This window comes from Cuculus canorus, chromosome 1 (assembly GCF_017976375.1).
Source record: "Cuculus canorus isolate bCucCan1 chromosome 1, bCucCan1.pri, whole genome shotgun sequence".
Taxonomy (NCBI): domain Eukaryota; kingdom Metazoa; phylum Chordata; class Aves; order Cuculiformes; family Cuculidae; genus Cuculus; species Cuculus canorus.
Window position 1 is genome coordinate 98,369,411 of NC_071401.1, and position 143,451 is coordinate 98,512,861.

General features: G+C 39.1%; 5 protein-coding genes across 11 annotated transcripts; 3 read left to right on the forward strand and 2 right to left on the reverse strand.

Moving 5' to 3' along the window:
* Positions 1-3,306: 3,306 nt before the first annotated feature.
* Positions 3,307-15,913, forward strand: CCT8 (chaperonin containing TCP1 subunit 8). Of its 3 annotated transcripts, none has more exons than XM_054056020.1 (16): positions 3,307-3,464; positions 5,285-5,375; positions 5,994-6,073; positions 7,247-7,396; positions 7,662-7,842; positions 8,759-8,820; positions 9,503-9,640; positions 10,074-10,252; positions 11,239-11,305; positions 11,384-11,471; positions 11,567-11,682; positions 12,873-12,944; positions 13,165-13,329; positions 13,756-13,875; positions 14,946-15,044; positions 15,674-15,828. In XM_054056020.1, exons 1-15 carry the CDS (start codon positions 3,405-3,407, stop codon positions 15,036-15,038), a joined length of 1,662 nt encoding a protein of 553 aa, XP_053911995.1. In that variant the 5' UTR covers positions 3,307-3,404; the 3' UTR covers positions 15,039-15,044; positions 15,674-15,828. The 3 variants fall into 3 exon arrangements, with proteins under 3 accessions (XP_053911995.1, XP_053911996.1, XP_053911997.1); XM_054056021.1 differs by having other exon boundaries at positions 14,946-15,070; positions 15,674-15,823; XM_054056022.1 differs by lacking the exon at positions 14,946-15,044 and having other exon boundaries at positions 15,674-15,913.
* A 2,177-nt stretch (positions 15,914-18,090) lies between these two features.
* USP16 (ubiquitin specific peptidase 16) lies at positions 18,091-38,861 on the reverse strand. 3 transcript variants are annotated; one of them, XM_054056591.1, is made up of 18 exons: positions 38,706-38,861; positions 36,099-36,194; positions 33,582-33,760; positions 32,825-32,928; positions 30,593-30,696; positions 28,541-28,722; positions 27,554-27,646; positions 26,684-26,814; positions 26,261-26,348; positions 25,385-25,463; positions 24,414-24,505; positions 23,540-23,596; positions 22,290-22,451; positions 21,016-21,673; positions 20,230-20,324; positions 18,974-19,060; positions 18,517-18,673; positions 18,091-18,406 (listed from the first exon to the last, which is right to left on the reverse strand). In XM_054056591.1, the coding sequence occupies exons 2-18, from the start codon at positions 36,154-36,156 to the stop codon at positions 18,282-18,284; spliced, it is 2,451 nt and encodes an 816-aa protein (XP_053912566.1). In that variant the 5' UTR covers positions 36,157-36,194; positions 38,706-38,861; the 3' UTR covers positions 18,091-18,281. The 3 variants fall into 3 exon arrangements, with proteins under 3 accessions (XP_053912566.1, XP_053912567.1, XP_053912568.1); XM_054056592.1 differs by lacking the exon at positions 38,706-38,861 and adding an exon at positions 38,432-38,531; XM_054056593.1 differs by lacking the exon at positions 38,706-38,861 and adding an exon at positions 34,035-34,149 and having other exon boundaries at positions 36,099-36,115.
* Positions 38,548-42,977, forward strand: RWDD2B (RWD domain containing 2B). 3 transcript variants are annotated; one of them, XM_054056595.1, is made up of 6 exons: positions 38,572-38,650; positions 40,466-40,684; positions 40,775-40,842; positions 41,548-41,624; positions 41,709-41,913; positions 42,600-42,977. In XM_054056595.1, the coding sequence occupies exons 2-6, from the start codon at positions 40,478-40,480 to the stop codon at positions 42,835-42,837; spliced, it is 795 nt and encodes a 264-aa protein (XP_053912570.1). In that variant the 5' UTR covers positions 38,572-38,650; positions 40,466-40,477; the 3' UTR covers positions 42,838-42,977. The 3 variants fall into 3 exon arrangements, with proteins under 3 accessions (XP_053912571.1, XP_053912570.1, XP_053912569.1); XM_054056596.1 differs by having other exon boundaries at positions 38,548-38,650; positions 41,548-41,913; XM_054056594.1 differs by lacking the exon at positions 38,572-38,650 and adding an exon at positions 38,688-38,816 and having other exon boundaries at positions 41,548-41,913.
* A 2,096-nt stretch (positions 42,978-45,073) lies between these two features.
* On the forward strand, positions 45,074-79,624 carry LTN1 (listerin E3 ubiquitin protein ligase 1). The gene is made up of 30 exons (XM_054056590.1): positions 45,074-45,208; positions 47,800-48,003; positions 48,312-48,410; positions 49,410-49,640; positions 50,286-50,338; positions 50,788-50,968; positions 51,625-51,798; positions 52,699-52,889; positions 53,967-54,111; positions 54,496-55,281; positions 55,784-55,825; positions 56,834-57,026; positions 62,036-62,275; positions 63,258-63,411; positions 63,663-63,813; positions 64,548-64,749; positions 65,684-65,843; positions 66,019-66,123; positions 66,388-66,530; positions 68,362-68,497; positions 69,427-69,571; positions 70,691-70,904; positions 71,193-71,430; positions 71,975-72,049; positions 72,765-72,951; positions 73,403-73,574; positions 74,713-74,933; positions 75,420-75,614; positions 76,238-76,405; positions 77,168-79,624. Exons 1-30 carry the CDS (start codon positions 45,167-45,169, stop codon positions 77,228-77,230), a joined length of 5,310 nt encoding a protein of 1,769 aa, XP_053912565.1. The 5' UTR covers positions 45,074-45,166; the 3' UTR covers positions 77,231-79,624.
* Positions 79,625-81,168: 1,544 nt separating this feature from the next.
* On the reverse strand, positions 81,169-86,527 carry N6AMT1 (N-6 adenine-specific DNA methyltransferase 1). The gene is made up of 6 exons (XM_009567176.2): positions 86,277-86,527; positions 85,140-85,229; positions 84,398-84,488; positions 83,418-83,501; positions 82,566-82,707; positions 81,169-81,560 (listed from the first exon to the last, which is right to left on the reverse strand). The coding sequence occupies exons 1-6, from the start codon at positions 86,417-86,419 to the stop codon at positions 81,454-81,456; spliced, it is 657 nt and encodes a 218-aa protein (XP_009565471.2). The 5' UTR covers positions 86,420-86,527; the 3' UTR covers positions 81,169-81,453.
* Positions 86,528-143,451: the final 56,924 nt, after the last annotated feature.

Here is a 143,451-nt window from a genome sequence, read left to right on the forward strand (position 1 = left end):
CACCTCTCCTCTCTGCCCCAAAAATGAACATTTCTGACTAGAATGAGTTCAGCCATTGATACAATGCCCATGACTCGTGACTATGGAAAGTCTTCTGCATTGACTTAGGAGTAAGTACCTCCTCTGATCTTTGTGGGTAACAATAGATGATGGAAGCTGCTTCACAAAATAGTTTCTGGTATCATGCCTGCAGAACAGGATGGACATTTGCTTCTTGCCTAGCTGCACTGTAGTGCAGATATATTGTTAAAGGGAAAAGAGGGATAAACAGGGTTATGCCCCCTATACGAAACCCCAGCAGTTCCATTTGGAAGTGCCCACACTCCTTGGTCACAATAGTCAGGGCTGAGTAGGTTTCCTCTTCTGCTTCAAGTGATCTGCATCTAAGTACTTCTAGCAAAACTACACAGATTTTTTGAAGTTCCATCATAGGGGGCTTTATATAATTCTGCTTTCTATCACTACTCCTTTTTCTACTGCCATGATGTGTTACAGGTTAAAACTGGTTGGATTTTAAGAATTATAGGACAGTACAACCAAATCAAGTGTGTCCTCCTGAGGTTTCTTAACGATCACATATCAAGTGATTTAATAAACCTTGCAGGCAGCCTATCTGTGCTGCAGAGGCAGAGCAACTCAGTCTCTGTGGGGTGACAGGTCCAGATACTGTGTGGCCGAGACACAGCAATGTGATTTCTAAAGCCTTGAAGTTCTTTCTTGAAACATTATGTTTGATTTTGTGTGGCAGAGAAGCAAAGTTAATAATACTTCTCAAACCTAAAGCAGCTCCACACCAAAGCAGCTCCACTGTCTCTTGGCTGGACTTCAGCTACTTATAGAGGTGTCAAGGTGAGTCTCTGAAGTACTTTTCAGCATGTCCTGTAGCACGTATATTACCTGGGATTCTCCTAGATAACGAGGACTTGACTCTACTTAGTCTTCCTACAGTTAATTTCACTTCAATTTGAACAGGTTGGGTATGTACTAAGCAAAAACTTGACTGAAGTCTGCACAGTTTGATGACCAGATTTTGCCATCAGAAGCAATGAAAGCTCTTAACTGTATCTGGGACATGTATCACTAAAGGGGGGCTGCAGGAAAGCTGCGGAGGGGCTCTTTACCAGGGAGTGCAGTCATAGGATGAGGGGTAATGATTTTTAGATGAAAGAGGAGAGATTTAGATTAAATATTAGGAAGAAATGAGGGTGGTGAGGCAAGTGCACAAGCTGCCCAGAGAAATCATGAAAGCTCCTTCCCTGGAAGTGTTAAGGCTGGATTGGATGAGGCTTTGAGCAACTTGATCCAGTAGAAGGTGCCTGTGGCAGGAGGGTTTGAAATGCATGATCGGTAAGGTCCCTTCCACCCCAAATTATCCTATAATTATAAATGTACTCAGAGCAACACCTGAGAGACAGTTATGCTGAACCTGACAGTGAAAGAAAGACTCTGAAGGAGCAACATCCGCCACTGCCACAGCCCTGCACCTCATGCTACTACACTGACAATGATTCCTAGGAAAGAACAACCCCCCACTCAGTACCCCTGACAAAAAGAGGCAGTGAATTGTACATGGGAAAATGAATCAAGCAACACTACTGATACAAAAAGTAGGTACTATTATAAAAAGTAGAATATTTTGATTTAAGCTAGAGTTAAGTTCATCCAACTAACTTTATTTTTTGAAAGTTAGGCAGAATGTCCCTCTGATAGCATGTTTTTTTATAACATGTCTTCTTAAGTAGTGTTTTTCCAGATATCTTGTATTAAGTATCATCTGCACTGAAGGAGATGCGTCTTCTTCTGTAATCACCTGTTTGCAGTCTCTCCCTATCTCAAAGGCAAGGTCAGACAGAGCTGGTGTCAAAGCTCCAAATTAGTAAGAGATTTGACTGTTGTGAAGTTCATAATAACGTTAAAATTAGTCTTCGGAAAGTAACAGAATATGCATAAGATCTCTGGGAAAATTTATACATCTGCATACAAGTGGGAAATACATTCTGTCCCAGCTCGTCTCACTGCACACAATTCATGTAGATCACTCCCTCATGTTGCCCAGGCCTGATAACAGATGCTTGCTTTCTAAAACTCCAAAATTAGTTTTATAGAGTTTATTTGCCAACATTTTCAGTATCACTACCTTATCTGTTTCAGAAAACAAAACAAAACCAAAAATACGGACTGGGCTCTTTTCCTTTTAAATAAGTGACAGTGAGGTGAACCATTGACTTTGGTTGGTTTCATTTACCTAAAGCAAAATGCATGGCCACAGGTCAAGCCAGCCATCCCTCAACTTTGCTATCCCTCTAACTCCCTCAACTATCTCTCTAAATGCTACCCATTCTACCAAGCTCTCTTTCTGAAATCCAGAGACCTTGACCTGGTGGCCAGGCTGCTGGCTGGGTGGACTCCCAGGATGTAAGGAGAAGAAGATGCCAGGAGACATGCCATTGCCTCCCATCCACTCCCATCATCACCCATCACTTCCCATCGCGTTCCATTGCTTCCCATCACCTTCCATGGCTTACCATTGCCTCCCACCACTGCCCATTGCCTCCCATCCGCGCTCGTCGCCTCCCATCCACTCCCATCGCTGCCCATTGTCTTCCATTGCTTCCTGTTGCTTCCCACCGCTTCTCGTCACTGCCCATCACCTCCCATCACTGCCCATTGCCTTTCATCGCTTCCCATCACTGCCTATCAACACCCATCACTGCCCATCGCCTCCTATCTGCTGCCATTGCTTCCCATCCACTCCCATCACTTCCCATCACCTATCCACTCCCATCGCTTCCCATCACTGCCTATCAACACCAATCACTGCCCATCGCCTATCTGCTGCCATTGCTTCCCACTGTCTCCCATCGCTTCCCATTCTCTCCCAACACTTCCCATTCTCTCCCATCACTGCCCATCACCTCCCATCCACTCCCATCGCTTCCCATTCTCTCCCATCACTGCTCATCGCCTCCCACCCACTTCCATCGCTTCCCATGGTCTCCCATCACTGCCCATCGCCTCCCATCCACTCCCATCGTTTCCCATTGCTTCCCGCCGCCTCCTATCACCTCCCATCGCTGCTACTTGCCTCACATCCACTCCCACCATCGCTCAGCATCACCTCCCAACAACTCCCATCGCTTCCCTCTGTTTCCTATCGCCTCCCATCACAGCGCGTCAGCCCCACCACTGCCCATCTCGCCGCTCGTCCCCTCCCGGCTCCCGCCCATCACCTCCCCGGGCGCAACTCGTGCTGCCTGCCGGCGGCTCCCCCAAACACTTCCCCTTTCCGCGCCCCTCCCCTCCCATCGCCCCGCCCTGGGCGCAACTCGCGCTGCCTGGCGCGCGCACGGCGCCTGCGCACTCCCCTTCTTTTCCCCGTGTGTCGCGGCCGGAGCGGAGCCGCCATGGCGCTGCACGTCCCCAAGGCCCCGGGCTTCGCCCAAATGCTCAAGGAGGGAGCGAAGGTGAGGGCGGCGTGGGGCGGGCGCCGCTCCTGCGGGAGGGTTCAGGGGTGCTGTCCATGGGATCTTAGCGTAGCGGCGCGGGAAGCTTCGGGAAGGGTGGCGGGGCCGGAGGGGGGGGGGCGGGCTCGCCCTCCCGTCCGCATCTAGCTCGGAGCCCCCCGGCCGCGGGGGGATCGGCCTGAGCAGTCCCGGGGAGCTGGGGGGAAGGGGAGGGGGAGCAGGGCGGTGCTTGGCGCACGTGGCCTTCCAGAAAGCTCTGGCGGGTCCGCCCTCACTTTTTCTCTCCCCCCTCTTTCCATTCCTTCCCTCTCTCTCACTCCGTCCTCCCTTTTTTTTCCCTTTCCTCCCTTCTTTTTCCCCCTTTCCTCCCTCCCTTCTTTTTTCCCTTTTCTCTCTCCCTTCTTTTTTTGCCTTTCCTTCTTCTCTGCTTTCCTCCCTCTTTCCCTTCTTTTTCCCTCTCCTTCTTCTCTCCCTCTCTTTTTTCCCCCCTCTCCTCCTTTTCCCTTCCTTCTCTTCCTCCCCTCCTCCTTTTCCTCTGCCTCGGGGAAGTTTCCAGCCGGCTTCCTGGGCGCTCATGCTCTTTCCGAGCATGACTGGCACCTTGGCTGTGGAAACGATGCCCGGAGGGCGTTGTGTTCAGAGAGGTTTTGTAGGCGCTGGTCAGCGAAATGACACCGGGCCCTGTAGGTTTTACCTGTTCCTGCGTGTTGGGTAAATTCCTTGACTCTTTCTCTTGTGCCCGCAAGAAAAGTGCTTTTGTCAGTATTGTAAAGGAACATAATAGTTTTCTATATGTTCTTCTTATGTAAATCCATTTTTATTGTACTTACCGTTAACATAATGTGGGTTTCGGTAGTGGTCATGGATTGTGCCTGGTAAAGCAGAGGCTGTTCTTTGAAAAAGTGGACAGCGAGCAGGATTTTTGCAGAAGAAAAGTGTTATTGTGGAGAAAAATAATAAAAAACCCCCTGATTGTTGCTGTTTGATAGAAAGGAAAGTGAAGCTAACAACTCAATCCCCTCTATTTTCAGAGTCTTCTGTGGAGACAAAGAACGACATATGTCAAGGGCAGGGGAGAGCAGGGAAACAAAGTGGCTTTGATACTGGTTCTCTGATAGAGAAATTAAGGCCGTAATAGCAGGAGTGTTTTACGCTGTGTTTTACAAAACAAGAAGGCAGCTGGCATTCTGAGATTTCTGTTTTGTATTTAGAGGGTAAATATTAAAGAGTACTTTTCTCCCTTCTCACACGCTATATTTTACCCTGCTCGTTTTTGCGGCCCTTTCTGGGGATCTTGCCTTTCCTTAAGGCTTCCAAACTGAAGCCAAGCTAGTGGGCTTCTTTATTTTGTGACTCATTCTACTTCTGAGTTTTCAAACCACACATTTCAACACAGAACTGAGTTAAATTATTTTTGTGGAATAGAGTTGTGACTAAAAAAGCGTGTACAACCCCTCACCCCCCATGCTTAGAAATCCCTTGCCCTTCTCCAGTCTGATGTTGGTAATTCTACTTACCTCTGTCATGCCACTGACTTTTTTTGGAAGACTTAAGAGATACAAATTGTGTTGAAAGTTGAGTCAGTTTGAATTTTCTGTTTGGAAACTTATTGTGCCTGCCAAGCTGCCTGATTGAGGAGTAAACAGTAGTTCTTGCCTTTGGGTAAGGTTTAGCTTCTGCTTAAACTTTTAAGAGAAACAAATCTAAATTAATCAACAACTTTTACAAACTCAGTAGATTATTGCTGCTTTGAGAAATGAATAGTTCATACCTTTCTTTTTCTATCAGCCTAATTTTAAGCAGAAGATTTTTCTTTTTAGCATTATTCAGGACTAGAAGAAGCTGTCTATAGGAACATCCAGGCATGCAAAGAACTTGCTCAAACCACCCGTACAGCTTATGGACCAAATGGTAGGTAAATCCTAAAATTATTGTAGCAAATAATTTTGGAGCAAAGAAAAATAAACTTTTTTACCAAAATATGATATGTTTGAAGACCAAACCTACATTGCCAGATACACAACTGTTTGTTTCTTGAGGAAACAGATTGGACTCTCCTTAGAACTCTAAACAGTCTTTGTGGTTATACAGATCAGACTTAGTTAGCTCTTAAGTTATGCCTGATGTACCTGCTTTCACTAGGTGTTTTATACTAGTTACTGTGCCCTTTTTACTCTCTTACTGCTGTATGGAAGACTTAGCAAAATTAAGGGAAGGACAATAACTTGGTAGGTAGTCATTATGAATATATCATGTCTGATCAGATATATTGAAACAAAAGGTGTTCTCCAGTATTGGCTGATTAAAAGATGTGCTAATAGCTCTGAAGAGAGAACTGTGCTTATTTAGAAATTACTGATTTTTCTGTAAGATAACTCATTCCCAAGTGTTATTTCACAAAAATCTTTTAGATTCGTAAACTGTTAATAGGACTAACATTTTAATGTGTAAGGTAGACCTGAAAGTATCCGTGTTCCAAATGGTGTTTGCCTAATAGATGATTTAATTTATTTTTTTTTCCCCTGTTAGGAATGAACAAGATGGTTATCAATCATCTGGAGAAGCTTTTTGTTACCAATGATGCTGCTACTATCTTGAGAGAGCTGGAGGTAAGATCTCTTGCTTCAGAAAGATGTTACTTATGAAGTAGTGTTCCTGTTCATGTGCTACTGTAGTTGAAATTCATACAATACTCTGACAAGTTATTTACATGTGTTGTTTTGTTAGTTATTTACATTTTTCTCTGGCTTTGAGTAAAGTCAGTGGGCTGTGTGCAGTGAGAAATAAAGCTCTTTTATAAAGCCGCATTAAGTAGTTGCAGGAGATGATTAATAATTGCCTACTTTTTTCCCCCACAAACCAGTGTAGATTTAGAAAAAGGCAGGTCTTAGACAATATGGTGTTTGGAAAACTGAAAGAAAAGGCTGTTGTGTTAATCTCCCAGTATCAGTGTTTGCTGTGTTCTCCTGTCTGCTTAGAATATTTTAATTGGATTTAAGAAACTGAGGATGTAGCATCCTGCTCTTGTGAATACAGCAAAAGTGTGGAAAGATTGACCTGTCCTAAAGTTTTCTTTTACTATCAAGTTCATATTTGTATCACAACACAAAAAATATTTTAATGAATCTATCCTTACTAATAGAAATAGTGTAAGTATTAGGCATTTCCTTACTTAATGAATTGTGACAGTGTTTGGTATGAGCAAAATAACTGTTGAAGGTTCATTTCTGTTTTAAGAAAACAATCTGCGGATTATTACTTAATCTAATGCGTCTTGAATGTTGCTTTCTGGGATAAAATGACAGCAGCTCTAATTATATTCAAGAATACAGCATTTTTATTGCATTTCTTTGAAAGGGAAAGTAGTGTGGTCTTTGAGCAGAAAAAAACACTGTATTTAACTCTAGGCATCTATTTTGTGTGTTGCAGTTACTAATTCAGCTTGAAGATCTAGACTTCAGGCTGCTTTCCTCTTGCAGCGCTTGATTGTGCAGCCACTGCACTCTGTAAAAATAGCACAGAACCAGTGTCGAGGATGTCTAATTCACTTAGTAAGGGGAATATTAAGTTCTCTAGTTGTTTTTGTTTCCACCTATGCTTGTGCTTTTGCTTGTTAGGGAATTTAGCCAATTAAGGCAACCTCCTTTGTTTTCCTGCTTTGTTTATTCTTAGTATCTTTACATACATTCTGAATTAAAAGTGTTTGTACTGGATGCACAGAAAAACGTGGAGCTGTAGTCTAGGTAGGATGTTAGTAACTAAGATGTGTACTTCTTTTAAAGGTCCAGCATCCTGCTGCAAAAATGCTTGTGATGGCTTCCCACATGCAAGAGCAAGAAGTTGGAGATGGAACAAACTTTGTCCTTGTTTTTGCTGGAGTTCTTTTGGAGTTAGCAGAAGACCTTCTGAGGATGGGGTTATCAGTGTCAGAGGTGAGTTATATTATTACAGTTCACATAGCTAAAATTCAGGTTGCTGTTGGTTAGTGTTGTTGGGTCATAATGTTGTGAATCATCTGCTTCCTTCTAAACTTAATTTTTTAGGTATGAAGGACAGTGTATGTTTTGCTGCTTGTGATTGCTTACTTCCCGTGTAACTTTTGCATTCGTTAATGTTATATCTCCTTTTCAAGGGCCATACAAGTAGTATGAACACATAGTGAAGTGGTGTGATGTATGTTTATTGTTTGCTGCACAGGTGATTGAAGGATATGAAAAGGCTTGCAAGAAAGCCCTAGAAATTCTTCCAGACTTAGTGTGCTGTTCTGCAAAGAACCTTCGAGACACTGAAGAAGTGGCATCTTTGTTGCGCACCTCAGTAATGAGCAAACAATATGGCAATGAGCATTTTTTGGCAAAGCTTATTGCTCAGGCCTGCGGTAAGTGGACAAGAACATATCTGTGTGTGCATCTTAAAAAACCTGAGTAGGTTTGCTTGTGATGTTTCCTCTGTCTTCACCTAAGATAAAAGGTATGGTTAGTTTATCAGGTTGAGTTGGATGAAATGCTTTAGCCTCTGAAATGAACCTTCTCCCTTTTTAATGGCTATAAATCAGAGAGGGGCAGATTTAAACTAGACATGAGGAGGAATTTCTTCACAATGAGAGTGGTGAGGCACTGGCACAGGTTGCCCAAGGAAGTGGTGGACGCATCCCTGGAAGTGTTCAAGGCCAGGTTGGATGGGGCCTTGGGCAGCCTGATCTGGTGGGAGATGTCCCTGCCCATGGCCAGGGGGGTGGAATTAGATGATCTTTAAGGTCCCTTCCAGTTCAAACCATTTTATGATTCTTGTGTGGAACTCTTCATTGGCGTTGTGGCTCGGAAAAGCTCTTGTCTTTTTTTGTCATTAGGATGATGTCTTAATCTTAAGAGAACCTGTTACTAGTCTCAGCCACAGAACAAAGGAAGCAAGACTAGTTGTTTTAAATTGTTCTTTCCTCCCCTTAATTTTCTCAGAAAAAAACTTGCAAGTCTAGTTTATGTTTTCTCAAAATATTCAGGATCACACTTCACTCTTAAACGTACGTGTTTAAATGGATATTCCAAATTAATTTGATGAGCCTGAATAGATGTTGCTTTCCTATTATGGCATAGTAAAACCAAAATTTAGTTTTCTCCTGGTGCAGGTTATTAGCAGATTATAATTACCTTAAACGTAGGCAGACATCTCAGACAGCTGAATTTTAGTACTTCAGAAAAACTTCAGGATTATTTGTGGTGTCATTCTGCTTTATTCATGAAACAACAGAAATTTTTTTTTTTCTTATTATTTTTTTTCCTCCTCTTTCCAAACAGTTTCTATTCTTCCTGATTCTGGTCATTTCAACGTTGATAATATCAGAGTGTGCAAAATCGTGGTAAGTTGGAAGTGGCTAGCTTTACTGTATTATTAAGGTAGACAAATTAATGGAAGCTAATTTTTAGGTCTTTGAACTTGTGAAAAGTGCCTTTTCTGTTCTAGTCTCTGTATTGTGGCATGCCTAACAAGTTTGGGAAATCAGCCTTTACATTCTGTGGTCAGTGCTGAGTAGTAGCTTTCAGAAACAAAAAGCATTAAAATGTGAAGTTTATCCTAAATTAGATACATTAACTTAATTACACATAGGGATGTTGATTGCATCTTTGTTGTTTGAAGCAGTCACAAGAGTGGGCTAAGATGCAAGCTGGCAGAAATGCAGAGGTCTGATCTTGTGTTCCTTTTATCAGGCCTCAGTATGGTATGTAGGATTGGAACAAGTTTATATCTGCTATGATATTCCCCCTGTGTTTGTTTCCCTGCTAATAAATACATAACAAGTTGAGCACAGAAAGTGAACGTCGAGAGCCTTAACCTCGTCCACCAACTAATATTAATGTGGGAACCTGCAAGATGGTGTTTGATGTTGTTGAATCAACTTAAGTCTTATTTCTCTGTGCTGCAATGAAAACTTAAGTTACTGCGTTAAAATGAAAGTAAGGACTGCTTTTCATAAGGGGTAGCGTGGCTTTCTGACAATAAATGATCAATAATTTGCCTTCATTCCATTTCTTTCCTTTCAGGGTGCTGGTATCTCTGCTTCCTCAGTACTGCATGGGATGGTTTTTAAAAAAGAAACTGAAGGAGATGTTACTTCTGTCAAAGACGCAAAAATAGCTGTGTATTCCTGCCCTTTTGATGGTATGATAACTGAAACTAAGGTATGTAGAAGCTCAAAATGAGTTATATATCTATTTATGCTCATGTGCTTCTATTTTTAGACCTGACTATAAATATCTTGACACTTGGTGATTGAGATATTTTTGTTAATATTGAGTTCATTGGTTTAAAAAAGTTGATAGAAAACGCCTGAACCTAGTTTTGCTTGACAGGGTTTTTAGGGTTGGAGGGGTAGTGTTGGTTTTGTTGGGTTATTTGAGCCAAAATTATGTGCTGGGATGTCTGAACCTTAGGGTTGCCTAGAAATGCTAGAATTTCCATTTATTTTTTTACTTCTTTTATCCCACTGCATAGGGAGGGTGGCAGTATTATAGAATGACTTGAGGTTTATGGATAGGTTGGGAGACAACAGTTTGTCAGAAACTTCTAGGCGTGTTGTTAATGCTCAATTGATAACAGTATGTCTTTTACTAGGGCACCGTACTTATAAAGAATGCTGAAGAACTGATGAATTTCAGTAAAGGAGAAGAAAATCTAATGGATTTGCAAGTCAAAGCTATTGCTGATAGTGGGGCAAATGTAGTAGTAACTGGTGGCAAAGTGGCAGACATGGCACTTCATTATGCCAACAAGTACAATCTTATGATAGTCAGGTAAGTGCTAGAAGAGCATAAAGACATTTGATCTTCCAGGTTTATTAAATGTACTTGCCATGTTGTCTCCTGCCTGTCAAATGAATTTGGAATAAAATATTGGAGACTATTTGGTTTTCTAGTGGATTGAAACTTGAGCTGCAATTTGGTTGTTCAGTAGCTTATGTTTCTTGATAGTATTTCCCTTCTGTACGACAGCTAATTGGGGGAATACTTATGGATATGGTAGCGTTATTCTGGTTTAAGTGTCTTTATAGCACAACTGAAATCAATAATATCAAAATTTCTGGATCTAGTAAAGAGAGATGTGGCCTCAAAGGCATGTAAGACCATACCATAGCGGTTCTTCCTAGTCACAGTCCCCATGTGATGCTTTAGCAATGGTGAGATATGCTTCTGTATCACTAATGGATTCATGGATGGCAGAACTAATACTTATTAATACTTTTCTGTGATTTTTGTGGGCCTTCAATCTCCTCATGTCTAAGGAAAGCATGTTTGTATGTCCTTGAGATAACATTCTACAAAACGTAAAGTCAGATTACTAGCAGAAGCAATCGCATCGCACAAAAAAAAAGTGGTGCTTTGTTGAAAGCTATAGCTTTATTGGTGGTGTCCAAAAAGTGTGAACTCTTGGAAATGGAGCATGATACTGTAATCTCTTGCATAACAAAGAAGGATTACTGTAGAGGCTTTGTAAAGGTCAGTTCAAATCTCACATACTAGAAGATAAAGTTTTGATAGATTCCATATAATTGGACTACTTATTTGGTTTTGGATTCTTAGAAAATAGTCTTTGCATAGCGTCTCTGAAAATACATACTTATAACTCAAAAAAAAAGTGGATTTTATAACTCAATGCATTAAATTTTGATAGATGTCACTGGTTTACAAAGTGAAGCTGAGTTCAGAGAATACTTATGTGTATATGTATTAACATTTGTTCTGGAAACTGTTCATTAGAAAAGCTGTTCTTGTTGTTAAAGGTTGAACTCTAAGTGGGATCTGAGAAGACTGTGCAAAACTGTTGGTGCAACAGCGCTACCCAGACTGGTATGAACTTCTCATATGAAGAGCAGAAGGGAGAGAACCGATGAACAGGTTCACCTCAACTTTTGTTTTTCTTTCCAGACTCCCCCTACTCTAGAAGAAATGGGTCACTGCGATAGTGTATATTTATCAGAGGTTGGGGATACACAAGTTGTTGTGTTTAAGCATGGTATGTATGTTCTACAGAACTCCTAACGCTACTATCCTAGAATTGCCATGTTCTTGTGTGTTTCACATCTAACACGTGCATGTCTGTGTGAACAGAAAAGGAGGATGGTGCCATTTCTACTATACTCATTCGTGGATCCACAGACAATCTGATGGATGACATAGAGAGAGCAGTGGATGATGGTGTAAATACTTTCAAAGTACTCACAAGGGTAAGTAACCAGAACACTTAAGTTATCAAAATTGAGCTGTCCATCACTTTGAGGCAAGGCTAGTGCTTGCTTAATGTTCATTTGCTACAAAGTCTCTAGCATATATTTATGTTATCAGCTTAGGAGCTTTCTTGGGGCTGTGTTGTATTGAGGGATAGAGGGCTGCATAGAGAAGATTGCTGCTGACATACTTGTGAATACAAAGTACATAAGAAATGGTGGTCAGCATATACTGCCCTTATTTCCAGTAACCAGAAAAGTTCTTCAAGATAAATCAAGTTTACCAGTTTGTAAGGGCAGTCAGCATTTTTCTTGACTACTTCCTTAAACATTTTGTAACATTCCTTGGAAACCAGGCACAGAAGAAAAGTCGGATAGCTTTGTTTGTCACTGGGGATCAGGAGTAAATAAATGACTGATTGCAAACTATGTTGGTGACCAGACACACTTCCTTTACAGATTCAGTTCTTTTTCTGAGCAGCTTTTGTGGGCTCAAATAATAATAGTTTTTCTCTTTTTTTTTTTCTTTCCTATTAATGCAAAAGGAAATGTTTGTGTATTTAGTTGGGAGGTGGTTTGCCAAAAATGTTAAACCTCTGTTTGACAGTGTCCATAGACAGTGTGTTTATGATGGTCTCCAGGAGTTGTCCTAACTTCTGATTCATGACAGTCACCTTTCTCTGTAAAAGACTGAGCGTTCTTAAGTGGATGCTGGTTTGCCAAAGGATATAGAAAATGCTTGATTAAAAAAAAAAACCCCAAACCAAAAGTGCTCAACCCCCATGTGTTACCTGTTGACATAGTAAACTTTTATATACAGTGGATTGGTTTCCTGTATATTTCCCAGCAAGTTAATGGAAAAGATGAGAAAATCTAGGATTTTCTAGGATTCTGTTATTAGTAAGCAAAGAGTTGAAATTACTTTTTTAAAAACAAACAAACAGAAAACTCTAGACACAAAACTCACTGTGCTGTTTTCCTTTTTACAAAACAAGCTATTTTTATTCAAAGACATTTGTAATGAATGAGTAAATTCTGGTAAATTTCTCTTACCATGCATGTTTGTTCTGAAGTGAATTCTTAGCCTGTTCTATTGCTTTCGTCTTGATAAGAGTATGTAGGTTCTAAAACATAAAAATTAACATGATGCTTAAGGCCAAACTTTACTTTTTGGCTTGGTATGTTTACAGGATAAACGCCTTGTTCCTGGAGGTGGTGCAACAGAGATTGAATTAGCCAAGCAGATCACATCCTACGGAGAGGTACAGCAAATGAGCTTTCGCTTTTTTTTTTATATACACATACACACACATATATGTACTTAAATATATATGCAACATACAAAAATATATATTATTTTATAACAGAATATATACATGTATCAATATTGGCCTGTAAATCAATAAACAGTGTATGGGGAAAATACTCCTCTATCTTATGGTTTTTTTTGATATGCTGATGTAGCTTTCATCCTTGCTTTAGACTTGTCCTGGGCTTGACCAATATGCCATCAAGAAGTTTGCTGAAGCATTTGAAGCCATTCCTCGAGCTTTGGCAGAAAACTCTGGAGTAAAGGCTAATGAGGTCATCTCTAAGCTTTATGCTGTGCATCAGGAAGGGAACAAAAATGTTGGATTTGATATTGAGGTAAATATAGTTTCTTGCATTACTTGGTCCTCTGCAATACAGGGCTATATTTCAATGTAATTCTATCGGTATAAAGTATTTATAGATCACTTCATTGAAGCTCTGCGTTGCACAGTCTAGAATAATAACTTAAGAGTTGTAATACATTGAATTGTTTATTTTTTTGTCAGGCAGAAGTTTAAGTCAATGTAGGTTAGTGGCCTAATGTCGCAGGTCAAGTGAGATACTGAAGTAACGTGATGGTGAATAAGTCTTAGTAATTATTTTGTTTTCCTGCTAATGGATTAGGAATTAAGGTTTTCTGAAGAGAAGAGATGAGATCAGAAAAGTGATAATTTGTTCTAAGCCTGTTACCTTGTAAACTCAGTAACTTGCTTGGTAGAAGCCTGAGAAAGTTTTGAATTATATTTTTCCCGCATCTGACAGGCTGAAGCTGCTGTTGTGAAGGATATGTTGGAAGCTGGTGTATTAGATACGTACCTTGGAAAATCCTGGGGTATCAAGCTAGCTACAAATGCAGCAGTAACCGTCTTAAGGGTGGATCAGGTAAGCTTACAAGTAATTTTGGCTGCTGAATTAAAACCTTTAACTTTGGTCTACAGAACACTAATGGAAAATACGTGAGCCTACTGGGAATGCAAGGCATAAAAATGGTACTTGAAAACATGATTTGTTTATTTCTAAAAGCCAGGAAGCAGTTTGTACAAGAGCTCATAATTTGGAATGTGCAATGTTGCTGCTTCCGTAGGAGTGCTGTGAATGTTTCTTTTATTTATATAAGATTTCACAGTTGATACTTGTATCCAGAAAGTGAGCTTACAGAATCATAGAATGGTTTTGGCAGAGACCTTTAAAGATCATCCAGTTCCAACCCCCTGTGGTAGGCAGGGACACCTCCTACCAGACCAGGCTGCCCAAGGCCCCATCCAGCCTGGCCTTGTAACACCCCCAGGGATGGGGCAGCCACAGCTTCCCTGGGCAACCTGTGCCAGTGCCTCACTACTCTCATGGTGAAGAAATTCTTGCTAACGTCTAGTCTAAACCTTCCCCCTCTAATTAAAAACCATTCCCCCCTCATCCTGTTTCTCTATGCCCTTGTAGAACAGCCCCTCGCGAGCTTTCTTGTAGCCCCTTCAGGTACTGGAAAGCTGCTCTTTGGTCTCCCTTATCTTCTCCAGGCTGAACAACCCCAACTCTCTCAGCCTGTCCTCATAGCAGAGGTGCTCCATCCTTCTGATCTTCTTCGTAGACCTCCTCTGCACTTGTTCCAACAGTTCCATCTCTTTATGTTGGGGATTCCAGAGCTGGGCACAGTACTCTAGATGAGGTCTCACAAGAGTGGAGTAGAGGGGGGCAGAATCGCCTCCCTTGCCCTGCTGGCTGCGCTTCTTTTGGTGCAATTTAGGTTATGGTTGGCCTTCTGGGTTGAGAACACACACGGCTGGTTCGTGTCAAGCTTCTTATCAACCAGCATCACTTTTCTCATATTTTGTTTTTACACTAAAATCCACCTTATAGGAAAAAAAAGGAGATTATAATCTTAATGACAAAAGTCTTAACTTTATATATTTTGTGAAACTTTGGCAAAAATATGTTTGCGTGTAAAATTTCTGTAGATTATTATGGCAAAAACAGCAGGCGGTCCAAAGGCCCCTAAGCAACAAGGACATTGGGATAAGGATGACTGGAAAGATGAGCCTGAAAAATAGTATGCAGTAAGCTGTGTTTCTGTAGCAGAGAGGTACTTGTGTGTGAGCGCATGCATGTATATATATATTGACAAGCACATGGCAAATCGTGTCTTTCTCGAGGACACTTAACACTGCTCTCTTATGTGTGCTGATGGCTATGTTTTGTATTTGTCTTCTAAACCTAAAGTTTTATTGAAGGGATGAGAAGTGCGGTTTTTAGTTGTCACTGTAACAGGTACAGAAAATGAGCCTTTAACATGGTAGGACTAGTGGACTTTATGCTTTTAAAGTATGATGTTTAGACTCAATTAGCTCGGATAATTCAGCTTTCTGTAGTGTGCATCCTATAAACCAGTCACTTGTTAGCCTATTTAAGCACTCACTTTCTGTAGACTAACTGAAGTCTTAATTTGCATGCAGAAATGAGGTCAAAGCCCTTCTTTGTGTATCAGGGCTCAGCTTCTGCCATTTTCAAGAAAAAAAATAATGAAGTTGTGAATCTCTCAATTACATGGATAATATTCACTGGGTTAGGTTCAGAGTAGGGAAACTGCATGAATTTTAGTGAATGTTGATGGCCTTGTATGCTGTAAGTGCTGCAGTGCAAGTCTGAGTATAATCTTGTATTTTTCTCATTTCATATTTTCTTCAAGATCATTATGGCAAAACCAGCTGGTGGCCCTAAACCTCCATCAGGAAAGAAAGACTGGGATGAAGACCAAAATGATTGAACAATTTAACTATACTTCTTAAGTGACGTGACTATGTGCGTTTTTTAATATTCCAGTTGGAGGCTGTCATGTTTTGCTCTGTTGCCTTTAAGTTATGAACCTTGTCCACTGGAGTGCAGAACTTCAAACACTTCAATAAACCTGCTCACTGTTAAAATGTGAACTGTCAGTTTCTTCGGACTTAATGAACAGCCGTGCTGTACTCTGAACACGCTGGCATTTTTCTGGGGATGGCAGTATGGGGGTGGTGGGCTGACCCTGGCTGGCTGCCACATGCCCTTGGCTCACCAGGGCAGAGGTGGAAAAGGAGTAGAGAAAGCTCATGGGCTGAGATAAAGATGGGGAGATGACTTACCTGTTACTGTCTGAGGCAAAACAGAATGAATGTGTGGAAAATTTATTACCAATTATGAAGAGAATTGGAAGGTGAGAAACAAGAAAAATGAAACCACTTTCCTCGTCACCTCCCTTTCTTTCCAGGATGTGCTGTACTCCTTCAAGTCTGATTCTTTCTACCTCTTTCCTCGCATTGGAATGGGGATTCAGGTGTTGTAGTCAGTCCGTAACACTTTCCTGTGCTTCTTTTCCCATCCCATAGGGTCCAGTCCTTCACAAGCAGCTCTTTATAGGTTACACTCCACCAGGAACAACTGTTCCTGTGTGATGCTCTATGGGCTGTAATTTGTGGCAGGAAAACCTGTCCCACTCTGGGCCCCTTTCTGCAGGCCCCAGCTTCCTCCAAGGTGCACATCCACCTGTTCTGGCCTAGGGGAGGCCTCCGCAGTTGCAGGGTGGAGGTCCAGCATGGTCCTCACCATCAGCCAGCTCAGGGAGGGCTATCTGCTCCAGCGTTGTCTCTCCAGGAGCTGCAGGGGATACCTCCCTGGGGGCCTGGAGCTCCTTCTCTTACATGGGTGCTCATAGGGCTGTTTCTCACACATTTCCCCTCATTCCTGGGCAGTGTTTTTCCTTTTCTCACTCACACTTTCCTTGAGGTGTTGCTGTCTGGGCTGAGGGGCTCAGCCATGCCCTGTGGTGGGTCTGTTGGAGCCAACTCTGTCCAGCATCAGGCATGCCCAACCTCTCCTCCCAGAGGCCATGTCTTGACACCTGGGTGAGGGAAGGCTGACCATGAGTCCATTGCAAGGAGCTCATAACTTCAGGAAGGCATCGTTTATAATTGTTGCAGTTCTTTGTGCTCTTTACCCGCTGAGTGCAAAGTCAAATGAGCATTGAAATCATTTTGGTGGCAGGTCTGTGCCTACACTCAGTTTTGTTACATGCATCTATTTCCTCCTCACCTTTTAAGAGCCTCTATGCTGTCAAAACGGCAGCCTGACAGCGGTGAGCTACAACGCATTCTAATGGCCTTAAAAATAAACACGGAGTAGCAAGAGCTAGCATGATGCAGAGCCCTGGAATCTTTCAGCTAAAGCCCCGTTATTCTTCTCGGAAAGTAAACAGCTTGAAAGCAGAACAGCACTTGAAATTCAAGCCCCTTCAATAATTAATCCTTTTATTACTCTTGCCAGTGCTACTCTATTTCACAGCCAGAAGGGAGTGGAAGGCTAAATCAAGTCTGGAACTATCTTATGACTAAATAAGGCTGCTGCACAACAGCTACGCTGATGCTCGCTTTATAGTCAGTTGCTGGTGTGGCTGAAAAATAAACTCAGCAAGTTTTCAGAAGGACTGGCATACTGATGCAGTCAGCTGCAGAAGCGCTACGGCTGCCGCCTGCAAGGGTAACGAGAACATGTAAGACTTACCGAGAAACTGGGCAAGGTTGCTGTGAAAAATGCACTGAATGTAAACAGCTGCTACTCCAGCACGGAGGAGCCAAGATTTTATTTATGTGAAACCTAATGTGAAGCCAAGCCTGCAGAGAACTTGAAAGTTACAAGTCCTTATAGGACTAGTTTTCTTAGTCTTCTAATGCAGAAAGGCTAAGCTGTAGTGCTTGAAGTGAGACCTGATCCAAAATACTTGAGTAATATTCCCATGCAAACAAATTCCTAGCGTTTGCAAACCAGGGGCGTCCTATATTGGACATAAACCAAAGGTGGAAAGAGCTGATGCTGAATTTGTCTCAGCTCTAAGATGTGTAGGAAGAAACAGCTTCTTAGGTTTAGAAGCCAGCTCTAAAATACACATGGAACAGATGATTGCTGAGATAAATAACTATAGTTCAGATTTACAGCTGGTTCCTCTAAAGCAGAAGAGTTGCTGACTAAGAGCCAGAGCACTTACAGGAAACTAAAACTAGCGGTTGCTCATCTGTGCCAACACTCAAGTTACTCGACAAAAGCTCAAAGTTATAATTTTGAAAATACTTTTATTTAAAAGTAGTGAAAACATTGGAAAAAAGTATAAGTTAACCACATGTCAGTGTGCCTAAGAAGCATAAAATGTATTCCTGCAGTGGTATACAGTAGCTCTGACATGTTAACAACATGATTTGCAAGTCTCTGTCTTCTCTCAGACCCCCTGAAGATGGCTACACAACGTACAAGGTGGCTTCTCAGATGAGTTATAGCAGTCGCTCATAGAACAGGAGATAGGCTTGTGAGCTCAGCACTTTCGATGCAGGCACAGCTTGCACGTAGGTATCACTGATGTGGAACCACTGTCCTTTCACTGGTTCAGTTTCTAAAGCTGTGAAAGGAAGAATTTAGGAGTAAAAGTTATTACAAATAATTGAAGCAATCGATCCTGTTACTGTTCTGATGTAAGAAATAATTTGTAAAATATTTCTAATTATTTACCTTGAGGAAATTGTCCTCGAAGAACAAGATCAGAAAGATGGTTGTTCATACTTCTCATTTTAGCATAAGCAGTGTAGTGCCCAGACCTCATTGTTCCACTATGTTCAACAACTCCATAGAGAGAGTACAGTACTTTTGTGTCCCCTTCAGCTATGTTCTATAAAAGCAGAAGTTTAGCTACATCAGTCAGGTACTGGGTTTTAAACAAGTCTAGAATACCAACTCTTCACTTTGCTTTGATTTGTTTGCTGATGAAAGAGAAGCTGGTTGTTAACAGTTGTAGTTGCTCGCATCAATCTATCATCAGTGGAAGTACACTGACTCAAGTACAAGTTATCCTGAATACCATACAAAACAACTGACAAGTGACAAGCCACCTACACAGATTCTGCAAAGGAGCCTAATTGTGAAAGTGCATCGTAACGTGAAAGAAGAATCTGAATGATTTCCCACTTACTTTACATTTAGCTGTACAGAAAGGAGCCAAGTCTATCACTTCTGGGAACTTGATATGCCTGTTAACCTTCCGCAGATTAAATCCAGCCTTAAACAGACAAAGTAGAGGAAAACCCCATAATGTTAAAACGTAGCATATTAAAACTATGCTAACTTACTAAATATGTCTCAAAACCAGAAAATTAGTTTTACATTACACAAAATTGAGGAAAAAACAACACTGTGGTTTTTTTTCTCCACTACCCAGGGTTTCCCAGCATTACTTCTTTGCCCCCACATGCTGTGCTGCAGCACAAGTTAAAATCACTCTTCAACTTGCTGTTATGGTAACTTAATGGTAGCAAAAATGGAAAAATAATCAGCTCTAATGTACTTATGTAACTATAAGGACATCTTTTGCTTCTCAGATCCTGTAGTATACCTGAGGATCTAATCTTATACTGTCATAACTGATGTTATTTATGCTCCCGCCTTATTCAAATAATCTTCCAGTATCAAACTGGAAAAACAAAAGGAGAAAGTGACTTAAACATTACTTCATCATGTTAGTCTCTTGGAACAGGCTACACATGTCCATTTTCTCTGTTAAATTGTTTTTCATTTAAAGTCACCTCCCATATTTTTCAAGTATTTTGCCTAAAATACTGAACAGTTTTTAATTTAGAAGACTTAATACAGACTCCCCATCCCTTCCTCTTTCTTTATTGAAAGCCTAAAGCCCTAAGTGGTAATTTTTTTTTTCTACAACTTGCAAATAGGTAAGCCACTTCATTTTGGTGTCTATAAATAAGACTGAAGTTGCACTGCTTTCCATTCCTTCCTCCCCCTTCACCTCAGTAAGGCTCAATTCTCTGCCTTCCTGATCTATTTGTTTAATAAGGAATCTTATTCTATCTGTACTGAAATGTGGAAGTCCATGAATTGCTGTAACAGCAGGAAGTAATTAACGCTAAGATACTGCTTAATACAGTAACTAGTAATAGTGGGGAATAAATTGTAATAAGCTCACAAAATAGTGTTTCCAGATAACTAATGAAATATTCTTTCAGGGAAACACACCCCAACTCCTTGAAGACCACAAAAAACACTGCCACCAATGCCTTCCAACCTTGGCAAAAAACCCAGACCAAAACAGGCTCATAGGAAATGAAAATACACTATCATTAGTTTTAAGCTGAGCTAGTACTATGAGCATATCTACATATTCATCTGACACTAAATACATGCACATTTTTGCAGTATCAGCCTGCTACTTGCCTGTTGAAACCTCTTTAAGTGAAGAGTTAAAACCGGAGGAGCAAGAGAGATCAGCATCTGCTTTTTGGCATTAGTATAAACATACTTATTTTCACCTGCAGAAAAGAAAAACCACCAGTGATTAACATCTAAACAAATGTTACACAAAGGGTTTCTGTATTTTCACTCTTCAGGCTGTTACAAGTGATAACTGAACATTCCCCTTGAACATGAACTGTAAAACAGCTGCTATCTTGCAGATCCCATACCACAAAACTAACTGCTCACACCATGTCTGAGGAGTGTCATGCACAAGCAGGATGACTTCTTGCTTCTCCCCTACAACTCTCACAATCAGAAATTGCATGCAGCTTTTATTGGCCTTTTGAGCAAGCAGCAATATATTTCCTCTAACTGTTACAGCAGAATTTTTACATTAGAGGAAATAAAAGTCACCTGCTAAACAGCTATTCTCTAAATTCATCCACATAATGAATTTTGTAGATTGAAATGCCTTTTATCTCCCTGTATACCCAAAGCCACTCCTCTTTGCTCACTCTTCTTTTTCAGCCCTGCAGTATTCTTTACCCAAGCTTGTGAGCCACTATTCTGCGCAATTAAGAACTTCACTTGTATTAATCTGTGTGAAAGAGGTTCTTGCAACCTACCTATGGAACACTATTTCTACTGATCCAAGCTAAACGTATACAAATACCACTTTAGGAACATAGCCACTCCCCCCCTCCCTTACCCACCCAAATAACAGATAAGGACATATTCAAAGTTTTAAAAGATAATTTTTCATACTTTTTATGTTGTTCTTTGGTCCATAATGTCTTTGTGTACATACATCACAGAGTAGTTTATTGCTCTCAGTAAGTTTTTCATTACGGGTGAACTGATACAAACAGTGATGGATTGAACCTTCTTCTGGGTTCAGATCTTCCCTGTTTGCAAGAGTACAAAAAGCTATTTCTGGATCTTCAGTTGATACTTCACACGTCTTGAAGGGAATACTTTGAAGGTCATCTAAGGTACTCTTAACAGACTCAGCATTGGCATTCAAGCGTAGTTTTGAGAAGTCGGCAGCAAGCTCTTCCTCATCTTCATCTTTCACAGAAAGACTGTCAAGGCCATTGACAACCTTTATAGGAGAATCTAACCCTTCCACTGGGAGATCTATGACATCCTCCTTTTCCACACACTCTTGTTCTGTCTCTCCTATATTTTCATGCATGCTCTGAACTTCTATACTGTTTCCCTGTACACTTAAGTCTTTTTGACTTAAGCAGCAATCTTTGCTATCATTTGATGATTCTTCTTCTTGCTTTGTATCAGGAGTTTCAGAATTCATTTCTGCCTCTGATTCTTGGTTATACTCGAGATCTTTTTCTGACTCTTCAGTTGCACAGATATCTGTCAAGTGAAGCACTTTTCCTTGAAGTTTTTGCTGGCGGCGCTGGCTCTGCAAATTAGAGTACATAATATATAAGAACACAGAAAACAGCAATTTTAAATATTTAGCATTTTTTACCATTTCTTGATCAAAATATTTGTAGCATGCTGTAGCTGCAAAGGGTGGGAAGGGATTGGGTAGAATAATCTACAATTTACTGATCAGAGGTGATCAATTCAACCAATACTGAATTTATCCTCACTCAGATATAGTTCCCACTGCTCCCTGTCACACGGTATCATCAAAATACAAGTAGTGGTTTCTTTTATATCTTCTTGGTTGTTTCTTATGTCTGTATTCTAAAGATCTGTGAATATTCTTACAGACTGGAGAATATTCTTACAGACTGGAGAATAGCTGTCTGATGAAAATTAATGCTACTTCAGACAGGCAACAAGAATTCCACACTCCTCTGGATATTATTCCAAGCACAGCGACTTTAACAGAATATGTAACTTCTTAATAACAAAGACGTAGATAAAATTGGTCTTTTCAGTTGTGCATTTGAGTGAGGAGAAATTCTAGGTTGCCTCCTTCTCCACCTAAACCGAGGAACCAAAAAGTCTGTTTTACCAGAAGTTGTAAAGACTTCATTAGTAAAAGTGTAATACTTATCAAAACTAACCTTCGCTTGTTTTTTGGCCTGTTTCTTTGCTTTTTTCTGAAGGTGCTTACTTGTACCAGGGGGGTCATCATTTTGCTTAAGATAACAGTCATTGTTTTTATCCTCTTCAGATTCCTTCTCTTTGTTTTTTTTAACATTTCTCTCATTTGTAAATTTTACTTTCTAAAAAAGAAAAAGCCACACAACCATAAAAGTAGAGATGTCACTGTCCTGGATAACAAAATAGCATTCCAAAGAAAACTGTTAGGATGAGATGTTCTCTGAGTTTTCAGCTCAAGATACAAAATTTTAGTGACTATAACATACAACCCATTCGTGCCACTCGAATGTTTACAAAACAGATGTCTCACTCCAAAGGAAATCCATGTGAAACAATGACTTGCAGAATGAAACAGTATGAATAAGTAAGGCTATCAAAGGCCAAATTCTGAACGTGTAAAAGAACAACATCACCTTTGGCTCCAACAAAGGTAAATCTCATTAAATGCACCGAAGAGTAACATTTTATACAAACAGAGACATTTTTGGTTGAACTGCCTGCCAAAGAATTTGTTTGCTTCTGCTAAAAGGAAATGTGCTCACTGCAAAAGACGCAATCCCTTTGGCTAAGGGGGTTTCATTTCAATACTTACTCATTAGCTTGTGTGAACACTGCTACGTAACAAGTCTCAAGTATTACACATACAGATTATCAACATGAAACACAAAACAAATCAAGTACTTTGAATGTCTAAGAACTCAATCAAATAAATAAAATCTGATTAGATTAGTATTCACATACTACCCTAACAATGCTTAATTTTATTGAATAACCTGAATACTACGAGTAGTCATCTTGCGCTCAGTGCAGAAAAAAAGGATTAAAAAGGAAAAAAAAACCAAACCCAAGAGCATTCAAGCACCACTAGGCATCTACCACTGTCATGCAATTTAGCTCAGTTTTACAACACTGAAGATGAATTGGGAAACACTGTCTTTGCAACTCAGTCTTCTACAATAGCAAGCGAGCACTATAACACACTAGATTATTCCCCAGTGATTTTTCAGAAACACTTTACAAGCTGCAACTTACAGGAATGACCCTCATGAAAATCTTATCTTTTATCCTTCTAGACAATTTATACTTTTAAATTCCAAAAGACACATTTATAAAGATGCATAAATTAATTCCCTAATGATTGTATGATAGAGGTTTTCATATAAGTAAACAAAAAATCAGCCAAAATAGCAAGCATGTACAATTGTCTTACCTGATCATCTAGTAAGGGAAGCGACAAATCGAGGAAAGACTCATGGACCAAGGACACCTTTAAATGAATATTTAATAATTTAATTCTTTTGGAAGTGTCTGGCTTGCTGTCAATAGGCTTATTTTTATGTAGCCTTGTTTGCATTCAATGCATGCTTTCACTTGTGCATATAAATGTGCATACAAATGTAACACAGCTAATCTACCTTCACAAACAGCTATGCATGACCAAAATCCAGCAGATCTATTACCCCAGAAATAAGCAAAAAATACTTCTACAAATTTCAGTTTTCTAGTGGCCTAGAATGCAAGAACCCAACTTAGGGTCTTATGAGATTGATACCTACAATCTGTCATGACATTCATCCAGCCCTCCTACTAATACCACTAATAACTTCATTCTCAGGGTGCATCACCCCAATATGCCTTCTTGCTTAACTATTCTTCTGGCAATGCCACAGTCATTCCAGTGTGGGAAAGAAAAAAACCTAGTCATCTAATGAAAAACAAAAGGGCTCTTGGCAGCAGACCACTGGTAGCAAACCAATTCATCCACTTGATGATCTGCACCACTGGAAGGTGTTTACCAGGAATCTGAGAGTTAATTATTCTGGCAAATAATTGCTGTTGTTGGCCTCTTCATCTTTAAGTCTTTTGAAAGGGACTGAAAGATTAGCTTTATAACACAAAGAAAGAAAGACTCCAGCCAAACCATGCCCCTCTGAGAAGTGTGCACCTAGTCAACTCTTAGAATTGTATTAACTGAAGCAAACCTCTCCAATTTCACTTATTTCTACATACAGTTACTTTGGGGTTCTCCTGCAGATTATATGAAATTATACACTAGGCAGTACCAAAGCAGGCAGTTTACTTACGGTTCTGCATTCTTCACACATTATCGTACTGGTTAATTCTCCACCAAAGATTCGATCTACAAAACTTTGTATTCCCTTTTTCTTTTCATATTCTGAGAATTGACAAAGTATATACTAAAGTTAATGATATTACATAAAATACACTGGCAAGAAATTCAGTTATGGCATTCCAAATGAAAAAAGGGAATACAGTACAGAAGATGCATGATGGAATGTGTTGCCCTGTTCTAGTTTCCAGAGGAAGTACAGAAAGGTTCTTAAATTAAGTTTTTTCTCATGTATCAGAGGAACAGAGGTGAAAAAGCATTTGCGGAGGACAGTTTGACTAAACCCACCCTTTTCTCACTTTCTCAACTCAAAGGCGTTCCCTGTTTTCTCAGAAGTACTGCATCCCAATAAAAGTTCCTGTTTTCTCTCAGGACTTAAACAACTGTCTAAAACTAAAAAACAAGCATGAACTTTTGTCTGTATAGGTGCCCTACAAATAAAACCCATTTCCTCAAGTTTCATTTTCAGTGTAGCACAGAGTCCACATTTAAATTGCTGTTTATCTTCCAACCTAAATAATGTTGAAAAGTTTAAAAATTCTTCTGATGACTGTTTGGTATTTTTATATCACTGTTAATTAACAATGGACTATGAGGACAGAACAAATTGTTACAGTCATGAGCCAATATTTTAATTTCTTAAATAACAATTGAATCATTCAACATCACACAAACACATTTTAATGTATAATGTCTATAGAATCAACTCTCTTACACTGTTAAGGAAATGCCGCCATGCTCAGTAAGACATTTGAATAAATAGACTAACACTACTGAGCCGTATATTCTAGACACACATCTTCAAGGAAGGCATAACATTGTACGATTAAACATATTTCTTTAAGCTGATACTATTAATGTTACTTTATGCACTTCAATGAAACAGAGGATTTTAAATTATCACATCAGTAACATGTAATTTACCTTTAATTTTCTTTTTAATTTCTTCTTCATTTTGTTCATTAGAGTCAGTCAGTGCCTTCAGTATTCCAACACTGATTTGCTGAAATTTTCAAAACAAATACACACTGTACAGTTTCCTAAGACAATTTAGTTACCTAGTTCATTTTACAGAATGCTTCAGATGCAGGAAAAAAATTTCTTCTTCACCACTTTAAAGAATGAATACAAATACCACAAATGCCTGTAGAAACACAAGAGAGTTCCTGCAGATATGAAATAACCAACCGAGAAACAAGCCTGCAACCATAATGTTGCAATTAGTATTGGAGAAAAACAGTCTAAGGATAAAACACTTGCCCAAATTCAAAGCAGCAAAAAAACATGGAATTTCCTCAACTGAACTTTCAGGCATTTCAGAAGTTAGGACAAAATTACATTCTTTAGGGTACTAAAAGCCCCCTTTTTCTGTAGAAGTTTTGGACAAGTCAATCTATTTCTGAAGGACAAACAGACATATATATTAGAAGTGCTGAATTAACCAAAAAATTTTAGAGCAGGCAAAACTGAACCTTTCTACTTGATTATTTTAGAAACTTAAATAATGTGTGCAACATATGTAAGGGATACAGGCTGGAAACAAACTTCTCTTTGAATAGTTTGCTAAACGAAAATAGTAATACCCATAGATGCTCCTTCACAACCCTACTGCTTAGAGGCTGCCTGATTCTACAGTTCTTTTGCTAATCTGCTTCAAGTACATGCTATGGGCAGCACAAACCACTCTACCAGGGTTGACTCATTTCACAATGAACATTTTCTCTCCCCTCAGCAAAGGGGAAAATCTTGGTCTGGGGTATGACGAAGAAAGTTATGCACAAGTGTGAAGTTCACACTCACCTGGATTTCTTCTGCTCTCATTCCATCAAGTAAGTAACGAAGCAATTCATGACTGTCTTGCTGCTGATAACCTTTAAATCTTATTGCTCTGTTAAATGAAACAATAATTGTAAAGTAGACAAGGTAAAAAAAATTCATTCTAGACAAAAAGGACAAAGACTTGAATATGTATGTATATACAAGCAACAAGTGCCTACAGATGGTATTTTCTAAAAACATGAACCTAGCCAATCATAATACATCACTAAATCTTTCAACTTTTAATTTGTATTTTGCTCTTAATAAGTTTTGAAAAAAAGAGGATAAAGTATTACACAAATTTATATGCTGTGATGTGAGCTTAAGAAAAAAAGGGAGAAAAATGATCTTTTTAAAGAACTAATTTTTTTTCATACTAAGACATGCAATTGTATTGATACTCACTTTTTACAAACCTGAGCAAAAAGTTCCTTAGGAGTGACTACCCTTTTATTAGTCTCTTGCATTTCTGTCAGGAACTGATACATGGCTAAAGTCAAAGGACCTGGCAGATCCAGTTTTATCAGCTGAGGTTCCTGTTTTAAACAAAAGCAACAAAGTCGTTTTGCCTTAATTTGGTGGCAGATCCTTCTGAATTAAGTTTCTTCTTTATGTATATGCTTCAGTTCTTGAAAACATTATTATAAAAAGGACACAGAAAATTCCATACTGGCAATAAGCTAACTTGACTAAAACAATCAACACATGCTTCCTAATGAGATAGTACTAAACCACTAGGTTAAAAATTATTTATTATCTATTATTTCTCACTTTATTATTTATTATTTATTATTCATTATTTATTATTTCTTGCTTTGTTGCAGCTCTGGATTTCTTGCTTTTATTAGGAAAAAAATACAATTTCTTAAAATGCACAACTCTCCTTTCCCATCCAAATACCTAACTGCAACAACAGGTGCAGTATTGAAACCAGCGCTGCAGACATCCTCGTTTCCTATTTTGCATTTAAACAAGTGGCACTATAACAAAGTTACACATTTTCATCCTTTAAATAACTTAATCATAATGTAAGTACTCTTTTGATGACAACTAATACTTAAGACTATTGAATCACTGCTCTTTCAGTTTGAATGAAAGACCTCCGCTGACTTCAGAAGCAGCCTTATTGAAGTCAACAGTGAAGCTCCCACTCAGTTTACATCTTAATCTTGCTAGTATTTAGCTGAAACAGCTTAAAAATCCAGACATCAGTACTACTTGTTTGTTTAGAAGATCAGAAAGATGGAAACACTACAGGGGTCCAAGCATACATACCATGAATAACTCAGGTGACTCAATTTTAACTGTCATGCCAGGCATTTTAGCTTCTTTAAGCAGCTCCCTCAGGACTGGAGTTTGTGATAAATTCTGTAGAACATAAGAAATAAAATGATTGGTAACTGGGAAACAAGAGGACAGATTAGCAGCAATTTATTTCTCCCAGCCACAGAACAATAACTACCACCCTGAAAATTCAATCACTGTTTAACAGTTAAAGGTACATTCTATTCAGCTAACAGGACTCCCAAGTGTCCTCTATTTATATTACCGATCTTCTGACAAAAGACTCATCTTTTGACAGTCTATTTACTAGAGTGTTTCTAAAAAATCAGAATGCAGTATGCATATTTGCTCAGTTTAAAACATGTTTTAAAACAAAGAATCAGTCTATTAAGACCTGCAAGTTCAGTGGGAGCTTTGTTTGAGTAAAGCTTCAGTATCAAGAGCTTCAAAGAGTACAAGATTATAGGCAAGTTTTGAAGGAGCAAGTTTATTCTATCTGAACACTTCTCAGCTGAGCAAGACCTACAAGACAGCAAGGTAATATGCTTGTCCTGTTAATATTTACTTTTATTTGATTCCCTGTTTGTGAAAAGGCAATCTGTTTCAGTAAACATCCATTATCTTTGGCCGTTAATCTTATATTCAAAGCAGTCAACAAGCGTGATGCACCAGACTTATTTTTACTAAACTAGGATGTTGGGATTGCTTTATCTGTATCAGTGAAAGATGCTGTCCCTCAAAGACACGGTAGTTTGTTATGTCTTCCATTAGAGCGAGTCTGAACCTGCAGCTCCATTTCTTCATATTTCTCTGGTCCAAGAGACTATTTTTACAATGAAGGCATTGTTCTTGGCAGGGAAAAAAAAGTCACATTCTAATTGTATCATTGTACAATACTGGGGGGAGGTTGTTGTGGGTTAGTTCTGCCCCCGCTCTGTTTCTATTCCAAATTTCTAAAAGCAGCAATAACTACTATACCTGCATCACTGCGTTAAAGAAACATGTATTCCCCAAGTTACTAAGTCCTTTCACAGTCACTTCCAAGTTAGTACTTGAAGGAGAATTCTCTTCTTTAAGCGAGACTTCTTTCTCTTGCTCATTTTTACTGTCTTTTTCTACCTTTTTGTTTTCAAATTCTTTGTTCTCTTGTTGTTTTTCTACTGCAATAATAAAAACAAACATACTACATATTAACCCTGTAACAGGAAATAGGCTAGGAAACAGTTACTATAGGCAGCAACAATCTACAAAGTTTAAAACAAACATACAATAATTCCATAATCATAAATATAATACTACTGGTTTGTGTTCATAAACTGTCTGGGTAACAGGAGTTAAAAAACCAAAACAAATCAACAAAAAAATTCAAACAATAACAACAAAATCCAAGAAACCCCCGAAATGCCACTTCAGATCAACATACAATTCAAATATGCCACTTGGCCCACAAGCCATTAATGCCAACAATCTCTGAAACTCTGCATGTGTTGTCTGAAATTTCATTCCTGTTGAAATCGCCTGATGGGGCTTTATACACTATCAAAAAAGATGGCATCTAAGATAATATCTCTTTTGACATGGCACTGTTGTCCGAAATGAAATGCAGAAGCCTCCCATTGTCAAAGCATTCTCATGTTCATTTCACGAACCTGAAAAGATGAAACTGGAAGACTTATATTACTTATATTAATCAAGAAATTTTCCCAAAAAATTACTTTGGTATATAGTTAAAAATATCAATGACCTGTTTAATAAAACCATAAAGAATTCCAGGTAGTTTTCAGAATAACATCCACAATGGTTCTGCCAGTTTGGCAGCCTGCTATTGATAAGGTTTCTGATAATAGCACTGTAGGCCAAGATTTATTTTAAAGTAATGTCAGCTCAGATAAAGCAGCAAGGACACCAACCAATACAATCTTTATAGATGGACATGAAACAGATAGATGGGCACACAGATGGAATACTTGAAACAGACAATAACTGCATCCAGGTATTCATCCATTTTCCAGCTCAAACCCGAGAAGAAAATTCTGGCAACTGATGTGAAGTTCAAACATTAGACGTAAAGAAAGTATGTACCACGGAAAGATGGACCAAAACCACTGGAAGTTTCTGGCCCCTGTGGGAAGGCCTCAGATGCTTCCTGAATAAATACTCAGAGACAGCCACTTGCCACTGCTGGATGTTTTTGATCCGTTTCCCACGGGGGCTAGGATTTGACCCAAGTCAAGCGGTGGAGTTTTTCACAGTTGTAAGTTATAGCATTTATGTTGATATGCAAATTCTTCCAGGTTTTCCAGTGGAAACACCTTGTACAGAAACAGTTCTGCCATTGTGGAAACTGGGGCATTTTGCAGGGTTTGTTTCCTTTTAAACAACCACCTTTTGCAGATGACTGCAGGGTGAACACGCTATTAAAGAGAGTTCTGAATGTACTCATCTACCTATACTAAGCGTACAGAACCAGCAGACAAATCTTCTTCTACGAACCAGCAGACAAATCCTCTTCTACATTCCTTCCATTACAAGATGTGCTGCAACAGCTGGAGACTTAGTCATTCCAACTGACACGTTCACAAATACCTACAAAAATACTTTTTTGAAAAAAAATCAAATCAAATAATCCTTAAATAATGACAATTTTCCCTCAGAGCTCCAGACAGACTGAACAATACTAATAAATAAACAGCACTAAATACTGAAAGTCAATTCCTTATGTACAGAACAACCGTACATCACAATTTAAAAAAAAAGTCACAGTAACACTGTATTTTTTCCTTCCTCTTCCTGTACTTCTGTAAAGCTTTACATTGAGCAAAATTCTGGTCCAATTAGGCCCATGGGCTAGGATGTTACTTATGCTATCAGAATCCTGACAAAGAAAAAAGGGGAAGAATATTTTTTTTAAATTTATCACCAGATGCTTGAAAATTCAAAACTAATTCAGTGTACATTCTTGATTTACAGAACTGTCTCCTACACTTAAGAGGCTTTCTGGTTTACTGTATGTATATTTAAGTTACTTACCTGTATGTGATGAGGCAGTACAAACTTGTTTTCTAATATAATCCACAGTCTGACCCAGTCGTGTTGAAGTGGTGTATGGGACTTCATCATCGCATATGTAGCACCTGTCTCCGCCAGCCCCCCCGAAAGAAAAACAATTAATCTTTTATTTTCTCTAATGTTTAAAAATCCTTAACTATTTGCTCATTTTATGCAATTCATTTCATGAAGTTACAGAATTATGAGTTTCATTTTAAGATTTAGAAGTCTTAGAGTTCAATTGTTTTCCTGATGAAGAAAATAAAAAGGTTAAAAACTATCTTTACTAAATTATTTCAGTGACTGGAGGTTGCAATTTACAAATATAAATCAGACCTTTAGAAGATGTGCTTAGAAACCCAGTCTGCAAGAAAAATAAATGCAGGGGAAATTTTGCCAAACCCAAGAAACTAAGAAATCAGGCCCTAAAGGAAATGATTTGTGAATTTTAGCCAATCAAATACTTCATTACATTTAAATTGCTTAAGAAACAAACTGGTGTTCTCCATCAATCCCACACAATTTGATTTGCTCTTCTGTCGCTGATATAAATCAACATATTCTCTTTGTGAACAACAAAGTGTGTGGTTAGGCTATTAATCTGTTTTAAAAGGAACTATGTGAGAAGCTGGTGTGACAAAGGTGCAAGTAAGAGTAAAATTCTGCCCAAACACGTACAGCTGATGGAGAGTTGTATGTACCAATTTTGTTGTTCTGCCCAATCAATTCCTTGAAGAGGCGACAAAAGGTATTGAAGAGAATGCAAATAATTCTGCACTTTGAAACATACCAATTACAGCCCTTAGGCACAAATGCATTTAGCAGATTTCAGGATTACCCTAAGTCAGACTATTTGTTGATATTAAAAGTGGTAGAAATCTGCAGCAAAGTGCTTCCCTAAATCTCTAGCATTCTTCAAACTAGCTGCAATTTTCACTTTTATTCACATATCATGGGAAAAAACTTCGCCCAACCTTTGGATCCTGGAGTATGTATTTATCCTCTGTTTGGTTAATTATAAAAGTAGGCATTATTATTCCTGGAATAGCAAATGATGGTTACTTCATGGGCAATTTTTAACATCATAATCCTTCATCCATCAAAACTTTTTATGGGAAGCCCTGAAGGAATCAAGGGATTGGAAAGAAGCTTTTACAATGATGGCTGTATAATCAGTTGGGGACAAGTATTAAGTAGATCCAACTGGTAAGTCACACTGGCACTGAAAATACGTACAATAGCACTCGTAACCCCAGAAGAGCAGAACTTAATGAATTACTAGAATTCTCCCTTTTCTCTCCATGTTCAAAACTTTTTATTTTAACCATTTAAAGGTACTATTCAAATCCAATTTCAGCCATGGAGAGATTTATTCATTTATCCATAGCATGAGTAGTTTCTAATAAAAAAGGCTTTTGGCTTTAATTAACAAAAATAAGTTCACTAGTTCATTAGTAATATACGTTATTAATGTCGATCTGCATTTTAGAGTTAAATAAAAATATTTTTTATTGCATGTAAGTATTAAATATGATCAAGTAAAGAAATTATGTTACGTAAAATTAACATAATGACAAGTAATAAACTTAAAGAAAGCTTACAAAGCAAAACGAAAACTATGTAAGGCACAGTATTTTTGCATGGCACAGTTTGGAAAAGCAAGGTTTCCCCTTACACAGGAACATGCTATTCCTTTTAAGGATATTCCTTTCAGGAGAATTTCTTTCAAGAGAATTAAATACTCCCAGAGAGATGGTATTTGTATGGATTGATCCAGTAGCATCATGGAATTCTACTGCTGACTTCTTCATCCCATACGTGTAGTTAAGAAGCACACATTTATTGGGAAAATAAAATTTAAACAAAAGTAGCTTCTCCCAATGCTGAAAGTTAAGACTTAGAGGTACATAAGGACATAAGTTTCTACATGTCAGTACTGTGATCAAACAAAAGCAGCAAAATAGGAAATCAACAGCATTTACTAGTTGGTTTATTTCAACTTCAATTATGAAAATTTTCTAGTTATAAATTTTATAGGTGAAATTTTACAAGTAAAATTTATTCAGTAAATCGCAAGACTGCTGGGAATTGTGTGTGGAAATGCTTTACACTAGAGGTAAGTCCTAGGAATCACAAAGTAAAGAAAACACTATTATCCCCCCAGTCTCTGTTGCCCTCTAGCTATGTCTTATCAGTGTTGCCTGACAAACTCACCACACACTCCAGTTGTCCAAACTGAGAACCAAACAATGGGGATCTGATCTCGGCGTGGTAAAATGCTTTAAAGCATGCTGTTCTGGAGAATTTCTGCCACAGCCCTATAATGTTGATAACCAGAAGTGTCACAAAATCCAGTTGACTATCAATAAAACATATATAAAGTCAGAGTATAAACAAAAGATTAAAATGAAAACTGATTAGTTACATTAAAATAATTAGGAAGACCAGACGGTTCTCTATTACAAGACGCTTTCTGCGGAGAAAGAAGTAACTTACTGGGAGCAGAATAACTATAAAGTTGCTTAGGTACCAAACATCTAGTTTGCAAATTCCAGTTTGAACAGCTCGAAGAATGAAACGGGACAAACCCCAAACCTCCTCAGCATGCACAGTTTTAAGCTTAACTAATGTTAGCACAATAACTTATTGTAAATATCACAAATTAGTAGCATTAACAGAAATTTTAATTTTCTTAGCAAAATAATTCAGACTTTCTAGAAAGTAAGTCCTAAAGATGGTTTTCTAGCCTTAAGTCTGCTAAATGCCTTTGTGCCAAGCTTCTAAGTACTTCATTTGCAATTCAGAGCAGATTTTTTTTATCACATTAAAGTATATCAAATCATTTATGTAACACCACATTTAAAATACAAAAAAGAAAGAATGTAAGAGTTTAATTAGAAGCTCTCTTGTTCCTCTATATTATGAGGTACGGACACATATTAAGACAAATTAACAATAAAAGAAGAGATACCCTATGGCCACATTTTAGACATAACCATATCGAAGGGCTTTCGTCAGTCTCCTCTTCAGATTTCTCTTGTGTCTTATTGTCCACCTTGCAGTCCTGGCAAACATGCCATTCCACATTCAGCAGTGCCTTTTTCAAATGACTTTGTTCCAGTCCTTTGCGAATATGCTTGCACATAGGTTCTACAAAATAAAAAGCACAAGCAAGATGTAGCTGTTGTAACAAATGTGAAAGTCTTTGGGCTTCAAAGACACAGACAGCATTCGAGAAGCTAGGATAGCTTTTCAAGAGTCAAAGAAATACTGACAATTTAGCAGACGTATCAGAAAGCAACCCTTTGTTTCCCTCATTTCCAATCCAGGGATACTGTTGCTGCATCCTAAACTATTGCATTACTAAAAAGAAGTATCATTCAAATCTACAACTAGACAGAGGACTTGACAAAACTTTTTTTACCTACTGTGCGAGGCTGTGAGCTTCTATTATTGTGGTATTATGATTGCTACACCTCCCAGGAAGCAGCCACAGCCCACTGTACAGCTTCCCATCACCAAGGCAGCACCCAGCTGTCCTATACAAGTGGAGATTATGAAAGTTATGCTTCCAGCTGAGCTGCCCCAGTGAAATTGTACAGTAGACTATGGTAAAAAAAAAAAAGAATGTCAGAGTCATCCTACCTATACTGTTACCACTCCACACTACAATGCCACATCCTACCTAGAGAAGCACCTTCTGGTCCTGCTGTGAACTCCACCTATTTCAGCAAACTCTGCTAAGAATGGTTACATGGAGAACAGGCATAACTTGCTAAGGGCTGCTATTAGGAGTTTAATTATTTCTTTTTTGTTTCACTTATAGCATTGTTGGTTACACTGTCACTTGAGTGAAGAGAAGATGCCTGTAAATTTAAGTCATGTACACAGAAATTACTATTGACAGACAATGCATATGCAAATTGATTCAAGTTACTTTAAATAAAAAAATGAGGAACATGTGGCTTTTATTTTTTACAGTGTAGGAGTGTAGGTTTCTAAGACATCATGATCATTCTACAATTCTTCACTGTTCATAGTTATAAATGTCTAAATTTGCAAATACAGGGCTAAATATCTGACAGTAGAGAGTTACGTGAAAAGTCAAACAGCACAGAGTAAACAGCATTTTTCTTTTAGTGTTTTTTAAATTCTTTTTAATACGTAAAAAAAAATAATAAATCACCTTTATGTGAAACTATTATTGAGAAGAACTACACAGCTGTTTCCATAGTTCAACTGTCTTAAGTTCTTTGCTACAGTTACTGTAGCTTAACAGGTCTGAACCTATCTTTCTTGAGGATCATATACAAGATTACAGCCTCAAGATACAAAACTTTTCTTGGCAAGCTTCATCTACAACTTCAAAATTGCTTTTTTTTTAAACAAACTTTTTGTATACTGGCCGCTACTACTGTAGAGTGGAATTACTCACCATGATCAGTTGTAGCTTATATTTATGGCTTTACAGACTTGGTTGGGGTAAGCCAGCCTATTTTTAGCCAAAGCAGTAAGATGCCATCAGCAACTGCACCATAATTGATTTTTTTTCTCTGAAGAAAAATGAGCAGTCATAGTAGACATTGGCTTTGATTCCAAAGGTAAAAAAAGACAAAAGAAGCTAGAAAGCCACAGAACACAGAAGCTATCACAAGACCAGAACAAGCAGGAAACCAAAGTAGACTTGAATATAAAATAAACTGGGCATCACACTGACCTTCTTAGCTTAAATTTAAGTGCACTCTCGCCCAGCTAAATTAGCATGACTCAACTTGTTTGCCCAGTCAGGATCAACAAGAGAGATGGGCAAGACACAACCTACACTAGCCAAGCGGTAGAAGAGAACGCTACACAGCACAAGAAAAAACAAGATCTAGAATAAACAGCGTAAGCAAGACAGATAAATATCTCAACATGGGAGGTAGTGGTGGTGGATTGATCCAGCTAGAAGGACAACATTACCAGTGCAGGATTTTCTCTAAAGGAACCAAAGGTAATGAAGAGAATGGGGTTCTAACAAAAAAGCACTATGACTAGAGAGCTGAGATGTCCAACGCCAGTACTATGCTAGTTGCTAGTTTTAATCACAATCTTTTTTTTGCTGGAGCAAGAGCCTTCTGCAACACAATGTTCAGTAGGAAGAAGCTACTTAAAATCAATCATGACAGGCTTAGCAGCTGACTCTACTAACCCTTTATAATCTGAGGAATTTTGTATGATTTAGTACAATCTGTATGTAAGCAAAGAACATGTTTGAGTTCCTTGTAAACCAGAAAATAATTCTGATCTTCAAGACAGGATTATTATTTCCTAGCATAGTTAAAAAGTAATACTTCTTGGAGCATTTCAATTACAGAAACCCACGCTTTATAAATGAGACATCAAAGACAGCAGCTAGAGTAAACGCCTTCTAATATTAATGAGTTTTCAAGCTCTCTTAAAGCTTAAAACAAACATCAGGACCATAGACTTCCCTAAGGAAACATACCCAGCGTATCCAGAGACTCAGACTGCACAGTTTTGCCTTTGATGCGCTTCTTTCCCATATTTGTAGTCTGAAATTTTTCTTACATGGAACAGTGACCTAGGAAAGAAAACCAGTAAATTAGAAGGTAGGTTTGGCTCTTATTTGTTCATTGCTAAACCATAAATTATTTTTAAGGCCAAGATGTCCCTTGAGATGAATTAACTTGTTTTAATTTGACATTTTCAAAAGAAAATAAACTAATTATAATTCAACATGAAACATTCGTAACTGTTGAGAAGGCAAGACCACAGTGTGAATTAGAAAACTAAATGATTTAAAACCTTATATCAAAAGCACTGCACAGAAGAACATGGTGAGAATCTTAGGTACCAAAAAAACACTTATAAGCCTTTAGGACATGTACTTCAACTAATAAGGTGGGGATTTTAGGAAAAAGAATTGGGTTTGTCTGAATTACTACTCTAGTTTTTTTGCGATTACAATCTTTCCGTTTTCCTTGCTGCAAATTCTTTGCATCTTTGATGAAGTTTGACACATGTTACAAATACTGTAACATAATATACAGACAAGGTGACTTCTGATTTGTCAGTTTCTTCAGTGCAGGAAATTTATCATAGGCTTCCCAACACTGCAAACAAATAATTCAGATGGGTCTGAATTATTTGGTATGCCTGTAAAGCCTTCTAAACAAGACTGATCTACCACTATGGACTCACAAGCCAAGTGCTTGCCTTCAAAAAGTTGGCTACTGCACATACAGTCAGGCATTTTTAGCTTCTAGTCTGTAGCCCCTGTGTCCTATCTCACAAAAAGATCAGGTAAACTTAAAAACTGACACACAAATTACAATAACAACATGCAAGCTAAAAGGGTTCAAAACCCAGTCTCTGCAGTCTTATGCATACTTTGCAGGCTGGCCTAACCCTGCCATACACCCTTCACATAAACAAGTCAGTCTAGACTAAATCTAACCTGTAACATCCGTCCTTTCAAACACATTTCTTGGCTTGTACTAAGCAGCACATCAGCCACAGATAACAGCTGCCTGCATGGACCTGTCACAGTCAAAAAATGAGGCCAGCCCAAGGGGATCCAAGAGAAAATGAGAAACTAAGCTGGAAAGAATTTAGGCCTGATACCCACAGAGGCTTTTTAGCATGGAAAAGCCTTTCTGAAGCACTCTTCTAAGGCAGGTTACCCCGTTGTTCAGTAACAGGTAGGCAGCCACTTCATCGAGAGCAGAATTGCCACCTTTTGCAAGTTAGCAAGTGACTCCTCCAGGTGTTCAAGGCCAGGTTGGGTGAGGCTTTGAGCAACCTGATCTAGTGGGAGGTGTCCCTGCCCATGGCAGGGGGTTGGGACTGGTTTAAGGTCCCTTCCAACCCAAACCACTTTGATTCTATGAAAGTAAATGACAGTTCATACAACAAACTCCTTCTACAGCACAATTAAAAAAAAAAAAGCTACACTTGATTTTATATGAAAACTCTAAACCACTAAAGTCCTTCCCAGTACGACACAGACACATGGAACTGTGGATGTCTGTCTGCACAGACTTGTCCAGCAGGCCACCAGCCCTTTCCCCAGAACAGCCCACACGAGGAAAAGAGCTGGAGAACCCAACAGCTACAGCAATGAAACAGAGTGGTAATTGATTTTTCCTTCTTTCAGTAAGGAAGAACAATCTGGAAGCAATCATATGTGCACCCTGATGGAGACCCAGGGAAAAAGGTCCACAGAGGGAAGCCTGGGATACTACCGGGGCATGGTAGGAGCCTGACCCAGGCAGCAGCCCGCACCCCATAGCTGATATAAAAAGCAGTTACTATTACATAAAGTGAAATATTTTAATTTAAGCTAAAGTAAAGTTTCATCTAAGTAATCATATTTTCTGAAAGGCAGAGAAGGCCCTTCTGACAGCATCCTTTCTTTTTCTCATAATGTGTTTTCTTTCAAACACTGTTTTTCCAGACACTGTTCATTTTTTGGAGATGATAACATCTTGGATTTAGTGTGATCTGTGCTGAGCAGCTGCGTCTGCAATCCCCTCTGTTTGCAGCCTTTCCCATCTCCAGTGCAGGGTCAGACAAAGCTGGAGCCAGCCCCAAATCAGCAAGGGATTTGACTGCTGTGAAGTTCATAATAACACTAAGATCAGCCCTTAGAAAACACGCATAAGATTTCTGGGAGAACTGATCCCTGTCCACGTCAGTGGGAAATCCCTCCTGTCTCAGCTCTTGTCTCGATACACACGACGGACGGAGATCGCTCCCTTGCGTTGCCCAGCCCCGATAAAGGATGCCCGCCTTTCTAAACTCCAAAACGAGCCTTACGAAGTTCATTTGCCGGTATTTTCGGTACCATAGCCCCCACTCGCTAGGCCGGGGCCGCCTCACACGCCGCCCGGGCGCTCGCCTCGCTCCCGGCACCGCCCACGTGCCGCTGCCCCCGCCCCCCGGCCCCCCCCCCCCGCGCCTGAACTGGCGGGCGCCGCGGCCAATGGGGAGCACCCAGAGCGCCTGTGGAGCGCGGAGGAAAAGAGGGCGGCGACGGTAGGAGCGCGGCGGCGAAACCAGGGGAAGCGAGGGGAAGGCTTCCATCCCTCACCTGCCGGGGCTACGGGGCGGCCGGCTCGGCGGCGCATGGCTCCGTGTCCGGGGGGGCGGCGCGGCGGTGTCACCCTCTATCGTCAGGCGGCGGGGCTGTGGCGGCGAGCAGGTGCCATGCGCGCTTCTGGCGCTGTGCATTGTGGGATTGGGAGCAGCGGGGTGGGGGAATGTGTCTGCGCATGCGCAGCTCATCCCGACCCGCGGGGATGGCGGCGCCTCGAAGCTTGTGCTGGCGCTGTGGGTCTGCGGCGATACAAGGAACAGTTACTCTTGCAAATGGTCAGGCAGAATGTCCCTCTGACAGCGTGTATTCCTTCAGTCAGTGTTTCTCCAGACGCTGTTTTGTGCTCAGCGTGATCTGTGCTGAGCAGCTGTGTCTGCTGCAATCCCCTCTGTTGGCAGCCTTTCCCATCTCCAGTGTGGGGTCAGGCAGAGCTGGAGCCAGCTCCAAATCAGCAACGGATTAGACTATTCTGAGTTTCATAATAACATTTAAAATCAGCCCTTGGAAAGTAATAGAATATGCATAAGATTTCTGGGAGGACTGATCCCGGTGCATGCAAGTGGGAAATCTATCCTGTCCCAGCTCTTGTCTTGCTGCACATGATGGATGGAGATAGCTCCCTCGTGTTGCCCAGCCCTGATAAAGGACATTTGCTTTCTAAGACTCCAAAATCATAGAATCATTAAACAGTTTGAGTTGGAAGGGACCTTAAAGCCCATCCAGTTCCAAACCCCCTGCCATGGGCAGGGACATCCCCCTGAATCAGGTTGCCCAAGGTCTCATCCAACCTGGCCTTGAACAGCTTTAGGTATGGGGCAGCCACCGCTTCCCTGGGCAACCTGTGCCAGTGCCTCACCATCATTGGGATGAAATTATTCCTTATGTTTAGTCTAAATCTGCCTCTCTCCAGTTTATACCCGTTCCCCCTCATCCTATCACTACAAACCTTTGTGAACTTTGTCCCTCCCCAGCTTTCTTGTAGTCTGTTCCTGTACTGGAAGGTTGCTGTAAGATCTCCTTGGAGCCTTCTCCAGGCTGAACAAGCCCAACTCTCTGAGCCTGTCAACTCTCTTAGCCTGTTGTCTCAGAGAATTTATTTGCCACATTTTTGGTATCAGTGGGAGAGAAATCTGTTTGGTTGATGCATCTTGTGCCATCTGGGGTCAGTCACAGAATCACAGAATGGCTGGGGTTGGAAGGGACCTCTGGAGGACCTCTGGTCCAAACCCTCTGTTCAGTTAGAGCTACACAGAGTTGGTTGCCTAGGACCACATCCAGACGGCTTTTAGGTATCTCCGAGGATGGAGACACCATAACCTCTCTCAGCACCCTGTTCCAGTGCCTGGTCACCCTCACAATAAGAAAATGTTTCCCAATGTTCAGACAGACCTTCTTGTGTTTCGGTTGGTGCCATGTATAAAGTAAATATAAGAGGGAGCAAGAGTTGTCATGATTTTCTTTGGGAGAACAGCTTCTTGCCCATAGAAGCTGGATTAATTTTTTTTTTGAATGCTACTCCCACATGTTCAGGAGTAGAACTGGTAGCTGTTGGTGTTTGCAGAATGACCTCTGGGGCTGGCTGGTCTCAGGTGGCCAGCACCATCAGAGTATCTTTGTGCTCCTATCTGCCCTATGTGTACGAGCTAGTTTTGGTGGGCTTGGTTATAAGGATTGCTATGGTTTGTGGGGGGATAATTAATGAACTTCGTCCCATATTCAAGTCCTTTTTTTCCTTCCCAAATTTCTTCATTTAGGAAGTGACAGACATGACTAACAAAGAAGAAGCAGAGATACAAGTTTCAGAATTAGATTTACTCTCCAGCATGTTTCCTTATGAGGAAGAATTCATTGTGACTGACCAGCTGGCGGTAGCAGAACTGAAGCACTATGTTGAAAATGAATCTGCTGAGATGCCATCTTCAAAAGTTCAATTTATACTGAATGTAAAGCCAGAGGTCTCTAATGCCTCTATGGTATTGTAAACACCTTTATTTTTATTTTTTTATTTTATCTGGTGTGGGATTTTAGGGTTTAATCAAACAACGTTTCTCATTTGTTTTTAGGTGGAATTTTCTATGGCCTGTGCTTTACCATTTAAATATCCAACTGTTCTACCAGAAATTACTGTGAGGTATGGCATTAGAAGTAGAGCTAATAAAAACGTTCAGAAGCTATAGTGTACTACATAAATACAGTTATAATAGGAAAAAACTGTCCTTTTTTGATAGCTTACTGTCAAATTAAGCCCGATGGCTAAAAATGTTCAAGAAAAACAAATCCACAAACTTATGATTTCTCTGCTATCCCCAGCAAAAAAGCAAGAAAAATGGGAAAAGCATAGGGGAGTGCCACCTTCTGTTCAGAGGGGCAACATGTAGATACTGTTCATAGGTGTGATGCTCAAGAAGACTCTTGTCCATTTTGGCAAGGCTTAATACTAACTAAATAAGTGAAAAGTTAGTCAATGGTTTTATTCTTCCCTTGTCAAAATGATGTTACTCCTAGGCTTCTGTGAATTATTTTTTTTTTGGAACATTTCTGCTTAAAGATGTAGACTTGTGTATTAAAGGAAATTAGTTCAGTCACCATACTTGCTTTTCAAATACCTTTTTCTTGATTTTGATTTACAGATTGTTAGTACTATATGTGAACGCAAGAGTAGGCACACCAATTAAATAGTAATTAAGATATTTTCATAAGTAATACAACATGAATATCAATAGCAAGTGTATACTATCTAAATACAATTTTTTGGCAGCTTAAAATACAACTGTTTGAAAAACATGATAAATTGTAATCTTATTACAACTGCGTCTATATTTTTCTTTTCCTTTAGGTCATCGTTATTAAGCCGCTCTCAGCAAATTCACCTGAACTCTGACCTGAAAACGTATTTGATGCAAAACTGCAGTGGTGAGCCCTGCATGTTGAGTGCAAGGGAATGGGTTAAAGAGCATGCAGCTGCTTACATTGACAAAGAGCTTTCGTCTTCCTCAGTGACAACATCAAATGCCTTGCGGTCGGAAGACATCACGTTCACTCGATTGTGGATCTATAGTCATCACATTTACAACAAGCAAAAAAGAAAGAATATTATTGAATGGGCCAAGGAGCTCTCTCTTTCAGGGTTTTGCATGCCAGGGAAACCAGGTGTTGTTTGTGTAGAAGGTCTACAAAGCAGTTGTGAAGAGTTCTGGTCAAGGTTAGTTTTCTTTTGTACTTAAATGCCATTAGTAGTTCAGAACCTTACTTTTTTGGTATTGTGTATATGGACAGAAGGGGGGAAATCAAACTGCCTTCCAACCTGTAAAGGTCTGCAAAGTATTTGTGTTTATCATAATGCGGTCACATCTCTAATATCCACTGTACTGTTGGTACAAGTAAAGCAGCTAGAACCATGCGATGCACATTTGTTCTTGTTTTATCTTCCATTTTACAGCGATGGATTGCAGTACGCCAGTCATGTTAGATATGTATGCTGTTATATCACTTTATGTTCGTGTTTTATTCTGCTCCCACGTTTTATACTTCTGGGTGTTGGAGACTAAATGAACATTGCTGTTTGATGGTAAAAGCTAAGAGAGTATGAGAATACGAGAATTCTTAGCACAGGTGAGGAAAAAGTGACTACTGAAATTGAAACCACATCTTCATCAATCATTTGATGAGGAATAACATTAAGGTTTTCGAATCTTGAGAAGATGTAAAGAAAGAACCTCCTGCTTATGGGAGTGTGGTATTTCTGTGACTGACTAGAAATCCATTTTCTCTGTCAAGATATATGTGCAAAAGGAATTTACTGACTTTTGTGATAATAGCTGTTTCACAGTATTTTCTAAAGCCATTTTTATTTTATAGATAGATTCATATTTTTCCAATTGCTTTCAGAGTAAGAAGATTAACATGGAAAAGAATTCTCATTCGGCACAGAGAAGATGTTTCTTTGGAAGGTGGAGGAGATGCTGAGATTCAGAAACAAAGGAAATTCTCCACTTTGGAAGAAAAATGTTTTGATGCACATGGTGCCAGAGGAAATCATATGGATTTGGGGCAGCTGTATCATTTTCTAGAAGAAAAAGGATGTGCTGACATTTTTCAAATGTACTTTGGGGTTGAAGGGCAGTGAAGGGGTTGAAGATGACCACAAGTCCAAGTGCCTATATTTGTGAGTTAATGCTTGTGACAGATTCCTTAGCTGTTCTGCAATAGTTGATCAAAGAGGGAATTAATAATTCATGGTTTATACGATGAGAAAAACCCAATTCAGTGAAATCCTGAATAATGAAAAAGACGGAACAAATGCTTTATTGCACTTCCTGGTTTAAAGGATGTTTAGGGTACAAACTGAACTACAGTGAAAGAAAATACATTTGATAACCGATGGACAGTCACAGAATTATAGTGAATGAATGTATGAATAAGAGGAGACAAAAATTAAGTGTGATTATCTCAGGAGGGTGAATGTTATTTTAAAGTTATTTTTTACTTACACTGCATGAAGATGGTTTTATAACAATCTTTTATTCTGTTTTCTACCTGAAAGTATATTAAGCCATAAGAATAATGTTTTATTTTTCAGAAAAAAAGGAGGGAACAGAAGCCTTGTTCATGCAAACAGGGTGAAGCTAGGATGCCTACTCTAAGGCATAAGAATTTTCTGTAGGTAAAAGTGTGTATGCAGGTACGAGAGTTGTTGTGGTTGCTCCACAGCATCTGTAGCTGAGGAGCCAAGTTTGTTTACTTGAGTAAAAGCAGAAGCTTACCAAGAACTGGGCTCCCTTACAGTACACTCCAAACCAGTAAAATGATCCCTACTCTGTCAAGTTCACAAGTTTGCAGTTTAGTGATCTAAAGTGCATTATGCTGTATACCTTTCTGAATCTGGTTCCAACAAATTTGTATCAATGGATGTTGTTTCTTTGCTCCTATCTTTTGTAACTAAATCACATACCTGTCACAAAAGGTAGACATTTGTTGCTTCTAACATTGATTAATGTTTGTGTGTAGATCCACTACAATTCCTAACATTCAGATGTCTGGTGTGGATTGGGACACCTTTTGAGGTTATGTTTCCCAGTGATTTCATCCAACAAGTGCAGATTTGTCCTTGTCTGAAACTTTCCCTAACCCCAAGTTCTCATAAGGGTACAAGAATACCTTGGATTAATAAAGGACCCATGACACATTTGAAGTCTCTGTAAGACCTATTGATGGGTACAAAGTGTAAGGACATTTTAAGTCGATTTTATTGTCATGTTTCACAACAGGACCTTGGCCACTATGGAATCACAGAATGAATCACAGAATAGTTTGAGTTGGAAGGGACCTTAAGGATCCAGTTCCAACCTCCGTGCCATGGGCAGGAACACCTCCCAGTGGATCGGGTTGCTCAAAAGCCTCATCCAACCTGGCCTTGAACGCCTCCAGAGGGCGGACATCCATGACTTCTCTGGACAACCTGTTTCAGTGCCTCACCACTCATGGTGAATAATTTCTTCCTAATATCTAATCTAAATCTTCCCCTTCCTATGTAAAGCCAGTCCCCATCATCCTATCACTCCATGCCCTGGTAAAAAGGCCCTCCTTAGCTTTCCTGTGACATGCAGGAAGAACTCTTATAACTTGTGAAGAATAATAAAGCAAGTCTGTTTATTTGATGCGCCAGGTGCAGGAGGGATAGCTTCACCTAGCTTGCACACCAAGAAACAAAACAGTCACCTATTTATTACACTAAAGCATGCGTAGTCATTAAGTTTCCTAGAACAGGTGTGTCTATTATAATCATTTTTCAGAATTCATTTACATAAGTTCCTTCCCTTTGGCACACGCGCTCTGCCTTCTCATGGTCTTGGGCTGTGTGCTTCTGGAAGAAGGCTCGCAGTCTTCTTCATGGTGAACTTTTCAACTCTCCTTCTTGTTCATGCTCTTAGACAGCCTGGGCACCTCTTCAAGGTTGCATCTGGTCCTAGCCAGTTCTTCTTCCTCTTATCCTGGTCCTAACGAATTCTTCTTTCTCTTATGTTTGCACTAGCCCTTATTATTTGGCTTAATTGGCCAGGCACAGGCAACACATCTTCATTATCAGGAACAAAACATATTTATGTAAGCAAAATAGCTACCTTAAACTTAAAAGTCAAAGCATAGGTAAACATGTTATAATGCAAGAAAAATAGCTTCTTTAAAACTTTAACAAAGCATAACTAAGAATGTTATAATGCCCATCTTCACCCGTAGCCTCTTTAAGCACTGGAAAACCACTAAGAGCTCACCATGCAACCTCTCCCCCTCACCACCCTCGCACCGGAAGTACGGCGCCCCGCCTTACTACCTGCTGCCGGCCTGGTTCCGCCCACCCCGGAAGTGCGACACCGCCGTCGGCGTAGCCCCGCCCACTCCGGAAGTGCAGGCCCCCCCTCCCGCCCGCTACCCTCCGCGAGTGGCAGCACGCCGCCGCCATGGGGGGCAAAAACAAGCAGCGAACCAAGGGCAACCTGCGGGTGAGCGAGGAACCGCCCCGGGCCTGGGTCCCGCCCCACCTCAGCGGCCTGGTCCGAGGGGGCGGCGGGGCTGCGGCTTCCGGCACCGGCGGGCGGATGAGGGCAGCCTGTCCCGTCCCGTCCCGGTTCCCGGGGTGTGCGGCGTTTGTGTGCGGCTCCTGGGGAGGGCCCCGGGCGTTACCGCGGGTGTGAGCTCTGCCTGTGTCCGGCGGTGTCTTGTTACCAGGCCCCAAGTGGTGTGGCACCATCCTCTGGGGCACTTGCACAGGATGGGGGAATTGTGGGCAGATAGTGTTAGGCCAAGTGCAAGGTCCTGCGCCTGGGTTGGGGCAGTCCACGGTTTCAGTATAGGGCAGGGGGTGATGTGATTGAGAGCAGCCCTGCAGAGAAGGACTTGGGGGTGCTAGTAGACGAGAAGATCGACATGACCCGGCAACGTGTGCTCACAGCCCAGAAGGCCAACCGCATCGTGGCCAGCAGGGTGAGGGAGGGGATTCTGCCCCTCTATTCCTCTCTTGTGAGACCTCATCTGGAATATTGTGTCCAGTTCCGGAATCCTCAACATAAGAAGGATATAGAACTGTTGGGATAGGTCCAGACGAGACCACAGCTGTTATCCAAGGGCTCTCCTATGAGGACATGTTGAGAGAGTGGGGTTATTCAGCCTGGAGAAGAGAAGGTTTAGGGAAGACCTTAGAGCAGACTTCCACTACCTTGAGAGGGCTACAGGGAAGCTGGGGAGGGACCTTTTACAAGGGCAGGTAGTGATAAGATAAGGGGGAAGGGCTTTAAACTGGAAGGGAGAAGATTTAGATTAGACGTTAGGAAGAAATGCTTCACGATGAGGGTGGTGAGGCACTGGCACAGGTTGCCCAGGGAAGCTGTGGCTGCCCCATCCGTGGAAGTGTTCAAGGCCAGGTTGGATGAGGCCTTGGACAGCCTGGTCTGGTGAGAGGTGTCCCTGCCCATGGCGGGGGGGTGGAACTAATTTTGACACAGTTTCTCACAGCATTCTCCTTAGGAAACTGGCTGCCTCTGGCCTGGACAGGCGCACACTCTCCTGGGTGGAAAACTGGTTGGATGGCTGGGTCCAAAGAGTTGTGGTAAATGGAATTAACTCCAGCTGGAGGCCAGTCACAAGTGGTGTTCCCCAGGGTTTAGTGCTGGGTCCAGTTCAGTTCAATATCTTTTATCAATGACCTGGATGAAAGCATTGAATGCACCCTTAGCAAGTTTGCAGACAACACTACGCTAGGAGGAAGTGTCGATTTGCTGTAGGGTAGGGAGGCTCTGCAAAGGAATCTGAACAGGCTGGACCACTGGGCTGAGACCAGTGGTATGAGGTTTAACAAGGCCAAATGCTGTGTCCTGCGCTTGGGGCACAAGAACCTTGTGCGGTGCTGCAGACTAGGGGAAGAGAGGCTTGAGAGCTGCCTGCAGGAAAAGGACCTGGGGATGTTGATTGACAGCCCACTGGACATGAGCCAGGAGGGTGCCCAGGTGGCCAAGAAGGCCAATGGCATCTTGGTTTGTATCAGAAACAGCATGGCCAGCAGGTCCAGGGAAGTGATTCTGCCCCTGTACTCAGCACTGGTGAGACCACACCTCGAATAGCATGTTCAGTTCTTTTCCAGCCTGGTGATTCTATGATCTTTAAGGTCCCTTCCAACCCAAGATGTTCTATGATTTGGTGTTCAGGTTATATGCTGCCTTTAAATCTTTTCATGTATTTAGGAAAGACTAGGGAACACAAAAAAATGTGTCCTTACAGGTGAGGTTTCACTGGGAAAAGATGACTTAGTCTGTACATGCAGTACTCAGTTAAAATGTGGCTTAAGTACCTCAGGATCATCAGAAAAGTACAATGAACTTCAGTAAATTGTCATTACTTCAAAAAAACCCCAAACAAATAACATCACAAAACTGCAACTGTCATTAGGAAATAAAAGATATTAGGGCTGTCAGGTATCGTAAAGAACACTAAAGCATCAGTCGGTTTTTGGATGGTCTTTTTAAAAGAGTGTGATTGAAATAAATGAGACACTGATACCACGAGCAAGTCATTGATTTAACTGGGGCAATCCTTCGCCCCTTTCCTGGTCCTTTTCTTTGTTCCTTGGCCCCTTTCTTTTGATTTGTATGTGTTCTTACTTTTCCCAATGACATGGAGAACATTCTTTGGGAGCTGTGTTGGTCCGTATGCAATAACATTAGATAAACGAGTAAAAACAGAAGTGGTGAAGGAGGGTAAATTGTTTCTGAACAAGTTGTTCACTGTAAATGAAAAATTGAATTGAAGTAAAGGACTTTTCTATTGTACTTTTTTGTATGTGAATAAAATCAATATAATTTTCTATAAGTGTTCATGGATTATGAGAAAAGTGAATGCTGATTCTAAAAAGAATTATAATTTTCGAGGTCACATGTCTACATTTAAAGCATAGGTGGGCTTTTTTTTGTGAGACTTTATTTTATTTAAAAGATAAATAACAGTCCTGTTTATATTATAAAGTTGAAAATACTTGATGCATGGAAAATAAAATAAAGTCACTGAAATAGATAACTGACATACGTCCCTGTTTTTTTGCCAGCCTTCTAGCAGTGGCCGAGCTGCAGAGCTCCTCACCAAAGAAAGTGGAACAGTGCCTGGGTTTATTGGCTTTGGAACATCTCAGAGCGATCTAGGATACGTTCCTGCAGTTCAAGGAGCAGAGGAAATAGACAGTCTTGTGGATGCTGATTTTCGAATGGTGTTGCGAAAACTTTCTAAAAGGGATATCACAACAAAATTAAAAGTAGGTGTATCTTTTGTTCTCGATAACATTTTTTATCAGAAAGCAATACATTTTTCTTAAGGATGGGAGAGGAATATATCAAGGTAGCTAATACTAATTTTATATTTGTCAATTTGCTAGAACTGCAATCCAGAAAGTATCTTGGAGGACTTATGAAAACGTCCATCCTGCAGTGCTGATGGGGCATTCATAAAATTAACTCTATAGATGTCGAAGTTGCAGGAAATGAATTGATATTTGAAAAAGAGTGTTGCAGTGCAGAAACTGGTCTGACTTCTTAACTAATGATCATGATGTTTTCATTTTAGGCTATGCAAGAGTTTGGGACAATGTGCAAAGAAAGAGAAGCGGAAGTTGTGAAAGGTGTTCTTCCTTACTGGCCAAGAATTTATTGCAAAATCTCACTAGTAAGTAATAAAGTATCCAAGTTAAAAAAAATCTCTGGCTACTTCTTATGAAAGCCTCTAAGACAGTCTTTATTGATACAGCTAACTTTGTTGGAATTACTTACTCATTGTAGGGCAAACGTGACATTGAAAGAAAGTGTTATTTATTGTGTAGGTGTTTCAGTATTGGCAGTGTGTGGAATCTTGAACTGTTGATGCCTGGGAAGTGCTTACTGGCTGGCGATACTTATTTTATAGACCTTTATGTTAAAAAAGATGACAAGATATTTCTTCTCATGATAAGTTCTTGTAGATAGATTCCAGAAAAGCTAAACAGAATGTTCAGTCAACGTGATTATTAATCTTTTTCCTCTGGAGCTAATATCTGACCAGACTTAAAATTAAAAAAACAAACAAACCCACAGTCCTCAATCATGACAAGACCATGCATAGGCAGGTAATCCTTAGTTTTTTGGTATCCTTAATACATTTCCAAACTCTCTGGACTGGCTACTGTCAGCAATGTGATATCACGGTTCTGATCTGTTAGAACAATTCCTAGTATTTCTTTCAGAAGCCAAAAGCATAGAAAGTCATGATCTGGTAAATTCATACACGAATAATCGATAATGGTGCACAGTTTGTGTAGGCTTTATGGTCTTTTTAATCCAAAAAGTGTGTTCAAGGCTTCCCGTTTCCCTTGTGTTTCTGTTGAGTGTCTGTATATAATGGAAATGGAAACAGGATTTAGGATATTAGGAGAAGGTTATGATTTTGAATATGCAACATATCGGGAATTTGATGCTGCTGAGTTAGGACTCTCCCCTTATGTAAGGATACCAAGACTTCATTGCTGTTGCTGTGTTTTTTCAGATCATCGTAGCCTAATTCATTGTGAAAATGGCTAAACTGAGAGAGAGGGTTTTTTTTTTTGTCATCAATTCTGCATCTACCTGGCATCAAAAGTAGATTTATTAAAACCATAAAACTTTCTCTTTTCTTTTCTTTTTCTTTTAACAGGATCATGATCGCCGTGTTCGAGAAGCAACTCAGCAATCTTTTGAGCAACTGATTCTTAAAGTAAAGAAACACTTAGCTCCTTACTTAAAAAGTATCATGGGATACTGGCTGATTGCTCAATGTGACACTTACTCCCCTGCTGCTTCTGCTGCGAAGGTAGCTTTTGAAAAAGCTTTTCCTTCAAGCAAGCAACCTGAAGCCTTAGTATTCTGTAAAGATGAAATTCTTAACGTGAGTTTATACTTCTGTATGTCTTTAAGGCTTTGTGTTGAGTATATGTCAACTTTTATTACCCCCATCTCTTCGTCATCGTTCAGTTTTTTTCTCACCTGCAACTTTGAAGAGAAGACTGAGGCAAAGACACATTCTGTGTCTTTCTGACTTGCAGTTGGACTGACTGGAACCAGAGGAATGAATATGAAATGAAATTTCTTCCATGCATTTCTGTGTAGTGATGCTCAGTCATCACGTATTGCTGCTGACGGATAGAATAATGATGGTGGAGTAGTTTAGCTGCAGTGGAAAAGGATTAAAGAATGCTGAGCAGTGTTTCACAGAGCCTCTACAGGTTTAGTTCTGACCAAGGTTAACCCTCTTCTACCAGTCATATATGATACTGAATTGGCTGAACCAGAAACATGTTGGTGTAGGACAGCAACTTGGGGAGCATTATGAAGTCTTGTTTCGAACAGTACCACAGCCACTGGGTTCAGCGGGAGTCAGTTAAGTTATGCTCTTGTGCACTAGGTTGTCTAAAATGCGTTTAAAAGGCTTGATTCAGAGGTTGTGAAGTGTTATTGTAGAGCTGTTTTATTGGACTATAGTATTCACAGTATTAGATTTCCATATGTAAAAAATGTATTTTTCTCTCTGTAGGTACTTCACGATCACCTTCTGAAAGAAACACCTGATACATTCAGTGACCCGCAGTATGTTAGCCTGCTTTATTGTATATGGTTTAAATCTTGTTCTGCATTGGGTTTTCTGTCCCTGGCAGTACTAGATTTAGTTTTGTTTCAAGAGACAAGTGTAGTTGGTTGAGTTCAGATCCCAGCAACTTTCTTTGGGTCTGAAATGTAAAGGCTTTTGAAAGTGTTATCAGTTGTCCAATTCTTGTTTCAGCTTTTTTTAGGAGTAGCATTTTTTAATGTCTGGAAGATGAGATGTCTTGAAACTCTGTTTATTTCTAACGTGCTATAGTGTAATTTGCTGGCATTAGAAACTGGAAAGTTTACATATTTACATTGCTGGCATCCAAAATAAAAAAAAAAAACACTGAAAAACTGAAGACAACTTAGTTTAGACAGTTTATTAGAGCTTGAGAAGACTGCTGATTGATTTATGGTTCACTTTAATTGTTTTTTTTTTGTTTTCTGAGAACTGTACCAGAGGATGAAAGGGAGGCCAAATTTTTCCGGATTCTGACCTGTTCCTTGTTAGCTTTAAAAAAGTTCCTTAGCATGTTGCCAAATAAAGAGATGCATTCACTGGAGGAAAAGTTAATGTCACTTCTGTCCCAAAACAAATTTTGGAAATACAGCAAACACAACATGCCACAGGTGACTTTTTAACTTCATTATTTTGGTTGGTTTTACCTAAAGATAATACACTGAACCTAAGCAATTGTTAATTACTTGTGTTCAACAAGAGTGAACTTCTGGACTTTGCTGAATTAGATTTGAAACAGCCTTCAGATTTCTAAGCCATTAAATAGGTGGTATTGGTCTAAAATTTGTCTGATAGAGTAATTTGTTTTTTCCATATCACCATTGTCTATTCCTTGACAATTTGCTGTCATTTCAGATTAATGTAAGATACAAACTCTGTCAGCTTACTGCATCTGTTCTTTGTGCGGTTGGATTTTCATTTTTTAAGACATTTTATTGGGTTTGGTCTACTAAGACCAATAGCGCATGGAGTGATGAATTGATTCTAGTAGTATTTTGTGAAAAAGTTTTAAGGTGCTTTTGGGAAAACATACCTTTTGAGAAGTATATTAAAGTAGAATTTTTGATAAGTGTTTTATCACTAATTTCTTTAATAAATAGGCTTATCAAAAAATTGCTTTATTTTTCTTTGTTTTTAATAATATTTATGCATTTGCTGATGCGATAAAATATGACACCATATGTTGTAAGTTATCATGGCTTTAAAAGGAATGTTTTAAGCTACATGTAGTGTTGTCATTTCACTAAAATTTTGTTTCTTCTGTCAGGTTCGCTCAGCTTTCTTTGAGCTGACTTCTACTTTTTGTCAGTACGTGCCTGAGCTGGTGAAAGCCGAAGCAGCAAGAGTTTGTCCTGCTCTTCTTCTTAGCATTGATGATAGTGATGCGGTGGTGTGCCCTGCTCTATGGGAAGCTGTACTTCATGCTGTTGCCACTATTGAGGTAGTGTGGAAAACCTCAGGGGCAGCTATTTTACTCAAATTTAACTTTTCAACAAATGCCGTTGTTCTCTCAGAATTAGGAAGAACAGCTTAACCAGGTTTTCTTTATGGTTAATAACATGAATTTACCAATGCTGCATGGGCCTTCTTCCTCCTTAGATTTCAGTGTAACTTTCAAATATATTGTTCCGAGCATGTCTGAAAAACAGAGTTATTTTATAAGTTTAATTAAATTAACCTGGATCCTTTTGATTAAATATAGTTACTAATAAGTAAAATAACAGTTATAAAGGCAGTTATAAAAATGATGTGCAGTGCAGTTTTGGTTTGTTTCCCCTTCTAATTTAATTCTTGGTTCTATAACTTTTTTTTAATTTTTAATGTATTAGCAGGATGAGTAGTGTTGCCATAGAGTGGGATGTTTTGAGGATTTAATGCTGTGGATCTCTTTTGTGACTGCTAATAGAAACTGACAATGTATGGGGGGGAAGGAATCTTTGTTCTGCTTGCTGTACATGTAGGTATCTGAAACTATGATAGATTAGGCTAGATAACAAAAAACTTTGTTGCTTCCTTTTTCTTGATAATAAGAACTCAGAATTAAATACAGAACCAGTTGCAATAATGATCTTTATCATTATCCTTAAAGGGAAACCTTTAATTGCAGATTTCTAACAAGGAAGATCCATTGATTTTAAGCAATACAGGAACAGTTTTAACTTCTTAAATTCACAAGCTGAAATAAGGAGAAAGTTATTTTTAAAAATACGTTTATAAAATAAATTTTACAGTAACTTGTTTCAGCTACAACATAGGGAGGTAGATTATATGCCTAGCTTGGAAGTTCTTGCAAGGCAACATAGTCTCATTTAATTTACAGTAAGTGTATTTCTTTCTGTAGGACTGTTGGAGTCATGTAAGTGCCAAAAAGGGGGTTCTTCCAAAGCTATGGACGGTGCTTCGAGAGGGTGGACGAGGTCTAGCTACTGTTATATACCCAAATCTTTTGCTGTTCATTAGCAAGGTACCTCCTGGCACTGCAGAACCAAAGCTGGAGTATTTCAGAACTTTTTTCAGCTCTATGATTCAAGGGTATGTGCCACAAAGTAGTAGTCTGTCTGTTTCTCTATCTATCTATCTGTCTGTCTATCTATCTATCTATCTACATTTGGAAATAGGAGAACTAATCTTCTTTAAACACTTAAAGATGAGTGGCATATTGTTTGGCTTGAGAATATTTAAATTTGTATTAATTTCTTTGAGAAGACTGCTTTTATTGTGATATTTTAAAATCATGTTTTTAAAATACTTTTACATATCCAAGACTCCAGTGAGTCCTTCATGGCTGTCGCTGTCTTCTTAAACCTTCAGACTTCTTTTTGATTTTATTATGTCTGCCTTACCTAAAGCATTCTTATCTTTCCTTTTCAAAACTTTGTGTTTATTCCATGGTAAGTTTTAAAATGGGAAATTATTTTAAAATTAAGACTGGCTTTGAAGATATCAGACTCTTCTTGCCAGTGAATAATTATTACAGAGGCTATTGGGAATTAGCATTGTCATTTTGAAATTTCCTGTATGCAGGAAAACAGGAATCGTTCTTGTACTAATTTTTAAAGGACTGAAAATGCTGTAATTTTTGCCTTTACAATACATCGAAGCCAACTTTGTATCAAATCTAGTTTTAATTGATGCATGTGAATTGTGTACTTAGGCATATATGTTATTTTATGAACAACTAAAATGTATATTCTTGAAACAAAAATCAGTTCTCAATTGACATTGGTGTGACCATTAGCAGAGCTCTTGGAGAAGAGTGGTTATGTAGGGATTGGTTTTGAAAAGTGTATAGAATTTTATTACAAGTAGTAAAATGGTTGTAATATTTGTGTGGTCTAATTTTCATGAAAAAGCCAACATCACAGTTGGTCAAGCTCAGACTGGCTGTGGTGAAACTGTCTTTTGGTGGCTTTTTACCTCTTTAAATATGTCCTATTGAATTTGTTTTGAGCTGACTCCTGTCAGTGATTCTGTGATTCTGTATTCTCATATTGGTGTTGTCTGAAAAAGAAGAAGATAGTGAAAGTTAACATTCATTACACACATACTGGGTTTCTCAGAAGCATAGGTGTCTGAGCATGCCCTCCCTCCAATGTTGCCTTTCAACAGGTTGTCAAGTGAGCGAGCAATAGCCAGCTCTTCAGAGAGTTCAGCAATTATAACTGCATTTATGGAATGTCTGCGCTTTGCTGTGCTACAGAAAGTAGATGAAGATGACCAAAGACGAATTCATCAAATGCTTATATGTGAGCAGGTATTTATTAGAAATACTTACTATTTTTTTGTGTACTTCTAACAATTCGAAAATAAAGAAAAACATAAATTTCTGAGAGGATTTACTTAACTATTGAAAGGTTCACTAGGTTTTATGGAAAAAATAATGTTACTGAATTTAGTAAATTCTTTCCTATAAAATCAGCCCTTTTACTGTGCAGCTTTATGTTAAATTAAAAAAAAATTCAAAACAAAACAAGAAGTGTCCCACCCTGTATATTTTTATTAAGTGTTCACACATGAGTAATTCTGGTGGGTTTGGAATTGCTTCCGGAATATTTTTCAACCTGTTACTATAAAGGATAAAATGGTCATCTAATTGGATCACTGTTTTTTAATAATTTTTTTTTGTTTGTTTTTGTAGCTAATTCCTCTTACCGATGCTGTACTTAAGGAGCCCAGGTTTCAAAATGGACCGTTATTTTATCAAATAGCAGAAATGCTGAGCTCCTGGGAAGCTAAAGCAGAACTCTCCAATGACGATGGCACACATGAAGTTTTCCAGAAACTTTTGTCAAATTTTTGGGACCATCTTTTCAAAATGTGTGTGCTTCATGTTGATACGTTGAGTGCTGATGAGAAATCATTGTTTGCCATATCTGATATGCTAGAAATTCTTCAGAATCCAAAGAACGCTACAAAACCAAACAACAAAAAATGTCTAAAAATCAGATTTACAGATGAGGATGGATCTGAAAGAAACACAGAGAATGGAAAGCTCACAGAAATGAGAACTAGTGACTCTGAAATACAGACTGACCTGCAGCATAGTTCACTTCTAAGGAAAGAACCTTTAGAGAATTTAGTCTGCAGCCTTGCTGAACTGAGTATTGTGTATGTCAATGAACAGAAGTCAGAAAAGCATTTGAAATTTCTCTCTGCCCTACTCAACTCGTTTTCTTCAAACAGAGTTTTTCAAGTACTTTTGGAGCAAGGAAATGATTTAAGCTCTTCTCAAGCTGAATCCCGGAAGGAAATTAAATTTTGTCATGAAAGTCCGTCTGTACAATTTCTGTATGTGAATTTAATAACTTGGCTTAAAGAAGACTGGAGGAAAGACACTAATTTTCTGGTTGATATTTTGTACAGTGTGCTTAATTGTTGTAACAGTAATGATGAAAGGAAGATCATTCTTGATGATTTAACGAAGGTATGACTCTTACCTTGTGTTACTGCTTTTTATTAAAGTGACAGCTCTTTTTGTGGGTTGTGGTTGGGTAATGATTTTATTTTTGGGCTGTGGAATGGAAGATATTATACATGAACTTCGATAAGTTTGCCATAAGGAAGATAGACTTAGGGAAGTGATGTGACAGTGTTGGAGTGGTAGGTTATGACTTATGTCTCTCTCAATGAGGTTTAAATAATTTAAAAAAAAGTAGTCTCTGTTCATGCTGCTTTATACAGTATGCTTTTCAACTAGTCATTGTTGGCCCTCCTTATAAATACAGTCCCTTTTTGATCTGTATGGTACAGAAACACTTGAAAGCAAAAAATTATATAATCAGTAACGTTATTACTAAACCTTAGCAACTTCTGCTTATCCCCTGCGGAAAATAAAGTTGTAAACCAAACAGTTAAAACGGTATTAAATGCTTCCTATTCAGCAAGGAATTTGTTAAATATTATGGAATTTTATTTTTTCTTTTCAGATGGATCTGAAATGGATTATTTTTCTGCAGATAATTCAAAAGGTACCTTTTAAGACTTTTTTGTTCTCATTTTGCGTAGTGTGGAATATTTAGCTTTGAGAGTAACATGTTTTGTAGTGACTTTTTATTTCAGTAGTGATAATTTTCATAGTTTGAAACTCTTGTAATAGTACGAGTGTTGTTTGCTTTAACTGCATTTAAATCTGAGACAGTCTTAAAAATGAAATGATGGTACACAAACAAAAGCATCATTGTTTCTTCTATTTTTAGCCAATTTGATCTTTGAACCAGAGGGAGTCCTGATTATTTTTTTCTGGTCAGCCCTTCAAAGCTAGAGAGAATGAAGTTGGGTATTGGATCAATAAATTGAATGATTATTTGTATCAATACCCTTACAAAGATAGTACACCGTTTTTTCACAAGTGAGATTGAGAGACTGACATTGAAGTGATTGTCTGGGATGAAATATGAAGTGTATTACAAATTTTTAAACAAGGACTCATAGCGCTTGATTTACAATTCAGTGTATTGACAATAGTATCTTTCCTCACATATACTTTGTATTTTTAGGAATCTTCAGTTTTTATGGTTTTGTAACTTATAATGGTTTATTACCAAAATAATATTTTCTGATTTGTGACATTTCATTTCTTGTTAGAGAAATTTAGATGGTATAAATAGATTTTATCTTGTAAATATATTTTATCTCAACCAACCTGGTCACCTAGAAGTTATGTTTCTAAATCCAAGGTAGACATTCCTTGTGCTGTATAGTTGGAGAGGGGGGGAAAATCCGAGCTTTCAGGAGGTGGCTTGTTTCACTTGAATGTAGAGAGAGCTCTGACCTAGCCATAGGTTGCTGCCTCTCACAAAAAGTAGAGCTGGAGGGATTGTTGCAGATCTAAACACCAAAAAAGTTATTTTTTTATGACAGATGATTCGATTCCTACTCTCGCTCTGTGCCTGCAGGTTTGACATACTGATCTTACGCTCAGTTAATAGTAAAAGTTATTAATGTCAAAAGATGAAAATTATTTTCTTGTCACTCAGGCATGCTCAAGCGCAACAAAACTTTCCTTAGTCTCTGACTGGCTGAAAGGAGATACACTGGGAGAAAGACTTGTAATGCTGGCAGATGATCTGTGTCACCTGAGTTTAGAACCTATAGCAACCTCATCAGCATTATCCTCTTCAGAAAGGTGGACCCTCCTGAGCTTGGTGTTGTCGCAACATATTAAAAATGGTAAACATATTTATTCGTTGGAGTTTGTGAAGTGGAAATACTGCACTTATGTTGTGTAGAAGGTTGAAGGGAATTTACAATCTTCCAGACTACTTAATTTGTAACATCTAAACATCTAGGCTTTCTTCTGTTCTGTTGTTGCTGCTGTGGTTTGTTGTTGTGTTGTTGTTGGTTTTGCCTGTTGTGTTTTTTGTTTGTTTTTTAATCTGAGCCAGTTAACTGTGTCCAGATTAATTTTGTAAACACTAAACTTACAGCAGTGACATTGCAATTCTTTTTAGTCTGTGTTGTTAAACAGGAGTCGGTGTTTGAAGAACAGATTCGGATTTGTGAGTCTAGAAAACTTGAAAAAAATTTAAGGAACCTTGATTTATTAATTGATGTGCTTTAAAAATGATATATTTTAAACCATACCATCTGAAATTTACATTCAGAACTAGGATTTCAAAACCAACAGTTATGGACCCATGTGTGGGTTGGAAATGCCTTGTTATGGGACCTGTAAATTGCTTTGAACCATTTTCAGTTAGAGTGATTTCAAAAACTGTGTGCTTTTATGCTGTATATCTAATATGTTTTTTTTTAAAAACATCCTATTTCATTTGTTCCTTGCATTTTGTGATATCTATCATATAGACTTCTAGAGGAGTTTAGTTTTCTTTGTTTCCGTCTAGATTTGTCAGTTTGTGTTTTGTTAAGCTCAGCATTTGCTTTGATCCCTGGGATAATATACTTGTTTATGTGAATGCTGGCACATTTGTGGTGCTCTGAAGTTTCAAAGATGCATACAAGAATTTGAGTGCAGTGGATGTTCATAGTACATACTGAAGGTGTTGAAAGATTACTGTTTCCCTTACTGGAGCTTTTGTTGTAGAGGAGCGTCAGGAAAACCTGTTTCTTCTCTCCAGAGAGAGTTCAACAAACTTGCTTGCTTGTAAGTCAGTGGTGTCGTAAGGTTGATTGTCCAGTGGCTTCACTTTGTGGCTCTAGAGCTGTAGGTATTGCTAAGCACATTTTGTGCTGAGTGCTGTGCAATCTGTTTTAAATGCATGTGGAATGAAGTCTAAGAGACATTCAGGAGCTGTGGTAGGTGCTTAGGCCAACACAGAGTATTTGAACTTTCAAAAAGATTTTTTTAGATCTCTCATCTAAGTTTCTCAAGGTAAATTTCTGTGGAGTAAATGGAAGGGCCTTTCATGGATCAGTAACCTATCAGATGTCAGGAATTAAGGGGCAAAAGGGATAAGTACTGAAAGGATGATAGTTGTTTCTGGTAAATTATTCAGAGTAATCAAAACTGAAACTTGATGGAGCCATAGCAGTGTATTGTGATACTGAATGATTAACTGATATAATTACAAATGAAATTCAAAACGAGTTAATATCAGAAGTGTACATGGGAAGAACATGATTGTGATTGTATCTATTCATTTATAGGCTCTAAGTTGTTAAAACTTAGAAAAAACATCTTCAGTCATTGTGATGGCTCCCTATAAGTGACAGGTTGGTGCTCAGTAATAAAAAAAAAATACAGGCTATTAGGAGCTGCTATGGAAAGAAAAAAGGATTAATGACAATTATTATAGCATTGGAATCGATATCTTGAGTGTTTTCCTGTAGTTTTGGTCACTGCAGTGTTCTTGTTTACCTATATGCTTTTGAAAAAAGGTGTGATAGAATTAGAACATGCTCAAAGAAGGATGGCAGGGATGGTTAGGCAAATGCAGTGGCTTGTGCTCATAGAGGCAATCAGGCTAGAATTTTTTAGTTTGCGATGAAATTGATTGGGGATGGGGTTGTGGTAAAGAGCCAGAAAATCATAATTTGTCTGGAAAAAGCAAATAGGAAGACATTTTTAATTGTTTCTTTAAGCAACCTCAGGCTCTTCTGTTTACAAATGTTTTGATAGCAGGCTTGAGAAAACAGAAAAGTATACTTCTTCATATAGTTCATAATTAAATAATAGAACTTATTGCCACGGAATGCTGTGGAGTCTGAGGATAGATGGGATTAGCCTGCTTGGATCCATTGAGAAAGGGACTAAACATGTTCGTAGAAAGCTGGTCTGATTAGGTTTCATTATATGCAGCGATCCAGGTGTAATCTCTGGTTCACAACTGACTGCTACCAGCTAGGAAGGCATAGAACTCTACACCTGCTTTATATTACGGTGAGGATGGGATTGAGTGCCTATGGGTTAAAATCAGAGGAGCCCACAAGAAGGGGGACTTTGTGATAGGGGTCTGTTACAGACCACCCAGCCAAGAAGAAGCAGCTGATGAGCTCTTCTATAAACAGCTGGGGACAGTCTCTAAATCTCTGCCTCTTGTCCTTGTGGGAAACTTTAACTTTCCGGATGTCTGCTGGGAGTACAATACAACAGAAAGGAAACAGTCTAGGAGGTTTCTGGAGTGCATCGAAGACAACTTCCTTGCACAACTGGTTAGCGAACCAACAAGGGAGGGTGCCTTCCTAGACCTGCTGTTTGCGAATAGAGAAGGTCTTGTTGGGGATTTGACGGTTGGAGAACGCCTGGGATTAAGCGATCATGAGATGATAGGGTTTTCAGTTCTAGGTGGGATTAAGAAGGGGGTTAGCAAAACAGTCACATTAAACTTCCAGAGGGCAGACTTTGGCCTGTTCAGAAGGTTGATTAGCAAAGTCCCGTGGGAAACAGTCCTTCAGGGCAAGGGAGCCCACGAGGGTTGGGCGCTCTTAAAAAATGAAATCCTAGCAGCTCAAAAGCAGGCCATCCCTGTGTTCCGGAAAAGGAGCCGGCGGGGGGAAAAGCCAGCTTGGTGGAGCAGGGAGATCTCAAGATGCGTCAATAATAATAAGAAGCTCTATGTGCTTTGGAGGAAAGGACAGGCATCTTGGGTGGACTACAGGGACGAAGTGAGATCGTGCAGGGAAAAAATCAGGAGGGCCAAGGCCCAACTAGAAATAAAACTCGCTAAGTCTGTGAAAGACAACAAAAAGTCTTTTTACAAGTACATTAACAGGAAAAGGAGGACGAGGGAGAATATCCAGTCTCTATTGGATGCAGAAGGAATAACAGTGACAGGGGATAAGGACAAGGCTGAGGTACTTAATGCCTTCTTCGCCTCAGTCTTTAATAGCAAAGAAAGTTGTTCCTTCTGTTTACAAATCCAAGATTTAGAGGGGCAGATTGAGGCTCCCATGATCCAAGAGGAGGCGGTTAGAGACTTGCTTGTCCAGCTAGACGCCCACAAGTCTATGGGGCCGGATGGGATCCACCCAAGAGTATTGAAGGAGCTGGCGGATGTCCTTTCCAAACCCCTATCCATCATCTTCCAGAGGTCCTGGCTGACTGGGAAAGTTCCACTAGACTGGAGGCTGGCTGATGTTGTGCCCATCTACAAGAAGGGTTGCAGAGAGGATCCGGGGAACTACAGGCCTGTCAGTCTCACCTCAGTGCCAGGGAAAGTCATGGAACAGGTAATCTTGAGTGCTATCATGAAGCACATGCAAGAGAACCGGGTGATCAGGCCCAGTCAACATGGGTTTACAAAAGGCAGATCTTGCCAAACTAACCTGATCGCCTTCTATGACAAAATCACTCGACTACTGGATGGGGGAAAGGCTGTGGATGTAGTCTTCTTGGACTTCGGTAAAGCCTTTGACACAGTTTCTCACAGCATTCTGCTACAGAAACTGTCAGCCTCTGGCCTGGACAGGCGCACACTCTCCTGGGTTGAAAACTGGTTGGATGGCCGGGCCCAGAGAATGGTGGTCAATGGAGTTAACTCCAGCTGGAGGCCAGTCACAAGTGGAGTTCCTCAGGGCTCAGTACTGGGTCCAGCTCTGTTCAATGTCTTTATCAATGACCTGGATGAAGGCATTGAGTGCACCCTCAGCAAGTTTGCAGATGACACTAAGCTGGGAGGAAGTGTGGATCTGCTGGAGGGTAGGGAGGCTCTGCAAAGGGATCTGAACAGGCTGGACTGCTGGGTCGAGACCAATGGGATGAGGTTTAACAAGGCCAAATGCCGGGTCCTGCACTTGGGGCACAACAACCCTATGCAGCGCTACAGACTGGGGGAAGAATGGCTGGAGAGCTGCACGGAAGAGAAGGACCTGGGGGTGCTGGTTGACAGCCGACTGAACATGAGCCAGCAGTGTGCCCAGGTGGCCAAGAAGACCAACGGCATCTTGGCTTGTATCAGAAATGGGGTCACCAGCAGGTCCAGGGAGGTTATTCTCCCCCTGTACTCAGCACTGGTGAGACCGCACCTTGAATACTGTGTTCGGTTCTGGACCCCTCACCACAAGAAGGATGTTGAGGCTCTGGAGCGTGTCCAGAGAAGAGCAACAAAGCTGGTGAGGGGGCTGGAGAACAAGTCTTACGAGGAGTGGCTGAGAGAGCTGGGGTTGTTTAGCCTGGAGAAGAGGCGGCTGAGGGGAGACCTTATTACTCTCTACAACTACCTGAAAGGAGGTTGTGGAGAGGAGGGAGCTGGCCTCTTCTCCCAAGTGACAGGGGACAGGACAAGAGGGAATGGCCTGAAGCCCTGTCAGGGGAGGTTCAGGTTGGATATCAGAAAAAAATTCTTCACAGTAAGAGTCATTAGGCACTGGAACAGGCTGCCCAGGGAGGTGGTCGAGTCGCCTTCCCTGGAGGTGTTTAAGGAATGGGTGGATGAAGTGCTTAGGGATATGGTTTAGGGAGTGTTAGGAATGGTTGGACTCGATGATCCAATGGGTCCTTTCCAACCTTGTGATTCTGTGATTCTGTGATATTATATACTTTTTTTCTAAGCTGCTTCAGCTGATTTAGAGAAAGGATACTTGGCAATATGGAATTTAGGCTAGTTGATCCTAGATGACTGTGGAATAAGGAGTTTAGGTAAATGTTAGACTGAAACTACTTTGTGCTTTATTTTACATTCAAAATTAGTAAATAAAAAAATTGATGCATATTAATGTGATATCTTTGATCATGTTTATCAGCTAATCAAAGTATGCTGTCTCTTTTCTGTCCCCAATAGAATCTTTGATTGGTGAAAGTTTTGTTGAAAGGATTCTCGATAAACTTCAAGCATCTCTATCTAAAGCTAAGGACCTTTCTGAAGCTGGAAATACCGAACCATCAGTATCTTTCATCTGCGATGTAGCCTCAAGCTTTTTCAGCTCGATTAAAGGGTGCTTACTGATGCCATCCTCAGAAGATTTGCTGCTTACCATCTTCCAGTTGTGTGCTCAGAGGCAGGATACTACTCACTTAACAGGTAATTTGGAAAAAGAACTTCAACCTCGCTTTTTTGTAGTTGATGATTACATCTCAGTTCTTTTTAATGGAATGAATTCAAGCATATAATAGAATATTGATTTCACGGGCACTAAGCACTTGCGGCTGTAACTGACATAAAAATTTGTACTTTCCTTTATAATGCCAGTAGTTAGTACTAAACATCAAGTTCTGTACGTCTTTTCAAGGATTTTAAACTTTTTTGATGTTGGTATCCCTGTGCTTCAACTGCCTTTGAGGCTATGATATTCCACGCTTTCTGGAGTGTTGCATAAATTATTTAAGGTCTGTGAAGTATAAAGAGTGAGCTTTTTTTTTTTTTTGTTCATTCTGCACTGTGGGGATCCAATACAGAAATGTTTTGCAATCACTTCATGAAATATACATATATTTATTCTGAAAACATTTATATCAGTAAAGTTGTTCTGACAAAGTGTGACCCATTCCTCTCTCCTCCAGCGTTCAGACCGAGATCCTGATTTATATTCTTTGAATGCTGAATTTGAGAGTGATAAATTGGTGTATGGGTTTACTGACATAGATACACAGGAGAAAATGTTGCAGTATTGTAGAAGTGAAGTAGGACAATACTAGCCTGAAAACCATTGCTACTTTGCAATTGACTATTTCTGCTGTGAATGTTCAGTATTTTAGTATTTTAAAAAGATCTGTGGATATATTGTAGTAGACAACAGGAACATTACTCTTATTCTCAAATAAGTATTACCTATATGTCAGAGTTGATATAAATAGCTCTACAACACAAAACCTGTATGTTTGCCCCTCGTAGTTATTGCATGTAACCACATGGAAGAGAGAATTGTTTTCCCGCTCTAGGACATGTGAATGTTGCTGTATGCTTTAGGTCATACTTTGAGTTTGCTTGTTTGTGGTGGTTTTGCTTGTCTGTTTGTTGTTTGGGTTTTTTTTTTGTTGCTTTTTTTTTCTTTTCCCTTCAATAGATTTACTTGTATGTAAACTAAAACACACTTGGATATCCGGTGTAAATTCACTTGTGCGTCAGCTTCAGAGTATGCAGAAACAGAGTACCTTTTTACGTAAATCTGCACTGTGGGTCAAGAATCAAATTCAGTCTTCCTCTTTGGATGTTAAGAGGTAATTGTGATGTGCTTGTCCATTTCATAATATGTTGTTCTCAAAACCAAAGATCAGTGCTATACTATTATATATTTAATTGACATCTGTATTAATGAGAGATTTTTCAGCATATTAGAGGTGAGAACTGTGGATAATGTGTAACTTAAAACCATTAGTATAACATGTACATAGCATTTAGTCTGGAATAAAGCAGTTTGCTTTTACTGGGTAGCATGAAACTTTTTTGCAGCATTTTCTGTTTTTCTCAGCCTTCAGGTTTTGGTCTCTGCAGTTAGTGAATTGTTGTCTGAGCTTATGGAAGCTGACGGAGAACCTGGACATCTTGTGGGAGCTTATGTTGAGCAAGTCACGCCAAACAAAACTGAGTGGGAGAAATTGCATGAGTCTCTATCCACTGAGGTATGCAAATGATAATGGATTGGCCTGCTATAGTCAGTCTTACCTCAAGTCTTTGTTCTTTATGGTGATAAGCATTCTTTCTTTTGACATGGCACTGCAGTTGTGAATATGCATATGTCTGTGTAGAGGTTCTGTTCAGCCTCTGTCCATGATAGAGGGCAAAATCTGTATGTTTATGGCCCCATCCAGTACTGGAGAAAATAAAAATATATGAAATTACTCTTTACTGCATGGAACACTTAAAGCTTACTTTACGAATCAGGAATTTTGTCTGACTGTGAGTGTACGTCATGAAGGTATTCTTATCTTTAAATTAATTATTCTGGAAGATTCATTTTGTGAAAGACACCAATATCTGCAGAGGAACATGATATACAGACTGTCAACAAAATGCTGACATACCGAGAGCGGAGAAGGACATAAATCTCCTTTTCAATCGCCTATCCTCAGTAACCTTAGTATTTAATATTACAAGTATTCTTGTAAAATATATAGAGTTCTAAAGATAAAGATTTCTTTGAGGCAGCAGTGCAGTTTCAAATTACTGCTGTGTGTTTAGATTTTTTTTAATATGCTGGAGTGGATCATCCGTACCATTGTGCTTTTGGTGTAATTTTGTACCTTCGTTATTTTTTAATAATCCTGAATTTTCAAGGTTAAACAAATCATAGCTCTTTTATGCATGATTAAAATGTCAATGATTTGTTCATACTTTTCTTACGCACATGTTACAGTGGATGCACAAACCTCTTCTGGAAGGAAGGCTTAGTATGAATTGCGAACCTTTGGGATCATGTGTTAAGCTTTGTGGCACAACTAAACTCCCAGGACATCTGTGTACTTCAGCCTTATTAAGTAAAATGGTGCTACTTGTGTTGGAAAATGGTATAGTCTATGCAAATGGTGATGCTGAAAGAAAGAAAATTGACAATATAAGTAAGTTACAATGGTAAAACCTAAAGGAATTTCATTGTATAGTAGTTGCGAATTAATTAGAATTGATAATTAGAAATGGATATTTAAAGTTTGGCATGTAGGTATAATGAATAATCCTTATACCTTTTGTTGGGTTTTGTTTTATTCTTCAGTTCTCCTTTTAAAATTATAAGTGTGTACAAGTATAGTGTTTGTATTTCTAGAAATTTTTGTGGTTATATACATGCTGTCTCAACAGAACTTTGAATTTGGAGAGGTTTGAATTTATGATGAATGTCAGAGTTGTTCATTTCCAAAATACATAGTGCATTGACATGAATGGGCAATAGGAACTGTATCCATGCTATCAAATAAATGCCCTGAGTGTCTAGCCATAATGTGAAGGTATTTTCAGGCAGCAATTTTTCTTAATTCCATCAGGTGGAAACTTGATTATTTTTATTTATAAAATGCTGAAATTAGAAACAGCATAATAAAATTAACAATTCTGTCTCAAAGTCTCACAGTGATGAGAAGTTTTAATGTTGAATGTAGATCTTCGTGAGCTGGTGAAGAAGCCACATTATTAGCACCAGTTTGGGTTTTTTTCTGGACTTTGACGTTGATTGCCTTGTCTGCAAGAATATAATATGCATTAAAAAAAAAGAGAGAAAATAGAAAGGAGTTAGAGTTCTTGTCATGCTTGATTTGTTTCAAACTTTCCTGAACGTCGAGAATAGATTACTGTAGCTTTTTCTACTCTTGTATTTTATGGGGCAGTGGCAAATATCCAGTTCATGCTCTAAATCACCTGAAATTGTGTGCAAATACCATAATTTTAATGCATTAAAACACATCTAAAAACTTTAACAAAACCTTGACCTAATACTTCCTGCTTACGCACTGATTATATTAATCAGTTGTTTGTGAACAACATTTTTTGTTGTTTAATTAGTTGTAGAACTGTTATACTCGTTACAATGGATTGAAGAATTGGAAAATCCTCCTTATCTGCTCCTGGAATATCTTCATATGTTACAAGAAATGAACATCACATATGAGAAGTTCAGTGCACTTTGTAGTACGGCTAGCCTTCAGCAAACAATATTTGCTAGGTATGTAAGAACAAGTGAAAGAACCCTTAACTCTGTCTTCATATTTTACATAGTATAGAGTATGAAGTGCCACTGTATTTCTGATTGTGTATTCATTCAAACTTCATGCTGCAATGCTCTGGTTGTGAGCTGTGCATCGGTACATATTAACTAGTGTCTTTCTTCTTCTTTGAAGATCAGAGGAACATGGAAGACTCTGGTCCTTAACCATGGCTAAAGTGATTCGTGCAGAAAAGACCGTATCCTGCGAGATGAAACAACTTTTTAAGACAACAGAAGGGTATCTTAATCCTGCTGCGTATAAACTTTTATACTAGTTTGTTGCAAACATTGGTTATATTAAATGATACTGATTCTGATGAATGTTCACCAAAGACTGAAAATTTGGTGATATACATATGTGGTGTGTAAAAGCGAGACTCAGTTTAGTGTGCGGCATTAGTTATGTCGTAAGATATTAGATCATTATAAACCAATTGATATTTTGTTTACTAATTAATTGGTTTGGTTTGTTTCATTCTTGATGTTTTGCTTATATGAACAGGTTTCTGCCATTAACAGAAGGCAGACTGCATACGCTTCAGTGTCTGTCACCTTTTTTAACCGAGGAAGAAAAGAAAGAACTTGTTTTCCACTGTGTGGCCAAACTTATGACATGCACACAGACGGAGCTTTCCAGCACTGATGGTGCGTACGTTCTTAGCTCGGTCCACTTCATTAGAATTTAAGAACATTATTTTGTAATAATGTTTGCTTTTAGATAAAATATGTTAACTATAATACTAATGATTTTTCATAGAAAAAATGTCTTCTCAGTTTCCGTAGTTCTTCTAGACTGTTTGGTATAGTAGTTTTCTGCTTCATCAAGGAGGTACAAGTTATACTCCCTGGTACAAAATGAGAACTAACGATTTTAGGCAGATATTGTTAAAAGAGTTTTGGTATTGCTGTACTTTTTCTCTCTGATTTAAACGCATCTGTAAATGTAATTTAGGCTTTACACAGCATTGTCATCGTTGTCAACAGGTAGTGTCATGATTGTGTTTGGATTCTTTAGCAAAACTTTTTCACAGTCAATGTATAATTCATGACTGGTTCTTCCAGTGCATGGGCTGTGGTGTGCTGAGTCAGAACCCCTGTATGTACACACTTAAAGCAGCTTTTAAAAAATTGTGAAAAGGTGATTGAGATGTGTTATAATATTGGTTTGAATATCGTTTAGAAAACCATTTAATTTTCAGAAACTTGTTGCATTGGAAAACTTTGGAAAATTCTTTGGAGATGCTCACACGCAATCCTTCTACATGTTTGAATTAGATGTCATTTAAAAGAAAGCACTTCATTTTCTCAGTAGTGCTTTTGTGCTTTCTTGCACATACTCAATCGATGTAAAAACTTGAAAGGTAGTTTTGTATTTTTTAACAGGACTGAGTGTACTTCAATTGAAAAAAAACTGTCTTTGGTGACTTGAAACTATGGAAATCTGTCCCTTGGCACTGTCCTCAAGTTTTCTGATGAAATGAGTGTCCTCGAAGTGTGGAAGTTTTCATTATTAGTTTCATGTAGGATTTGAGAGAAATCTTGACTCTTTCTACTGTAATCGTTTCCTTAACTCTTACTCTTTCAACTTAGTTAAGCCTTTCTGACTTTCTGAGTGAACTGGTGATCCAACCAAACGTGTCTGTGAAAATAAGCAGGAAATGGGAAATAGAATCCTCACTCCTCCCCTGATGTGGAGTGCTTTTGCTTGTAACTGCCAGTCTGTATTTTTCTTTCTGCTGCTTCACAATTTCCTAGGGATTCCACAGCAGACAACATTTACCCTTTTTTTTTTTTTTTCAGTCAGGATAGTGCTGGTAAAGTTGTTGTAAATCATTTCACTGCTGCTTAAGTACAGTGGCTTTTTGTTTGGTTTTTCTGCTATGCATATATGGTACTTTCATTAACTTGTTCTTTGTAATCATTGTTGTAAGAAGTGTTCTTGGTGTCTGATAAGTCTAGATACATGCAGTGTTACCTAAAAATTGAGAGCAGTACTAAACCAACAGCAGTACTTCGCTCTGGAAGTGAAAATGAATGCTCTTAGAATGGTATTGGAATTCACAGCTTGCAGTTACATTTGCTTAATTATCTGTCCAAATTATAGCTTAACATATTCCATTTTTAGTAGCACAAATAGATTTAGATCTTAGCAGGTGTTTTTTATTAATTGTATAAACCGATGATTATATTTTATAGGAGTTTTTAGTTGGTTTGAGGGTTTTTGTTTTGGGGTTCTTTTGGGAGGGTTGGTTTGTGGGTTGTTCTTAAGTTTGTGTTGGATATAGTGCTTTTGATTTAACAATGGCATCTTTGGATTAAGTGTTCGAAGCGGAAGGTTTAGAGATTATCCAAACTGTCTTATAAAGCTAATGTGAAGTTCAAATAAAACAATCCAGTCAGTTGACACACATTCTAATGTTTGGATTTGTCTTGATAATTAAGACCTATCAAGTATGATATTTGTATTATTTTACAGGAGCATTTGGGTGTCTTTCCATTTTGAACTCCTGCTTGAATGATAGAAGTATTGATTGTGATGACCTACTACCTGGTATACTAAAAATCATAATATCTTGGAAAAACAATAACGAGGACAGTTTTCTCTTTAGCTGGTGGGTGCAAATTTGAGATAATTGGACCTTTCTTTTTAATTGCTAAAACAAGAGTTTAAAAATACACGGTGGTTATTAACTCAAACAAAACCAATTTGTAAATTACAGCCACCATCCACTGCTCTACTACTACTTTTAAGCCTTTATAGAGCCACATCTCTCCGCTTAATATACCTGTCTTCTAAGTATTTAATAACTTATACTGAAGGATATTGCTTGTGTGATCAAAGGCTGAAAAACTAGAAGCTTTTTTTTGGTGCACCTAGATGTCAACTGTTTTCAAAAGCATTCAGTACTGGCCAGCTTTGGTAGGTGTTGCTGGATTTTCAGTTCCAAATTCTGATTGCTTATTTAAGTAGCAGAAAGAAAACCTGGATACCAAACTTCCGTGTCTGTTTTTTAAAAAAATGTAAAAAAAAAAAGTACCTGAAAATGTAATTCAGAAAGCTTCCAGCAAGGAGTCAAGATTAAATTGAGCTTCAGTTGTCTTGAGCATGGTGAGAAAAATCCAGGCGACAAAATCCCCCGAATAACATGCATTATTTAGACACCTGAGGGCTTGTGTTTTATTTTTAAAGTTAGTAACCCAAATATTTATTTTTCTTGCACTAGTTTAGTTAAAATTACTTCATTTTGTAGTTCATGTAAGTGTATTACTTGAGCAAATATGTAAATTATACAGTTTTAGGCATCTGTATAACATGCATATGAACAAGTGGCTCTGATAGTCTGTTTTGTACCTGTTGGCTGACTTATTTAGATTTGGCAGCTGATGTAGTATTATAACTTTGAAAGACAGTGTATCAAAGCACATAGGGCAGCCCTGGTGCAAGACTGATTTATCCTAAGAGGAGGTGTGAAGGTAAGAATATAAATACTTGTATCTACAATATGAATATATGTAAAACTTAGTTGTGTTTTTATTACAGCAATCTGAAAGAAACAAATGCTCAGTTACTTGGTTTCAACATAGAGATGATCCGTTACCTTCCCTTGTTGCTGAAGTATTCCACAGCTCCTTTGGATGATAAGGAATGGGACTTTATCATGTGCTCCATGCTGGCTTGGCTAGAGGTAATATGAAAAGAGACTTTTAGTAACTGTTGCATTGCAGCTTTTAACAGGATCCTCCTGATGCCCTCTGAACCTACTGGACTGATTGAGAAGAGGGGAGGCTAAAAAATTAGGCTATGGAAAAAATATGTTTTTATAATCTTCCTGGGCTGTCTGATTGACATTTCGTCCTAAATCTTTTAAAGTTTTATAACCAGAAGTTCCACAAAGTGGGAAGTTAGGTATTGGTGTGATACAGTAAAACATTGTAGAAGCTATGCCATACAGCAATTAAATTTGAACAAAGATGCATGAGGATTGCCAAGAGGAATGGAAATCAGAGTGTTCCTGATGGTTTGTTCTTAGATTTTTTGAACACAGTGGTCTTAACAGTCTAATTTTGTTTCATCTAATGTGTGTGTTAACTTTCTAGTACTTTATAATAATGATCAATGTAAATAGCTGGATACTCAGCATTCCGAAGATTATCTGAAAAAGCATCTCAATCAAAATATGGAAATAAGAAAATAAGTTTTACCTACTGCTCGAGTGCTGTGTTACAGCCTCACTTCTGATGTGTACTTACCTTTTTAGATTATTCCCTGCATATGGAAGGGACATAATTATCTCAGTTTAGCAGATATTTGACACAATGTTAAAAAGTATGACACAGAATCCTTTTTTCATCCAGTTTTGACAAAGGTCATGTGTGACTTAAAAGCACAAGTAAAGTATGATTCTGGTACAGCTTTTATGTTTGGGAGAGAAAAGTGAGATCATGTCACATATTGATTTTGACTCACTTGGCTGCACAAATGCAACAGATAAGCTACAGCTGCATACATTTCTTTTTGAATCCACTTGGTGGCAGTTTCTTTCTGCCATTCTAAAGAAGGTCATATAAGGGAAGCAATTGAGGAATCGAAATGTTGGCGAGACTTGGAAATGAATTTCAGTAAGTCTTGCTAAAGTATAGATTACATTTGTAAACTCTCTCCCCCTGCCCATGGTTGTTTTAAAATGTTCTTTGCAGTTGAATATGTTTTGAAATTACTTTCTAGTATAGACAGGGAATGTGAAACAGGTATTTAAAAGCAAATTTATGTTTAAGACATCTTCCTCTTATTTTTTTCCTCCTAGACAACAAGTGAAAACAGTTCATTTTACCATGTCCCGCTTGTGCAGATTTTTGCTTGTGTCAGTTGTGACTTGGCATCTGCCCTTAGCTCTTACTTTGAACTGGCAGCTCCTGAAACTACTGAAAGCCTTCCTGTGAACTTGATCAGTGAATGGAAGGAATTCTTTTCTGAGGGAATTCACAATTTGCTTTTACCATTGTTGGTGAAAATCACAGGTAAGTATATGGCAAGGAGGGTGGTAGTGGTACCTGTCAGGCTATTTTGAAATAGAACTTGATGGGCCTATTTTTTAATTTATAGGCATATTAAGCCAACATAGTTTGTAAAAACTCACTTTTTTTGAACACTTACATGCTAATCAGTAAAGTAATTGCACTTAACATTGTGAGTGATAAGATTAGATGGATTCTGGTAAGTGCAGTCTGAGTTGTTTCTAGTAATAATGCTTGTTTATATCATCCATACACTCTGTATGACAACTTGTCTTTCTCTGTTTTAAATAGGAGAAACCAAAAATGCATCTGAAGGCTTTTTTAAGAACTCTGTGTTAACGTCTTTGGGTAAAGCTCTAGCTTACATATCGAAGGACCAGTTGTTAAACCATAAATTGCCAGCAAAGTTTGTTGCAGGCCAGAAAACAAATCTTCCAGATAAACTCCAGACTCTACTAAATACATTATCTCCATTGTTGCTTTTCCGGGCTAGACCTGTACAGATTGCTGTCTACCATATGTTGTATAAGTAAGAATCAACAAAATTCTCACTTCCCTCACCTTTTTTCTTTTTTTAAAAATGTGCTGTAGAACATGCACTTAAAGATATATGTTTAGCAACGTCAAGTTACATTATGGGAGAAAACCCTTAACTGGGCGGTGTGTTCTGTGTTGGAGGACATTATGTAAAGCTATGAATGCTAAACTTGATTGTAAATGTAGACTAAATATATACTTAGAAATTTTACTTCAGTATACAAAGATATAATTTTATTTTCTGCACCGTAGTTACATAGATATCAGTACCATAACTATAAAGCTATTTATTTGAAATCGATTTTATTGAAAGGTCTGGAAAAGAACAGAGCAAGGCTATGTGCTTGTTGGTTATCATTCAGGAACCATCTTTGCAATGATGACATGTCTCTTAAAGAGTCTGTGTTTTTATTAAGGAATAATTGTCATTAATTTATTGCTAGTCATTAATGTTGACATTGATAAGCAAGGAACAATGCATCACATATACTGAAATATTGAAAATTAAATTTGATTTTCTTTCCGTATTTCTATAGATTAATGCCTGAATTACCTAAATTTGATGATGAAGATCTCAAATCTTATGGTGATGAAGAGGAGGAATCAGCACTGTGCGTATTTTTTCCTCGTGCTTTTTTATGACTGTTCCATATTTTCAAAACGTGTTCTAAGTGTTGAGATTTGCAGCAGAGTAGTAGTCTGTCAGGAGATGTTAAATGAAAAAAAGTGACATGTCTACTATAATAGAGTCATAAATATTGAAAATATTCAATATAATTGTTAAATCTGCCCTTGTGCTAAAACTGGAAACAAGATTTGCAATTATTTTCAGTTACTAGAGGAAGTGCCCATATATGTTCTTTATATTGTAAAATCTTTTTTATCTCATCTCAATGATTAATACTTTTTCTTACTATGGAGCTGCAAAAGACTTTTTAATCCAAACCCAGCACATTCAGTGATAGGAGATCCATTGTTGGTGTAGCTCCTTTGTTGGTATGACTTAACAAAGAAAGCAAGCAAGTCAGCTATCTATGATGTAGGTTCAATCAGCTCAGCCACAGACCACTTTCAGAATGAGTGATCAGTGTACAGTTTATCTTGTAAGATGTAAGAGCATTAACTGTCCCTTTCTCAAAGGGGATTTTAAAATATTAATATCTATCACTAATGTGTTACACTTTTTCATGTAATAAAAGGCTCCTTTTTTTGTTCTATGTACATGGCTTTACTAACATGACTTTTCTAGGAAAGCTGTGAATATAAATTCAGGCAGTGCTCTGTTCAAGACTTGAGTTCAGTATGCCAGATAACATTTTTCCACAGATCACCTCCAGCAGCTCTTATGTCTGTCCTGGCCACTGAAGAACTCTTGCTAGAAAACATTCTGGAATGCATTCCAGTTGGAGAATTTGCAGTTATTCAACCACTGAGCGATGAGTTCTGCCTTGTTCTAGGATATCTTCTCACATGGAAGTTAACATTAGCTTTCTTCAAAGCAGCTTCTTCTCAGGTATATGTTTTGAGTATTTTTTCTTTTAACTGTATTTATTAAGGTATTTATTTGGTTGTAATCTTGCCGAGTTTCATCCATTGTTTTTCTTCTTTTATTTATGTATCTTCATACCGCTTGTTTTTGTGGAATTAGTGGAATTCTGAAAGCATCAGAATTCTGAAAGCATCAGACTTAGATTTCCACGGTGCAATAGTTAAGGATGATATTATTAGAGTAATAAATAATTAAGATTTGTGAATAGAGGATTCTTTCTTGCATTTTCAAACAAGCTTGTTACATTTTATGATGTTCTAATAATTCAAAATGGTGCAGAGAACTAAATTGCTGCTAATAATTTGAATGACAGTCTTGTTTTTCATCTCTATGGGAACATATTTGTATTATTTACAGAGTAAGCTATATTGAGTCTCATCTGTATTTTGTGCCTTTTTTTTTTTACCACTACCAGCTGCGAGTTCTCTACTCACAATACCTTAGAAGAACTAAAAGCTTGAATAAACTGCTTTATCACTTGTTCAGGCTTATGCCTGAAAACCCTGTCCTTTCTGGGCCAACTTCAGAAGTTCCAAATAAGGACACAAAAACTTTCTTTACGGAAGAGCTTCATTTAGATGTCAAAGGTTAGTAAACATACTTGTGCATTTCAGAGAGTTTTGATATTGCTGAAGTTTAAATATGCTTTTCTGCTTAAAAATACATATTTCTAAAATCTTACCTATATAATAGATATACACACACACACAAATACATACATACATACATATGTTTAAAAATCTTTGGCTATCACTCCCCATTTAAAACTTCAGCAAAATTGAAATGTTTTATCCTTGAAAATCAAGATAAAATAAGAAGACAAACCAGGAAACGCTTGGATTCTTTACTTAGGGCAGAAGTAATATATCGCTACTATCTAAATCCTGAATGTATGCAAAGATCCCAAAGTACTAAACGTCTATAATCTATTCTGGGACTTCTCCATTGCTTCTAGATAATTTTTATCCTAAATAGAATTTCTATTTTTATTTCTTCAATTTTAATACTTAAGTTATATATAATATTTAAATATATATTCTTTGAAATGTTTGAGATGTTAAATTGTCTTGTTTTCATCACACTATTCAGAAGACTCTGTTAACGAGCCATGGCGAGAGAAGATATGCTGTTTTTTTAGCTGAGAAACATGAAAAAGATAATAAATTTTTGAAGTTACTTCATTAAAATTGTTATTTTCTGTACCTATATGAATGTAAACAAAGAGATCAAGTTTCCATTTCTTAATTTTTTTCCTGAACATCACTGTATGTTGCAGAACAATTTATATGGATGACAGCAAGAAAGAATTACTAACATGACATCCCAAGAGAAAGATTTCCCTTATCTCTTTAGACAGTGCTATAGAACACTGCAAACCTCAGATGTACTCCAAACATCTTATTTTTTTTTCACCCGAAGTGAGCATTTTGTTATTTCTAGAATATAAAATTATTCTTGATCTTTGTTAGTCCACATGGAGTTCAATTCTAAATTAAAAGATTAATTTCCTGTTGTGAAGTGTTAGTCTAAGAAACAAAGAAACCAGACTGATGGAGGAAAGCAGAGTCAAACAAGCACTTAGAGCAGCAAATATAGAAGGACCATGTACATGAAATTCCAGTTACCACAGTTACATTGGTATCAGATTTTTGATTGTGGAGTGGAGGAACCAACATTTGTTACTAATGTGGTAGAGTATTTCAGCATCTTTTCTTTCTCTACCAGGGACAGGAGTCCTGTCATCCCAGATTCCGCACTTGGCCTGCTCTGTCTACCATGTAACACTGAAAGACTTGCCGGCCATGGTCAGGCTTTGGTGGAACAGCTGTGAGAAACGCATCTTCAATGTTGTAGATAAATTTACAAGCAAATATGTCAGCAGTGTGCTTTCTTCACAGGAGATATCTTCTGTTCAGAGTAGCACACAATTATTTAATGGCATGACGGTTAGTAACACTTTGTTCTTTTATTTACTTCATTGTTTTGCAAACATTTTAAGAAATGTTACTTCTCAGAACCAGACTATATTAGTCTTTTATATGATTGATTTTTTGTTCTAAATGGCTGATGAAAACATAATTTAGGTTGGTATTGACATATTCAGTTGATGTTCATTAATATTGTGTTTTGAAAAAAGTAGAAAAAGTGTTTTATAATGTTAGAGAAGTTGTTGAGGTAAGTGGAAGATACTGCTATCAGTATACTTTTTGGTTTATTAAAAATTGTAATCAGTAGATTAAAAATGGCTGGTAGTTTTTGGTTCACTGAGATATGAGTTGATTTTTATTTTCTTTGAGAAATAATTTTCTAAGACAATTATTTAATATATGTAGTCAAGTAGTTATGGTTTTTGTATATATATATATAATAAGAGAGACTAGAGGTGGTTTATATCTCTTTGGAGTTTTTTTAATACATGAATTTTTTTATAGGTAAAAGCTCGGTCTGCAGCACGGGAAGTTATTGCTACCTATTCAGTTGATGATATATTTATTGAACTAATAATACAGCTTCCATCAAATTACCCACTGGGATCAATAACAGTTGAGAGTGGAAAGAGGGTTGGTGTGGCTGTACAGCAATGGCGCAATTGGATGCTACAGTTAAGCACGTATCTTACACATCAGGTGAGTTTAGAGAAAGCCCATAGTTTTTAAAGCTTGAGAGTCCTGATAATAGAAAAATATCCCTAGTAATGTACTATTATTTAGATCCATGTAATGGATCTCATCAGTAGATCTCAAAGGACTTTATAGAATTGATCACACTTAGCATCTGCTTTTCTCTAGATGCTGAAAAGGAAAGGTAAAATTATCGCCTAATTAAATCCATAGCCAAAGTTGAAAATACAGATTTCTTAAGACATGGGCCAGTGTTTGCCCTCTGTGGCAATGCCATCTCAACAATAATTTGAAACAAAACAAAACCAACCCAAGGAAACAGTACATGGGTGGTTGCTGGAGTTGCAATATTTGTGGTTAGAACAAAACAGACACCGAAAATTTTAAAATGCCCTTTTAAGTGTTCCTAAGTGCATTCTTCTTGTTGTGATGAATGCTTGCATTTCTGTAGGTTAGTCTATCATCTATATTTCATGTGTTCTATTTATAAATCATTCACTGCGTATATTGTATATAGTTTCAGATTATAAAGCCTTTCGGCTTTGTTTCCTTCACACGCTTATCATGAGCAACAGTAAGAATATTCTGAAGGAATTCTACAGTATTAACAGCTCTTTTCCCTCTGTTAGAATGGAAGTATTATGGAAGGCTTATCTTTGTGGAAGAATAATGTGGATAAACATTTTGAGGGCGTTGAAGACTGCATGATCTGCTTTTCAGTCATTCATGGTTCCAACTATTCTCTTCCCAAAAAAGCTTGCAGAACATGCAAGAAAAAGTTTCATTCAGCTTGCTTGGTAAGTACCAAGACTAAATTTTTTTTAAATAGGCAAAATGTTCTTTTATAGTTTGAACTGGGACCTTGGGCTGTAATACTCTCAGTCCTTCATTGTGTTGTTGAAGTACCTGGGATTAACTGAACAACTCATAAGTAATTTGTATAGATTTTGTGCTAAGTTGTAAGGGCATGTAATGAGAGAGGAATTGCTATATTTCACAGATAATAACTATCTGTTTTGTGTTCACTTAGGACTTAAACAATTACATGTTTGTAGGGTGTAGCAACAGCATCTCGTTATCACCTCAGATATAGAGATAGAAAAGGTTAAATTTGAATTTATGCAGCATGCTCTTTATTAAACTCTGCTCATCTGGATAATTAACATTTAATCATATCCAAGTCATCACAGACACTAGCTGTATGGTTACAGAGTACACTGGAATAGGCTGGCATCTGTTTAACCATACAATAGAGGAATTATTACTGCTTTAAAAATGCTAGATTTTTATTCTAAAATGAGACTGGATGAGAATTCCTTTGTGTCAGGTCCTTTAGAATAAAACTTAAGTATTGTATGCATATAATACGTGTATATACACGTATGCATACACAAGTCGGCAGGTTGAACGAACCAAGAAACAGTAAAATAACCCTTTCTAAGTATAGTTAATGTTTCCATAGTTATATTCATTGGCAAATAAGTTATTATTGGTGATAATCCAGTGTTCCTGATATTCAGCTTGTATTCTTATAATACACAATTCTGTTTCTCTTCCAGTACAAATGGTTCACATCCAGCACCAAATCCACCTGTCCACTCTGTCGAGAGATATTTTTCTGAAGTAAAATGGTCTTTCTTCTTCCTGTGAGCTAAGTAATGAAGAGGAGGCAATAAACTGTATGTTGAAAGAAGCTAACTTGGAATACTGTCAGTTACTTTAAATTCTTGACTAGTGGGATATGACCCATATTTACCTCTGGACTGTTTTTTGTAAGTTTGAAGATTTCTCTTTGATATAAAGAAATATATGAGAATAATTTATTTTAATTTGTATATTTTTAAGGCATTGAGATATGTTACAAATTCAGACATAATGTAGAGTTATACCTGAAAAGTTGTATTTAGGCCACAGCATAGGTGATTAAAACCTCTTATTTTAGGTATATTGTAACACAGTGTCATGCACTTAACCCAGATCGTGCCTCTCAATGTAACAGGTGAATTTAACCTACGTGGCATAAAGACTTGATTTTTGATTATAGTGGGTTTGTAATAGTTCCTCTTATGGGAAAAAAGAATGCTGTTGCTGTTAGACAATAAGGCATGGAACTGGGGTGATAACCATCTGTTAAAGCATATATTTTAAACAGAGCATGCGCTACATTAACATGTTTATAAACTGAGCTTTCACCTTTCCTAGTCTTGTTTTCAAAAAAGACCCCTCAGCCATCCAGCACCCTAAACCCATGAAAGCCCCAGTAATTAGAGAGAGAATACAATCATTCCTGCATGACAATGGAGAACACTACCTATATATTGACAATTGGCTTTTAAAGAGAAGGCATGCACAGTGATCAATTCTTGCTTTCATTGTTTCAGTTAACATCTTCATTAACTGGCAATGTAACTGTCATTGAAAGTACACTGTACTTCAACTGTCCTATAATAATAAGGACTCTTAAGTGAACATGTCATGTATCTGAATTTAAGTCTTCAACTATACATTTTTTCATGCGTTTTTTTTAACAGCAGTAGCATACTAATATATTCTAACTTAGATGGTAATTGTGGTGGATTTCTTTGATAAAGGGGGGAATAAATGAATTTTGTCAATCTCTGTAGTTTCTGGATTGCTGTCTCTTCCTCTATGTAATAAACTTTCAGAAATTAATAGCATAAAATTTCAGATGCCAAGTTTATAGCATAGTCAATTGGCTGTACCTCGGTAGCTATTTTTTTAGATTCTCCTGTTTTCCCAAAGTTGGTCCCTTTTGAGATTACAGCTCTAGAAATGATTTTTAGCTGTTGATAACTTAAGCCTCTTTTTATCAGGAAACACTGATCTTCCAGTGGAGAAATTTCTTGACATATTTTGGGAGAGAATGGAAAGGATTTAAAACTGGTATTGAAAAGGTGAAACTCAAAACACAGATTAAGGAGGAAGTTGATAGTATTGTTTTCATAGTTACTGATACTGAAACTCCAGCATTGTCTCCATTGTATCACTTTATTTCAGACAAAACTAATTATTCTAAACTACTTATTTGTAAGTTCAAGATCTGATATGAAGGCCAGTTGTGGTTAACCAGGTATTGCTGGAAAAGAGTCACCTTAACTTCTCACAGACCCTAACTTGCAAATTGTCAACTACTAGCAACCTGGTGGAGAGCTCTTGTCTTGATTCTGGTAGAACAAAGAAGTGCAGATGCTTGCAAATCAGCAGTTTGTCTTTTGACATCGGTACTTGCTGAGAATCTAGGGGAGCAGAATTTTTTGCATTCTTCTTCGATGTTTGACACTACACAGAAAGTCTCTATGTACTATGCATCTTATTCTCACGTGCATTGGATGCAGCAATATGTCTCCCAAAAGTCTCCAGAAACAGTGGTGCATTCTTTAGTCTTCTAAGAGAAGGCAGTAGGTGTGCCCTGGCAAACACTAACGTGTATGTGCAGACCTCTGCGTATGCATAGTGAGTTTCAAAATCTAAAAAAACCAGGAATCTGTTCTTACAGAACTCCCCTACATTCTAACTTGGATTGCATTTTGCTAAGTACTTCCACTAAAGTTCCAGCAGACAGCATTACAGTGAGGCCAGGATAAAGTGGATGCATATAGTTGTGAAGAATGTAGATGTAATTCGTGTCAGAAAACTCAATGTAACGCCTGTTGGTGCACGACCTGCAAATTAGCATTACAGACGATAGGGTAAAAGGCCTGCTGGAATGATTCGGAGCCTGAGTAAGGACCCCCTAGGGAGGCATGGAACAATAGCAGGAGACTGCGGATTAACTTGATAACGACCTGAAAGATACCTCGTGCAGGAAACCGAGTTCAAAGTACAGAAGTGAAGATAAGGAAAATGAAAAGGAGATCGCCACATGGACAATATCGACCTGCAAAATAATATAAAAGGAACTGAGAACTCGGACTTAAGTGTGCGTTGTTGGTGGAGCGGAGACTCCCCAGCGCACCCAGCGCTGTTTGCTTCTAATGCTTTCCCATATAAATATAATAAAGCAATCTTTTGCATAAATTACGATTGATTATTTATAACATAGTTCCCTCTCCAAATACTCATTTGTGAGATAATCCACTGCAATCCTGTTTTGTTGAAAGCACGTTATGTTTTATTACACTTTTTGTTCTAACCTTCTGTTCTGATTTTGTTTACTCTGTCCTTTGTAATTTAAAACTTAATACGCTGTTGAGCATTGTGGCCTACTGTGCGAGATGACTGCCCCTTTTAATCTTTGATTACCTCTTTAAAAAGTAATTCTTTAGTTGTAACTGAATGCTACAGAGTAACCAAAAATTCCTTTTGTTAAACTTGATTCTATTATGTATATTGACTACATCTTAAAATTGTCTTTTGATGTAGTGATTCTTGCTCAGCAACCTAACTGTACACAAAAGTGGTTAACAACATAAAACAAGAGTGGTCTAAGGATCACAGCATTTTGGTTTGTTCATACTGCCCCATGGCTGTAATTATAACCTCAAAATCCATGACTCAACATAAAAGCAAAATTGCTAAACATAAAACCTCCCCTCCCTAACAGTTTTGTAAGGGAAAATGGAGGAAAAAAAAAAAAAAAAGTGGCTTAACAAAGGGTCCGTTGTCAAGTCAAGAAGTTCTAGAAGTAGGAAGTAGTTGACCTGAAGTATGACTTCTCAGAACTGACTAGCTGGTTTTATGCTGCAAGAACTTTGCTTGAATTCTTCAGTGGAAAACTGTGGAAACATGTTGTTTCATAGATGGCCACAAAGCTTTCTCTCATTTTTCTAACTCTGGCATTCCTTAGACAAGTCGTTCAGAAGGTAGGTGTCAACGAAGTCCTGAGTCCAGCCTAATTTTCGTCAATGAAATTTTTTTCAGATTCAGTAGTTTCAAGTACTAGAATTCCTTGTATATAGCATAAATGTCACTTAATATGATGGAGTCTTCCCTCTAAACCCTTCTAGTGCATGTTTGTGTTCTCATTCACTTTTGTCTATACAAAAACAAATTGACAGAAAAGTTACTAAAGCAGATATATTCACTCTGTTTGAATTGTTGAATTGAATTATAGTGTTGCTCTTCAGTAGTCTTCTGTGGTGGGAAATGGTGATTCTTAGCATGGAAAACAATCTCCACTACACACTTCCTGCTATTCAGTCCTCTTTGTTTTCTACAGGATGGTATAAGGAACAACTTTTATGCCAGACCAGTGTAAGTTGACTTCTGACTGCTATGACTCAAAAGCAGCTTTTCACGTTCCATTGTGGCAGAATACTTCAAATGGTCCAGCTCGGTTTGCAGTCACACTTCTGCAAACAGTACCTACCCTTCTTATGTGTTACCCTTCTTATGTGTTCCCTGCCTGTCCCAAAACTCCTCTCCTGTCTCCTAAGAAGTTTTTTGGGTAGCCTGATACTGTATCAAAATGAGTAACATTGAGTCAAAATATAAACCCAGAATAGGTATAGAGTAGGTATTAAGACAACAAGAATTACACCAAGTACGTTATTTAAATAAGCCACAATAACAAATATACAAATACCTATTTACAGAGGAAAATCTTCAGTGCTTAAGTGCAAGTGCAGCAGGGTAGAGTATTTCACAGTTCCCCCACAACTGTCCTGTGGATAGCCAGAGGATCACTGTACCCCTCACAACAGGAAACAGCTGGTTAACATCAAGAATAAAATATAAATGGAGTCCTGTTCAGTTTCACTGCAGTAATCAGGAAGTAAATCTACACCTTACATGAGTGAAAATCTTGGCTCAAAAAATGATGTGACAAGTTCAATGCTCTGGTGTTCAACTGCATGCCTAGTAGCTTGAAGAATAAAAGCAGTTATCAAGACTTCCTAAATTTGAGGATAGTAAGCATCTCTTGTCCTGCTTGTCTGGAAAGTACTCGTGTGCCTTCTAAGCCACATTTCTTCATTGTTTCCAGAATTTCATCTGTAATTGAAAGTGCAGCGTTAGAACCAAGTTTATATAGAAAACAGCTATAAGAGGTATGCTTAACTATCTACCAAATATAAGCTGTAAAGCAAAGACTGTAAGTTGTCCACTTACTCTTTCAAACAGTAATCTTTTATGCAAAGTAGTTTTCCACCAAGAACAAGTAGTTTACAATTTACTAACTAAAGTTCTGTATTTTGGAATCAATGGCAATGAACTATTCAATTCTGAAGCTAATTTGTAGGAGGAACTGAAATTTGTAGGCCTTCTCTCAAAAGCTGCCTAATCAATCAAGTGTGAAAGAAGAATCTTCTTCAAACTACTTGATAATGGATAGCCATTAAGAATTAGATCTGAAGGCACAAGGCTGAATCTTTTGTCTACACTTCAAAACAAAAGGCTTCACATTTCCAACTATATGCTTTAGCTTTACAGCGCCACTCTAGTTAAAGAAAAAGGGTTGGCCTGGCCTGGCTTTGTTACTTGGTTCAGAAGATTTATAGTCACCCTTAGGACTTGGAACTAAAGTCTTGCAGAGCTGTTGGGTTCAGGACCTACATATTACGATTTTCCAAACTAGCCTAGAGAGTTTTTAGTTTTGATAAACTTGCTTATATTTTTGGTCTAGCTCACAATAAATGGATGCACAAGGCATGAATTCACAAAGAGGATTCCCGGGGGTATCAGGTTATGTAAAAGTCCTTCTGTAAATCAGAACATCCAGACAAGCTTGAAAGATGAGAAGCATGAATCCACAGAGATGCCCTGTTTTGTACGAAGCATGCAGATACACTCTAGCTGTCTGCAGCATTCTTAAAAAATGACCTAGAACACCTACATGAATTCATGCTGTCAATCTTCAGTTAGTGGCTATTGCCACATGTTAGCTTTAACTGATGTTTTGTACTACTTCTTTACCGAAGTCTGATCACTGCTGTGATCAATGTTTTAATACAGTGAAATCAGTTTTGGCACACTTAAGGGTCCAAAGGAAGTGATCACCTGGATTATTTTCTTTAATTGTGACCAAATAAAATAATCCTCCTGGTGAAAGTAGGTCTGGTACTAATGGAAAAACTCTATCCATTACTTCTCTGCCCTTTTTGCCACCGGCCCAGGATGCTTCTATTCCATGGCTTCCCACCTAGAAGAATGAACACAAAGGTTGTCTTAATACAGAATGATAAGAGACGTCAGTGGTACTTAAAAGGACAAGATCACCATAATGTCTACCTTATGTGCCTGCCACTGGAAATCTGACAAACTTTGATTCAGCAGGTTAGTTTATGCAGTAAAATTACTTCAAAACTACTGCCCAGGTGATGAACGTAATACTTTTAATTCAGCTTAAGACAGAACTTCAAACAAAAAGAGCTACATTTTGTCACGTGCTTTTTATGTATTTTCTTGTGATGTTTCATGAGCTTGTTTGCCAAATGGAAGGTGGCCTGAAGACCCCTTGTTCTTGGGTCGAGTTCTGAGATTTAGAGTCTACAGAAGCAAAGCATATTTACTTTGCATGGAACAAATGCATTTTTCATTGAAAACTTCTATAAGAATATAGCAGAAATATTAACAGAAGTTAAAAGCAGAAATCTTAACAGAGTTTATACTTGATGGAGAAACTAGGCATTGAGAAGGAGCAGCTAGCAACCCTTATTACCATGTAGTGTTTTTAAGCAGCTCTAGTAAATCCCTTTCACTAAATCAGTGCTGTTAAAGCAGTGCTGGCCCTACAACATACTTTACTATTTAAAAAAAAACACTGCAGTTTTCATACCAGTGCTTATTTGATTACCATCTCTCCTCTGACAGTAGAAATACCATTTTTATTGTGTTTCAATTTCTTCCTACCTCTTCAGAAGAAGTTACCACGTATGGTGGATTAAATAGCAGTAGATCGACCTTCCCGTTTAATCTTGGAGACAGTCCTTTAACCTACAGATGAAATTGACGATTCATTTGGTTTTGGGTTTTTTTAAACATAAAGAATGCAAACACTTTGTAAATATACAGTTAACATAGTCCTGGATACTCTGAGCATTTCAGAAATACTAAACTTTATTTTTTATACGCAAAAGAAGAATCAAGAAGTAGTACCTGTGCACAGCAGAATAATTTTAATAGTCTTAGGACTATGTATGGGATGTAGAAGAGCAAGATACACAAATGCACACACAATGGTAGTACTTTATTCTTATGGTGTTCAAAATTTGAATTAGATATAAAAGAACTTAGAATTTATCATTGGTTAACATTTGCTGCCCCAAATGAATAACCAACCTGTGACAACTGTAGTTCAATTCCCAAGTATGAGCAGTTGTTCATCCATTTTAGATCACGCTTATTATTGCTCATCTTAATCATCTTTGATAAATATATTCAGGGTACTTCAAACAAGTATTTTGTTAAAGAGATGAGAAACTTAAGCTTTGCTCCACGTAAAATTTTATAAGAAACAAAAAGTAACAACATAGTTCCTAATTAGATTAGAAAGAGCTGAAAAAACAAGAACTGCATAGCATTAAAGGAAGGGCTATGACGAGTTCTTTGTGCAGCATTCCCCAAACAATATCTAAATAATTTATTTTTTAAATTAATTCAGTTAATTTTTAAAGCTTAAATTTGAATTCTAGAGCTTGAGTAGTTTGCTTTCCCTTCTTTCAGAAACACTTTGGGATTTTGTTGGGTTTTTTTCCATCTGTGCTTATTAAGAAAATGTTTGCTGTAGACTTTATGGTTACTTTTGTGTATCTCTAATTAAAAAAATGAAAAAAACCCCTATAAAACAAATTACAAAAAGTATATATTAATTATGGAAACATGAATCTTACCAAGTCAGTAATCACTGGCTGAAGGTGAACATTGTTGAGCAGAGCTGTCTCCTGTGTACAGTAAGCTGCCATTGGGTTGATATCTGTACAGCTAAAAGCAAAATATTATGAAGTGTAAGTTATCACTGCTGTATCTGGATGTTTAAACCTGTGAACCACATGCTAATTTACCTACTCTCAATGAAAATATCCTTCCTATCATCCTTTACTTTGCAAATAAATGGCAAAAAAACAAACGCTAGTAAAATACACATGATGTATCAACAGCTAAACCACCCAACACTACACTGGAAATTTTAACGACTTACATGTTTGAAAGCAGAAGTATAGGATTTCCTTTTCACTGATAACTATGTATAAATATATAAACATGCAAGTCTCTAGTAAAATTCAGTTACTGCCAACACCCAGGTAACTAATGTTATGTCATCAGACCCCACTAAGACTAGTCAGTGGCTAAAATATAGAATTCATCCCAGCAAACACAAGTGTAAGCTTAGCAATTTGTCTAAGAAGTGGGAAAATGGAATTTAATCACACAATTCTTTATTTGTTAAAGAACCTGAACTAAGTAGTTCAGAGGGTTTTTTGGCTTTGATTTCTATATCTGAGAATTGAGCTGAGCTAATAATTTTTGTGAGAAGAGTGGTTTTTAAAAGGTGAAAATTAGAAGTATATATATGAGGGCTAAGTACTCTTTGCTATCGCATGCAATGGTTTAACTAAATGCTATTAAACTTACATATACAATGCACTGGCTCCGATAATGGAAGAAGCTAGAAATGTTGAAACCACACCAGATCCAGATCCTATTTCAAGGCAGATCTCAACTCTAAAGAGAGAAAACTCTGGATGACTTTTATTGGTAACATATAAGAGCACCTGCAACAGACACAGAATTAATAAAGACGGTGTTATGAAACCTGCTGCCAAAGTCCCCTTCTCCCAAAAAGACTGAAATGCTTGCTGCTCCCATGGCCCTGAAAGCCCACATTATGTTAGAATCATAATGGCTGGAAAAGACCCACATGATCATCAAGTCCAACCATCTGCCCAATGCCACCATGCCTACTACACTGTGTCCCAAAAGATGTTGTCTGTTTCATGATGGCTGCCAGGCCTCCTTGTGCTCATACAGGCGATTCCTGGGTATTGCAAGCCACTGGGTGCCTAATATTAAAGTTTACATTAAATGCAGAACCTCAATAGTACAGGCTATGTTTCTACAGCATTTATTACACATTTATTGCAGCAAGACTTAACTCCACAGGTGTCATCATCACCATGAAGCCAGACAATGAATGCAGGGCTCAAATACAGAATATACCTCGAGAGCATTTCAGCTATCTCTGGACGGCCAGCAGTGGCAGGCATATGATCTGCTCCTCGGGTGATTTCTATACTGATTATAATTATGGTGACAGTTGAGAAGATTATAGAATCATAAAATAGTTAGGGTTGGAAGGGACCTTAAAGATGACCCAGTTCCAACTCGCCTGCCATGGGCAGGGACACCCCCCACCAGACCAGGCTGCCCAAGGCCCCATCCAGCGTGGCCTTGAACACCTCCAGGGTTGGGGCATCCACAGCTTCCCTGGGCAACCTGTGCCAGTGCCTCACCACCCTCATGGGGAAGAAATTCTTCCTAATGTCTACTCTACATCTGCCCCTCTCCAGTTTATACCCATTCCCCCATGTCCTATCACCACAAGCCTTTGTAAACAGTCCCTCCCCAGCTTTCCTGCAGCCCCTTCAGGTACCGGAAGGCCGCTATGAGGTCTCCCCAGAGCCTTCTCTTTCTCCAGGCTGCACAACTCCAACTCTCTCAGCCCCTTAGCAGAGGGCACGGGCAGCTTCCTCCCCCCACCGCCGAGCCTACCGAGCCTCCCTCAGGCCGGCCGCGTCCTGCTCCAGAGCATCCAGCAGCAGGAAGGTGTCCTCGGCCGGCTCGTACACCTCCCGGAACGGCCCTTGCGGACCCACGTGTTCGAAGCGCGGCGTAGGCAGCGGGGGCACCGCCATCGTTTCCTCAACTTGCCCCCTTCCCGCCCCGTGGGCGCGCCCACCGTGCTGAACACGGATGGGGGCGGGCGGTACCAAAAGCGTAGAGAGGGGAGGGACACGACCCGACACTCGCGCCGCCAATAGGAGTCCGCCGGCGTGGCCCCGCCCCCAGCGCGAGGCTAAGGGGACCATTGGCTGCGCTGAGGGGGCGGAGCCTCCGCCCTGCGGCACGGGGAGGGCGGGCGGTACCAAGAGCCTGTGTTGTTTGAGGTGGGGGGGACGGGGTATGGACCCGGGCACGTGCGCGGGCCCGGCGCGAGGCTGAGGGTGCCACTGGCGGGGTGTCAGCTGTGGTTGCGTCCTTTGTGCGAGTCAGGTAGTACGTGGCAGGGAATGATGCGGCTCCCAGGGGGATGTCAGCTGCATCGTTCAGTTGGCCCAGCGCTATAAAATCTAATGATAGGGGCTGAGGGAATGGCAGGAAGATGTGCCAGGAGAGAGTTAGGCTGGATATCAGGAAAAGGTTCTTCACCCAGAGGGTGGTGAAGCACTGGAACAGCTCCCCAGGGCAACAGTCACACTATCGAGTCTTGACAGTATTCCAGAAGGAATTGGACAAAGCCCTCAGACACACAGTGTGAATGTTGGGGCTGTGCCCCCATACGAACATGATGCGAGGGCTGGAGCAGCTCTGCTATGGGACAGGCTCGGGGAGTTGGGGTTGTTCAGCCTGGAGAAGAGAAGGCTCTGCGGAGACCTCAGAGCAGCCTCACTGAACTCCCAGGAAAGCTGGGAAGGGACTTTTAGTACAGCTTCATCACAAGTGGAGGAGGAAGAGCAGGCACTGATCTCTCTGGTGACCAATGATAGGATCTGAAGGAATGGCAGGATAGGATCCAAAGGAATGGCAGGAAGATGTGCCACGGGAGGCTTAGGTTGGACATCAGGAAAAGGTTCTTTGCCCAGAGGATGGTGGAGCATTGGAACAGCTCCCAGGGCAGCAGTCATCGCACCAAGCCTGACAATATTCCACAAACATTAGGACAAAACCCTCAGACACATGGTGGGAGTGTTGGGATTGTCCTGTGCAGGGACAGGAGCTGGACTCCACGATCTTTGTGGATCCCTTCCAAGTATGAAGTGTGCGTAGCAATCCCCACAGCAGGTGACCTTGCTGTTCCTGAAGACTGTGTGAAAGGGACCTGCTACTCTTGCTAATTATTTTTGTATCCACTTCCCAAACTAACTGCTCCATCGTGAGAAGTACCAGCTTTGCGCTGCGTGTTAGCAGGAAGACAGAAAACAGAGGTGCTGAGGAAGTTTCTAAGTGGTAATTCCATAGCGAAGCACACAGGGCTAAGACCTACATTCTCAGCCCTGAAAGCCAACTATATCCTGGGCTGCTATCAAAATAAGTGTGAGTAGCAGGTCAGGGGAGTTGATTCTCCCTCTCTGCTCTTGTGAGCCCTCACCCAACGTACTGCCTTCAGTTGTGGAATCCTCAGCGTGGGAAAGACATGGATCTTTTAGAGCAAGTCCAGGGGGGGCCAGGAAGATGATCAGAGGGGTGGAGCACTTCTCCTGTGTGGACACACTGAGAGAGATGGGATTGTTCAGCCTGGAAAAGAGAAGGCTCCGGGGAGACCTTATACTGACCTTCCAATACTTAGAGGGGGCATACAGGAAAGCTGAGGAGGGCCTCTTTATCAGGGAATGCAGGAAGAGAATGAGGGGTAACAGTTTTAAGCTGAAAGAGGGAATATTTGGATGAGATATTAGGAAGAATTCTTTTACTGTCAGGGTGGTGAAGCACTGGCACAGGTTGCCCAGAGAAGTTGTGGCTGCCACATCCCTGGAGGTGCTCAAGGCCAGGTTGGATGAGGGTTTGAGCAACCTGATTCAGTGGGAGATGTCCCTGCCCATGACAGGGGGGTTGGAACCAGGTGATCTTTAAGGTCCCTTTGAACCCAAGCTGCTCTATGATTCTATGATACTGGAAGTAAATAAAGCTCTTTTTTTTCTGGTTATGAAAGAACGTGTTCCTATGAATATTTGCCAGCAGCACTTGACAGCATCCTTAGGTCCAACCCTATGAACTCCAAAATGCGAACAAAAATGAGGCTCTGCAAAACTAACAATTGAGGAGAAATTTTGGAGTATGTATCAGATGAATAATTTTCTCTGCACAACAAAATGCAAATGAGCAACAAGATTCTGATCAGGAGCAGAAGAGAGAGATATATATGTGTTCTAATTCCCATTAAATGTCTGTGTTCAATTTTACTTTGTGGAACACTCAAATTCAGAGACGGAGACGAATGTCTAGGTCAATGAAAGAAAAGAATGATGCTAATAAACAGGTCAGAATATTAAAACATTATTTTTATAATAATTTCAAAGAACGTCAGTTTAGGGAAAAGAAGGGGAAAAAAACCCCCAGAACTAATCCAGTAGGTTATTCTTTGTTGCCTTAAGTACATTTAAGGTTTGAGGAGCTTCTTGTTTGCTAGCCTCCGTTTTTGACTCTGGAACTAGGGGAAGACAACCAATTTCCATAGTTCACTTGTGACTGTAAATGGCCTCTGTAAAACAGAAGGTATCTTCCATTCCTACAGAATAACAACTTGGTTTTTGAACAGCCCATTAATGCAGCTAACTCATTTTGAAGCTATGTTTATTCTCTTTATTTCTGTATCCACTGTAGGTCAGCTTTGCTTAGGAATATAGGAAAACACAGAATGAGAATTTCTGTTTCATGAGATGGTCTTGTCCTTTAACTTTCATTTGAAAGAATTGTCAGATAGATACTTAGTCCTGAAAATTCATAGAACATCTAATCCACATACTCCTGTGAGGAAAAAAAAGTGTCATCAATGTACTTAGTCCTTGCAGTAACAAGAAATTTATTTGGGTAAATTCTTAGAGAAAGGAATATGCCTGCACACTACAGACAAAAGAAGATCAGCAAACTCTGAATCTCTGGGACTCTTACAGCAGGGAACAATTCCATTCTCACTGCAGATGTGGTGCCTGGTGTTACCTGACCCAAGTGATGGATACCAGCTCGCCAGTCAGGTGTCTGGAATACTTAGCTGAAAGTTCGCTATCAGTTCACCCTGCCTTACAGCTGCCCTTAGCTGTGGCCCACCTTCAACATTACCAAGTAAAATCAACATGCTACCCATTAGTCTCAAAGCCAATGTATTTTCAAGTAGACAATAGAAAATATGGAGAATCATAATTAATATACCAAAAATCAGTGCAAAAAATTATGACCAGCCAGTAGGAAGCAAATGTCCTTTACATCCAGTCTTTTGGGATAAGTCTGTGCAGTCAGCCAGAGATTGATAAGCAGAGATCCACAGAGGAGATTTTAACTCAAGGATGACAGAAATGAAACTGTCAACCTTAGTGTTAAAATCGTTAAGCTTCCTTGCTCCACTGTCTCTCATGTAAAGTAATTCTAGAAACTCAGAAGTTCAGAAAACTTCAGTTTCCAGAGTAAATTTATTCATGGACCTGATCTTGAACTAGTATTACATTTTAGTTTAAAAAGTTATTTTCTTTTAATTTATTCCCCTGTATGAAATGTTGTCATAACCCATCTCAACCTTCATTTTGTGAACAAAATTAACCATTGTTGCCTCTGAATTTATATCTTTATTCTCCTCTTTCCTGAACCTGTTCTGATAGAAGTTATTCAATGAGATCTTAGCCTGTGAGAAGATACTATTGGTTCCTTTATTGGAAAGTGGGTGGCTGATGCAGAGTAGGGTTATCACTTTGTGTGAGAATGGTGGGTTCTGACAGAGGTTAATGTTTGCTTTTCCAAAATTACCTCCATCATTAGTGGAGCAAGATAGGTGAGCAGGAGCTGGCTGGAGATGATACCTTTTTATTTTATGTAAAAGGAAACTCAGTATGTACTCCTTCATTTCATCCATCTTCCCAATGACTTGCTGCTGCACCAGTGGAACAATTAAGTTGTAAAGTTGTAAATACTAAGTTTGCATAAAATTCCATTACTTTGGCAAAATGAAGTCATGCTAAGAGACAGAATTTTATACTATGTCCATATTAAGAAAATGAATTCTTTGGATGTATTTTTTTAATCTCTACAGGTGGTTGGACTTTGGAGTGCAAAAGAAGAAATGACTTCACCATCCTCAGCTGTACTGGTTGTTATTTTTGGCTGTTTCCTACTTCATGAAATCTGGTTAATTATTATTGGTTTTTTTAATGCTTATAAGTCCTTCTGGGTGAATTTTATAAAACATTTATTTTTATTGCTTATATAACTACCTAAAATGTTTTTCTTGGTAGACAAACATACTATTTTTGCCAAAACAGATTCTATTTCAATTTTGGGGAATTGTTGGAAAGCTCATATTCCTGTTTTCAGTGCTGCTCGTGCCATGTTATTAAAACTAGGCTTTATGGAAATGAAAGATTGTTCTTGACAGGAATCATAACCATTTGTTTACACTAACTAAGCTGCGTGGCTCTGTCCCATTTGGAACTGAGTGCTGTTGCTCTCACACAGTGATGCTTAACCCGTAACTTCCTAGCTGCCTGTCAGCCCTCTGAGGTCTCCACTGTAAATTTCTCAAACATTTCATGGCTGTGTCTGGTCCTCTGCAACCTAGAAGAGATATAGGCCTGTGCTGGACCTGTGAATACTCCTGTTTCAGTGCATCTAGGGAAGTGGAGCCACTGGGAGCACTGTAAGGACAGAACTGCTAAGAGACATCTGAAAGAGAGCTCTTTACTTGTGTAGTCCAGCCGGCAACGGCATCATATAAATTTTTTCTTTAACTGAGCTTCTGTTCTCCTAAAAGCAGCTAGGTTTTTTGCCATTAATATTTCTAATCAAACACTATTATGACACGTAGTGCTCTAATGATTAGAAATCTTGTAATTCCCAGCCAAAATGCAGTGGTGATAGGTTTTATACTCATTTATTCTTCGGACAAGTAAGTAAGCTTAAGCAGTTCTTTTCATAGTTTTTACTTGATGGATTTGGAGACAAAGGAAGGCTCTCATCAGCCTTTGTTTTGCCTGACTAAATAAGACAAGCTCTTAGAAGTTTCCTGTCATAAGACATTCTTTTAATTTCTCTTGTGATTCTTTCAGACTTTCTGCATATGGATTAAGTGAATGATATCACCCTGAATGTGACTTGTATAATATATCCAGGTAACGCCTTACTGATGCTTTCCAGAGTTTATTGGCTTCATTGTCTCTCCTGGAAATTTCCTGGTACATCCCAGGTTCGTGTTTGCATTTTCCTCACCAATGTGGTTTCTCAGCGTTTTCTGATCAGCTGTTTTTCCTCAGATCTCCTTCAGTAGTTTCCAAATATCTGACTATAGTGTGAGAATTCTGTAATATTTTATTGCTTTTTTACTTGTCCACTTTGCATGCCTGTTGCTCATGTTCTGGTCATTTTGTTCCCCCTGAATGATGTCTGCTCACTTTATGTTGCCATCAGAATGATGTCAAGGATATTGATAAAAACATTAAGTAAAATCAGCCCCAAGGTTAATCTTTCAGGAAGTTGCCGTCAGTGAGTTACTTTTAACCTGATACTATTCCTTTTCAATATGATGTATGACTGCCTAACCTCTATTCAGTTTCATGTTCACCTCCTCTGCCAATTCCATCGTCTCCAGCTTAGTTCATACTTTTACACATGACATCACATTGAAAGCTCCTTGGGAGTCTAAGTAGATTCAGTGTGCTTCATTTTTCTTGTTTAAAAATGGAAACAGACACTGCAGTAATGTAGCAAGATGTACTGCCTTTGCTGTCATGGTCAAGAGGATCATCTCTCTGTTGTTTTTAATAGTCACTGCAGCTAAATGGTACAGAGGTCCTTCTTTCTGTCTTGTCTCTTTGAACACAGATGCAAGACATTTTGTTCTGTGTTTTGATATCTACGTTAAGACTATTTCAAATTGATTTTAACAAATCTCATTTTACATTGTATTTTCTAGTCTATAGAACATGACTTTTTTTTACGGATCAGTCTTTTTTTTTTATCACTTTTTGAAACTCTGCATATTCATATTCTTGCTTGAGAGCATTATTTAACCAGTTAGGTTTGAAGCCTATTCCTGCACCTATTCATTCCCATGCTTCTACCTTTAAGCACAATCAAACATTTTCAACCCCTTTTCATCTGAATTAAGACCTCTTTCACATTCACATCCTGAAATCTCTTCCATAGTTTTATTTATTTCATCCAATTATTCTCTTAATTATTAAAGCTTGTCACTTTAGAATAGTGAGTTTTAGTTACAGACTACTCTTGGTTATCCTTTGTTTAATTACATTCATTTATTCTGTGGTCAGTCGTGTAAGGTTGTTTTCCTTGACATCCTTGAAGTAACATTACTTAACAAAGTCAAAATTAGTATCATCTTTTTACTGCTTCTCTGACTATTAAGTGAAGAACTATGCTACTGTTGACATGAAGAACACGTGGATGTTATGCATTTCCAGGCTTTGGATAATTAACTTCTTTTTCCAAGTGTCACACTTCCCAATTACATTTCCCTTTCTAATCGTATTACTGAGTTTCCTAAACATACTAGAAGTCAAACCTTGGAGTTTATACTCCAATAAAACTTATTCATTCCCTGTTCATATATACTCTTGGAAGAGTCAGTGCTAGTTTTTACACACTGCTCTTTCTTCAGTATTTCTAAAGTGAATAGATTGAATCTTTTTTTCAATTCCTGGCCTCCCTACTGACTGATGAAAATTCTTGCCCTTACATCATTACATTGCTTCAATACACTGTGGCATGGTAATATTTAATCACAGCTGTGGAATTTTTATACCTGCTAAGCAATGGTCCAGGGATGACATATTAGAGAGTAAGAATGATGGATACTTGTTTATAGCCCTTCCTGAAAAGATCCCAGTGTGGTTTACAAACTAATTACCAACTATTCTATAGAAGGAATTACGTCACTCATCACTGAATTGTAGCTACCTCAGGGAGAAGGCAAGGAACTTTCTAATAGTGTACAGAAGTATTTCAACACTTCAGGAGAGAAAATGAATAATATCATAATCAACTGAGCAGAAAGAGTATATTTAGGTAAGTAGTCACAGATAGTTGTTTTAACTGGATGTAGGCCAAAAACCTAGGAAAAACCTACTGCTAATACAAAAAATGGAATTGGGATTTTTAAGTCACAAATGATCAAGTCCTTGATTTATATTTACATCTAAACCCACGGCACCTCATGCAACAGAGTCGTAGCAGAGCTTTCTTTATAACTGGGTTACCAACGTTGCCTCCTTCAGTAGGTAGGAATGATGTCTGGTTTTCCCAAGAACCTACAACAATGTGTCTGCAGACAGATTAGCTCGTTGTTTTCAGGGCATTTTGGCTTTTTCTTGCCATTTTAAACTGTTAGTTTTTAGAGGTAAATAAGGCTAAAAAATGTTTTATTGCATTGGTTTCTGACAAACAACCTAGCAAGATAAGATTCGCTTACTTTCTGGCTGCCCGAATAGTAAAAGAAGTCTTCATCATGACTGGTAGTTTTGAGTGTGCTTTCTTATTTTGTCTCCAAAGACTTTGAATGGAGAATTCAGACAGAAGGAGTGAAACCAGGAAAACGAGGTGCAGTCATAGGGCAATATTCCTTCTTGACAATTATAACAGATCAAGAGTCCTTTTAAAAAGGTTAAAAATAGTGTAGATTATTCTAATCATTGTTAGTCTTTCAGCAGCACTCGTGATAATTTAAAATGTAGCTGCATTCCTTGTACGTTTTAGCTAGAACTGTCACCTACAGGAAAATATAAGGGGCTTATTTGAAGTCTTTTACAAAGAGCAAAATGGCAATGCAGTCAGGCACAGTAGGATCATGGCAGGAAATTTACCAAGCAAATAGCTGTTTTGAATGTACGATGCACAATACAGGCTTTTATTGTTTTTTAATTACATTTTTAATGAAATTTATGTATCTGCAGGGAGCAGTGTGACACAGAAGACGGACGTTTTTTCCCAAGGCTGTATACAACAGAAAAAAAATCTTACAGGATACAAGTTCAGCAAACACATTTTAAAAATTATGAAAGATCTCCTGTTTCAGAACTCATGTTGAACTGACATTTTTATTAGATGAGTAATTGATAATTTCTGTATGTGTCAGTGCACTGGAACTGGAATGAAACAGAACTTACTGAACAGCTAAGGAGAAGTGACTGAATAAATTAAAAAGCTATCCCATGAGACACAGTATTTCCTGCGTATCCCTAAGAAAGCTCTTTGGTTGCTAAATCTTTTTCTCTTTGTTTGATAGAACATTAAGGTCTATGAGCTAGCCAGAGATAACACCTTCCTCTTTGGATTAGAGAGCACTTAGCAAGGAAATAAAATATGTTTTCAATTTTCAGGACAAAAACAGGTTGACAAATTGCTTAAATGATCTGAAATAGTTCTGACATTGTACAGGCCTGTTTAAAGAAGCAGCAACGCTACAGTCAGTTGGTTATTTGAGTTAGTCAGTTTTAGAGAAAACGATAGTAAACACCAATCTTGTCTTATCTTAGGTATCTGAGTAGGGACAAATACAGCAGATTAAATCTTCACCTATTTAATTATTATAGCCTTCTGGACTTCAGCAGACTCATAGCTACTCTAGTGTTCATAAACAGAAGATAAGAAACTTGGACAGAACAGTTATAATCATCCATATAAATTTCAGAGTAAATTTGTTGTCACTCTTCAGAAAATCAATCACTGTCATGGAAAATCAGTGAAAATCTGTTTAACAAATGCAAGAGGTTCCATAGGATTAGTTTAGGTTAGAATAGGAGAGAAAATAAAATTGGAGATGTTATAATATTATTATATATGCTTGTGTTGATGTATATAATAATACATATATTTATAATGGCATTATATAAAAATGGTATTGTGTATAGGTAATATATGTTATCTGATGATGTGTATGTATATATATATTTATATGCACATACATAATTATATTTATTGTATATTAGCTTTGTAAAGGCACTCATAAATAGATGATGGAAAGCTGTTGAATCCAGGGAATGGCTCTGACCTTCTGAAGGGTATATTTGAATGCTAGAGAAGGGAAGAGTAAGAGTAAAATGTGACTGAAGCTTTTAAAGCAGTGAATGCTTAAAACTACATTGGATGAACTGAAGAAACTGAAACTTTGAGTTCTCAGGAACTCATAAAACTTAAAGACAAGAAATGAATTTTTTCACAGTATATAGTTAAGTAATAGAACTAATTTTCAAAATATGTAAATGGCCAACAGTTTGAAGCAATTTATTTAAGGAGCAGGCAATAAAAGACACTAACACTTTCGCTTCAAATAAAAAGCAGCTGTCTACAAATGAGCATTTAGAGTAAGATTTATTAAATCATAGAATCGTTAAAGTTGGAAAAGACCTCTAAGATCATCAAGTCTAGTCATCAGCACTGTACCACCTGCTAAACCATGTCCCGAAGTGCCACATCTACATGTGTTTTAAACACCTCCAGGGATGGTGACTCAACCACTTCCCTGGGCAGCCTGTTCCAATGCTTCACCACTCTTTCAGTAAAGAATTTTTTCCTAATATCCAGTCTAAACCTCCCCTGGTGCAACTTGAGGCCATTTCCTCTCATCCTAATGGTCAGATTATTCAAACTTTATGCACTTCGTATTAGTTCTGCTGGGGTTACTCTACATTAAGAGTGCCTACTGAGAGCTGTTAGAAAAAAAATTTCATTTTCTGTTGACTTGCTGAAACAGGATACATGAATACCAGGAGAAACTCACTAAGCAAAGTGACTTTAGGGACTGTTCCATAAGAACAACCAAACTTTGTGAGAGGGTTTGAGCTGGTTTTTCTTATCGTACTATTTCTATTATATGAAAAGGCATTTAATTATAGGATCAAAAAGTCACTCAGGCGGGAAAGGGCTTCAGGAGATCTTTGGCCAAAGCAGGGCCATCTTTAGAATCAGACAAGGCTGTTCAGGGCTTTCTCCTGGCAAGTCTTGAAACTCTCCAAATTTGGAGCCTGCATAGCCTCTCTGGTTCCACTGCTGGACCATCCTTAGGATGAGAATGTTGTTCTTTTTATCTAGCCTGAATGTTTTTAGTTTCAGCTTGTATCCACTGCTTCTTGTCTTTCCACCAGAGAACTGATCCTCCCAGTCATCTGCAAACTTGCTTCTTGTGAGTCCTTTATTATATGTTGTGCTTATAAAACTGTCAGGGAGTACACCCACCCTTTAGAAGATTTTGTGTATCATGTTCTAGCTGGCACTGCCGATACTGATTACAGTGACACTGATACTAGACTAGACAGGCTGTGGATCTTGCATTTGTAAATGTTATGTCTCTCTTTCTCTTTTTGTTTGGATATATTACGAACGTTTTGCCTGCATGTTCTTATCTGTACTGTTTCTTGGACAATTTTAATGTGTCTGTTTAGTCAGTAAAGTATGACTATTAAGAAACTAAACAAAATCTGCGTGTAACTATGTTTTGGGGGGGGTGGCAGTTTTCCCTGTGTATATTTTAGTATGAAAAACTAATAAAGAGATATTAAAAAGATTTTCATTTCAAAACAGATCAAAGTGTCTTTTGTAATGACATTTTATACTCCATTACAGTCATGCTTCAAAAGCAGGGAGGGTAGGTGGCTGTCTACCAAAACACTGTATGTTGTAGCAAGCAAGAAAGCTTAAGTAGGTTCTAGATAGAGCATGTCATCCAGCACCCCAGAAGAAAGATTTTCTTGTGGGTTGTATAAATAAAGCACCTTAACAGACTTAGGAAAAGGACACTAATGTTATACAAAATATATGTTGTCTATAGCTATATATATTGTAGATGATTGATGAGATGATTTCAAAAGTTCAGGTTATAGGTATTCACATATGGCTGTTTTAATAGAATCATTTCTGAAATCATATATTATTCAATAAAAAAAGAGAATAGCATAAATCTGGTCTGTAATGAAGGACTTTGTCAGAGTACAAGACAGTCAAGGTAAGACTGCCATGAAAATAGCCTAACTTCATGCTAAGGACTATGGATGGGAGTCCACATTTGCTATGGCCTTCCATAGCAACAAACATTTGCTAGCACTTAATAAATAATGAAGCAATCTTCATTGGTTATGCAGGTTTTCAAATAATTTTGCATCAAGACATTCCTTTATGTTTCCTAGGGATTTTTAAGGAAAAGAAGAAGGGGAAGGTACACAAAAAGCATGACTGAAAGAAGAAACTAAATGTATGGTAGGAAGGAACCTGAAGATTACCTTCTCTCTGGATGAGTTAGCCTAATCTACAATCAGAATGTGAGATTTGGGGAACTTTTATTTCTTTTTGGCTTGTAAGGTTACATAATGTAACATTTTCATTGGACTATACTCAAATTGAGTCTTTGTCCAGCAACAACAACCTCCTTAAGATGGCCATTTTTCACATGCACAACTATTAATATATTTTAAAGGAAGTACTAAAAATATGTTAGAAGTGGAGGCATAACACATGTCAGGGAGAATAAATGAGGTGATTTAGAATTGGGTTAAAATCTTCAAGGTGCCTGTTTGGTGAGCCATGCTCTAAAGCGTTGCAGATTGACCTCAGCTGGAGACAGGAGATAGCCAAGCAAGTGAAATTGCTGCAACAGATCCTTGTCACTCCTGCTCTTTTTGTGTACCACACTACACACTCTTGCTTTGGTCTCCTAGTGTGGAGCTAAAGTTTGTAAGAAATGTTTGAAAATATTTTGTGATCTATGGTGGGTTGGGTCAAACACAGTCAAAGCTCTGTAGATTTGCATCCATTGGACAGGGATGTAAACTCAAAGATCCATTTTGTTTCTTTCAGCAGCAAATCCCCAGCTGGGAGCAAAGAGGGAAATAAATGAGTGGAGGTTTTAATCTGAAGTGGCTGAGAGGTTGAGGAGGAACTCCCAGGGGCAGATTTCCTAGCAAGAAAAAGCATTATGAAAGGAAAGACAAGCTTCACCTTGTAACAAGGAATATGTTACTTGCCTTAAAAAGATATAAATATTTCTTGTGTTCTATAAGATAAATTGCAATTTGTTTTCCCTTTGCTAAGTCTGTATGTGTTTTTGTTAGCTGTCACCTATATCAACAGTCAACAGGAATGTGCTGGAAGAGTTCGGCGACATTTCATCTCCTGGGACACATTTGGTAACTAGACTAAAGGACTTAGAAGCACCTGGTTTTTTTGAGACTTATTTCAGGAAGGTATGTGGGGAATCCCCCTCATGAAGCACGCTGCTGAGTTAGTGCCTGGATGCTTCCTAATCAGGGAGAGTCGAAAGTCTTTTAAGCCCAGCATATCTGTACAGACATAGAAATAGGATGAATAGCTACAGAAAGGATTAACTAGCAGTGTATATTTAAATACTAGATGATGCAAATGTGATTATTAGTTAGATATCAGAATTTGCATTTTATTTTTCTTCTGAAGGGGGTATTGCTTTCTAAAAGGAGTAAATGTTCCCTAAATTGTAGACACCCTCTAGGTGTCTATAATGCCCTCGCTTTACAAGCAACAATATTTTGAAACATGACTTTCAAAGCTCTAATAATGGGAACAGTTGTTCAGTCAAACGAATATTTTATGAGAGATGTCAGTAAGCTCTAGGAGATAATATCTAGGATGGAAATAAAACCTTGTAAGTAGATACATAAATAAAGTCAGAATTTAATAGGTCCACAGCAATTGCATGTGGAAGAAAAATGTTATAAATCCTTTCTGCCTGTCATAGTCCAGTACATTTGTCAAAGAAAGTAACACTAATCAAACACTGAAAGGTGGGCTGGTAGTCTGATTAGCTAATGCACTTCCTCTAAATACAATTTATTTTTTTCTAAAATATGCTAGATATTACAGTTAAATCTATCAAATAAACGTTCATATGGCCATGTTTTTTTAACTTCCAGCTTAAAATAACAACTCTACCTCTCAAGGTAAATTGTTGAGATTAATGACCAGCTTGGGTTAATGATCTTTGGCTGTGCTGCTGACCTTCATCTCCTCCCAGGAAATTTACTGCACCTTGATTTTTATTACTTACATAGCCCTTGTACAAACCACAGGAATTGAGGTGAATATTTAAGTGATACTTTGCACTGAGAACTCTTACAACAGAAAACAAAGCAAAAATAGCTTTGAAGCTTTCAAAAATCAAATGCAAATCACATGACTTCGATTAAAGTATTAGTAGCAGCCTCCATTGTGTGCTTTTTTCTCTGTATGAGTCTTGGAGAATTTATTAAAGAATATTACACAATACAAAAAATGTAGCATTTGGCATTGACTATATGGTTCAGGCATTTCTAAAACAGCTATCAACTATGAATTTAAATGCCAAATACAATATTTTGCCTTGATGTAATTCCTCAAAGTACCACTCATTCTCATTTCATTGGAAATGGTGCAAATCAGAACAATGCTTCTATAAAGGTATAAAATAAATGGAAAGGGGGGTGCTCATCAATTATTTTTTCCTACCCTTCTGTCATTTAATTAGCTCTTGCACTTACCTACATTTTATAGATGGAGATTATGATTTAACTAAGACCTTAAAAATTGCCATTTATGGAGTTATAATTAGATGATTGTTTTTCTATTTAATGCAGATGTTAATGTTCATTCCTGAAGATCATTTTTCCTTCTCTATGCTAAGGATCCTGTTCCTGATGATGGTATATAAACCAAGGTTGTCTTTCCTAGCCCTGAGAACATGATTAGAGTTCCAGATAGGGAAACAGAGAAGAAGAAAAATTATTGAGGCAAGGCTCCTTTCTAGAGCTGTTTGAACCAGCAAGTCTGGAAAACCAAAGAAACAAATAACACAAAACCTATGACTGAAATCCAAGGCATAAATACTTCACGGTGTTAAAGGGTTTACTGTTGAATTTGAATCTAGCTAAACTTCCTTTTCCTTCCAAAACTGAAGACACAAAACCCCAGGAACTTTATTAGAAGACATGTTAGAATACTTTAGCAATCTAGCGACTGTAAACTTAATTTAAGCGAAGTCACTTTTGTCTAAGCAAAGACACTTTTCTTTGCAAATTAGTGGCTTTAAAGACCAAGTAGACTGATCATTATAGAGCAGACTACCCTCCTGCAGGACAGAATCGTAACACCTCAAACAGGGTAAATGGAATATACTTTACAAGAATACCAGTTATGATTTGCAGACTACCTTCTGCATTTGGTACTTAGAAACATGGAGGCATGCAGAAATGAAACGGGCCCTTTCTGCAGTAAATGAAACAGGCTGCAGCAAGGTTATACCGTGGGTACATTAGGGATACACTGCAGGTACACTACAAGTACAAAGAGAAAAGGTAGCAGGTCCTAGCCTGTGTTCCTCCTCCTGAAACTGTTCACAAATAGATATCCACGTATGACACATCGTATTTAAAGAGGAATTTGAAATTTATCCTGCTGCTAACGCTGCAATGAAAAGTCATACCTGGGTAAGGGTGCTTATTCTCTATCCATCCGTGAGCATCTCCAGCACTTCATGTCAGGGAGGGTAGAAAGAAACTAATTTCCCAGTCATCAGCAGGCTCAATAATGTCAGCCCAGCTCTGCATCATACTGGTAGCAGAGGCCAGGCTTGGCATAGTTTGCCTCACTGTGGAGCCCCTGTTCCACCTGGGATAGTGACAGCCTCCCTGCAGGTCTTCTGAAGCTGGCTGCTCTTCACTCAGAGGCAATGGGACACTCATTAGAATACAAAAAAAACCCAACCCAATCCCAAAACCAAACTCTATTGTGCTCTTAACCCTTCGTCAGTACTGGAATGTTTGTAGATAGTTTTGCTAAGGAGACAAGATTGTATTTGATTTAAAATTGCACAGAACACTCCATCATCTTCCATTCTTCCATTTCAGTTTTCTACCAACCTAGGCCCTGCATTGCCTAGCAGCACTGTTCTGGCTAAGGAAAATTGCATGAGAAGATGTGGAATTGCTGTATTTTAACCAAGTAGAAAGATAACCAATGAAAGATGTAAGGCATTTTTAGTCCCATAAACAATTGATCTTAATGTCTTCCCAGCATCCCCAGATCTGCCAGTCTGAGAGGAAAAAAGCCCAGGAATAGAAATGAAAAAGCTATTAAATGTTTTATTTCCAGTGTAATTTCTGGCTCCACACAGATGGAGCAAGCAAAAGAGGTTTTTTTCCACAGAGAAGCAAAAACATCAAAATGTAGTTACTTTATAAGGACTATTGTTACAGCAAAAGGACTTTTTAATAAGAGTCATCTTTCTCCACATACTATATATAACTTAATAAACCCTCCCTTTGAAGTATTTGCATGCAACATAAGCTGTATCCAAAAATCCATTAATTCTTTAAAAAGTTAACATTTTATTGTAAATTTCCTTACTATGTTTTCATAATACAAAAGTACAAATGATTTGTCTTTCCTCTAGGTCTAAGACGATTTTATGGAGATATAAAGAGAAGATGTTTGGAAGTTAGTCGAGAGTCTGGGTTTAGTGTGAACGTAGCATCTTGTGATGGAGGGGAAGGAGGAAAAGACAAAGTCAGGTACAAACAGCAAGTTTATCTTATGAAGCCCTGTAGCCTGATGAGGTAAGGAAGGAAGTGTTCAGAAAAAGATGTTCAGAAAAACAGCCTAATGCAGCTAAGACTTTTTTGCTGGGGACAGTGGTGGTTGCTGGAGGTGGCAGTTGGTTGCCATAACAAGAGACAAAGGGCTGAAGATTTCCAGGGGTCAGCCACCCTGGGTGCTGGGAGAAGAGGAATGAGTGGATGAATAAGTAAAGGAAGAAATAGGCACTCTCCATCTTGAATAGACTGCAACACTGTCTTAGTATACAATACAGCTTGGTACACATCTTGGACTACCAGCTAAGACACAGATTTTTACTTCTTTTCAAGGAGATTGAAAGAATTTAGTAACAAAATGTGCAACTAACAACTGCATTGTTCCAGTCATCCCCTGACATGAACCAAAATGTCTTTTGTTATTATGTCTTTTGACTTTATGACATTTCCCTAACATCAAGTTTATCTAAAAATTCTTGTTTTTCAAATATTTTTTCTAATGTCACACTGACATTGGAATATGGGTGATATTTTTGGAAATGTCAGCAATTCAGGTAGTAAATGTTAACAATTTAACTAAAAGTAAATAATTAAGCATGGCTTGTCACCCTTTCAACCCTTTTCCAGCTCTCTCAATATTCCATAGCTGAACCAAACATCTTCAAGTATTTAGTTATTGATTAGTAGCAGCTATCTTGAAAAGGCTTCTAGAGAAGGAGAGCTATTTAGGCAAACAAATCACGTAATATACGGTGTCAATACCTCAACACAGATTTCTGTCTTGCCTCCTGGCAGAAGAGGAATATATTAATGAAGAGCTCAGATTACTAAAGACATATGATGTGCATACATTTAGTTCTGACAGAAGTAGCTTAGCGCCAACTGAACTTTTCCAAAGTCTCTGCAGATCCCTTTTCAAAGGACTGCTATGCATAATTAAGTATTAATGGCAGCAATGTGATGTTTTTAATTAAAAAACACATTGAAGGAAGAAGAAGCAGAAAACAGAATAACTGTTCTTGTAAGAGGTCTTTGAAACACATTTTCCCATGAGAAAATAAATTAAATGATCAATATCTTTATCAATGATATTGACAGCAAGATTGAGTGCTGGGATTAATGACACAGACTCCAATATCTTGGATCGAAGACCAGTGCTGCATCTGTAGGGGTGCCATTATTACGGAGCCATTTTAATAGAATGCGCACTTTAGTCTCATCATATTTGACTCCTCTCTTTAGGAGGAGTTGGAGCAGGAGTTTTGAATCATAGAATCACAGAATCACCAGGTTGGAAAGGACCCACTGGATCATCGAGCCCAACCATTCCTAACACTCCCTTAAACCATGTCCCTAAGCACTTCATCAACGCATTCCTTAAACACCTTCAGGGAAGGTGACTCGACCACCTCCCTGGGCAGCCTGTTCCAGTGCCCGATGACTCTTTGCTTCATTGCTTCATGTTCCGATGATGTCCCCTGCCTCATGACTGCCCTACTCCTCACCTTTTATGATAGGTGATGTCCCGGGGTTTGCGAAGAACGGCAGCCCAGCTGGCGATTCTGAGTTGAGTCGGGGTTCCTGCCGGCTGCTCGGAGCAGTGGTAGACCTCAGTAGCCACACGATGGCGCTATCACGTCGGGGTCACCATTTGCAGGAACAAGTGATGAGACGGACTCCAGTGAGGTGGTAAATGGAGACCTTTATTGCTCTTAGCGAGCTCCTTATATAGACAATATTATGTTGCATCCAAAACTTGGCATCATTTCATTGGTTACAAACAACTGTTCACGCGTATAAGTTTATACTACTATTGGTTAGTTGCTACTGGCCATGCGCCTAGATCAGATGCTTACTAGGTTAATTAGCTTTGCATATTTAACATGCTTTTCCCCTAAGTTATTATGATTTCTACTTTTCTACCTTACACCTCCCTCTCAGCTTCTGGGCATACAGCCATAGCTTACTGTTGCTATCCGTTGTTTCCTCTTACCACACTGTTCGTGGTCCTCCAAGGGCATCATGGCCTTCGTTAATATAAAATGTTTCTACAGAGTGCACCCTCAGCAAGTTTGCAGATGACAGCAAGCTGAGTGGTGTAGTTGCCACATCAGAAGGACGGGATGTCATCCGGAGGGACCTGGACAGGCTGGAGAAGTGGGCCTCTGTGAACATTGGTGAAGTTCAACAAGGCCAAGTGTAAAGTCCTGCACCTGGGTCGGGGCAATCCCCGCTTTCAGTACACGATGGGGGGTGATGGGGTTGAGAGCAGAGAAGGACTTGGGGGTGGTCGTTGATGAGAAGCTCAACGTGAGCCGGTAATGTGTGCTCCAGCCCAGAAGGCCAACCGTATCCTGGGCTGCATCAAAAGAAGCGTGGCCAGCAGGGCGAGGGAGGGGATTCTGCCCCTCTATTCCTCTCTTATGAGACCTCTTCTGGAATACTGTGTCCAGTTGTGGAATCTTCAATGTAAGAAGGATATGGAGCTGTTGGAACGAGTCTAGAGGAGGGCTACAAAGATGATCCGAGGACTGGAGCACCTTCCCTACGAGGACAGGCTGAGAGAGTTGGGCTTGTTCAGCCTGGAGAAGAGAAGGCTCAGAGGAGATCTTATAGCGACCTTCCAGTACCTGAAGGGGGCCTACGAGAAAGCTGGAGAGGGACTTTTTGCAAGGCCATGGGGTGATAGGACGAGGGGGAATTGGATATAAATTGGAGGAGGGAATATTTAGATTAGACATTAGGAAGAAATGTTTCACGATCAATGTGGTGAGGCACCGGCACAGGTTGTCCAGAGAAGCTGTGGCTGCCCCATCCCTGGAGGTGTTCATGGCCAGGTTAGATGGGGCATTGGGCAGCCTGGTCTGGTGGGAGGTGTCCCTGCCCATGACAGGGGAGCTGGAACTGGATGGGCTTTAAGATGCCTTCCAACCCAAACCATTCTATGATTCCACGATTCTGTGATTTTCTGACCAGTTCCTCTTGACCAAAATTACCTACCAAATGCCTGAGTAGCATTCACTCAGAATAGATAGCCCAGCCTTCTCCTCCTGATGGTGAAAGAATAGGACCATCACCATTCTGGCACAGGAAAGGACAGCTTTGGGATCTCTAAACAACCGCTTCCAAATTTGAGTGCACAAGAGCCATGGAAGGTGGAGGGAGAGTGAGAGAGGGCTATACATATGGCTAAATAGATTCAAAGCTATGTGGAGCATTTGACACAGACAAGTGTTGGACAGGCCAATAGAGTTATGGGCTGTACAGGGGTCTTCTCTGACTCATTTTCTGGTGAGTAAATAGAAAAAATGCTTAAATCTACCAGCAGTCTCACTTCAATCCAGCTGAAGAGATTAGGCAATCCCTAATCCCACTGTCCAAGTAGGGATCAACAACATTGTGGTTATTCCTGACAGATACCGATGTGTTCTTCAACATATTTGTGATGCAGTGTCTATAAGTTTCTAGGTGAGCTATTACACTTCTACTTTTTCCTTAAAATTAGAAAGAACTTTTCAAAATGCCTATCCTAAACAGCTTTCCTTTCAGTTTATGCCCGTGACTACTTGTTGATTTCTCCTTGCAGTAACTTGTGAGAGATTATCGTGTCTATCACTTAGGGTACCTGCCTTTGAGCTGTCTGCTTAGTGTGTGCATATCTATATATATTAGGTCTTTTAAGGTATAATGACTGAATAAGCATTCCACTCGAGGAATACTTGCTGATATCTACAGCAAGGGCTGTACAAAAGCTCCTTCCCAAATTAAACTGTTATTTAGTGTTTAATTATTTGCTACCAATTTGAATAGATGGTGCAGTTAAACATGGTCACAACAATTCACAACATATGTGCCAGAACAAGAGGAAAACAATTAGTCCTTCTGTTCTATTCACATCACATTTACTGTGGGGAAAAAGTTTCTTTCTTCATGCAGGAAGATTTTTTAAAAGGATTAATTTTCTGTCTACCCATGCCAACATTCCTTTCACATTAGAAAACTTGAGCAGATTTAAGCTCATTCAAAGAACAGTTTGTAGTACAAACATCTACAGTTGTCAGCACACAATGCACAAACATACAGGGGCAAAAATAGATCGAGTGGAGCAGCCGCTAGACTATATTGCTTAACTGCTTGTGTGAGAGGGGAATGAAACTATTTTTATAGACAGCCAGCAAGATCTTCGAAGTCTCAGAAAGTCTACATTTGGAGTAATTAAATGACTGTGTTACATCTTGGCGAATTACAGCAGTCACGTTAAATAATGAAATTATTCAACCATTTCCCTTTGTGTGAGAAATGGCCCCAGATGGTCACCCTCATCCATTTCATACCAGTGTAGTGCAGCAGCAAGGCTTATTAAGAGCATATGGGAAAATATTTTAAGTGCAGTGTAACTAACTTTATACGGCAGTTCATTTTAAAGAAATAAACAAACTCCAGTAATTCCTCAAATTTTTTATTCCACAAGTGTTCTATAAAATTCTTGTTATATCCGGGCTCTTACAACATAATTTTGGAAGTTGGCAAAGGAAATAAAGGCTATAAAAGCAAATCACTATTTTGTATGATTCACAATGTTGGAAGTGTTAAAACTAGTGTGGTCTACAGGATTTAAGATACACACACAATAATAAAAAAGTACAAACTCTATAAAATACAATTTACCTCAGCTCATTTTTTTCTTCATCTTCTTGGATTCCACAAGTTGGCTTTATAAAGCAACCAAAGAGACAAGAGTTATTATTGAAATTCTACCTATCCCCAAGGTAATGTATCCAAAACCAATGCCAAGTCTAGCATCATGTCAAAATGAATTCACTCACACGAGCAGAATTAGCTTAACTGCAAGCATTTGATATTACCCAGACACTTGTAGAAAAGGGAGAGAAACTAAACCGGGCTGAATTTTGATGAAGGAAAATATCATGCAAAAATGAGCTGCTAAGCTTTCTGCTGCATATTCATCTCTGAAAAGTATTTTGTTAGTGTTCTCATTTAGTACTTAGGTGTGCTGGGGCACTGTTATGCAGAGGAGAGACACTAGTATATACACAAGGCTATGTTGTTGCATCCTAGTTGAACAATACAATAAACTCCAAGTGCTTATGCACATCATTAGAGAATATATTCATGGAACAGTTCCTGGAAGCCTTACCTTCAAAGATGACAGAATAAACGAGAATCACGTAGATATATTGCAGTGCCTTTCCAAAGCTGGCTTTCTAAGAGAACAAAAATCTATTTTTCTTAACTTGTTTGCAGGTGGGCATGCATATTAGTTTTTAAACTCTTTGAGTTTTTGTCTAGGCTGTTTTTTGCATAACATGTCTGAAATGGTAACCATTTACAACAGAGCCCTGGGTTAGATTTTTCAAGATTCTTTAGATTATCCTGAAAAGAGGAGATGGTTCTTCATGTATAAACTAGCAGAAAGGGGGTTCTGAAAATGACAGAGACGTTTTTCAAGAGACATTTGGAATTCAGTGTCTTTCAAAGTAGTATTTGCTGTAAGTGGGAGTCTATCTTCAAGAGGTGGCCCATAAAGTCTTTTACCTAGGCCCTTCTTCTAAATATCAGCATCCTCTTCTTCCTACAGTTTCTGCTGGCTGGCAGTTCCCTTCCATTGCCTTCAGAAAGGAGCTCAAGCAGTGCAGACTTAGCAAGTCATCCCCTGAAGTCCCTGGAGGTGAAACCAGCCTCCTCTGGGAAGATGTCACACTGTGGGGGTTGAGGGGATGCTGAAGGAACAGATTACAAGGGAAATGCAGGTGTAATTGGGGAAAAATTTTTTTGTGTGTGTGTGTGTGCATGTGCGCGTGTGTGTGCGTGAGAGATTTTGAAGAGTGAATGTCAAGAGCAGAGGTGGAAATACATCAGGGTGGAATTGAAAGGGGTTATGAGGTACAGTAGAAAAGTTGAACAGATTTTGAAGAGGATGCAGCTACTCTTTAACCTAATGGCAGTCATTTGGTGATTGAGAGAACAGTGAGTGTGTTAACCATTAGCAGATGTGCCTACAGTACTGTCACTGTTTTTTTGTGGCAATGGCTCCTGATGTTAGTGGAGATATAGGTAACTAACTCATGGGAAGGGCTGGAAATAACGATACACACAAGTCTTTTGCAGAGCACAAAAGATTGTCACCACCGAATGATTTAATGGATGATTTGTGTAGCCTATTGTCTTGTATTCAATTGCTGAGTCATCCCCTTTAGTGTCCATGAGGTTTATTAAGGTCAGAGCTACTTTCTGTTGTCATATTGCAATTGAACTGCGTAGTGTAATGGTTAACATGAAACTCGTGAATGGATATTTTGCCCCTGGAAGATACTTAGGCGAGAATACTTCATATTAATTTGGGCAGATTTATCAAGAGGATACAGGAAAAAAAAGAAGGAAGCAAGCAAACAAACAAATCTGTAATGGCTAAATGATAGTTGCAGTAGCATTTCGCCAAGCAAAGTTTAGAGTTTCTTTAGTGCGTAGTTTGACAGGACAATGTTCTTGAGAACATAAAATTCATGTGCTTAAATATTGGAAACTTACTGTAATTAAAATTACTGCTTTATTAATAGGTTGTTTGTACACTATGTGACACTCCACTCCAGAAAAAATGGAAATTCTACCAGGCATATGTGATGAACTGAAACAGGACCTAGAAATTCAACGTAAGTACAATCTGTGACAAAGTGGGGGAGGCATCTGTAAAGGTCAGAGAGTATAAGCATGGAAATACATGGCATTTTGAATTGAAGCTCAAAGAATCTATATTTCTAAACATACATCTGGTTTGAAATCTACATTATTTCCTTTGCCACGTTATACATTAAAACATCCTTTAAAAGTTCTTAGGAAGGCACTGATGAGACTGAAGGTTCTGAGGCGCCTGCCTTTTAAGATTTAGCATTTCTAAAACAATGCCATTACATAGTCAGTAGAAGGTGCTCTTGTAACAGCAAATGATGTTCCTTGATTTGACCAGCTAGAGCTCAAAATCTTCCTGCTCCTCGTGTAGCCCAGCATCCTTTACTTCAAAAGCCATGGAGCCAAATGATTGCACAACTTAATTGTTTTCAATCAAGCAACACCAGTTTTAGCTACATTGAAGTGTATAGAGACAGCTGTACTTTTCAGAGTTTTGATATCTTGGGTATCTTCAGACAAAGATTTCTAAATTGTATAAATATATCCTATTGTTGCTAGGATTGCACGTGGTTTTATGTATGAAGAACATTGTGAGGGATTGACTAGGAATGTGGAAATAAGGTTTGGTATCATACCAATACTTCATGCAATACTCGTGTTGGCATAGATCCTGTGGTCTCAACACCTGAGAGGCAAGTTTTGTAGGGTTTCCTCACTATTGCCTGGGAGAAGACATTATTGGATATTAGTTTTGCAAGTTTATTCCAGGTCTTAACCTCACCTAGATCTTTCCATAGAACTTAAACACCAGCCCATCCCTTTTCCTTAAACACTACTCAATGTCTTGGTAATGTCTGCCTCTAAAACACAACCACTACTGGCTTTTCCACCTTGCCTCAACTCTCCCAAAGGTTCAAGTTTCCTGTAAAATCTTGAACAGAATGCCTTTGTGATGCGGGGACTTATCCCATTGCTTCTGTTCACTTTCTCTTGCCCTATATCTCTGCCAGCTGCCTTGCCCCACACCTCTGTAAGTTCTTATAACTCTGATGATGCAGAATATTTCTTTTAAATAAATTAGAAAAGCTAATTTATACTATGCATAGTTTTTCTCTGTGTGTATCAATTGGGACAGTGTGAAGTAACTTTAACTGTTTCTCCATGCCAGCTGTTAGGAAATCTATACCTACAGTCTTCAAAAATGGCAGCTGTGTTTTTTCAGTTAACTGTGATGGAGGAAAACTCAATCATTTTTCAGTTGTTTTAACACCCTATCTGGTAGCTGAAAGCACGTTTGTATCTGAGCATTGCTGCAATTCTACAAGTGAGCTGGTGCTTTCCAAGGCCTTTTATGTCCTTAGGTAAAGTAAAGCATGGGATTGTGGAAAATAACATACGACTGAACAGTTGAAGATTTCTGGTTCCAATGGTTGTGACGTGGATCTTAGCACTTGGAGAATGAGGCTTGTGTAAGAGAAACAAATAAGTAATGTGTTAAGTTAGCCAGAACTTTTTAAAAAAAAAAAGTTAACATTTTCTTTAGACATTAATGGATGAATTTCAATTCATCCTTCCAAGATCTAAAACAAGTTACAGCTGTTACTTTCTGGAGGAAAACACCTCTAGTATTTTAATTCTGACTGTGTACTGGAAGTGCCTGTATATTTACACTTGCATCTCAGTATCAATATCAATACTACTATCATTGTTCTCTAAATAAGTCCCTTTTGTGGATTTTTATAGTTCAAGATGATTCCTTGTGTGAAGTAGTAGTGCATTTTTGTTAGGCTTCAGTCTGCCAGAAGGTTCTCGTGTTGCTTTGATACATATGAAACTTGAGCTAAAACGAAAACTCATCCTAATTATGTAACAGTGTCAGAAAATACTGGTGAATGGAATTATATAGGCTTAGTAGGTAGTGAAAGGACTCCTGTTGTTAGGCCTAAGGTGGCTACATTTCTATTCTTCTACCTAGATTAATGCAGCCTCATTTTCAGGGGTGTTTGAGCGTCTGTAATGAGGTAGAGCAGCCACAGGTCAGTAAGACTGAAAACCTGACCATTTTACGGTGAATGCAGATTGCCTATGAAAACTTGCTCCATTTTGTTTTCAGCCCACAGTGCTTATTTGTATGCAATTAATTAGGAATGGTTTAGTTAAGAGATTATTTACACAAATTTTTATCTAACAGCAATGTCTACCTGCAGAAGAAAGATAGCCTTTCCATTAAATGTGTTTAAAAATGTAGAATAATCTACCTAACATGTTTTAACAAAACCTCCTAAATTTCTTGTGATATAAGTGCTAGTGAGATTACATTAACAATGTGATCCAATACTGACTTGTTATTTTGTTCTGTTGTAAATTAAGAAATTTGAATAGTGTAGACTTGAAAATGGGCCACCAAAGAGAGTCACACTGTTAGCAGCACAGGTGTGTCCAAAAAGTTTGAAGTTATACAGCTGTATCTCCTGATAAATTATAATGTAAGTAGCAGTACAAATCAAAAGGATACATGCTTAAAGAAGCCCCAAATGTTGCAGATATTAATTAATATGGAATGACCTGTTAAAGGTATTTTGGAAGAAAAAAGGAAACTGAAGTTTTGAAGTCGAGATTTCAAAAAAACAATCAGCAATTTTGATGCTACAGTTTCCACACATTATCAGTTATAGATATTCTAAATACAGAATATTTTCAGGAATTGTGTAATAAAAACTCATGAAATTTGTCGACTCAAAAGTCATATAACCTTATTCAGTAGTATATAATCAGATTTCAGTAATGGATTCCTGTCTAGATATAGTGAGAAAGCATCAATACACTTACATAATGCTTTCTTTAAGATTTTTGAGGGATTTAATTTTAAATAATAAATTTAACTATCTACAATTAAATAAAAATATTAACTTGGCTTTTTTTTATTGTCACTATTTCATTTGAAAATGGGATCTTTTCGGGGTAAGGAAAAAAGTATCCTTAGGGATACTGCAGGGTAAAGTTTTCAAGGCATAATTTCTTTTGGAACAGTAATTCTAAGTACACTAAGTACTTCCATTTCCTTAAGCACTTACACAGTCTTCATTAATATAGTTCTTGACCTCTCTCAGCCTGTGGTCTGTAGGGGTTATCCGTATGCTGATAAGGCAGGAAAGGACCACTACCCGATTAGACCAGTAGGGAAATTCAGGTCCTAAGAAATTAACAGACTTAGTTCAGGTTGCTGAAGATATCTGTGATAGAGCAGGGAACTGAAATCACTTCAGATAACAGATCAACACACAGGGACATGTGCTTACTCTCCAGATTCATTTAAATTTGTCCCCTGTTACCAGCTTCCTATGCATTCCTGCTAAATACCTCTCACATTTACTTATAATATTTGCTTTTGTTATATCAAACTCATACTTTTGTATGAAAGATTTTTTTAACAATGGAGAAAATTTTACCTACCTTCTTACAGTCGTAGAACTATTAGAATAAATTTAGGAATAAAGTAACCCTGCCCTCCCAAAACCTGTGAGAGTATATACTGAAAAGCTTAGCCCATAAAGTGAATACTACAAAATGCTGTAATGCGGAATGCACAAAACATTGCCAATGGCAAATGGAGAGTCAGCTACATTAAAAATAATCTATACTGATTTTTATATTACAGCTACAAGATGAAATTAAGTGTTTGCTAAACAACTTTGAGTTAAACCATCCATTGCTAGCAAACAGAAAATAATCTGATTTTCTTGAACTATATAGTTTTAGGAAATACTGGCAGCTGTGTTGTCAAAGCACAGAATAGTGCTGTGCTTGAAGCCATGTAATTAAGTACACAAAAGGAGCAGATTGTAGCTTGTTAAAACCATTACTTTCTCACACCTGAGACTATTGCCCTTTGAATTAACATGAAGAATGGGAGAGCCTGGTTTCAGGCACTGCTTTAAATCCTATGTTTGCAACAGTAATCTATTTTAAATCCTGAAAATTCAGCTCATCTAGATTAAATAGGATTCTCTATGTGGATGTTAAAAACAACCTATTAAAACATCAGTCAATATTTTACCTCAGTGCTGATCCACCTAATTTTCTCTCCAAGGATTCTCAGCCTAGAGCCTAGTCTCTATCCTTTTATTTGTAGTTTTTGTCTCCTATAACCAGTTTACTCAAGGATCCATGTAGTCTGTTCCTTTTGATGGTAGTGATCTATGACGATGTCATTTCTCCACATGATGTTCACTTTGAACACTGCCTGCAAGCTGTAACAAGCAAAGTCATTGAAATGCAGAACATTATTGTGGAGATACTTTTGCAGTAACCCAATTCTGTCTGCCATAAGCTGCAAGAAAGTTGAACAAAGCACCAGCTTTGTTGTCAGTTTTGGGGTGGTGACGAAAAAGTCTTTTTGAGGTCAGGAAAGAACCCTGGAATGTTGGAAAAGGTAGGGCTCCATCTCTGCAGCTAAGGCGGGGTGGGGGGATCACCAACCTGACAGTTAAACATGAGGAAGAGGTTTTCAGAACACCTGAGAATTTAATATGCCTTGATAGAAAAAACTGACAGCCAAACAGCATGCTCACTCTGGTTTGCAAGGAGCTGAGAGCATCCATTCTTTTAATATGCATGCTTTCATCCCTGTCCAGTGCTGCTGTGCTTATTGCCATCTACCCAAAGCCACTTGCAGGTGAATCAATGGAAATGGCAGTGGTTTGGGGGTCTAGCTCTACTTTGTGGTTTTGAGGGAGGAAGGAAGAGCAAGTCTGTTTGCGTTTATGTTCTAAATGTGATTGTTTATTTACAGCCCACTGCAGTTGTGCTCTTTAGTGGTGGTATGCATTACAAACTGAAAAGCTGTGCCAACAAGTTTCCATAAAAAAATCTAAATAAAAAGAAGAAAACAGGAAATCTAAAATTGCAGGATCACATGTACCCGGGTCTTACTTAACAAAAGCAAAAATTGCTGCATTGCAAGGCATAGAATTCTAGATTCAGCAGATATTTCCCAAAATTAACGCCCTGTTCTTCTGCACAGTATACAGACATTATCCCTTTAATAGCTTTGGTCTTAAAGATGGCACAGTGACCCACACATGCTCAAACAGTACCACAAGATATCCTCAGATGCTTTGTTTGGCAGAACATTCTAAGAGATTGAATATGACAAGTAAAATGATAAATTCACCTGGAAAAACATTGCGGTCTCCTAAAAGGCAGCCCCACTCATTAGAGGTATAGTCACTGCACTAACATCTTCTAGCGGTTGATGTTATGTTCATGCTTGAAGTAGTTTTAGGTTCTGCAAACAATGCACTGCAGTACGAACACTGCATTGGTTTCTGCCACTTTAGATGCAGGACTGATAGGGACTAGTGCATCCCTGTGCTCACAGCACAAATTTCATTTGCTTTTTCCCATGCATGTTCTTTGCACAACTCGCTACTTAAATGGATCTCATATTTCACCAGCTGTCTCGCTCCCCAAAACAGATATCCATCAGAAGACAGATCATCATGAAGGGAAAACAGCCAGTGTGGGTTTTTTCTTAGATGGGTTTTTGGCAAATGGGCAGACTGATTAGAGTGTAAATGTTATGAAGTACAGTTGCCAAGTCACAAGGCATTTTCCTTTTCCTGATCAGTCTGCTCCTCTCAAACCTGCCCAAAGATACAGAGGTTTTGGTGCAGCTACATTATGATGTGTGCACACTCTAAAGCTATATCTCTTAGACCGTCATCTTTGCCATGTTGCAGCTGATAGGTTTTGCTTGTGCTTCCAGCATCCTCCTCCTATTTTGGAAATTATTTTTCATGATTCTGATATCTGGGTGACCAGTGTAGTTCTGGTGGTTTGAGTCTGCAGCCTGTTCTAGTACCAGCACAAGCGAGGCAGAGAAGTTTAAGGAAGATTCATTATCCTGTACAAGCCATGCTTTGTATGAACAGACATAATTAATAACTAGTCAGAAGCAGACAAGGGATGCAGGCACTGTGTAAGCTTGACACGCATTTATATCACAGTCAGCTCCTGATCTCTGGCACCCCTTTTGACCTCATATTCAACTTTCTTTTCAATACAACCTACCAGTCATGTTCCATTTTGCAGTGTGCAGGGTGACCTCTGAGGACACTGATGACATAATTAAGATATATCAATCACTGGGCAAACTTTAAACTTTCACATCTGGAAGCATTAGACGTATGCTTGAAAGTCCTCTGATGTCTTGCAGAAATCCAGTTTCGCTGCATTCTGTCTCTATTTTCCAAATCTTGCTTTAAAGTGAACAGAGCAGGCGGAAGTTTGTTTTGTGCTGAACATGGGTATGAGTTCAGTTCCGGACTTTGTAATTAAGCTTGTTTCACAGAACTCTGCATGTGGCATGCAGCAAGTGATTGCAAAATGGGTAATAAATTAAGCTGTAAGAAATATGAAACTGGCTCAGGATTTCCAAACAAAAGCATTGGACTTTGGATGTTATTATGATTTTTAACACCTGCAAGCACATGGATGATTTATTTCTCTACCATGATCTTAGCCTGAAGCCACAGATGTATTTTGCTCATATTGCAAACTGGCTTATCTGGAGTTCAGGGTTTAACTTCTGATTAAGCTTTCAGGTGCTAATGCAACAACAACAATTATTTTAAGATGATTGTACCTCTTCATATTATGCTATGCTGCTTCAGCAGATTTTTAATTCTCTTGTATGCATTTATTTTGCAGTTTATCTTGGCATTACAAGAAATAATCTTCATCAATCTTTTGAAATCTCAGCAGTTTTCTCCTATATGTCTTTTATACACTTTCTTATAGGGAGGACTTTCTAGTAGTCTGTAAGAAGTCCAGTAATTTTATTTCTGACCTGAACATTAAAGATGGTCTGAGTGTACTGTGGGAGGCTGTTCCTCATTTTCCTATGCCTTTTTACACCAGTTGGCTCAATCAGCTTGCAGAAAATGTCATGAAACTACCCCATATAACATCTGAATTTAGGACTCCCGTGATATTGGATAGGGAGGGAATGAGCGAATTGATCTCACTACAATAATACACTAGCTTTTTCTTTGCAATATATTAAAATATGCGTTTTATTTTAATATATTTTAGTTTTCCTCTTGATTCAAACTACTCCCAGCAATTAAGAGAACATTGTAAATTCTCTTCTGATTTATGGAACCCTAAATAATTTTCATCAGTGGAATTTACCCTACTGGTTGTGTGGTCAACACATGTTAAACACTTACTCTCCAAATGTACTGTTAAGCTCATTAAATTCAGAAGAAAACCCCAAGAACTTAAAATAAATTAAGTAATAATCCAAGTTTAAAATAAATTGAGTTTTCTTTGCCTTAAAAATGTGGTGTTAAAACAGAATGTGTAGCTTGAAAACATCTACTTTTTCATAGATTATGTTTCATTTTTTTAAAATCAGTGTTGTAGTTATCTTAAATGAAAATCTGTAATGCATGCACAAATTTAACTAAATACGATAAAGCCTGAAGATTCAGGCTGTTATGGATGTGCATACACCAGAGGAGTTAGAAAGAGGATTAAGGAATTGCTTTGATAGGGGAACAGCTTCCCTGTTACAGTCACCCTTTTAAAAGGGAAACCTGAGGGTGATCCCCTTCTTCTTCTCCTAATGTCTGTCTTAAGGATACTTCTGACGGCAAACTCTAGCCCACGTTCAAAAGCCTACCTCTGGCACCATAGGACTCAGTATGAGCTGCAAACACCTGCACAGAGGCTGCCCTCTGCCATGTGCTATGGCCAGTGGTCTCTCCTGCTGCATCCTTTTAGGAAGAAAGCACTTAGGGTGATCTTCTTCATAACCTTCCCTGGCACTGAGGTCAGACTGACACGCCTGTAGTTCTCTGGACCCTCTTTCTGGCCCTTCTTGTAGATGGGACCCCCCTGGACTGCTGATAAATGATTGAAAGTGGCTTGGTGGAGTACTCTTGAGTGGATTCCGTCTGGCCCCATAGACTTGTGTGTGTTTAAGTGGTATAGCAGGTCACTTAACGTTTCCCTTTGGATTACAGGGGCTCCATTCTGCTCCTCACTCTTGTCTTCTAGCTCAGGGGGCTCGATATCCAGAGAACAACTGGTCTTAGTATTAAATACTGAGATGAAGACGGAATTACATAGCTCAGCCTTTTCCTCATTGTTTGTCTCTCTGTTTCCCCCTGGAGATTCTCCTTCGCCCTTCTTTTGCTGCTAATGTATTTATGGAAACATTTTTGTCTTTTATGGCAGTAGTGAAGTTAAGTTCTAGTTGGACTTAGGCCATTCTTATTTTCTCTCTGCATAACCTCACAACATCCATGTAGTCCTTCTGGCTTGCGGCTGCAGTGACAATAATCTGATGATACTTTGGTCTTCCTTTGAAACAAAGTCAGCAGAGGTACTGGGACTGCTGCCAGGTAAACCTCGACATGTAATATAAACTGGCAGTAACTTTCATGGGAGAGACAAAAATGGCATCCCCCACAGTTTTTGAAATCACATGCATATGATGTTTAATATAGGTTTGATATTTGATTTGGTTTGATTCCTATTTCTAAGTCCCAAACCAGTGTGTATTTAATAGCAGCTATGACTTCTGGTAGCTGTTAGTCATTTATGGGAAAGAAACTGGTAAATTTACTCTAGTTCTTGGGGGCACGTGTGCTTACGTCATTGTGCCTTTGATCCTATGCAGTGTTTTTGGAAGATACCACACTTGCTGAATAAGCAATGAGTTTTGTGCCAGGATGGGCTCAGGAGCTGGCTACCAGTGGGCAGCAGTGTAGGTGTGAGCACCTCCCTCTAGTTACAGTGAGGGCCTCTTTCCCCAAAGGTCTCTGCCAGTCCCACGAATCTTAAATAACAGCACAATCGGGCAAACTCAGCCTATGAAGAGGATCCGGGCAGTTCTAGGTGTTCACCTTGGCTCTGATGGCTCCGCTTGAATTTTGAAAATGCATGCAGCTGCATTGTGTGTTATAGTTCTCATCTGCAAAATGCAGATAGCACTGTCTTACCTTATCCACTCCAAAGGGAATGGTGAAATAATGGCTTTTTTTTTTTTCCCCCCCCAAATGTTCTGTTGCCAGGATTTGTGCTTATTATTTTAATTCATGTATTTTTCTTAGGTAGGGACTTTCCTCTCTATAATCAGGCCTTCTCTTATTTTTTAAAAACGTCAGTTTATTTTCTTGTGTTCAATTTTGTTTAAAAAAGCTGTTCAGATTTGTTAACAGTTGATCACTTAGCTTAGTAAACAAGCTTCAAAAAGACATCAAACCCAAATGTTTTTATGCAACTCTTCTGACTGCAGATACGAAGGGCGTGACCTGTAGCCTTTAATTAGTAGACACAATTCACTACTTATTGAATTGTGAATTTAATTGGCAATGCTGTGAGAATTCCAGAAATAATTGAAGATTTATATGCCTACAAAAATATGTTACCATGTTGTCCTGCCTGAAATCTGCAGGAAGAATGCTTTTGTTTATACAGCCTTTAGAGTGATTCATCCACATATTTCTGAAAAAAAAAGCTGATCTGGGTTTATCCTAAGGGAAAAGCTTCTCTTCAGACCTTGATAAAGGCTAGACCCTGTCTATCTCCGTGCACGTGCATAGGAGGCAAATTGCAGTCCCTTGAAGCGAGAAGAGAATAATTGGTGGTGTCCATTTCAGGTGGACTGTGAACTTGCCTCCATGACTGGATACTGGAGTGGACATACAACAAAGAGAACTGGCCTTGTTCTAAGAATTTTAAACCATGTTAGATGGATTATAGTACAGTGTGCAGTTCAGCCAGCCAACCTGAAAAGTCAGAAGCAAATAGTGTTTGAGTTACACTGAATACAATGTTCTTTCATTTGTTTTTCAACCTGAGAAACCTCTGAAAGGGTTTTGTGGAAAATGCAACAGAATTAAAGCAACATGTTCCTGCCTGGATCACCTTTAACAGGAACCAAAGAAACAAAAGAGCTGGCTTGCAGACTTGTGGAGACGGGTTTAATGGCAGTTCTAGTCTCTTCTCTCTTTCATCCAAGCATCTGATACCAGATCACACACAGGTTTGATCCCCTTCTGCTTCATGGGGTTTGAACTCACCTCCTCTGCAAAAGTGAGAGGTGTCAAGGACAGACTCAACTCTAGACCACACTGCTTGGGAAATGAGTTTCCTAGTTAACAAAACTCAGCCATCTCACAGTCCTTTTATGTTGTTAGTACCTCCCTAATGAGGGCCTCAGCATCAACTGCTCTGATCTGCTGACCTGCTTCTCCTGTGCTGCATTGCTTGGTAATGTCTGCGGTCCCTCAAACATCCCCTGTTCTTTGGACCAGCTTTTCCTTTCTTCTGATTTTTTTCTTCCAAGTACTCCTGCTCCCCTTCTACTTGGTTTAATTCTTGTCCTCCTTTGGTCACCCCACCGAAACAAGGGAATGACAATCCATGAACAGCAGATCATAAAGCCACAAAAGAATTTACACAAACAGGGATTTTTCCAACATAAATTGCTTCACACCCATGCACTCAAACTCACCTAAAAAGCCCTGCTTGTTGTTTTTTCAGCTCTGTCTTCTGGGAAAGAATATGCTTGCATTTGTGTTTTCCAGTTATTCCTGCGTTTGGAGAACAGCCTGACATTCTCATTGTTTGGATACTTCTCTTTCTGTTTCTACCTGCATGTTGCGCTGCATTCAATGCCGTAATAGCAGAGCTGCGCATTTGCTGCGGTGACGTGGAGTGGAGCACTTCATAACAAAAGACAAAATACAGCAGGAATGTGGTGAGAGTACGGATCCATGAAGACATGTTGAATATGCACCAGAGAAGTATGAAACAGTGTTGACTCTTGCAGCTGCCCTGTGAGAGTGCTGCAGCTTCCTGGGCTCAGTGCTTTAATGGAAAGTTCAGAGCAAAGAGGCACAGGTAATTTCAGAATCAATAAGTGAAACAAATTTGAAACTAGGATATATCTAGATAGGTCTAGAATGTAGCAATAGCTGCACAGGCAGGAACCTGTACAGGGATACAAGGCAGCAGCTTACAGTTCATATTTCTTATGGAAATGAAATCAAATAAAATCAAATACATAAGCTCCCTAAAGCATTTTCTGTTATATATAAAAGTCCTTAGACATCAAGTTTCAAAATTAAACACCTGATTTAGGAAGACTCAGTCATAAGATTTTCTGGCCAGATTCAATGCCTCAGAATTATGTTTCAGCTCTGCAACTATTCTGACCTGTATCTCATTTACAGTGCATGAATGACTGCAAAGCGGTTCTCTAGAAGAAGATGTACAGCATGACAAAACACATCCATTGATTTGCTCAGAACTTGAATCCTGTGAGGTTCATTTAATGTCCTGTAGTTCTTACACTGGAAGAGAAAGCAACCCCTCTGTGTTAAAATAAGTGTTTCGTAGGCCTCTATCATGTTCACCTTCAGACATCTTGTTTCCAGATTGAAGAGTCCCAATTGACTATTATTTGTGAATGCACTGCTGGCTGCAGAAATTGGCATCTCTAACCTTGCAACCCCAAAAAGACTTGTTTTTCCCTAGGCTGCAGGAAAGATCTCTTGCTTTCAGTCACAATACACTGTGCTTAACAGCTTTGTTGGTAGGTCTCTGTACCCCTTAGTTGTGTTTACCATAGCTTCTGGATCTAGCCCCAGTTCTGGAAGCAAAGAATAAACCCATATACTCTTAATTTTTTACAGGTTGCTTAAGCAGGTGTAAATTTTTCAGAGCTGGAATTTGTCCAGCACTGCAGATTTTAACAGAGCTTGTCTCATAAAAAAATGTATCATAGGAATTTTTAGTGGTCTTGAGGACTCAAGTGGGACTTTGGTATCCCACCTACCAACACAGTGCTTCCTGAAAGCAAGCTGAGACCCTGGCTTAGACCTGAAGAGTCATCAACACCCAGAAACATCCTGAGGACTTGTAAGCTAAATGTTGACTGTGTTTGTCCCTGCATGGTTTGTACAAGATGAAATCCTGATTTTGCGTGGCTAGAACAGATCAGTAACATTCTTCATTAGTTTACTGGCGCCTCCTCAAATTTGGAATTGTGCCCGGCTGTATCGAGTCCCCAGAACTATTTGTTCAAACTGGAGGAGGTTTTGTCTTTTTTAACCATTAATCACTAAATTGTGCAAAGTAAAGAGTGGGAGACAGAGTGAGAGCAGTGTATAGCCACAGACAAAATAAATAGTTTACCAAGAATATTAAATGAAGTCACATGTAGAATTCACCAGTTATTTGTCTTTAGTATGCACCCGCTAAGAGCAGACTAAAATACATTTACTGACGTGATTTGTATGCCATCAAAAAGCATTTTTTAGAGCTACCAGTACAGTCCAGATATTACATGAGGAATAATAATGACAGTGCTAACATAGTACCTCAATGAAATCCTCTCAGTCAGAGGATGGTTTTAGGTGCGTGGATCGAAAAGATAACAAATGTACCTCATCAGGAAAAATTTGAAAGCCAATTAAAACATTTTCCTTTGCAGGGAGTGCGATTTGGCAGTTAATTTTGTAAATGTTCTTTAATTCAGACAAAAATGTTTTCCATTAATATAAAACATTATTCTTTTGCTCTTCAGTTGCGTAAGAGAAGCCTGAGACAACCATTTTATTGCTGAAGTCTGTTTAAATTTATCTTGTGACTAATTGGTCTTGATTAAAGTACAATAAAATGTTAAGTGTCTGTAAGCTGAGTCCAGTGATTACTTTTCCTTCTTCTCAAATGATGGATGGCTTTTGAGCCTATATGGCCCAAAATTTCAAGGTTCTTTAGTCTAATAAACTACTGATATTGTAAGTACTTGCTGCAATACTTACAGTCTGTGTTTACTTGCAATGTGTAGCAATTTGTGGTACTCACCACATAATGTACCATAATGCAGTGCTATTTTTATAAAAAAATACCATGGTTTCATCAGCCTGGAGAAGCAGCAAATCTTTACTCTTGGGATGGGGACTGGCAACTCCATGTGTCCAAGACTGTTTGTGAAGTATTCAAAATACCTCTTGCTCTAAGCATCTGCCATAAGATGCTGTGACTAAGCCCCTAACTTAACATTGATGGAAATTTATATTCTGCTTTAATTACCTTAAACTGAAGAGTGTGTGTTCTGGTTTCCTACCTTTTTTTTTTTTTTTGTGATTGAGTGTAAAGAAAAATGTATATCAATATCATCAACATAATTTGTGTGTTAATACAAAGAAATATCTTTTTCTTTCACCCCTTCCCTGTCCCCAGTGATGTAAAACTGAAGTGGCCCTGAAGGAGGAGCTGGCCTGAGAGTCAATACAGAGTTGGGGATAATGCTTGTGCTTTCTCCTATGCTTTTTATACCTTTATTTATTAACAGAGTGGTTCATTTTTCTGACTTTCTATAGGTCTACTGTTGTTCCAGTAGGAAGACTGTACATGACTCATTCAAATGCAGTTGTCTTGACCTGTGCCCACTGTTGCTATCCCTCTGCATTAGGTTTTTAGATGTGCTGCTGTCCTAAAAGCTCAGCTACGCAGAAAAAATCTCTGGCCCAAACCCTGCAGCTATGTGATAGTGTGAATTTATCCCCTAGCTCTAAAAGGACAAATTAAAAACTTATGCCTACAGTCAGATATTTTCTTCCTTCTTTCTCTGCTTCTTTACCAGAAAAAAATTAAAGTAAGTAAAAAGTATGCACTGAAAGGCCTATCCTACTGAGGTCATACTCTGAAAAATAGCACAGAAAATATGGCGTGATACAGTTTCATGTCTATGTAACAGCAGCTTTTATGGAATTTTGTTGAGTTTACAAGACTTACTTGTCCACCTGCCAGCTCTACAGGCCTCTGATCTTCTTGAAATCTAAGCTGCATTCTCTTTAACTTCTTCATTGTCACCATAACTTTTCACCAGCCAAACCATGTCTTGCTTCATATTTATGCAAGCACACGTTCTTCAGATTCTGTTTCTAGTTAAGCTTTTTCATTCCCCATTTTCCAGAGGCTGTCTGGAGAGACAGGATTATGGCCTTGGATTTGGAACATATTGTTACGTGATGCAGAACAGAAAATCATTAATTCGTGATGCAGAACAGTAAAACATATCAATACATGATGCAGAGCAGAGTCTTACTCATTCTTCCTTAATGGTTGTGGCTTTACAGTACTTAGAAGGGGTAATAATAAGAATAAATGTCTACTCCAGGAAGAAAAAAAAAAGTATTATCTCTCTTAATATGAGCAGAAATGTATTAATTTTATGGATGAGCTTTCCAGGGCAGGAACTCTTATATGCTAGGATTGACATCGTATACAATTTAGAGGCTAAGGTAGGGTAGATCCATAGCATGGGTAGCATAGGATTGAAGAGAGTTTAATTCTCTCCTTTGCTGTAATTTCACTTAAGGAAGTCACTGAACCTCTTTGTGATTCATTTCCCTGCTGCTCAGAAATGTTATGAATAAACATAAGTGGTATTTAGGGTAAGATATCTTAAATGGATTGCAATAACAAGGCTTGCTAGTCTTGCGATGTGCTTGTATAATGGCAAATAATATTTATTCTGTTGAGTTTTCCAGAAGAGCCAGTTAAAAGCATGATAATGATCATGCACAAATTGCATTCATTAATATAGTATTTTGAAGCTGTTTGTTTTGAATGTGTTTTCTTCCAGCCATCAGATTAGTTATGCGGGTATCATCACTTTTCTTAAGCACCAGAATGTTGATTCTCAAATCCCATAGATTATTTTGGGGCCACATGTGCAGTAAGTCACACTTGGTGGTCCATTTAAAAGCGAGGGACGTTGCACAGTTTCTTAAGCGGTGTGTTTCCTGAAATCTCTGGCTTTTGTAAATAATTCAAGAGTGATCAGTTTGTATTGTTCAATGTTGCTGGATGTTGCATGATTATTTCAAATCAGCCATATCACAGCAATAAGACAGAAAGAACAGTATTCTGCCTGGACTTAACACTGATTGCACTAACGGTGCCATTAAACCTTCTGCCAATGTTTGCACATGTGAAGGTGGATCCTGCAGCTCCTCCTTGAGGGACGTAAGTTCTCCTTAGTGGCACAAACACAGCAGTCTGTCAGGAAATGGTGTATGGGATGTGCCTACACCTTGCTGGCTGTCACCTACGCTTTGCGCTCCCTGTGTTTGAACACAACAACTGTGACATAGTCCTAGTCCTTGTTGATCTGCAATCTGAAATCTCATGATACAACCAACATTTTTACGAGCTTAGTTTACTTGTTGAAGTTATCGCTTGAAGGACTCTGGGGAGGAGCCTGTCATATGTGCTGAGGTATCACTATGCAACAGTAATACGAACACGCTTTTCCCTGCCTTGCATCCTGACGTTTCTGCTGATACATGAACAGACTGCAGACCTTTCAGGAATATACATAAAAAAAAAAGGGAAGAAAGAAGAGCATGAATCAGACATAACTCCATCAGTAAAAGAGCACCAAATAATGCCTAAAGAATAACATTTCACAGAACTTAAATGCCTCTGTGCATTTCATAGGACTTAGCTCATTTTTTGTCTTCCAGAGTTCAGCTCTGCTTTCATCAGAGAGGACAGCCTGCAAAGATCGTTGACCTTCATGTGTGCTTTCTCATCTGTTTCTATCTGCTTTCATTTACTGAAACTTTCCTATGTCTATCTCTTCATCTGCATGCCTTGTTCTTAATGCTCTTCGAGAGGAGACATCCAGACTTGGGCACGTGCCTTTTCCCCTGTGCTTTCACAGAATCACAAGGAAGCTGAGATTGGAAGGGCCTACTTAACATCATCTGTCCCTCTCTTGAAAGCACGGCCTTAGGTAGAGTTATCCAGGACCCCGTCAAGCCAAATCTGGAGTATTCACAACGAAGGAGGTTCCACCACTTCTCTGAACAAACATTTCTAGTACTGAATGGCTTTCACAGTGAATATATTTTCTCACATCCAGAAGGCATTTCCTCTGTAGTGATTTATACCTGTTGCCTCTTGTCCTGTTGCTGTGCATCCCTGTGAAGACATCTCTGGTGTTATTCTTCGGGTGTTAGAAGATTGTGATTAGATTCCCCATGGGTCTTCTCCTGGCTGAAAAACTCAACTGCTTCAACCTCTCCTTCTACATCAAGTTCTTAAGCACTCTACTCACTGCTGATTATCATCTACCAGGCAGTCTCAGATTTTAAAATGTCTCTTTTGAGCAGAAAGAAAACAAAACTGGGTGAAAGAGTCCAGGTGTGGCCTGACAAGTGCCAGGTAGAGAGGAATAATCACATCTCTTGGTTTGCTGGCTGTACTCTTGCTGCTGCAGCCCAGGACACAGTTTGCCGCCTTTGCTGCCAGGGCAGGCTGCTGGCTTGTGCTCAGCTTGATGTCTGTCCAGACCCTCAGGGCCTTTTCAGCAGAGCTGCTTCCCAGCCAACTGGTCCCGAGCCTATACTGCTGCTTGGGATTATTCTATCCCAGCTGCAGAACTTTACATTTGTCTTCATTAAACCTTAAACATTTAAAGTTTCAGCCTCTTATTAAGTAGCAATCTTGTTGGCTTGGTCTTCCAGCCTGTTGAGGTCTCTCTCTGTGATGGCTTGTCTCTTTCCGGTATATCTCTTTTCCCAGTTTGTTATCCACAGACTTGGTGTGGACATTCAGTCTCACTATCCAGATCACTGAAAAATATGCTGAATAATATTGGATCCCATATCAGCCCTGAGGAATGCTGTTTGTGATTGGTTGGTTTGATTTTGAACCATTAATTAATCATCACTTTTTGAGCTTTTAGCTGGGTTTCTACCCGTCTTGTTTTCACCTATTCTTTGGATTTCAAGAGAGATCAATGGTATCAATGCAGATCTGTGGGCTATGGAGTTCCATCACAGAAGGCAGGTCGAAATTTCATGTCAGAAAAGGTGACTGTGAAAACCAACAAATTTAGGGGCGAAGAAGTTGAACTGCTAAGGAAGAGGAAGAAAACCTGAATCAAGAAGATGGAGGGAAGTGGAGCAGTCCTGAAAGTAGGAGTTGGAAACAGTAGGCAATTTTAATCTTGAAAAAGGGCAAAAGAGAGAAAAAGCTCTGTAGATGTGAAGAGCTGTGTGGCTGTAAGTGGCTAAGTTCCTTTATAATGGAAAGAGAGGCCTTTGAGAGGCAGCAAACACAGACGGAAAGCAGTGAGCAGACAAGAGTGTGAAAATGAAGAAAAATGGGTGAGAAGACTAGGGATAGGAAGGAAAATGAACACTGAAGAGAGATGTGAAGAGGCTCAATGGGTTTAACTGAAAGTGATAGCACATTATTGAGAGTCTCCAAATGAAGAGTATTGATGCATTGGGAAAAATAATACACTGAAGCTGTAAACCTATAGTGTTTCTGCTGCTTTATCATGGTGTGGTATTATGTCAAAATTCAAAACTGTCATATAACCTCACATAACTCTCCTAAGTTTTTCTAAGAAAAGGTATAAATTTGTATATTTTTTGGTATTTCTGGAGATTTTATTTTAGCATCCATCTTTGTCATGTTCTAATGACAATGGGAGAAGCTTTCCACATAAACACACCCATTTATTATCAAAACCGCACTTAGAGCCCCCTGTGTTTCCTGTATTGTAATAAATGCTAAAATTTTCAGCCGGAGCCCACAGTACTGTTGGTATAAAACATAATAGGGTGTGATCATAGATTTTTGGCTTAATCTAGCTCCCATTGAAGTTATTGGAAGATTTGCCATTGACGTCAATGGGAAGAGAACAGGGCCCATGATAGGAACTACAGTAGTAATAACAATGCATTTGACTTATATAGCCCTCTCTCTGCTTGCCAGAGGCCTTTGGGCACTGCATGTAAATGAATACAAAACAATAAAAGAGATTAAAATGTCTCTGATTCCTGCAAGATTAGAACAGACAAACAGTGAAAATTAAAGTATGTCTATATATGGGCCACTCCTTATGCAATGGTTCTAACTGTGTCATCACACAGTTTATGGCAGGTCATCACATACTTGATCTCCACAGAGCTGTTGTGGATTGATTTGTGAAACCACTGCCTGTTTAGAATTTTCTTAGCATGCAAATAAGCACAAAAAAAATAGATATTGATAAAAGAGAATATTTTTAGGCTTGCAAATCAGCCAGAATCAGTCAAATTCTTGGCACCAGCCATGTGCTGCTGAGCAGTGTCAGATGCTCACACATACACAAATTGACATTTACAAGGCATGTTGTGCCTAGTGCCAAGTTCAGAAATAAATTGCCTCTTTTGATAGGTTCACCAGAGCCTCCGGGGTACACTAGAGCCTCCTAAGATTCATTTATTGTTTGCTACTGGAGGGACTGGAATGCTTCTGGATGAAGAATGAAAATCCATTCAGTGCAGCATAAGGGAAACTGCATAAACTGAAGTATGGTAACTGTGAAGCTGCAGTTTCACAGGGTAACTTATTCAGATTGTTGCATGCAGAGGATTAGGTACTTGGCTGTCATTAATGGCAATGTGGCCTGCATAATTAACTCCATGTGTGTGCTGCTGAAAACCTACTCCAATAAATGCCAATGCAACTTACCCAGGGAGCGTAGAGGAGGCTCGGTCTGATCCCTGGAGCATTGCTTGTAAAGGTTACAGCCCTAAAAGGATTTCCTTCAACTGCACGGGCGCAATGCTGTCTTCTGATGGATCTCTGCAAGAACACATAGTACACATAGTATTTTGGTGCCGGGGGAAGCTGAAGATCCTAATTTTGCCTCTTTGCTTGTCCAGAGCCAACCTGAGATTAAGTTCTGCAAGTCTGCATGAACCAAAATATGTACACACATATAGTACAAGAAAGATGATAGCCTCACCTGGTCAGATGATTCATTGATGAAAAGTCCAGCACACTGCCCCTGACCCGTATAGCTCATGGTATCTCAAAGGAATCATATAATTCACTTAGGCAATTGTAATATTGTACAATAATTAAACATGAAATGTGTGAGACCCAGCAGCCAGGAACTTACTTCTCAGAGCCTACAAAGTTTATCTAAGTATCTTCATGAAGCCCTGAGAGTCAGAGTTTGCCAAATTCAGATTTACCAGGGTTTGTCCTCTTCCTTGAGATGTTTTGGTCTTCTGGAGGAGGTACAGGCACTGACTATGCTGAGGAGGCCAGTTCTCAATAGCATTGTCTTTTTGGAGATAATTATAGTATGGGTCTGAACATTTAAAAATTATGATCTCTACCACATGGTGCTGTAATATTTGTCAAGGGAGCTGAACAAGACAAAGCTTTACCGCAAACTGGCCTAGTTAGGCAAGATGGTGCCTGTGGTGAGAGGTCCTACTCCCTGTAACAGTAACTGAAAACCCTGCAGGAGGAAGGCAGGCAGAAGCCCTTTTTGTAGTCATCATTCTGAAAACGAGCTTGCAAGTCTGCCAGCTTGTCTGTTTTTTTAGATCTGTGGAAGATCTTGGGTTGTTGTGGTGCTGCCACTAGTAGTATCCTGTTGTTGTGATGATCTCCTCTAAATTAGGGAAGGTTTCTAGGGAGAAGTGCGGTCCTCTGATGGACTAGTTCATACAAATAGGAAAACCTGGACAAACTTTGGGGCCAACAAGCGCCTTTTGGCTCAGAAGGATCTCATCTAGGATGCCTCACAGCTTGCCTGTTGCATCCAGTTTTTATCAGACGTATTGCCTCACCCTGAAAAACGTTACGATGCTTACATTCATAGTTTCTAGCAGTTCAATAATACTTCAATGTTATGTGTCCCGTTTAAAACTGACCTATGCAACTTCAGGCCCTAGAGCGAAGAAGTGTGGTGTGTATGATCTGATCTTGGCTCCAGCAGCGTCAGTGCTGACAGCTGTGGCTGGGGTGGCTGCTCTGGTTTTAAAGAAGTTTAGGGATCTCGGTAGAGACAATATGTACAGCCACAGTTAATGATGATCTGATGCTGCCTGCAGTCATTCGATATGGTGAGGTGTGAAGGCCTGCAGCGCAGACATATGTAACCATGTACCTGTGTGCCAGCAGCTGTTACTGGAACCAAATGGTCCTAAAATTAGTTATTAATTACATTGTCATTGTTCATGGTTATTTTCTGTGGTTGTTACCAGCGATGAAATATGTTGACTTGACAGACTGGAAAATCGAACACTTCCCATCTACGTGGGCATCGTGTTGCAAACACTGCCCGCTGTCTGGCAATAACAACAGGCGAATCTCTCAGTCTTTAAATCATACTTGCATTTTAAGGGTCTACTATCAAGACAAACGGGAAATAAGAAACAGAGTGAGCTAATCTTCTTCTCTTTATTATCCATGTTTTTAAAAGGAGTGGAAAAACAAGTGCCTGACAGGCATGGTCTCAGGTGTGGTGAAAACTGAGGGCCAGAGCTGGGAAAGCTCGTGCAGACGCAGTGTCCCATCACCCTCACAGCCCTCCACCTCTGCTTTAAAATGCTCTGCTTTTAAATATGTTCCTCATTTCAGGGCCAGAACGTGGAATCACCTTGTGGGAGAAAGAAGAGGGTATATTGAGGGTGCCTTTTTTCCCAGCCTTCGCCCTTCCTATGAGAGGACTTCAGATATTTTAGAGGCAGAGTTTGTTTGAAGTGCAAAGAAGCTGAGAAATGGCTTGGGAGCAGCATGTCAGGGAGGACGGGAACAGCCTGAGGCTTGGAGATTTGAACTCCCACTCTTGCCTGTTGGTGCCTTAGTAACTGTAACCAAATAGTTCCCAGTCCATTTTTATTAGCAGGCTTTATGTGTTTAAGGATAAACGTTAAACTCTACAATTTGGTGTGAATGTCAGCTGTTGATGAAAAGCAGATCCCAGCTGGGACAGCAAGGACATTGCATCCAGGCTGTGTTTGAGGTACATGAGTGGAGCTGTGTGGGAGAGACTGGCCTGAGTTTATTGCTCAAGCCCAGCGCGGCTTCTGCTTCTCTGTGACTTTAGCCAAAGTAATTTGATCTACTTAGTCATGTGGCTCTATTCGGCCCTTAGAAATGCCTCTCTTAGCACTGTGACATTAATTCATCTCTTTCTATTTTCTTGCATTAAAAATAAAGAGAAAAAAAATCCAGTTTTTATTGGGAGAACGTTCTGCCTGTGCTGGTGCCCCTCGTCACCAAGGGACTACATCCACACCTGGCTTCCAGCTGCTGGGAGTGGGGAATGCCTGAGCACATACAGTGGATGTACTTGCTGTGGAGTTCAGGCTTAAAACATCCTGCAAGTGTTGTTGGAACATTTGCCCCTTAGTTTAGGGCAGTCACACAAGTACTCCAGGATAGGAGACAGGTCTTTCTCAGCTCCTTCTGCATCCTCTGTGGAGAAAGAAGGAAATGATGGCTCAGGATAGTTCCCAGCTTCAGGTATGCTTTTTCTTTGAATTGTTCTCTGGAGGACCCTTTCCCAAAGTACACAGTATTTGTAGTATTAGCAACTGTGGACTGTTCATAACAGGGAGGCTCAGTTTTTCTCCGTTTCTGTAAGAATTCACACCGCAGATATGGGGAACATTGAGTGCCATGTCAAGCATCACTACAGAGCTTTAACTCTACACTGGGAATGCAAAAGCTGCTTTTTCTCCTCTGTGGAGGCATGGAAAAAAAAAGGGAGGAGAGGATGGCTAGCTTTTGTTCCAGAAGGTTTTGTCTTCCTTGCTTTCCATTTTCACTCTGTTTTGTTTCAGCTCATTTGCTGACTTTTCCTTGTCCCTTGAAGAGTTCTGCTGGCCTTGACATATGAGACTTCTAATGATGACTTGCAGTAAGTGTACACTGTGAAGTGGAGCATGGTGCAAAGATCATAGTGCTCATCTTGAGACTCCCAGTGTTGTGTGGCCAGAGGGAGAAGACACAGCTCCAAACCACAGCTGTGGGTGAGCTCAGTGCTATGCTTGGACTTCCAAGCCCCAAAGTCAGTAGGGACAGAAGGCTTCTTACACTGCTGACTTGGCAAACAGTAACTTGAAGATCTGTGCCAGCTACCATGGCACAATTTGTATGTGACCTTTGACTCTTCCTGCACATAGTTTTTTATCAACACTTTCTCGTATAGATCTCCAGCAATCCTTCCTTGTCCTTGCTCCGACATTGTATTTTATCTCCCTACTCTGTTTGCTTTGCAGGCTGAAAAAGAGGAAAGAATTTATGTTCTTGACAAGTCAGGGTGGATTAAAACTGGTGTGTGGGTGGTGCCTAGTTAAGACTGGAGAAGTGGAGATTACCAGTAGACTGAAACTTACAAATGGAGACAGGACCAACAAGCACATGCAAAAGCAGAAACTGAAATGAGAGTTTATATATAAATGTCATAATTTCAGCCTCTAATGCACTGGGGCACCCACATAGTATTCTGATGAATAAAAGGGAATATCTTACCAAGCCGTAATAATTTACAAGTTAATTCCCTCCAGGTGCATGCTCAAGTGTTCTGCACGAGCCACAAGATGTCAGTCTGGCTACATGAAAATTCAGCCACAATCCAGCACAGTGATTCATACAGTATGATATTTAACTCTTATATTGGGTAATATAATGACTTCATTTACCTCTACAATTTGTCCTGCAGTTTTTCCCCAACAGGCACGAATCTCCCTTCTTTTTGCAGTGATTCCTTCACAGAACAATATATTGAAGACAAAAAACATGTTAGAAAGTATAATTTACCTCTTTTAAAAATAGATTTTAATATTGGTGTGTCCTTGATCTTTAGATTTTGGCTACCATTTTCTATGCTAACATTGCAAGGACGTATAATGGCAGTAGGGATTAGTTGTACTATTACTTATCATTTTCTTGAAGCAATTTGTGCTTAGACAAGTCATGGGTCACTTTCTTTCCATGTTTCCCTATTTGATTGCTATTGTACAGTTTAAATTTCTGCATGCATTCCCTAACACCTTTGCTCCAACAATTAAATGGATATTTTTTTGTGTGCCATTTGTATCTGGAGAACTGCAAGTGCTCAGTTCAGAGTGCCCAACCTCATCAGCTATAGGGCTGGACCCCAGTTTTGGAATGCTTGCTGATTTTCTCAGTATGATGGTTTTTCTGGCCATATGCCTGTATGAGACATACCTTTAGCTCAACTCCTGCCTCCTAGGAGACTCCTGGGTCTAGCACTAAGCACTGTGATTTGATGATGTGCTGGAAGAAGCAACGGCTCTTAAGATAAAGCTGACCAAGTTAGTTATTCCCATAGTCATCATGAGGGTGGCAGCTGCAAGTGTTCAGAAGCAGGATCTGGCCCATGGGCTGCTAGTGAGACAGTGTAAATCTTTCAGAAAATGACAACATCCCTGAATAACTCTTTCTTTAGATCTTTTCAGGGTCATTTTTCATTTCAGATAAAAGCCTATCAAATCTTTGTATCATACAAGCAATATTGAACACATTTACTTTGAAAATTTGCTGTAGAACAGGAGTTAGCACCAGAAGGGTGAGTTCCCAAGGCAGCGTGTGGGTGGATTTGAAGTATCAAGGGAACTTGGTGCTGCAGCAGCTCAAGAAAAACATCTGTGTAGGAGAGCAGCTTATGGCTCTTTACCCTGCTGTCTCCTGAACACAGTGAGAGCTGAGAGCTGCTGCCTTATGCAGAGGTGAGACACCACTGATAATAAAGGCATCTTACTTTCTAACGGCCAGTTTCCCCTTGGCTGCCACTGAGCTCCCAACAGCATGGTTATATCTCTGATTTGGGCAAGAATGGTCTGGTCGGACAGCCCTGTTCCCTGCCAGCTTGGTGTTCCCGGTGCTGCTGGGATGTCCTGCACTCAGTGCCTCATATTTCCTGAAGAGCAGAGCCTGTTTCACAGCATGTGCATCCATCCTGATCAATGCCTACTGACTGATGTGTCACCTCCCAGCAACAAAGGGACAACGTGCAAAACCAGTGTCAAGCATGTCTTCGTCACTGAGTTTATAGCAGGTCTGACTTACGCTTATAGCAGGTCTTAGAGGGATTATGGTAAATGAAGTAGCTCAGCTGTTTCCTTCAAGTTAGATTTGATGTTCTGAGGTGCCTTGTTTGCTCATTGCCAGCCAGTGGATATTCTCAATTTATCTTATTACTACATAACAGTCAGTTCTTTCCACTTTTTCATGCCAATCTTCTCTTCTTAATCCAGGATGTTTTTCTTTAACTGGGAAAAGTTCATGATGAATCCCCTATAGCATTCCTTGTCTAGCAATAACTCTTTCCCTGTAGCCACTTGATAATTCTTTGCTTTACAGTCATCAGCAGAGAAAAATTAATTAAAAACCAACCAAAGGCATCAGTCATATAAACAAGTTGCCACAGCTTACTAAATTACTGCATGTCAGAGGAGGTGAGGTGCAAGGCTAGGAGGCATGGCCTGGAGCATACTTGGGATAAACTCATGGATTTCAATAACCTCTAGGGTACTGTCATTTTACCTTGGAGCCTGGGAGATGTTTCATGGAGGACCATAGTCACCTGTGTTTGCTCACCACTGATGTGTGATAGTTTTCTAAGCCACTGTACCTTGTTACATTCAGCCGTGTGACACTACCTGCTGGGTAACAGCCAGGTGCCATTTTAACAGATCTGCTTCTGTAACTTGGAACAGAGATAAGCATCTACAATGTAAAAGCATACTACAGCATGTTCTTAGAGTCCAGGCAACTTCTGCATGCAAGAAAAGATGCTTATATTTCTCTGGATACGTTTTCTTAAAACTCAGTATTAATGCTGTAACTATAATGACACAAATTAAAAAGCAATTTCTGCATGAGGCAAAGAAGTCAGCAAGACTTCAAAAACACTCTATCAGCCCATTGAAAACTTTCTTGGCTACCAAATGTGTTGCACTTTGGGTCTGACATTTAAGTAGCAAAGACAGCAGACAAGTGAGATAAAAAATCAAAGAAGACTGGAAAAAGAACAAACATCATCTTGAAAAAGAGGAATATTTTGATTATTCTAATATGATAATATTTGTGGAAAAAGCCATCTGCCTGCCACTGAACATGCCTAATGTTTACAAGGACCATGTGGTTGGTAAGGTCTATATGAGATTGATGATTTAGAAAACTAGCTATTACCAAGAGGCTATAGATGGCAGTACAGGACTGCAGATGGCTAGATGTGAAACCATCTCAGAAATTACTTGGTTTTGATCCAGTTTGCTGGTTTCTAGCAAGGTCATTCACTCTTTTTTATTTATGATGAAACTTTGTGCCACAATCAAGGCTTGCTGTTGTTGTGTGCTCACTCTGTTGATTTGATTGCAGATGATTTGCCCTCCCATGATAGTCTTCCTTCTCAACCTTGTCGAGCAAGTGTAACAAATGGTAACAGCTGAAAAGAGTGGTATAGTTTAGTAGCAGATGCAAAGAAGAAATTACATTTTTTCAGTTGGTATTTTTTGATATCACTGATCCATACATTCATGGTTTTGATGGTTTTAATTCAGTTTCTGTGGGGCTAATAATACCATTGCCTTAAGAGTACATATTGGGAGACGTTGCAAAGAAGAGAGGGCATGTATGTGCTCAGACTCTAGGTTTCCTCCTAAAAACCTTCTGAGATGTGCTTAGCTGTTCAAAAGCTAAATAATTTTTTTACAAAAATGTCTGAAAACAAATCTAGGCCCTGGTCTTGCAGATGTCTTTTAGTAGTCTGACTTCAGACACTGCGTAGGACTAGTTATATGCCGGAAGTATTTATAGAACTGATGCCTATGATGAAATATATAAAACAGAAGATCCTACTTCAAATAATAAAAGAAGATGCATAACATTTTTGCTACATAGGATAAATTAATTATAGAATTGTAGTAAGTTTGGGATTTAAGAAACTTGTATTTGAATTCCAGTTCTTTCACAGACTTCCTTCTGTAACCTTTGAGCAGTTGAAAGACTGTTGGAGAAAGCAAGACTGTTGGAGAAAGGCTACAGGGACTGCAGAAGGCTTGGAATACTTATTATTTGTTTCTAATGAGAATGACAATGAGAGCTAAATTCACTTTCTGTCCAAGAATCTGTGTGTGTGACTTCTGATGTTTTGCCACTGCAAGCATGGAAAGAGATCATAGCTGCTGTGTTTGACTTGAAAGAACAAGAAACTACATGGGAGAATTTGTGCACCCTTTAAAAGACTTTGTTCACATGTGTTTAAGCGTGTATGTCCCCCTCAGCCAGCACAATTACGTCATTAGTGCCAGGTGCTCTCCATTTCCTGAGGTTCTTACTGCGTCTTCTTGGGAAGGCTAGAAACACATCATGCTGAGCCAAGTGTTTGACTCTGCCTCCACCTACAAGAAACTGCACAGTTTGTGACTGTAAATGGTGCTCGGAGAAGCCTCACTTCTGCTGGGCTGGAAGATTTTAGCGAAGTGAGCCAGTATCGTGTGGTTTGGAAAAGGCTTTTCTGAAATTAGCAGCAGATCAGTAGATCTCTCCACTGTCTCTTGATGTTATGAGCAGAAGGAGGGACATCATCCTGGTCTCTAGGAGCTAAGATTATGTCCCATGCTCTTCTACATTCTCCTCCTTGACCCTGAGGCATGGGTCTGGAGCCCAGGTGAAGCTCCAAATGTCAGGGCATCTGAGGAGGAGGACAGATCAGGAAGAGAAATCCCTTTGTAGGCCAGGTTTGCTGCAGGTGTTGCTATGATGGTTTCACCCACAGATCTCAAAACTCTTTCTTGGTAGGCGCCTGCACCGGTGAAGCATGCCGAGTGGAGGCTATGGATGCTTTACCGCCCCTACTGCGGATGGTCTCTGCTTTGCTCAGTCCATAGTCGGCGCTGTGCTTTGTTGTGCTGAACAAGACACGTCCTTCCCAATAGCCATGCCTCCCCCTGCAGCCCCTTGTGCCCCTCATCACCTCCACTCAGCCAGGATAACCGTTCTCTGAATTGATTCCCTTGATATTTTAGCACTGTAAATAGCAAGTCTTTTCTAGCCTCAGACTCCCAGGATCGCAATTTTAAAAGCTGAAAGAAGCAAATGAAATCTGAATACTTGTACAGTGTCAGTTTTCCATTGTGGAGAAAGGATGCCTTCTTCATTATGTCTGCACAGTGATGTGCTGTCTTCAGGCTTTTACAGGTTGGAAAACACATGTACAGCTGTGTTTACAGACTTACACAAGATAAACAGGGATATTTATTTATTTATTTGAGAATCATAGAATGCTTTGAGTTGGAAGGAACCTTAAAGATCATCTAGTTCTACCCAGCTCTTCCATGGGCCGGGACAGCTTCCACTAGAAACTGCTCCACAAAATTGTGGCTGGAAAAGTGTAGGTGGTCTTTAAATAGGAGAGAGTTTACTGTAAAAATATACAGATGGGATCAGGAAAATAATCTTGTATGTAAACTATATTGCACATGAAAGAAATAGACAGGTGAGCTACAAGCAGATTGTCCAAGTGATAAAGCACACCAGGACTGATTATGAGCTGCAAAGACCTTTGATTTTCTTGAACACTGCAAACTGGTTATAATTATCAACTGAAACTGGAAAGAAGCTACAAAATGTGTTCCATTCATTTGGTGTAAAGTGGTCTTTTCTTGCTTATACCTGTGCAGGTTTGAACTGAACACTTGCCCTGTTCCACCCAGCCCTTGTAAAATTTGGAGAATTCCAAACTGCACTGCATTAAAACTCATCACCTAATCTCTGGAAGGGCACATGTGTAAGTGTCTTGTGTTTGAATAGTGTCCTATTCAGTTCTTCAGTGCCAGAAAAGCTGCTTAATTTTCTATCAAAATTGTCAGTGTAATATTTTTTTTTTTTTTTTAGTTTTGATAGCCATTAATGACTGAACTTCTTCTTTCTCTGTACGATATTACAGCAGCTTTGAAAGACAGTACCTCAATCAGATGACATCTTGAAGAAGCTGGATGGATATAGCAGGTTATAAAAGAGGAATAAACTAACTGACCTAATCGACCAGAGGCAGGTATTCCCACCACTTTAAGCTAGTAGGTGTGAGCTAGATGTGAAGTATGGTGGCTGATAGGAGGAAACAGGCAGAGTTTGCTGGAAATTTGTGTTAGAATTGTTCAGTTTGGTCATGGCATCCAAACACTGTAATTCAAACAACAAAAACCTGTTAAATTAAGAACAGTCATCTCATACCTTGACGCCTCCACTACCAGTGCTGTATACTCAGCTAGACTAGTAATATATTTTTTCAGTGGTGATAGCTTTTTTAAACTTGTGTCCCAAATCACTTTTAAATGAGAACAAGTGATTATGCTTTTCTTTTGGAGTACTCTGAAACATTTATAATGATTAAAATACGATCAGAAGCAATTCACAAAATCATAACACTTAATCAGAGCTCTGTCATGATTTATGAAGGACCTAAATATCAGAGTATTTTATGACTCTAAGAAATTTTCAGTTACATCACCGGGTAGATGAGGTGATCAGGGGCATGGTTTAGTGTTAGATAGGAATGGTTGGACTCGATGATCCAAGAGGTGTTTTCCAACCTGGTGATTCTATGATTCTACGTGATGCAAATCATGGCACCTCAATTGGGATGGTTGTATTTTTCCACTCTGAATTTAATTATAATATAGTAACTTATATATAGTAGAATATAATATAGTTCACTGTTGTTGAACTATTTTCTGTGAGTTCCAGTTGCAGAACAACAGTACGTTCACTCCCACAGTCATGCAACATTTCACAATCTTACTTTCCTTTTTAAAGACTGCAGCCAATAATATTAAAGGCATCCTCAGACAACTAAAAACAACAACAATAATTTCTCCAAGTTCATAATTATGTTAAGCTGGAAAAAGATCTGCTGCTTATACAACTTGACTAACGCTAATAACTGAATAACAGCTGCCATCCTCTTTGGCTCAGTTCTTACAAACATAGTTCTGCTTTCCTTTTGCCTTTCTTCAGCCACTACATTGCTTGAGTAGTCACATGGCTGTTTGCAGTGCCTAATAGTGTGGGAATCCACAGAGAGGCACAGGCTACTCTTCGGCACATGTGTAGAGCTGTATAGTATAGCCGTATAGTGATAAATGTGTGCTTACGAGGGAAAAGGTAGAGTATGTAACACTACATGCTTTGTCTTTGAATTTTCTAGCTGCTGCGAGGCATTCTACACCTGAATCATAATGTGAAATATTTTATTACTTTTCTTCAGAGGGTGTTTTTCAGTTGGGAAAGCAATAAACTTAATTTCATGAACACACAAGAACAGTGGATTAAAATTATCCAGTGTTAACTAAGCTCTCTCTTACCCCAAACATATACATGATCTGCTTTCTTAGTATATTTTTTTGCAAAGTTTTAAACAGATTTTTTAGATAACAGTAAAAAAAATAAGATCTTCAAGAACAAATTCCATCTAGAGCGGTAAATTAAAAACTGGAGAGCTTTATGAAGACAAACAAAGCAGAAATGAGAATTCAAGGCCCTTAAAAACTAAAGCTGTGTGAAAAGTCACAGATGGTGACCACTTGCCTACGACCCCTGCTAAATCCATTTTTGAATGCATCGTCACCTGTGGAGTCATCTCTAGGTACTACCCTCATTCAAAATCAGCACGCTATGTGGGCTGTCATCTCTTGTACAACTTCGCTGCTGCTGCTCCTGGAGTCGCAAGCGGGCAAGGGGAAGAAGGAAGCTGAGGCATGCAGTGCTCCTGTGGTGCAGGGCTGAAGATTTAGGGTTCTGAGAGGAGGGCTTGAGGGTGTCTACATTTCTGTTCTGTCGGCAATGGCTTTATGTAGCTGTGATACAAAATTAATGATGTTGCATCTGCGTGTATCTGTGTTTAAGCCTCTGATGGCTTGCATGCTCTCGCCTAATAGTTCTTTTTGGGATATTTAAAAGAAGGGTAAAGCATCAGACAGAAATCCATGTAGCCTTTAGAGCAGAGTCAGTGTTGTTTTCTGTACAGGTGGCAGAATCATTCACTGTGAATAAGAGTAAGGTAACAGCTGCCCTGTGTCTGTTTGTTTGGTCAGTAGGTTGATAATGGATGCATAAGGAAGAATGAGAGCAGGGAAGTATGTGGCAGTAGTTCTAAAATACTCTCCAGCCTCCTTCTATACTAAACATCTTATTTTCATGTTATTGTTTTTACCCATCTGCGTATCCATTCCCGTTCAGACTCTCCTTCCCTTGCCAACCCATAGTCAAAGGGAGGGGTCTCTGCAGGCAGCCACTGTTTTTTTTTCACTTAGGGAAAGGGGAATAAAGATACTCATAATATTTTTCAGTCAGATATTTTTGAGGATGAAAAATGACTTTGCTTTGGAAAGGTAATTTTTTTAAAATTTTTATTGCTTTTCAAACTCGTAAGCTTTTTTTTCTCAGAGGGCCCAAGGTCACCATGTTTAAAAATACTCTCATCCAAATAAATCTCAAAGTCAAAACTGGAAATTTTTTCTTCCCAGAATTTTCCACAACAAATATTTTTGGCTAATTTTTGCCAGTTCTTGTGGGAATTTCTCTGTGTGTCTTTCTGATCCTCTGAAAGTGCAGGCTTGGGTCCCCAGGCTCAGGGCTTCCATACCTGTGACAGCATGGTTCTTCCCACTGTGTTTGCATCTCTGTGTGAACAGGCTGCAAGAAACTTGCCCAAGAGTGAATCCTGGTCAGTGCTAGAGAAAGCAGTTGCCCTCTGTCCCCTGGCCCCACATCTATAGCTGCCTACATCATAGCCCTGTCTTTTAAACCCCTCACCTGGGTCACCATTTGTTTCCTAGAAAAAGCCGTGGCTGTCAGCTGAATCCAGCAAGATCATTTCATTTTAAATTACTCCTTTGGATGATGGTGCAGGCAGAAACTGCCAGAAAAAGTGACAAGTCCCCAAGTCCTGTAAGCTACAAGCTATGCCTTTAAGACATAGCAGATCTGGTTTAAGCTCATGGTATTACTTACAACTGCGGTCTTTATGAAAAATCATTCCAGATTTAATCTGATAACGTAAGAAGAATCCTGATAAACCTAAAGAGATTTCTGGATTAAAGAATTAGATGATATCTGATCTTTAAATGTATTGAAGCAAAAATTCTTAACAAAAACCACTCCCATTAGCAGAGGAACAACAAATACAAAAAGAAAAAAACCCCAGCAACCTGCATCTGGTTTAAATACAGCTGCATGGTGTAGCAGTCAGAATAAATTAGAAAGCAAAAAGGAAAATCTCATATTTCCTAAAAGATGAAAAAATAGATTTGGTGGTGTTTATTACTTACTTTTAGAGCTGCGTGACCAGTATGTTAATGCAACATGTCTTTTATATGTTTGCTAGGTGGCAGTTTGGTTGGTTAAATGCCCTTTCGTATTTTCTTATGTTCTTGCTTAATGTTAGCTTCAAATAGATGAATACAAGTGAAAAGCAGCAATATAAAGTAGAAGAGCTAGGGATTACACTTCATGTGAGCCAGTTCAGACCTAAGAGCTGCAGAGCTGTTTTTATCTGAAAGTGCTCCCAAGCTAGCAGGATTTGTGGAGGGACTTCTCAGCTGTGCTGCCTGGATTGGATCTGCAGTAGTGCAGGATTTCTGCACTATCACACCCTGCTTTGTGGTATGGACATGTTAATCCACTCTTCTTAGCATGTGCCTCAACACGAGCTAAGCAATATTAGTTTTCTTCAGAGCTGGAGGAAGAGAGTGGGAGTCACAGGGCACCAGAAACAAAAGCCCAGCCCAATCCCAACTAACACATGCGGCACACCCAACTATTTCTCCTTCCCTGAGCAGTTGGAGAGGGTGATCTTTGAACTGAGGAGCTCAGGGTTGGAAAGAGCTGAATAAATCTTATGTGTAGCAATTTATGCTTGTATTTTATCAATCACTCCTCCTCCTGGCACCCTGCAAGGTAGAAATGGCCAGATCCTGGGAGCACAACCCATAGAGCTGTGATCCATTGGCAGAACTATGACTTTGAAGACTAGGAAAATCCTGGTAAAGTGCCAAGCAGAGCTTTTCCTTTACATTGTGCTTTCTGTTGCCTTCTTGTCCACATCAGTACGTGGACTTCCAGCCTCAGAGGGATGTAGAAGGGCAAGTTGATGCCAGAGGCACCAGCATTTACTCTCTTGGGGACTTACTGACATGAAAACCAGTTCCCAGTAGGATGACAGGAATAGCTTTCCAGAAGTCAGTGAAGGTCCCTTTGGCTTGCCAGAATAATAGCCTGTGAACAACAGAGCAGCTTTAAAGAATGGAAAAAAATGCTTGGCAGAGGGAAGGAAATGTATTATTTTTGACATATATACTTCTCTGGTGTTTTTTTAAGGGTTGATTCTGGTACTGAGATTACTCTTATTAAGGACAGGAATGTAGAGTTTACTGTGTATTAAGTTAGATGTGGTAATCAGCCTCCTGAGGCTATTTTTCTTTTAAATACATGAGTTGTAGGTAAGTAGTTTTAAATTCTTATCATGGGATGTGGAGAGCTTTAGCAACCCTGTTAAGTAAAGCAAAGTTCCCTCATTTCTGAAATGCTTGGTTCAGCAGGACTGTGATTGCTGCACATACAAACTTGCTGGGATCCTGGCTTGGGAGTATATTCAATGATTCATTTACAGTTAATTTAGCAATTTAACACAATAAGAGCAGGTGTTCATATTTTTTTTAAAGGCTTTTTTTTCACAGAAATGGGCAGAAAAAAATTACTTCTGATTAGAAAGCAAGTGTGATACACTCAATCAGACTTACTTTCATATTTTTTCATTTAAAAAAAAAGACATTTGCTGAGATCTCACATTGCCATGTGACTGTTTCCAATGTTTTCCATGACTTTTTTCCTGGACCTCGTTTGTTTTTAAGTGATGTACTTCCTAGCCAGGAATTTTAGCTGTGCTCTCCATCCAGTTGAGCAGTGCATTGTGAGATTCCGTCAGAGTGGCTTGAGCTCTCAGAGAGCTTTTTGGCTGGTGTGCAGTTCAGGCACATATGGAGAAGATATCAGCTGGAGAGATTGTACAGGCCCTCAAAATTTTTTTCACTCAAGGACTGTTCTAAAAATCCCATCAATTTTGTTTTTAAATGTATTTATGGAAATGATCTAAATCCTCTACATGTTGATTCAGTTTGCTTTCCAAGGCCACAGTGGATCATTTACTAGTTAGTTACACTCTTTCAAACTGAGAGATCTGTAAAGAGTCAGTATGACCTGGAAATCTAATTATTAGTTGCTTACAGATTCCAAGGGTGAAATCCTGCTCTCAGGTCCTTACCACATACTGCTGATTTTGGTAATTTATGCGGGTGTGGGTTTTTTTTGTCAAGAATCCACATTGCCTGATTTGGACAACTTTAGCTGGGGACTGATGCGATCAAGTGCTTCTTTGCATCAAGAAGCACTCTGCCACTCACTAGGACTGGGCACCCAGGGCATGAAAGCAGTAGAATTGGCTGGTTGGTGGATTTTTTGCTCAGCATTTCAGTCCCTCCCAGATGTTGGAAGGGTACCTTCTGAAGTATAGTAGCATTGCACATGGCCAAGCAAGTGATTAGCATTTTAGGACCTAGGTAGACAAAGGAAATGTCATATTTTTCATGCTTGTGATCATTCCTTTCAATTCAGTGTTCAGAGGAGAAATAGGTCCCTATCATGAAAAAACTCTTATGCCACACATTTTATAATACAGCTTTTGGATATACTCTGATATCAGCAGGAAATATACCAGCAAAACATCTGTATAAGTGACTCTCACCAGACAGTTAACATCAGGCTGTAGAGTAAAGGCAGCCTTTGGTCAGCCTCCAGTTGCTGTCACACTTTAGTATCAGTTGCTGCATCAGTGATGAGATCTGGGCAGGAAAATTTTTCGAATAATTGATTTTCTGGATATGCATCAGTAAATGTCTAAGATACTACCATTGTTATATCTAGGGAGTTTATTGTAAAGAGTTCTCACAGGTCTGATCCAGCATCATTGAATTAGGAGGTATCTTGCAGTTTGAGTTTAAACTAACTAGAAACAAGTTAAATGGAAGAATTACTAAATGTTCTGATAAAAAATAATTGTATCTTATTGCCCCTAATAAACGTTTATTAGTCCAGCCAGCAAATATTTTTATTTATCCAGGAAAATAAAGAATCCCCTTGCAAAATAATTATTTCCTAGACATGATGGATGATGATAACACAGATATTAAGTAGGAGACTGGGCCTCTCTTTTAAGCTATCTGAAATGGCTCAAATAGATTTTTACTTGGAGCAAGGGACAATTTAAGAGACAATGTGAGAAGCTTGTTAAAATTGCTATGTATTTTACATCCACTTGGGAAACTCTTTAATTCCAGCCAAAGATACTGAAAACACCTCACTCAGCAGTATAACAATTCCCTGTTTCTTTTATTAAAAATATCGATCTCAACATTAATTTATCAGTGAAACAAGATGTATGAAGATTTATGATTGAAGTTCTCCCCTTGCATAGAATCATAGAATAGTTTGGGTTGGAAGGGACCTTAAAGTTCATCCAGTTCCAACCCCACTGCCATGGGTAGGGACACCTCCCACTAGATCAGGCTGCCCAAGGCCCCATCCAACCTGGCCTGGAACACCTCCAGAGGTGGGGCTGCCACAGCTTCCCTGGGCAACCTGTGCCAGTGCCTCACGACTCTCTTGGTGAAGAAATTCTTCCCAATGTCTAGCCTAAATCTGCCCCGCTCCAGTTTGTACCTGTTCCCCCTCGTCCTATCACCACAAAGCTTTGTGACTAGCCCCTCTCCAGCTTTCCTGCAGCCCCTTTCAGGTATTGGAAGGTTGCTATAAGATCTCCTCTGAGCCTTCTCTTCTCCAGGCTGAACAAGCCCAAC

Excerpts from the sequence above, each read along its gene's own strand:
- USP16 (XM_054056591.1), bottom strand. The coding sequence starts at position 36,156 with ATGGGAAAGAAGCGCATCAAAGGCAAAACTGTGCAGTCTGAGTCTCTG. Across the intron at positions 32,929-33,581 it reads GTCTAAAATGTGGCCATAGG|GGCTGTGGCAGAAATTCTCC; the intron begins GTATCTCTTCTT and ends TCAACATTATAG. Across the intron at positions 27,647-28,540 it reads TCTTTAACGCAGTGATGCAG|AATTTATCACAAACTCCAGT; the intron begins GTATAGTAGTTA and ends TATGTTCTACAG.
- N6AMT1 (XM_009567176.2), bottom strand. The coding sequence starts at position 86,419 with ATGGCGGTGCCCCCGCTGCCTACGCCGCGCTTCGAACACGTGGGTCCG. Across the intron at positions 83,502-84,397 it reads AGCCAGTGATTACTGACTTG|GTTAAAGGACTGTCTCCAAG; the intron begins GTAAGATTCATG and ends TTTCATCTGTAG. Across the intron at positions 81,561-82,565 it reads AATTAAAGAAAATAATCCAG|ATGAAATTCTGGAAACAATG; the intron begins GTGATCACTTCC and ends TTTCAATTACAG.
- RWDD2B (XM_054056596.1), top strand. The coding sequence starts at position 40,478 with ATGACTAACAAAGAAGAAGCAGAGATACAAGTTTCAGAATTAGATTTA. Across the intron at positions 40,685-40,774 it reads AGGTCTCTAATGCCTCTATG|GTGGAATTTTCTATGGCCTG; the intron begins GTATTGTAAACA and ends ATTTGTTTTTAG. Across the intron at positions 40,843-41,547 it reads CTACCAGAAATTACTGTGAG|GTCATCGTTATTAAGCCGCT; the intron begins GTATGGCATTAG and ends CTTTTCCTTTAG.
- LTN1 (XM_054056590.1), top strand. The coding sequence starts at position 45,167 with ATGGGGGGCAAAAACAAGCAGCGAACCAAGGGCAACCTGCGG. Across the intron at positions 49,641-50,285 it reads GTAAAGATGAAATTCTTAAC|GTACTTCACGATCACCTTCT; the intron begins GTGAGTTTATAC and ends TTCTCTCTGTAG. Across the intron at positions 63,814-64,547 it reads ATGAGTCTCTATCCACTGAG|TGGATGCACAAACCTCTTCT; the intron begins GTATGCAAATGA and ends CACATGTTACAG.
- CCT8 (XM_054056020.1), top strand. The coding sequence starts at position 3,405 with ATGGCGCTGCACGTCCCCAAGGCCCCGGGCTTCGCCCAAATGCTCAAG. Across the intron at positions 3,465-5,284 it reads TGCTCAAGGAGGGAGCGAAG|CATTATTCAGGACTAGAAGA; the intron begins GTGAGGGCGGCG and ends TTTTCTTTTTAG. Across the intron at positions 7,843-8,758 it reads GCTTATTGCTCAGGCCTGCG|TTTCTATTCTTCCTGATTCT; the intron begins GTAAGTGGACAA and ends CTTTCCAAACAG.